The sequence below is a fragment of the Salmo salar genome, chromosome 06 (assembly GCF_965601325.2).
Source record: "Salmo salar chromosome 06, fSalSal1, whole genome shotgun sequence".
Lineage (NCBI taxonomy): Eukaryota > Metazoa > Chordata > Actinopteri > Salmoniformes > Salmonidae > Salmo > Salmo salar.
This window is the reverse complement of record NC_138296.1, coordinates 71,766,987-71,911,165: the sequence shown is the minus strand read 5'-3', so window position 1 is coordinate 71,911,165 and position 144,179 is coordinate 71,766,987. Positions and strand designations below refer to the sequence as shown.

The window sequence follows — 144,179 nt, the reverse complement described above, 5'->3', positions numbered from 1 at the left end:
TCATATCACAGATTCTCAATTGGATTGAGGTCTGGGCTTTGACTAGGCCATTCCAAGACATTTAAATGTTTCCCCTTAAACCACTCGAGTGTTGCTTTAGCAGTATGCTTAGGGTCATTGTCCTGCTGGAAGGTGAACATCCGTCCCACTCTCAAATCTCTGAAACAGGTTTCCGTCAAGAATTTCCCTGTATTTAGCGCCATCCATCATTCCTTCAATTCTGACCAGTTTCCCAGTCCCTGCCAATGAAAAACATCCCCACAGCATGACGCTGCCACCACCATGCTTCACCACCATGCATCCATCCTGTGGGGATGGTATCTCAAGGTGATGAGAGGTGTTGGGTTTGCGCCAGACATAGCGTTTTCCTTGATGGCCAAAAAGCTCAATTTGAGTCTCATCTGACCAGAGTACCTTCTTCCATATGTTTGGGGAGTCTCCCACATGCCTTTTGGCGAACACCAAACGTGTTTGCTTATTTTTTTCTTTAACCTCTAGGGGACCCCCTTCCCGTTCTCATCCCGTTAACGGGATTGCTTGACAAGATAGCAAAAATCTAATAATTTCAATTTCTCAAACAATCAACTATTTTACACCATTTGAAAGATAAACATCTCCTTAATCCAACCACGTTGTCCGATTTCAAAAAGGCTTTACGGCGAAAGCATAAAGTTAGATTATGTTAGGAGAGTACATAGACAAAAAATTACACACAGCCATTTTCAATGCAAGGACAGGCGTCACCAAAAGCAGAAAACCAGCTAAAATTATGCACTAACCTTTGACAATCTTCATCAGATGACACTCCTACGACATTATGTTAGACAATACATGCATTTTTTGTTCTATCAAGTTCATATTTATATCCAAAAACAGCGTTTTACTATGGCGTTGATGTTGAGGAAATATTTTCCCTCCAATACCGCCAGTCAATCAGCACAACAAATTAAATAATTACTATTCGAAAACATTGGTAAAATATTATATTGTCATTCAAAGAATTATAGATTAACATCTCGTGAACGCAACCGCATTGCCAGATTTAAAAATAACTTTACTGGGAAATCACACTTTGCAATAATCTGAGTACTGCGCCCAGAAAAATAGACTTTGCGATACAGACTAGGCGCCATCTTGGAGTCATCTAAAATCAAAAATACTATCAAATTACCTTTGATTATCTTCATCAGAAGGCACTTCCAGGAATCCCAGGTCCATAACAAATGTAGTTTTGTTCAAAAAAAGCTCATAATTTATGTCCAAAAAGCTCCGTGTTGTTAGCGCGTCCTGTAGGCTACTCAAAAACATGAACGACGCCCGCCGGACTTGTCTTCATCAAAGAGGGGAAAAATAAATATTTACGTTTGTTCAAACATGTCAAACGTTGTATAGCATAAATCATTAGGGCCTTTTTCAATCAGAACTTATATTATAATATTCAAGGCGGACGATTGCATTCTCTTTTAAAACGTATTGGAACGAGAGTACCCAAACATGCACACGTGCGCCAGAGTAGTATTGGCCATCCGCTTATGACCAACGTTCCAAGTCTCTTGTTGGGTCAGTTTTCACAGTAGAAGACTCAAACCACTTTGTAAAGACTGGTGACATCTAGTGGATGGCGTAGGAAGTGCTCAATGATTAATACGTCCCTGTGTGTTTCAATGGCATAGGCTTAAAAGTAATTCAACACATCAGATACACACTTCCTGTTAGGAATTGTCTCAGGGTTTTGACTGCCATAGGAGTTCTGTTATACTTACAGACACCATTCAAACAGTTTTAGAAAATTCAGAGTGTTTTCTATCCAAATCTGTTAATAATATGCATATCCTAGCTTCTGAGTTGGTGTAGGAGGCAGTTAAAAATGGGTACATATTTTTTTCCAAATTCTCAATACTGCCCCCTAGCCCCAACAGGTTTTAACTAGCCTCTCAAAGCACTTCATGACAGAAGTGAGTGCTATGGGTGATAGTAATTTAGTTTAGTTAACTTCACTTTCTTGGGTACAGGAACAATTGTGGACATGTTGAAGCAAGTGTGGACAGCAGACTGGGATAGGGAGAGATTGAATATGTCTGTAAAGACTCCAGCCAGCTGGTCTGCGCATGCTCAGAGGACGCGACTAGGGATGCCATCTGGGGGGGCAGCTTTGCAAAGGTTAACACGCTTACATTTCTTACTCACTTCGGCCACGTAGAACGAGAGCTCACAGTCCTCGGAAGTGGCAGTCGCCCACGTCGGCAGCACTGTGTTTTTCTCGAAGTGGATGAAGAAGGTGTTTAGCTTGTCTGGTAGAAAGTCGTCAGTGTCCGCGACTTGGCTGCTTTTCCCTTTATAACACGTGATTGTCTGGAGTCCCTGCCACATACGTCTTGTCTGTGAGCCATAGAATTGCAACTCCACTTTGTCTCTGTTCTGACGTTTTGCCTGTTTGATTGCCTTATGGAGGGCGTAACTGGACTGTTTGTACTGAACCATATTTTCAGTCACCTTGCCGTGTTTAAATGCAATGGTTCACACTTTCAGTTTTGCGCGTATGCTGCCATCTATCCATGGTTTGTGGTTTGGATAGGTTTTAATCGACACGGTGGGAACAACATTCTCTATACACTTCCTGATGAACTCAGTCACCGGGTCAGTGTATATGTTATTCTCAGAGGCAACCCGGAACATATCCCAGTCCGCGTGATCAAAACAATCTTGAAGCATGGATTCCGATTGGTCAGACCAGTGTTGAACAGGCCTATAGGAAGTGAAAGGTAGAATGGAGGCGTGATCTGATTTGCCGAAGGGAGGGCGGGGGAGGGCCTTGTAGCCATCCCGGAAGGGAGAGTAGGAATGGTCAAGAATTTTTGATGCGTGAGTATTCTAGTGTGGATTCATGAATAATGGGGGTTCACTGAAGTGCTTAGTACTAACTGAGTGTAATTTCTAATCAACACCATACATACTAAGGGATTGTCATAAATCCCAGAGGTGGGTATGAGTCTGAATGTTTATATCTCTTTACAGCTTTAGCATCTCTCTTCCCGTCACTTTACTTGTCAGCTTCAGCTGTAAGAGCTTAGCTGCAGAAGGGAGAAAAGTGTGACACACACACAAACAGACACACGGAGTCTGATAGCTTGTCTGGAACGTGTGTCTGCTGGGCTCGGTTCCAAACCTTTTCCTAGGCACTTGTCTTTGCGTCTTTAAATCAACATAAACATTAACCTTCAATGTGCTGTTTGTGTACCCACTAAGAGGAATGGTGGGAGAGAGTCAGATCTATAGTACCCTCCATCAGTGCTTTTCTGACATTTGATGATAGTCATCTGGGATGTGAGAACGAGTTCTATTTCTCCCTTCACTGCAGCACAAGTCTTGTGTAGGCATGTTTGAGATTGCTGTTTGTTGGAACCAGGCAATGGTGTTCACTGACATAAGACTTCTAGATTTCCAACTAAAACTAATCTAGTTTTAATGTTTTTTTTAATCTGCAGGACAGTTTTGTCCTTTCAAGCTGTTTGATTTTGGATCTCTGTCTGACTAAACAACATCATGAAAGGCTTTTTTCTCCTTTCTTTACACATGTTTGTGAACTGCTTTGATGTTGTTTTGACTGCCTTTGTTTTCAAGGGGTTATCCACAGGTAATGTTACATGTCCTTAACTAGGGGAACTTCCTGTGAACTTGACAGACATAACACCACTTTAATGCTTTAACAATTAGTTTGTATTAAATGGTCACACTTTGTCTAGCCATTTAGACAATCTTCCCTGCCAAATGCTGCTTTTGCAGATATGCAGCCATTGCTTAGCTCATTGAATAGAGGAGAGGTACAGTAGAAAGAATATAACACACAATTGGGTGATTCATTTTCTCCCATTATCTTTTTCATCCCACTGCCCAGAAACGAAAGACTAGACTGGCAGACTTTCTCCAACAATGAAATGGCTCACAGTTCATCTCCGCTATAACAATTAAAGCCTTTTGGTTAAATCATGTTTATAACTAGCCTTCTTCTATCTCTTTCTCTTTCTCTCTGCTGCAGTTGCTTCTTTGAATCAATTAGAGATGGTTGAACAGAATCCTCTCTGATTGAATTTACCTTATAATGATTCGTTTGGGAGATGTGGGGGTAGAAGAGGTCTAATTGGTTATCAGGCGTTCTCTGGCTTCACCTGGATTTCAATCTATCCAGAAAGTGAATTGAAACAACTCCGGATTGTATTGTTTTCTCACTCTTTCTCTGTCTTTGCCATCTATATCTGTCAGTGAGGCAGAGGCAAACAATGCAATTCATCACAATGGGCTTTTCTCCTGGGAACCCTCATTTAGTCCTCCTCCTATAGCCTGTCTCTCCTGTGAAGGCTGCATCTCCATGGTGTGAAAATCAAACAGCTCTCAGAGGATTTAGCCCAACCTTAAGACACAGAGCTGGTAAATGAGAGAGGTAGTTAACGTTGAAGGGTTAATAGTTCATTACAGTGTTCTGTTCTGGTGTTGTATCTAACACTGCTTCTCCCCCAGATCTTGTACCCACAAGTACTGTACACGAGAGACGAGAGGGTGAGTTATCCACTTTAAGATAAGTAATGGATACATAAATAATGGAACTTTTGGTATCCACATGGTGCCCACAAACATCATGAATCTTGAACCGAGTTTGCTGGACTCAGTATACAGTTACAGTAACTAGGCCATGGTATATCTGTTGTCACGCCATCCATAGGGGTTAAAATGTGTCTCAATTAAGCCTAACGAGTCTGTTTCCACTGTAAAGGCTAATGAAGCGGCTCACCTTAATAACGTTTTAGATCCTGCATCTCAAAGTGCATTAATTTCTAGAGCAGTGATGTCATTAAGCTTTTATTCTCCATTTGCAGTCCCACTGGTCCCACTGAGAGGGGCTAGGGGCTACGACAGGTTGCTATGTGTGTTATTGCATACACTGTATTTTCTTGTAAATTATGCAAGTCCAAACTTTAACGTTAGCACGTTGCTATTGCGTGACTTGATGAATGATAACCTATGTAATGGCTGTCGGGAGAGAGAGTAGACCAAGGCGCAGCGGAGTTAGTGTTCATCATTGAATTTAATAACAGAAAGAACACTATACAAAACAAAACAAGAAAACCAACAGCCAAACAGTCCTGTCAGGTGCAAAACACTAAACAGAAACAGAAACAATTACCTACAAAACCCCAACGGAAAAACAGACTCCCAATCAGCAACAACACTCTACAGCTGTGCCTGATTGGAAGCCACACGGCCAAAATCAATGAAACAAACCAACATAGAAAAATGCACATAGAACGCCCACCCAATGTAACACCCTGGCCTGACCAAAATAAAGAACAAAAACCCCTCTCTATGGCCTGGGCGTTACAACCTATTACAGTACAGATGTAGGATCTTAATTTTATCAACCTGTTGAAGGAGAACTCAGGAGAACTCTCCTGCAATGCTGGACATTTAAAATGTGTAGTGTAATTGAGGTTTAAAAAATCTTCTGAAGTTTTTAATTCCCACTTTGAAATTTCAGACTTGATTTTTCCTTATGAAAAATGTATCAACCACCTGTAAAAATGTGAATGTTATTATAATCCACATAATAATTCACAATTCCTGTTTCTGCAGGATTATTTTCCAGCTGTAGCAAACTGGCTCAAATGAAGATCCTACATCTGTATGTGTGATGACACACTGTACTTGATGTGGTGTATGTGTGGATAATGGAGGTGGAGGTCTTGTCAGGTGTCATCACAGTTCTCACACACTGTTCACACACTGCCTCTTTAAGGCCTGAACACGTTTTAATTGGTGATGTATGGTATTCAGTGTTAAAAATCTGAAGCCTCATTTAAAAACCCACAGTAAACTATGCTCTAATCTTCCAGCTTTAGCTTGTCAGACATGTCTATTGCTTTCTACCCCTCTCATTTTCTCTCTCTCTCCCATTACCCCTTTCTTTCTCTTGCCCATATCATCAACTGATTAAAAACTAAATAAGTTCATGAGGCATTTATATGTTATATTATTTAAGAATGAATGGATATATATAATTATTTATTAATAAAACAAAAGTGTAGCAACTATCCACTGGGCACAGATGTCAATTCAACGTCTATTCCACGTTGGTTAAACATAATTTAATTGAAATGACGTGGAAACAACATTGATTCAACCAGTGTGTGCCCAGTGGGTAAGGATTATAGCTTTACACTCTACACTACTTCCCATCAAATGTCTTTGATACAGAGAGCAGAGGGTTACTCTTCAGTTGTACAGAAGTCAGTGACTGACAGCCTATAGTAATGTTTCACATATTTCCTCGCCATCTCCGGTGCTAAAAGGGTTTTCTCCTTCAGAAACTCTCATGATTTCCTCCTCTCCTCCACTTTCCGCCACTCCTCCACTTTCCACTCTCTGCCCATGTAGTCCTCTCTTTCATTCCATGAAAGGAGCCCTCCCTCCTGGGTAATGACAATAGCTACTGACCCTGGAAATGGGCTTCTCTCTCTCTCTCTCTCTCTCTCTCTCTCTCTCTCTCTCTCTAATTCTCTCTCTCTCTCTCTAATTCTCTCTCTCTCTAATTCTCTCTCTAATTCTCTCTCTCTCTCTCTCTCTCTCTCTCTCTCTCTCTAATTCTCTCTCTCTCTCTCTCTAATTCTCTCTCTCTCTCTCTCTCTAATTCTCTCTCTCTACCTTTCTCTCTCTCTCTCTCTCTCTCTCTCTCTCGATTCATTAAGACAGAGGAAATCTTAACCAGAGATTTTGCTGATGCTGAGAACAGGATGTGTCAGCAAGTGCAATGATACAACACGTCTATTGGTTATTTCATTCAACATGCCAGACAGTGCTGATTGGCATCTGTCGCAAATGAATAAATAATGCTTTTTTTTAAAGACAAATGAAATACATGAAGTTAAAGAGCGAGAGCAATATCTATCCTCCTCACCACATGCATGGGGTGTCATGACTAATGTTGTGTCGTGTTGAGTTCTGATTGTTTGAGTGCAGCAATTAATGAGGCCTGATTGGTGTGTGTGTGGCATGTGACTGTCTGTCAGGAAGTGAAGCCACAGAGCCATTAGACTCTGCCCTGCAGGCCCTTCCTGTCCTGTCCTGGCTCAGGAGACTACAGTCTAAACAGGTGTAATTGGCTGATGGAATTGGCTCAGTTGCATGTAGCCTAAAGGTGGTTTGGCTTTTGGGAAATCTACTCATTTTAATGTAAAGTGGTGTAATAAAAATATATATATATATTGTCTAAATATACAGTAGTTCCTTTACTATCTATTGAAATTCCAATGGCAATTGGATTTAGATTTTGTTACATCCACTGACTGTACATACAGTATTTAATGAGGAGAGTGATTCAATGCTTTGAATGAAAGTGTTAATGTGTCGTTCAGATTTTTGTATTTACTATAAGCTGTTTCAGACCAATGGGATTTTGAATGGCGCTGTTGTAGTACATGAAGGGATTTGTGAATGAGTGTTCAATTTGTTTAGTGCAAAGGGTTTTTTGAATGGGAATCATAATGGGGTTTGCCTGATATATGCATTTCCTACTGCAATGAGAAGGTGGATTTTCAATGGGGATCATTCACCACACTGAATACAGTAGTGCAGCCTAATTGGTTAAGTAAGTGTGTGCCTGTAGGGCCTCCTGAGTGGTGCAGTGGTCTAAGACACTGCATCACAGTGCTAGCTGTGCCACTAGAGATCCTGGGTTCGAGTCCAGGACGTGTTGCATCCGGCTGCGACCGGGAGACCCATGGGGCGGTGCACAATCCTGCCCAGCGTAGTCCGGGTTAGGGAAGGGTTTGGCTGGCAGGGATGTCCTTGTCCCACCGTGCACCAGTGACTCCTGTGGTGGGCCGGGCGCAGTGCACGCTGACACGTTGCCAGGTGTACAGTGTTTCCTTCAACACATTGGTGCAGCTGGCTTCCGGGTTAAGTGGTCATTGTGTCAAGAAGCAGTGCGGCTTGGTTGGGTTGTGTTTCGGAGGACGCACGGCTCTCGACCTTTGCCTCTCCTGAGTCTGTACTGGAGTTGCAGCTGTGAGACAAGACTGTAACTACCAATTGGATACCATGAAATTGGGGAGAAAAAAGGTGTGTGTGTGTGTGTAATGCACTGAGCACAGGTCTGAAGTGTGAGCTCCTGCAGGAGAAATGAGAGGAGGGTGTGTGTGAATTATAGATGTGGCACTGGCTTGCTGATCCTTGTGATTAGGCTCTCTCTACCCCTCTCAGCCAGTTAGTGTAAAACTCCCTCTACTCATTCTCTCAGACAGTCCTGCTGCAGTTGACATGATCATGATCTGCTTTGTCTTCACATCCTAAATCACACAGTTCCTGTTGCAATTGCTTGAATGGGTTATTGTCAAAACATGGATGTTTTTAAGTCAAAGCACTGGAGCACTCAAAAATCATGCTGGGATTATTAGGTATTCATGATTCTTTCAAGATATTTTCCTGATCTGAAAATTGAAGGGTCAGACAGGACTGTCGTTTCTTCATCACCTGACGTCCCCCTAAAAGGGGTATTTTAATGGAATCTTAATTGACAGATTTACACTGAGTGTACAAAACATTAGGAACACCTTCCGATTATTGAGTTGCACCCACTTTTGCCCTCAGAACAGCCTCAATTCGTCAGGACATGGACTCTACAAGGTTTTGAAGCATTCTACAGGAAAGCGGGCCCATGTTGACTCCAATGCTTCCCACAGTTGTGTCAAGTTGGCTGGTTGTCCTTTGGACCATTCTTGATACACACGGGAAACTGTTGAGCGTGAAAAACGCAGCAGCGTTGCAGTTCTTGACACTCTCCAACCGATGCGCCTGGCACATTCACCCTCTGAACGGCACACATACACAATCCGTCTCAATTGTCTCAAGGCTTAAAATAATTATTTAACTGGTCTCCTCCCTTATATCTACACTGATTGAAGGGGATTTAACAAGTGACATCAATAAGGGATCATAGCTTTCAGCTGGATTCACTTGATCAGTCTTCACCTGGTCACAGAGCGTTTTGTACACTCAGTGTATATTTTCATCCATTTTTGTTCACGCCTATCCTATAGAATCACTGTGTGTGCTGAATTTCACCCCAGCTGAGCAGCAAATATAGAATATATTAATTAGTAGCTCCTCTTGGTTAAGGGAAACCAATTAACTGAAATACACTCAATTCAATCCTCAGTAGGTCACACGGCAAGATCTGAATAGTTCATTTAAATTGTTTCTTGGAATACTTCATATACTGTAGAAACAATTTGTCCATTTGGTTCAGTCTTGGTAATGAGAATAATTGGCTGATTCAAACACAGCTGATTCAAACAACCAACTCATCATCAAGCTTTGATTATTTTAATCATCTTTGTAGTGTGAGGGCAGAAAACAAAAACGTGCACCCGGGGGGGGGGCCTGGTCTAGTTAACCTCTTCCTGTGTGTTTGTGTGTGGGTGTGGGTGTATGATCTCTCCTCTCTCTAGGCTTTGGGAACATCGCTCCCCACACGGAGGGGGGACGTATCTTCTGTATCATCTATGCCCTCCTGGGAATACCCCTCTTTGGCTTCCTGTTGGCTGGTGTTGGAGACCAGCTTGGGACCATCTTTGGGAAAGGCATCAATAGAGTGGAGAAGATAGTTGGGGTGAGTTTTACATTTTTCATATCTGTTTGTGTCTCAGTCCTGGCATCCATAGCTCCGTCTATGAATTTGAGGGTGGTTACATTCCCCTGTGCTCATCTCTCAGCTTACCAAACCAAGTGACAGTTGCAAGATATGTTGTGTGCATACAACCCATAATAATGGACATACACACAGTCAGGTCCAAAATGATTGGCATCCTTAATAAAGATGAGCAAAAAATATTGTGTAAAACAAGTAATACAGATTCTGAGCTATATTGTATGCTTAATGTTTTTTGAAAATTACATTATTTTATACTAATGCAATTGCTCAGAGAAAGAGATTTTGTAGTATTTTTTCTCTCAAAAAGATGCAGATGTAAAAATTATTGGCACCCTGTTTTCAATACCTTTCAATACCTCAGCTTGCGAGGATAACAGCATGAGCCTTTTTCTAAAATGTTTTATGAGATTGGAGAACACATTGGGAGGGATCTTGACCATTCCTCCATACAGAATCTTTGAATCCTTCTTTCCAGACCCTTGATATCCTTTTTCTGCTCTTATCGATTGCCCTCTTCTATTCAAACCACAGATTTTCAATGGGGTTCAAGTCCAGAGACTGAGATGGTCATTGCAAAATGTTGATTGGCAGAGGCAACCAGGTTTTTGTAAAAAATGTCCTGGTACTGGATAAAGTTTTTGATGCCGTTGACCTTAACAAGGGCCTTAGAACCAGTGGAAGCAAAATAGCCCCATAACATCAAAGATCCACCACCCTATTTTACAGTAGGTATAGGATTCTTTTCTTCTTATGCATCCTTATTTTGACGCCAAACTCACCACTGGTGTGCATAGCCAAAGAGTTATATTAACATGTCATCTGACCATAGCACCGGTTCCAATCCAAGTGCCAATGCCGTTTTAGTATATTCCAGGCATTTACATTTGTTGGATGACATGAAAGTAAGAGTTCTTTGTCCACACACACACACACTAGTGGTTGAGTATTTGTTTTTACCTAACCAGCATTTCCAGTGCATAAGGAGATTTTCAATGCAGAAGTAGTTTGACCATCGCTGTCCATCACTGAGCTGTGTGTTTTTAAGCTGATACAAGAAAAATGCATGACTTAGGTTGCCATGACAATGGCTTCTGGAGACCACGTTTACCATGCAGACTATTTGAGTGGTGACCAAGCTCATATGAGGATATGTTTTTTTTCCCCATACATCTCTCACTCTGGACTGAATATTAACAGCAATACTACAAGAGTCAAAAGAAGAGCTTGGATGTGTTGCTGTAGCAAACATGTACAGCCATTATTAATGACATTAAGGAGAGTCTTTCCCTCACTGGAGGAGACCTATCACCAAGGTACTCTGCTCTTACTGTTAACTGCACACACACACAGTGTGATTAGAGAGGACCATTTCTCAGCCAGGAAGACACATTCTCTATAAATGGAACAAGAGCACAGTTTATAGTGAGTCATTCATCTTCCCCTCCCTGCCCACCTACAACGACTCACAACGAGGTACAGTGAGCCGCACCAATCCAAAACCAGCCACAAGGAGCGGCATGTAAACCTGGGCTGTAAACCTGGGCTATCAAACACGCCGTAGTCAGGCACCAGCCAACACAGAACTCACAGAGACAGCCACAATGGCTGTTTGATGATTTCTCTGTCCTTGTTGGAATTATTACATTGACTGACTAGTAGTGTTTTTCATTTGTTGCTACCTTGCTAGGCAGAAATGAAAATCTATATTTTCCCCGGGCTGGGCCTATAGCTTCTTTGTTTATTAGTTACAGTAGCCATCTAATAGACCGCTCTCTTTAATTCTTTAATTGGAGGCTCTATAAGATGAGCTTTGATTGATGTGTTTCTCTGCTAGTGTTGCCCGTAGGGAGCAACAGAGTAGTACGGTAGTGCAGCATCCAGCAGGAGAGCCACTGTGAGTCTAAGCCCTTGGTTCGCGATAACTACTAAGCTAACCATGGGTCATTTAGCTATTTGATTTGAATTTTAGAACCCCTTTAGTTATAAAAACATGTATTTATTTATTATTTGATAAAATATTGAATTTGGCCTTTACTGCTATAGCCCATAGAAACCCATTGAATAACACATTCATAAATGGCAAAACAGACAGTCAAAAAAGAAATCACAAGGAATAAGGTTTTGAAGTGTCTGTCCTATATCTAGGAGATATAATAAAAAAATGTAGACCCATATTAAGTCACTTTGGTTACCGTAAAACTTCAATTGAACACAGTCTCAAATAGCCGCAAATAGGGCAATGGCCCACATTCCATCACATAAACGCTGAGTCTAAATGAATTATTAACGAGGTTACCATGAATTGTTTACGAAGTTTAATGTTTGATTTGTTACATTAAATAATTCAGTAAAAAAAACTGCTCGCCATTGGCTGCTTACAGCTAACTGATAAGCACAAAAATAGTCCATAACTTCGGGAGTGCAGACCTTCAGATATTGTCTGATCGCCCTCTAGTGGCAAAAGTGAAAACTACCGAAAATGCACAGTCAAAGTGGAGAATAATTATAATAATTACGTTTTTTTTCTTCTCCAAAATAGAGGCATACTAAGACAAAAGGAACATGACACAGTATGTAAATAATAACACATCAGTGCAGGAAATTAAGACATTTATTAAAATGCTGGAAGAGAATGTTGGAATTTAACAATTAACAATGCAAATCAGCAAAAGCTGTTTGCATTAAGGAAATAGATGCCTTGCTCAAATAGAAGCCTGTCTCTAATATGCGCCTGTGATGTTCAGTGATTCAAGCAAATTAACGCCCGGGCTATTAATTTAAGTTTAACGATTTTGCACTTTTTACACCCTATTCACTTTTGTGACGTTTTTACATTGTGGTACTGTCACCTTCTAACAACTCCCCTAAAGCTTGTGTGTGTCGAATGGCAAACAAGTGAGTTCTAATGTTTTTAAAGTCTTACCTGTCGATGTCGGTCTGGACAGTCAGTTATGTGAGAAGACATCTTTGAAATTAGTACGTGGACGCCCACGTACTAAAGCTTATGGGAGTTTGTGAGAGTCTCCTCTTCGAAGATTTGTAAGTAGCTTAAATGGTTTGAGTTTTACAGACAATTCCTTTGTCCAGATCCTGTTTCACAAGCCCATGTTATGGAATATGCAGAAAGAGGGGATTGAGCTACAGCCACTGCAAGCCATTTTTTACACTTGACATACGATCTTATCCAGAGCGACTAGGGTTAAGTGCCCTGCTCAAGGGCACATCAACAGATTTTTCACCTAGTTGGCTTAGGATTCAAACCAGCGATCTTCCAGTTACTGGCCCAACGCTCTTAACTGCTAAACTACCAGCTGCCCCCTGAGAAACAGTACGTCTCATAAAAATACAGGAGCTATTCAATGTTTTAGAATTATATCACGTGACGCGTGGGCACGTCAATCGACTCTAGGGGGTTTTAAAAATGGCAATGAGTTGTGAAATATATATTATGCTTGGCAAGTGGCTATGGTCTATTCATCATCATTATTCCCTCCGTATCAATATTTATTGTCAGGGTCCGAGGCTGGATTCAGTCCTGACTCTGACCTTTCTCTCTCTCTGGGCTCTAGCTGCTGTGCGCTGTAAAACACAGTGGAACACATCACTGATGAGCTGATCTGAGGATGACCCTTCTTTAAGTTTCAGTCCCAGGGTCCCTGTTCTCATTCTTGTGTAACCCACAGTCTAGGGAAGGACAAGGCCAAGGACTCTATCATGGAGTGTACACTTCAGTGTATTAAGAAGGTTTACTAGTGCTACAGACTGTTACACCTGTCTTTCTATGGGTTTGAATGAAACGTTGTCCGGCGATTGTGATGTTTGTGTTGCGATGTAGCCTGCTGATGTAAGCCCACAGTGTTCCATTGCATCTCAATGCAAGAGGCGACACTACAGTCCCTGGTTTGATTCCAGGCTGTATCACATCCGGCTGTGATTGGGAGTCCCATAGGGTGGCCCACAATTGGCCCAACATCGTCCGGGTTTGGACGGGGTAGGCCATCATTGTAAATAAGAATTTGTTCTTAACTGACTTGCCTACTTAAATAAAGGTTAGAAAATAAAATAAAAATGTATAGCCTGATGGCATACAGTGGAGCACAGCATGACTTGATCTGTAAGGAACATGAGGTCAGTAAATCTCATTGGCCAACCCACTGAGTGTGTGACATTCAAAAAACACTGAACATATATTCCAGGAAAAAAGCCAACACAAGAAAATGACTCATGTCATTGTGAAGTGACTGGAGAAAGGCCTTGTTAAAGACTGAGGGCTCTATTTTCGGCTGGCGTTAAGGCGGTGCTAGTGTCAAATACACGCTCCTTGGCAATTTCGACATGTAAAAGCCAGAGCTTTGCTATTTTCCAACCCTGGCGCCAGGGATGGTAATTTACCTGTCTTATATCAGCTCGTTTGAGCTGAGGTGGGAAGGGCAGAAATATTTGAGCTGTGTCCTTAGATACATGTGCCAATTTCAAGCAGTGCTACTGGTGATATTAAGACTGTCACGTCCTGACCAGTAAAGGGGTCTTTTGTCATTGTAGTATGGTCAGGGCCTGGCAGGGGGTGTTTGTTTTGTGTGTTTTGGGGTTTTTTGGTCTAGGGGATTTTGGTTCTAGTTTTCATTTTCTATGTATCGTTTTCCAGGTTTGGCCGAGTGTGGTTTCCAATCAGAGGCAGGTGTCTTTCGTTGTCTCTGATTGGAAGCCATACTTAGGCAGGCTGTTTTCCTTTGGGTTTTGTGGGTGGTTATTTTTCCGTTATAGTCTGTGAACCTTCCGGAACTGTTTGCTGTCGTTTGTTTCTTCGTTGTTTACGTGTTCTCTTTAAATAAACAAGTAAGAATGAGCACTAACCCGCTGCGCCTTGGTCTGTCCTTAACGACGCCGGTGACAAAGACTCACCAAAAGCTGGTCTTTGCGGCAACGCAATTGGTTATGGCATCGATTTTGCCTAATCAATAGCCTATAACCAATCTTTTATTAAAATATCACGAGCAGCAAAACAGTGAACAGACATTCCCGCTTTTTCTTTATATTGGACATTATTTTTGTCCATGCAGCTCCTTTTGCGATGTGCATAAAACCCTCCATAGTCTAAGTTGCATTGTCTGTATTATATGCCCATGGGAAGCAATTATGGTGCCTGTTACTGTATTTAGACATAGCCTATTTAAAACAAGTTGTTTCATTTTATTAGAATTTGATAAGAATTATACATTGTCTTTTTTCATCTATAGCCTAGTGAATTGAATCATGCCTATTGACTACATTTGGCATGTCTATGTCCAGACTGAAAATTACAGTAGGCCTAGCGCCTATATCAGAGTGAAGGCTATAGCCCATGTTTAACTATGTATTTCCATACTGAAGCAATGCAATAAGAACAATGTGGACTCAAAACATGTTCAACATATTTAGCAAATATGGGGCAGGCTATTTAAAGAATTGCATTGGGTTTGTTAAAATAGAGCCCTCGATGTTTTATAATGTTTTTCAAATGTTAAATTCCTTACCTAATTATGTCATGCATCATTCATTTGAGGATTGTTTTTAGACCTTAAGTGTTGGCGTCTGCTGATTTAAAAGAAAATATGCCGAAATTAAATTGCATAATACTGACACCCGCAGACATAATAGATACAGCCATTCAAAAACAGATACTGTAGATACAGATATGCCCTAAAAAACAAAAAATATGCTCACACAAACACACACTGCAGCACCATTATAATCCAACTGTTTTGTTAGTATTCATAGTCTCCTCTTCACCACTTCCCCCCTCCCTGCTTGTTGGTACTTGCTCTCTTTCAAACCTCTGCAGTCTTCCCACGTTCCATTGCCATGTTTATTTATTAATATCTTTATCCATCTCTTTATTCATATGTTTATCTATTCTACCCTGCCTCCCAGTCTCTCCCTCAAAAGTGGAAAGTGAGCCAGACCAAGATCAGGGTGATCTCCACCGTGATCTTCATCCTGTTTGGCTGTGTCCTCTTTGTGGCGTTGCCGGCGGTCATCTTTAAACACATAGAGGGCTGGAGCACGCTGGAGTCCATCTACTTTGTGGTCATCACCCTCACCACCATCGGCTTCGGCGACTTTGTGGCCGGTGAAAAAGGTCTTGAAAAAGGTATTTAAGAGCTGTCTTTTCTGACTATGTTGTATGTTCTTCCCGCCTTCTGTGTCTTAGAAAGAGTTTGTTTGAAATCACACGTGTGCTTAATCTACTGAGACAAAACGTGATTGCTGTACCCTTCCTCACAATAGAAGATCAATAATCAATACTCTGTGTGACATCGCCTCTCTCTCCTTCGCTCTCTTTCTGATTTCTGGCTAGAGGTGTGATATTATTAAAAGCTTGTATAGTCTTTATTAAATGTGTGTCTGTCTCCTCCCAATAGGTGGTTCTGAGATAGAGTATCTGGACTACTACAAGCCTGTGGTGTGGTTCTGGATCCTGATTGGTCTAGCCTACTTTGCTGCTGTGCTCAGTATGATAGGAGACTGGTTCAGAGTCATCTCCAAGAAAACCAAGGAGGAGGTACGTGATGTGTGTGGAAATCCCTGCACCAAACCACAATACACAGTCACAGATACTTCCTATAGATGTTTTCAGAAGCTATACTATAGGCATCCTATACCATAAGTATCTGTGGTGCACTGGTAATCACTGCATGTTGAAATGTGGAAGGGAACCAAGATGGGAAGATCACAGCTAAGAACAAATGTTCTCAGAACTTTAGAGAACATTCCCTTAAGTCTCATTAGGTCATTTCACAGACATGTTTCCATGATGTGCAAGGAATGTTGCCAAGAGACCATTTTTTAAAATGTAAAATGTTCTCAGAACATAAGATATTAATCAAATCACATTTTATTTGTCACATGCGCCGAATACAACAGGTGTAGACCTTACAGTGAAATGCTTACTTACAAGCCCTTAAAAACTTCTTAAAGCATTGTTAAGAAAAAAAAGTGTTAAGTAAAAAATTGATAAGTAAAAAATAGAAATAAAAGTAACAAATAATTAAAGAGCAGCAGTAAAAATAACAATAGCGAGGCTATATACAGGGGGTACCGGTACAGAGTCAATGTGCAGGGGCACCAGTTAGTCAGTGTAATTGAGGTAATATGCACATGTAGGTAGGGTATCAGCAGCGAAAAACAGGGGTCTGGGTAGCCCTTTGATTAGCTGTTCAGGAGTCTTATGGCTTAGGGGTAGAAGCTGTTAAGAAGCCTTTTGGACCTAGACTTGGCACTCTGGTACCGCTTGCCGTGCGGTAGCAGAGAGAACAGTCTATGACTAGGGTGGCTGGAGACAATTTTTAGGGCCTTCCTCTGACACCGCCTGGTATAGAGGTCCTGGATGGCAGGAAGCTTGGCCTCAGTGATGTACCGGGCCGTACACACTACCCTCTGTAGTGTCTTGCGGTCGGAAGCAGAGCAGTTGCCATACCAGGCAGTGATGTGACCAGTCAGGATGCTCTCGATGGTGCAACTGTAGAACCTTATGAGGATCTGGGTACCCATGCCAAATATTTTTTGTCTCATGAGGGGGAATATGCTTTGTCGTGCCCTCTTCACGACTGTCTTGGTGTGTTTGGACCATGATAGTTTGTTGGTGATGTGGACACCAAGGAACTTGAAGCTCTCAACCTGCTCCACTACAGCCCCGTCGATGAGAATGGGGGCGTGCTCAGTCCTCCTTTTCCTGTAGTCCACAATCATCTCCTTTGTCTTGATCACATTGAGAGAGAGATTGTTGTCCTGGCACCACACAGCCAGGTCTCTGACCTCCTCCCTATAGGCTGTCTCATCGTTGTTGGTGATCAGGCCTACCACTGCTGTGTCATCGGCAAACTTGATGATGGTGGTGGAGTTGTGCCTGGCCATGCAGTCATGAGTGAACAGGGAGTACAAGAGGGGACTGAGCACGCACTCCCGAGGGGCCCCGGTGTTGAGGAACAGCGCGGCGGATGTGTTGTTACCTACCCTTACCACCTGGGGGCGGCCTGTCGGGAGGTCCAGGATTCAGTTGCAGAGTGAGGTGTTTAGGCCCAGGGTCCTTAGCTTAGTGATGAGCTTTGAGGGCACTATAGTGTTGAACGCTGAGCTGTAGTCAATGAATAGCATTCTCACATAGGGGTTCCTTTTGTCCAGGTTGGGAAAGGGCAATGTTGAGTGCATTAGAGATTACATCATCTGTGGATCTGTTGGGGCAGTATGCAAATTGGAGTGTGTCTAGGATTTCTGGGATACTGGTGTTGATGTGAGCCATGACCAGCCTTTCAAAGCACTTCATGGCTACAGACGTGAGTGCTACAGGTTGGTAGTCTTTTAGGCAGGTTACCTTAGTGTTCTTGCACACAGGGACTATGGTGGTCTGCTTGAACATGTTGGTATTAAAGACTCAGTCAGGGACAGGTTGAAAATGTAAGTGAAGACACTTGCCAGTTGGTCAGCGCATGCTCGGAGTACACGTCCTGTTAATCCGTCTGACCCTGCGGCCTTGTGAATGTTGACCTGTTTAAAGGTCTTACTCACATCGCCTACGGATAGCGTGATCACACAGTCATCTGGAACAGCTGAGTGTTACTGTCAACAACTACAGACCAGTATCCCTTCTTTCTTTTCTCTCCAAAACTCTTGAGCGTGCCGTCCTTGGCCAGCTCTCTTGCTATCTCTCTCAGAATTACCTTCTTGATCCAAATCAGTCAGGTTTCAAGACTGGTCATTCAACTGAGACTGCTCTTCTCTGTGTCACGGAGGCTCTCCGCACTGCTAAAGCTAACTCTCTCTCCTCTGCTCTCATCCTTCTAGACCTATCTGCTGCCTTTGATACTGTGAACCATCAGATCCTCCTCTCCACCCTCTCCGAGTTGGGCATCTCCGGCGCGGCTCACTCTTGGATTGCGTCCTACCTGACAGGTCGCTCCTACCAGGTGGCGTGGCGAGAATCCGTCTCCGCACCACGTGCTTTCACCTCTGGTGTCCCCCATGGCTCAGTTCTAGGCCGTCTCCTATTCTCGCTATACACCAAGGCATCAGTGGCACTGTGTTATCCTGAAAGTGGGCGAAGAAGGTATTTAGCTTGTCCGGAAGCAAGACGTCAGTGTCCACGACGTGGCTGATTTTCCCTTTGTAGTCCATGATTGTCTGTAGACCCTGCCATACGTCTCGTGTCTGAGCCATTGAATTGCGACTCCACTTTGTCTCTGTACTTACGTTTTGCCTGTTTGATTGCCTTACAGATGGAATAACTACACTGTTTGTATTTGGCCAAATTCCCTGTCACCTTGCCATGGTTAAATGAGGTGGTTTGCGCTTTCAGTTTTACGAGAATGCTGCCATCTGTCCATGATTTCTGGTTTGGGTAGGTTTTAATAGTCAAAGTGGGTACAACATCTCCTATACACTTCCTGATGAACTCAGTCACCGTATCCGTGTACTCGTCAATGTTATTATCAGAGGCTACATGGAACATATCCCAGTCCGTGTGATCAATACAATCTTGAAGCATGGATTTCGATTGGTCAGACCAGCATTGAATAGACCTTAGCACAGGTACTTCCTGTTTGAGTTTCTGCTTATAGGAAGGGAGGAGCAAAATGGAGTCGTGATCAGATTTGCCGAAGGGGGGGCGGGGGAGGGCCTTGTAGACATTTGCACAAGTTGAGTAGCAGTGGTCCAATGTTTTCCCAGCGCGAGTACTACAGTCAATGTGTTGGTAGAACTTCAGTAGCGTTTTCCTCAAATTTGTTTGTTAAACTCCCCAGCTAGAATAAATGTGGCCTCAGGATATGTGGTTTCCAGTTTGCTGGCTGTATGGACGGATACAGTATATCCCGAGAGAGCCATGTTTCCATGAAACAGAGTATGTTACAATCCCTGATGTCTCTCTGGAGGGAGATACTCGCCCTGAGCTTGTCTACTTTATTATCCAGAGACTGAACATTAGCCAGTAATATACTCGGAAGGGGTGGATGGTGTGCACGCATCCTGAGTCGGACTAGAAGTCCACTTCGAATACCTCTTCTCCGCCGGTGGTGTTTTAGAGCAGCCTCTGGAATAAGTTCAATTGAAGGATCCAATTCAGGAAAGTCGTATTCCTGGTCATAATGTTTGTGAGTTACCACAGCTCTGATATCCAAAAGTTAATTCCGGCTGTATGTAATAACACAAAAAGAAATCTGGGCTAATAATATAAAAAATAACACACGAAAAAACAAAACACTGCAAAGTTGCTTAGGAGCTAGAAGCAGAGCTGCCATATGTCGGCTCCATCTACACACTTTATTATCTAGTTTTCTGTGGGTTAGGAGTATATTCCGTCAACGTCCCACCAAACACACACAGACCATGATTGCAATTTTCTCAGAACAAAAGATATTAATGTTCCAGACAAGTTTCATGGGAACGTTGATGTGTCCAGAGAAAAATGTGTTACCCATCACGGCTTGTTGCCGAGCCAATCAAGGCCCTGATACATTCATAGCTCTTTGTCTGTTGGCAAGGTTAGGGATATTCACACACACAGTGCTTTTAACATAGTTTTTTCAACTTACATATTTGATTACATTGTGCATGTTTATTTATACAGTAACCATTATTCAACATGTCCTCACCTGGGATTTGAACTCACAACCTCTTGGTTCATGGTACTCTGATCTTCCTGCTACACTACCATGTTCATGTCAGGTATCAGTTAATCTGACTATTCTCAACATTTATTTGATTTACTTATTACAGCAATTGAAGGGCTTTCTGTATAGTTGGTGCGCATATAAACCTGTTTTCATGATACTCCTGAATCACTATGATCAATAACAAACGTATTTTCTTGAGTGTACTTTTAACAGAGCTGAGATTTACTTCGAAGTGCAGTTACTCTATTGCTTACACCTATCAAGTTGTTTCAGTTCTACACAAGTGCCTAGGGAGGAGGGTTTCTTGACAGGGCCTAGCTATACTGGCCAATAAGGACATGCCCTAGAGATGTCCCTTATTCGGACAGTGGTTAGGGCATTCGTCATTGGTGCTTCTGGTCTGGGTTCGAGATCTGCTAGGGAAGTCGTCTTCCTCTCACATTCTTAGCAATATATTAATGTCATTATTGCCGTTGGGAATTGCTTTTATCAGACATTTCGATTGTTCATATGGAAATATAATTTATGTTTATTATAGTTGTATAGATTTCTCCTTTTTCTCACACATTTCTAGAACTTTAGGTACCAGCTTTGTTTCTTTCTGCACGACCTCCAGATGCTTTTTCAGGTTTGATGTAGTGTTTCTGGACAAAGAGATCAATGCACCATTTGCAGAGTTTGCATTTGACTAAAGTTGGTGTGCTCGATTCCTCGATTAACTCAAATTAATGGGAGGGGTAACAACTGAGCTGCTATGTTTCTTTGATTTTCAGCTTTACGATAGCCAATTGGAAACAAAGCCTACAGTATAAATTCCGTTAGCATGAGACAAGGCTTAAAAAAAAATGGGATACTTGAAAAAGTACCGTAATTTCCGGACTATTAAGCCGCACCCACTGAATTTAAAAAAAAGTATTATTTTGAACATAAATAAGCCGCACATGTCTATAAGCCGCAGGTGCCTACCGGTACATTGAAACAAATGAACTTTACACAGGCTTTAACGAAACACGGCTTGTAACAAAAATAAATAGGCTTTAACGAAACGCAGCTTGTAACAAAAATAAATAGGCTTTAACGAAACACGGCTTGTAACAAAAATAAATAGGCTTTAACGAAACACGGCTTGTAACAAAAATAAATAGGCTTTAACGAAACACGGCTTGTAACAAAAAATAAAACAATTGCAGTAAACAGTAGCCTACCAAGAAAGTCATTGCTCCAGACCAAGCTCCCGTGCAGCAGCTCTATTTCCTTTTCCAACAGCCAGATCAATCGCCTTCAACTTGAAAGCTGCATCATATGCATTTCTCCGTGTCTTTGCCATGATGAGGGTGACAAAATGACTACCGTAATCAGAATGATGGGAAGTTTGAGCGCGCTCGATTTAATCTAAACTCTAAACAAAAAAGTTGTTTGACCGTAAACCGTTCGGCAATTTCATTGGTCTAATGAAAGCTTCATGCCGCCAAAAAACTGAGCACGTCACAGAATGTGTTTTTTAATTTTTTTATATTTGAAATCGGGAAAAATCCATATATTAGCCGCGTCATTGTTTAAGCCGCAAGGTTCAAAGCGTGGGAAAAAAGTAGCGGCTTATAGTCCGGAAATTACGCTAACTAATAATATTACAATATATCAGATGATGAGCAAATCCCTGATTTAGATTTTAAAAAAACATTTTCATTGAATCAGACATTGTAGACTATTCGGAAACGGTGATCAACAGTGTTGTTGTCACGGAAGAAGTTGACCAAGTTTTGAAATCAGTGGAATGCCCGGTGGAAGCAGAGTATGAAAGCTAAGGACATGGAGAAAATTCTGCCGTTTGATTGCAAATATGTGGATGGAGTCAAAGAGAACACACAGAAGGCTGTTGTATAAAACACCTGTCTCTGGATTACATCTTCAAACTAAGGGCAACAATGGCATCCGTGACAAAGAGGGAGAAACGTTCATCCATGTATACAGGTAAGAGAGTCTAGCAAGCTACATTTTCAGATATTATACATTTCTAATTTTGTAAGAAAGTCATTTTCATTGCAAGTTAAAGTGTACTGTTAGCTAGTATGATCTGTAGTAATATTATTCGTATCTCAGAAATCCATTTGCGTTGCTAGTTATCGTCTGTTAGCTAGCTAGTTAACATTGAACCTAGTTGGTTAGCTTTCGCTACCTGCAGATTCATGCATGGTAGTAGCGTTATAAATTATGGTTCAAGTCTAAACAAAAGATTCCACTATGAAAGTAACTATTTCACTGTACCATTTACACCTTCTGTATCCTGTGCATGTGACAAATAAACTTAGATTTTATTTGATATAGTGTGTGTTTACCAGAGATGTGAAGAACAACATGACCTGCACCAAGTCAAATTAGGATATTCAGTAATGTTAGGCCAACAAGACAGTGTCCAAGTAAAAAATTTATCCTAGAATGCCCTGCATTTATTTCATCACACTCACAACCATAAGCTATTTTCTGTAATTAGCTTTCCATTAACATGTCAATAATGAGCTTGTTTCATCAGACCAGAAGACATTAATCCAAAAGGTACGATCTTTGTCCCCATGTGCAGTTGCAAACCATAGTCTGGCTATTTTATGTTTTGGAGCAGTGGCTTCTTCCTTGCTGAGTGGCCTTTCAGGTTATGTCGATATAGGACTTGTTTTACTGTGGATATGGGTACTTTTTTACCTTTTTCCTCCAGCATCTTCACAAGGTCCTTTGCTGTTGTTCTGGGATTGAATTGCACTTTTCGCACCAAAGTACATTCATCTCTAGGAGACAGAACGCGTCTCCTTCCTGAGCGGTATGACTGCTGCATGGTCCCACGGTGTTTATACTTGCGTACTATTGTTTGTACAGATGAACGTAGTACCTTCAGGCATTTGGAAATTGCTCCCAAGGATGAACCAGACATTTGGAGGTCTACAATTTTTTTTCTCAGGTCTTGGCTGATATCTTTTGATTTTCCCATGATGTCAAGGAAAGAGGCACTGAGTTTGAAGGTAGGCCTTGAAGTACATCCACAGGTACACCTCCAATTGACTCAAATTATATAAATTAGCCTATCAGAAGCTTCTAAAGCCATGACATCATTTTCTGGAATTTTCCAAGCTGTTTAAAGGCACAGTCAACTTAGTGTATGTAAACTTCCGACCCACTGGAATTGTAATACAGTGAATTATAAGTAAAATAATCTGTCTGTAAACAATTAGGCCCTGTCAAGAATTAGGCCCTGTCAAGAACAAAACCTAACTCCTCCTGCCTAGGCACTGAAACAACCTAGATCTGAAACAACTTGATAGGTGTAAGCAATAGGGTGAATACACTTTGAAGTAAATCTCAGCTTTGTTAAAAGTACACTCAAGAAAAAACATGCATATATCAGTGATTCAGGAGTATCATTAAAATAGGTTAAAACTCCCCTAGAGTTGATTGAGACACTGTTGCGCCAATCTAAGTTACATAACAAAAATATTCCCATAAAAAAATGTCAGTTTAAGCTAGAGATATGAGGTTTTTGCATTGGCTGCGTATCAATCCACCACATCCGCCAGTGTTGTACTACTGCATCTGCGGTGAAAAGTGGCAGCTGGTTGAGAGAATGCCAAGAGTGTGCAAAGCTGTCGTCAAGGCAAAAGGTGGCTACTTTTTGTTTAACACTTTTTTGGTTCCTACATGATTACATGTGTTATTTCATAGTTTTGATGTCTTTACTACTATACAATGTAGAAAATAGTAAAAATAAAGAAAGCCCTGGAATGAGTAGGCTCTCCAAACTTTTGACTGGTACTTTAGGACAGGCACTTCAAAACCTTGATTCTTATTATTTATTTTTTTACTGTCCTTTTTGCCATTTATGAATGTTTTATTCAATGCCAAAATCAATATTTTATAAAATCATTTTTATAAAAAAAATATACGTAAAGTGGTCTTACAATTCAAAATCAAATAGCTAAATTATCCATAGTATGACCATCTTAAAACAATTCCATATGTCTGTCAAGATCTGAATAATGAATACATATGGCAACAAGATCTGAATACTGTGCACCAAGAGGTTGTGAGTTCAAATCCCAGAGGACATGTTGAAGAATAATTACTGTGTAAATGACAATGCACAATATAATCATGTATCTCAAAGTGCATCAAATATGTAAGTTGAAAACACTATGTTAAAAGCAGTATGAGTATCCCTTGCCAACAGGCAAAAATTGTTGTGAATGGATCAGTGGTTCACCAATCAGGGCCTTGATGGGCAACAGTAACAAGGTGTGATGTGTAATGAAAACTGTTTTGTGGAGAACATTTCTTTGGGACCATCAGGCGGGTCCTGACAAATGATACACAAAAATGTTCTTGAAATGTGTATAGAACATTACTATCTTACATTCTGATAACATAGCAACCATATTCTGTGTATGTTTGGTGGGAAGTTGATGGAATATTCTCCTAACCCTCAGAAAACTGGACACATGAATGTTCTTGCAACGTCTCATAAAACGCATCAAGAACAGTAATGTATATTCTGAGAACATTGTAACCACGTTATAGATAAGTTCTGCTTGACATTAAGGCAATGTTCTGCTAACTTTAACACCAAAACATCCAAAGGTTTTTGCTAACATACAATGTTCCCCTAACTAACGGAAAACTGGACTCTCAAACAATAGGGGAACATTACAAAAACGGTCTCTCTCCCTAGAATTGTTAGCTGGAATGTAGCACAAGTTGTGACCATATATAAAATCCCCAAACAGGGTGAGGCAAAGTGTTTACTAGAGTATTCGACCACGACCTGGCATATTCAACACCCACCTAAAACGGATCACTTCAAAATAAACCAACCTTTTAGATCAGATGTACAGTATATATTCTTATCCATTTTACACTGAGTGTACAAAACATTAGGAACACCTTGCTAATATTGTGTTGCATCTCCTTATGCCCTCAAAACAGCCTCAATTCGTCAGGCCATGGACTATAACAGTGGCAAGTAACCCTGTTCCTCGAGTGCCGTAGATACTGCAGGATTTTGGTCCAACTAGGGACCACAGATGACCAACTGAGTTAATTTATCAGTGATTACCTAAATTCAACGCACCTGGTGTTCCAGGACAAAAACGTGAAGTGGGGCTGCCTACCCCTGGACCACAAGTTGTTGAAAACATTCCACAGGGATGCTGGCCCATATTGACTCCAATGCTACCCACAGTTGTGTCAAGTTGGCTGGATGTCCTTTGGGTGGTGGACCATTCTTGATACACACAGGTAACTGTTGAGTGTGAAAAACACAGCAGTGTTGCAGTTCTTGACACACTCAAACCAGTGCACCTGGCACCTACAACCATACACCGTTCAAAGTCACTTCAGTCTTTTGTCTTGCCCATTCAACCTCTGTATGGCACACATACACAATCCATGTCTAAATAATGATAAATTAATTCTAAATAAATAATTATTTAACCTGTCTGCTCCCCTTCATCTACACTAATTGAAGTGGATTTAACAGGTGACATCAATAAGGGATCATAGCATTCACCTGTATGTAATGGAAATACACTCAGTGTATAAAGGATGCCTAAACCACCTACCCTCCTCCCTAGCAGTGTGCTTAATTCTACTTCAACCCCTTAGTTTACCCTTTAAACATGGATGGATTTCCCTGATTAAGTTGTAACATGTATTTTTAAAGGATGATTAATACAGTTGAATTCCAATTGTGTTGTGCTTCGGACAGCTGCAAATTAATCATGTGGCATCTTACCGCTCTGTCATGTTCATTCGTTTAGTTTAAGTAAATGAAGGAGAACACACACATGCAAGGGTCTGTAAGACACACACACACACACACACAAATGAACGCTGACAGGCACAAACCTCCTCCATATTAATCTCCATTCATTATCCGATATAAAAGTAAATCCCATTACAAAGGGAGAGATATGTGTGACTCTGCCGTGTGAATACTTGCATCATTAGGAGTGTGAGTGTGAGCCCTATGATGCAGACCTGAGTTTTACATAGAAACCTATTACTGAGAGCGAGGGAGACAGTGAGAGGACAAGAGAGTGTGTGGCGGAGAAGTGAGAATGAGAGGGTAAGAGTGGGTAGTGAAGGAAGAGAGGGAGGAATGGAAATGTGGACAAAAGATGAAGAGGGGGAGGGAAGCAGAAGAGCACACATGCAGACTCACAAATCTTAGCTTGGGCGTCTTCGATCCAGTAGCCCAAGACAGCTCATCTCAGCTTATTGTATAAGAAAATACCCTAGAGGTATTCATGCTATATTTTATGAAAATAATCAATAACTTCATCCCCCTTCTTCCATTTTTCCCCGCTCTCCTTTTCTCTTCCTCTCTGTAACCATGAAAATGCCCTGCATCCCATTGCATCTTATAAAGCACGTTCTCGTGTAGTGAATGGATAGTTCTGGGTATAAACTTCATTCAAAGGGGAAAAGGCAATCGGTCCCTTTTGTCAAAAGGATGTATATATATCAGTGGAGGCTGCTGAGGTGAAAACGGCTCATAACAAGAGCAAATAGAATGGCATCAAACCATGTGTTTGATGTATTTGATACCGTTATATTAACGGTATCAAATATGGCGCAGGAGAAGATGAAGTTTTACTTGCCCACAGCCAATTGTGCTTTTTTGTTTGCTTATTTGCTTTGTTTGTAACTTGTTTTTTTACTTATTTCGTACATAATGTTGCCGCAACCATCTCTTATGAGCGAAAAAAACTTCTAGACATCAGGACTGCGATTACTCACCACGGACTAGCAGAATCCTCTTTTTCCTTTCACGACTCTGACGAGCCCGACGCGAAGGATACGCTGTTTCCTCGGGAACAGGCACCGATCCCGGTGATCAGCGTGAAGAGGAAGCGGAGAAAGAGTGGCCGAAGGTCCGGCTGCCTTCTGAGAATTCGCAGGTGATCGAATAAACCCCCACTTCCCTCCATTCTGCTAGCAAACATGCAATGTTTGGACAATAAAATTGGCGAGTTTACGGGGAAGATTAAACTACCAACGGGACATTAAAAACGGTAACATCTTATCCTTCACGGAGTCGTGGCTGAACGACGACAACATCAACATACAACTGGCTGGTTATACGATGTACCGGCAGGATAGAACAGCGGTGTCTGGTAAGACAAGGGGCGGCGGTCTATGTATTTTTGTAAACAACAGCGGGTGCACGATAGGAAGTCTTGAGCTATTGCTAAGACAGCATTGAATGAGCTGTATTCTGCCATAAGCAAACAAGAAAACACTCGCCCAGATCCGTTTTACCAAATTTCTATCAGCATGTTAAATGTGCAACCAGAGGAAAAATAACTCTGGACCACCTATACTCTGTACACACCACCTATACTGCACACACAGAGATGCATACAAAGCTCTCCCTCGCCCTCCATTTGGCAAATCTGACCATAATTCTATCCTCCTGATTCCTGCTTAGATAAAAAAAAAAGTGGTCAGATGAAAGAGATGCTAAGCTACAGGACAATTTTGCCTGCACAGACTGGAATATGTTCCGGGATTCCTCCGATGGCATTGAGGAGTACACCACATCAGTCATTGTCTTCATCAATAAGTGCATCGATGACGTCGTCCCCACAATGACCGTACGTACATACCCAAACCAGAAGCCATGGATTACAGGCAGCATCCTCACTGAGCTAAAGGCTAGAGCTGACGTTTTCAAGGAGCGGGACTCTAACCCGGAAGCTTATAAGAAATCCCACTATGCCCTCCAACAAACCATCAAACAGGCAAATCGTCAATACAGGACTAAGATTGAATCATACTACACCGGCTCTGACGTTCGTCGGATGTGTCAGGGATTGCAACCCATTACAGACTACAAGGGGAAGCACAGCCAAGAGCTGCCCAGTGACATGAGCCTACCAGACGAGCTAAACACATGCATGAGAGCACCAGCTGTTCCGGAAGACTGTGTGATCACGCTCTTCCGCAGTCGATGTGAGTAAGACCTTTAAACAGGTAAACATTCACAAGGCCGCAGGGCCAGACGGATTACCAGGACGTGAGCTGCGGGCATGCGCTGAAGAACTGGCAAGTGTCTTCACTGAGATTTTCAACCTGTCCCTGTCCGAGTCTGTAATACCAACATGTTTTAAGCAGACCCTCATAGTCCCTGTGCCCAAGAACACTAAGGTAATCTGCCTAAACGACTACCGACCCGTAGCACTCACATCTGTAACCATGCAGTGTCTTGAAAGGCTGGTCATGGCTCACATCAACACCATCATCCCGGAAACCCTAGACCCACTCCAATTTGCATACCACCCCAAGAGATCCACAGATGATGCATTCTCCACAGTGCCCTTTCCCAACCTGGACAAAAAGGAACACCTATGTGAGAATGCTATTCATTGACTACAGCTCAGCGTTCAACACTATAGTACCCTCAAAGCTCATCAATAAGCTAAGGACCCTGGGACTAAACACCTCCCTCTGCAACTGGATCCTGGACTTCCTGACGGTTCACCCCCAGGTGGTAAGGGTAGGTAACATCACATCCGCCACACTGATCCTCAACACAGGGGCCCCTCAGGGTACGTGCTCAGTCCCCTCCTGTACTCCCTGTTCACTCATGACTGCACGGCCAGGTACCACTCCAACACCATCATTTAAATTTACCGATGACACTACAGTGGTAGGCCTGATCAACGACAAGACAGCCTATAGGGAGGAGGTCAGAGACCTGGCCGTGTGGTGCCAGGACAACAACCTCTCCCTCAACGTGATCAAGACAAAGAATATGATTGTGGACTACAGGAAAACGAGGACAGAGCATTGCCATTGTCATCGACAGGGCTGCAGTGGAGCAGGTTGAGAGCTTCAAGTTCCTTGGTGTCAACATCACCAGCAAACTATCATGGTCCAAACACACCAAGACAGTCGTGAAGATGGCACGACAAAACCTATTCCCCCTCAAGAGACTGAAAAGATTTGGCATGGATCCTCAGATCCTCAAAAGGTTCTACAGCTGCACCATCGAGAGCATCCTGACTGGTTGCATCACTGCCTGTCCGAGCGGAAGGCACTACAGAGGGTAGTGCGAACGGCCCAGTACATCCCTGGGGCCATGTTTCCTGCCATCCAGGACCTCTATACCAGGCGGTGTCAGAGCCTTACAAAGAGTCAAAGACTCCAGCCCCCCTAGTCATAGACTGTTCTCTCTGCTAACGCACGGCAAGTGGTAGCAGAGCGCCAAGTCTAGGTCCAAGATGCTTCTAAACCCCCAAGCCATAAGACTCCTGAATATCTAGTCAAATGGCTACCCAGCCCCCCCCCCCCCACCCCCCCACCCCCTCACCCCTCTTTACACCACTGCTACTCTCTGTTGTCATCTCTGCATAATCACGTTAATAACTCTACCTACATGTACATACTACCTCACATAACCGGTGCCCCCGCACATTCACTGTGTATCGGTACCCCCTCTGTATATAGTCTCGCTGTTGTTATTTCACTGCTGCTCTTTAATTAATTGTTACTTTTATCTCTTATTCTTATCTGTATTTTTTTTAACTACATTGTTGGTTAGGGGCTCGTAAGTAAGCATTTCACTGTTAGGTCTACACCTGTTGTATTCGGCACATGTAAAATAATTAAATTTGATTTGATTTGACTAATTCCGCTCCAGCGATTCCCACAAGCCCGTCCTCCCCAATTAAGGTGCCACCAACCTCCTGTGATATATATATATATATATATATATATATATATATATATATATACAGTACCAGTCAAAAATGTGGACACACCTACTCATTCCAGGGTTTTTCTTTATTTTTACTATTTTCTACATTGTAGATTAATAGTGAAGACATCAAAACTATGTAATAACATATAAGGAATCATGTAGGACCAAAAAAGTGTTAAACCCATCAAAATATATTTTATATTTGCGATTCTTCAAAGTAGCCACTCTTTGCCTTGATAACAGCTTAGCACACTCTTGGCACACTCTTCTCTCTAACAGCTTCATGGGGTAGTCATCTGGAATGTATTTCAATTAACAGGTGTGCCTTGCTAATTTGTGGAATTTCTTTCCTTCTTAATGCATTTGAGCCAATCAGTTGTGTGTGACAAGGTAGAGGTAGTATACAGAATATAGCCCTATTTGGTAAAAGACCAAGTCCATATTACGGCAAGAACAGCTCAAATAAGCAAAGAAACGACAGTCCATCATTACTTTAAGACATGAAGGTCAGTATATCCAGAAAATGTCAAGAACTTTAAAAGTTTCTTCAAGTTCAGTCGCAACAACCGTCAAGCGCTATGATGAAACTGGCTCTCATGAGGACTGCCACAGGAAAGCAAGAACCAGAGTTACCTCTGCTGCAGAGAATAAGTTCATTAGAGTCACCAGCTTCAGAAATTGCAGCCCAAATAAATGCTTCACAGAGTTGAGGTAAAAGACACGTCTCAACATCTACTGTTCAGAGGAGACTGTGTGAATCAGGCCTTCATGGTCGAATTCCTGCAAAGAAAACACTACTAAAGGACACCAATAATAAGAAGCAACTTTCTTGGGCCAAGAAACATGAGCAATGGACATTAGACTGGTGGAAATCTGTCCTTTGATCTGATGAGTCCAAATTTGAGATTTTTGGTTCCAAACGCTGTGTCTTTGTGACCGCATGTGTGGTTCCCACTGTGAAGCATGGAGGAGGAGTTGTGATGGTGTGGGGGTTCTACGCCATCCCATCTGGTTTGTGCTTAGTGGGACTATCATTTGTTTTTCAACAGGATAATGACCCAACACACTGTGTAAGGGCTATTTGACCAAGAAGGGGAGTGATGGGGTGCTGCATCAGATGACCTGGCCTCCACAATCACCCGACCTCAACCCAATTGAGATAATTTGGGATGAGTTGGACCACAGAGTGAAAGAAAGAATGCCAAGAGTGTGCAAAGCTGTCATCAAGGAAAGGGGTGGCTACTTTGAAGAATGTAAAATCAAAAATGTATTTTGATTTGTTTAACACTTTTTGGGTTACTACCTGATTCCATATGTTTTATTTCATAATTTGGTGTTTTCACTATTATTCTACAATCTAGAAAATAGTAAAAATGAAGAAAAACCTTTGAATGAGTAGGTATGTCCAAACCTTTGACGGGTACTGTGTATATAAAGAGTATTTGAATAGGTCAAATACATCAGGAATTCTTGATGAATCTGGGGGAAAGTCTCCTCCCTCTCTATCTCTTTCTCTCTTTCTTTCTTTCTTTATCTTTCTGTAGGTAGGGGAGTTCCGGATCCACGCAGCAGAGTGGACGGCAAACGTGTCGGCTGAGTTCAAGGAGACACGGCGGCGCCTGAGCGTAGACATCTCCAACAAGTTTGAGCGTGCCGCCTCCATTAAGCGTCGACTGTCCTCAGAGCTGGGCCTCAACCCCATCACCCAGGAGATGACCCCGGGCAGGAGGACGCTGTCCGTGAACCTGGGGCCAGGGGATGAGAGGGAGGCCTACCCCAACCTGGCTCTCTCCCTCACTCCTGTCCCTGGAGCCCTGGCCCGCAATGGCAGTGGACTCTACCTGAACGGACTCAGTCCGGACTACGCTGAGGTAGCCATCATAGAGAGCCTCTAGTGATGAGACACCGGGGTTGTGGAAGGGACATGGAGGTGAGACACATTTATGGTCATCAGTGGAGATCATTAAGTGAGACTAACACACACACACACACGCTTGTGTGTTCATGCTCACACTTGTGCTCATTGGTTAAGAGGCTGGTTGGAGAGACAGATAGACACTTCAAGCTGAGATCTCATGCATACTGTAGGTGAGTTTTCAGACATACACACATGCACACACACATGTTCGTCAAAGGTGATGAGATGCATACACACACTAGGCTGTGCAGTAATCGATTGAGTGCTGTGAGGGAGAGAGACACTGGTCGATCATCACTTACAGTAGATCGATCATCACACACAAATACACACACACACACACACACTAATTAATGGAGCTTGTGGAGAGACACACGCATTAATGCTCCCACTCCACCTGAAAACACAGAGAGGCTCTGAAGTCTGCATCAGATGAAGAGGTTCTTCACTGTCCGACACTGTATCATCCAAGATGAAACTTTCTCTAAGGCCTTTTACCCAACAAGTGTTAGGTTCTCACCAGGAGGCATCAATAATCACCAAACTTACGGAGCATGCACTTGATGTATTTCCAAGATTGTGTCTTTTTTCGTTTCAGTTGACACTTTTGTATGGTTCATGTATTCAGACTACTAGGGCAGCATTTATTTGATGCCTTGCTTTCAGTAATGACACCGCTTACAGTTTTAAAGCAGAATGTTTGGATCATTTTTTTTACCTTCAAGAAGGACATGCAGCTTTTTACCTAAGGAATATTCCTAGTGCCTTAAATAATGGAAGAACACTTTGAACAGTGTTTTGGATTGCCGGTGCATGTTGGACTGAGTCTTATCTATCTGGGTCGTTATCAAGTCTTAAATCGTACTTAAGCAATCCTTGAGAATATTTGTACATTATTTATGCGTCTTTTAGAGAACACAGCAACACATCAAGTAACAAGGAGAAGGTGCATGGAAGGATATGAACTTTGACCATTTGAAGTGGAGATTTAACAGTTCAACCCGGGTTCTCTCCTCTGACAGGCTATTCACCATGTTGAATAGAAATATATTTGGGACATACATATATTGTATTTTCTTATACAAATCAGGCCCATTTTATGATTTTACTCACTTTTTATTTTGATTGGGTGTGTGGGTAATGGGTGTGGTTATTGGCATGGTTATGGGCTTGGTTATGCAATGTGTTATAAGGCTGAGGGGAGACGCAATGAAAAAATGACTTGGATTGTTACTTGAATGAAGGGGGATGCAATGAAGAAATTACCTGGATTGTTACTTTAATGTGTCTTACTGTATTATTTATTCTGTGCTTTCTTATTTCCAATCACATTTTTAATGTCATATCTTGCCAAAACATCACACATGTACATCATACAATACAGAGCAAAGTGTCTTACAAATGCCCATTTCATCAAGAAACAGGTTTACATTTAACTTTCAGTTTTGAACAGAGTAATGGTTGTTAACTGAAAGTATGAATGTTTGAAGCAGCCAGGTCACCTGTGATACAAATCAGTATTTGAAACCCAGCCATTTTTTTTATTTAACCTGTCTTTAACTAGGCAAGTCAGTTAAGAACAAACTCTTATTTACAATGACGGCTTACACCAGCCAAACCCAGATGACGCTGGGCCAATTGTGCACCACCCTATGGGACTCCCAATCACAGCCAGTTGTGATACAGCCTGGATTCAAACCAGGGTGTCTATAGTGACGCCTACTAGCACTGAGATGCAGTGCCTTAGACTGCTGCACCACTCGGGAGCCCATGTCTGCAGATTTCGGGAGATGACATGGAAACCGAGCATTAGGGGCAACAGTGAGGGCTGTAACCTTCAAGTAGTTTTCGGTTTTGCTAGGGCATTATGGACAGGGATGGCGGATGGGTGTAAGCATCTGCCTCTAGTGCTAACGGTTGCATGTTTGAATCCAGCAATAGAAAGTTGTTTTTGAGATTTGGTATAGGCTTAAAACAAAAATCTCTTTCATCCATCTGCTTCCAGTGCCAAAGGTTGTATATTAGAATCCAGAGATAGAAAGTAGTTTTGTAGATTTTTGTTTTAAACCTATCCAAAACCTTTACCTTAACCATTCAGAGTTAATGCCTAACTTTAAGATTCCGGAGTTAATGCCTAACCGTAACCTTTAAACACTTTGAAATTTGACGTTTGGAACAACTTTGAATTTTGACGTTTGAGTAACATGGATGAGCGTTTAATTCTGACGTGGAACTGTGAGAGCATGTTGCAGAAACAAATGTTTATTTACAGTACAAATCTGAGTAGGCATCATTGCCATTACGGCACTATTTTATGTGTACAGTACAGTATAAAAGGGAATCATGTGTTACTGGGGGGGAAATTCAGCCAATGACAGGTTTGTCCTATTTCCAAGAAGTGTCCTAATACTCTTAAATGGTGTATATTCCTTGTCTCCTTAGCTTTCCTTCATGACCCCTGATGTCAAAAAGGTTTCCCCCATAGCTATAATCTGCCATATCCTATCAAATCAAGTGATCATGACGAACAAGGAGACGAGGATACAGTAGAAAGCTATTTATCAGTATTGGGACAGTCCAGTATCAGTGTGGTTATGAGGGAGAATGCTCACACAGCTCAGAGCAGAGGCCCATGGGAGTTCACTTGTACGACTTCTGCCCGGACTGTTGTATGATGGACAGGCACTGTAAGGAGTCCTGTCACCACCAGAGAAAAACTAGTGCATCACATTATATAAGTATATCTACAGCCACAGGGGGATTCAGTGTGTGTGTGTGTGTGTGTGTGTGTGTGTGTGTGTGTGTGTGTGTGTGTGTGTGTGTGTGTGTGTGTGTGTGTGTGTGTGTGTGTGTGTGCATACGTGTAGTATATGTGATCATCACTAATCATTTTCCATCCCCCCCTGAAGGATCTTGGTATTGTCACATCATTTTTCAAGGGTAAAGACACGTCATAATCACGTCTGTGGTTTGCATCAATGTCCAGACTCAAGCATTTTGAATTTTTCTCAGCCTTTTATATAGAAATGGATATTGGGAGTCATTATGAATGTAAACATGCTCATGATCTAACATTGTGATGTATGTGTGCCCGGAAGCATTCAAGTTGTCTCGATGATTACAACGTATATCAAGAGAAAAGAACAGTTAGTTCTTTCATTTATTTCTAATAAACGGATGTGTATATAACGCCATGTTGCATGTTAATTTATTTATTACTTCCAGTGTTTGTAAATGCATATATATTTCCAGCTGTGCTTTGCTTCCAATAAGAGGTTTGTACGACAATTTTTCCATTTAGCATGAAATGTGTTAATGTCTATGTGTGAATTCTTCAGACCACGACAACCTTAAAGTATTTTTATATGAAGTACTCTCAAGGTCAATGCTTTGTTCCTGCACAGAAAGCAACACTCAGAGCCAGAAGAATGCAATTAACAGGAAAAGGGAACTCAATGTGACCAAATAAAATGTACAAACTGACAGTATACCGTACCAAGCTTTCAGTCTCTAGACCTTGACCAGATACAATACAATACATAAAAGGTTGTTATTGCAGATTGCTGGATGGCATTACGTAATGTCAGTTGTAAATGCAATAGCTAATGCTTGTGATTCTAACTCCAGCTGGTTGTCCTTTGTTCTGTATAAATCCTTTCTGAAAATGGCCGTGCCTAAAAATGAAGAAGAACATAGACCCTACTGTAGCTTTGACCAAACTGCTATAAGCTTTAAGTCTCCCTCAGATATCATTGTGAGTGGGGAAGACAATCCTCAGTAAGATGATGTAATTATTTGGGTTTCTGAGTCACAGGTGTGTGATGCGGGAGAACATGTTCTATGTGACCTCATAGGTACAGTGTACAGAGCCTAATCATCCAAGCATTGCATCAGAACAGTGGGAAAAAAGAACATTGCATTAGCAGAAAACTTGAGATGTTCGCCCTGGCCCTGTCCACAGAGACAGGCCTAATCAGACAGATGCTCAACCTCAGCTGCCTTACTGTACAGTATACAAACGTATTAAAAATAAAAAAAACTGAAATACCTTATATACTGTACATACTGTAACTATTCAGACCATTTGCTATGAGACTCGAAATTGAACTAAGGTGCATCTTGTTTCCGTTGATTATCCTTGAGATGTTTCTACAACTTTATTGGAGTTCACCTGTGGTAAATTCAAATGATAGGTGTGGGACTTTCCAAATCATACCCAATCAATATAAGGTCCCACAGTTGACAGTGCATGTCAGAGCTCCGAGATAGGATTGTGTCAAGGCACATACCTGAGGAAAGGTACCAAAACATTTCTGCAGCATTGAAGGTCCCAAAGAACACAGTGGCCTCCATCATTCTTAAATGGAAGAAGTTTGGAAACGCCAAGACTCTTCCTAGAGCTGGTCGCCCAGCCAAACTGAGCAATTGGGGGAGAAGGGCCTTGGTCAGGGTGGTGACCAAGAACCCAATGGTCTCTCTGACAGAGCTCCAGAATTCCTCTGTGTAGATGGGAGAAACTTCCAGAAGGACAACCATCTCTGCAGCACTCCACCAATCAGGCCTTTATGGTAAAGTGGCCAGACGGAAGCCACTCCTCAGTAAAAGGCACATGACAGCCCGCTTGGAGTTTGCCAAAAGACACCTAAAGAATCTCAGACCACGAGAAACAAGATTCTCTGGTCTGATGAAACCAAGATTGAACTCTTTGGCCTGAATGCCAAGCGTCACGTCTGGAGGAAACATGGCACCATCCCTATGGTGAAGCATGGTGGTGGCAGCATCATGCTGTGGGGATGTTTTTCAGCGGCAAGGACTGTGAAACTAGTCAGGATTGAGGGAAACATGAACAGAGCAAAGTACAGAGAGATCCTTGATAAAAAACCTGCTTCAGAGTGCTCAGGACCTCAGAATGGGGCTGAAGGTTCACTTTCCAACAGGACAACGACCCTAAGCACACAGCCAAGACAAAGCAGGAGTGGCTTCGGGACAAGTTTCTGAATGTCCTTGAGTGGCCCAGCTAGAGCCTGGGCTTGAACCCGATCGAACATCTCTGGAGAGACCTAAAAATAGCTGTGCAGCGACGCTCCCCATCCAACCTGACAGAGCTTGAGAGGATCTGTAGAGAAGAATGGGAGAAACTCCCCAAATACAAGTGTGCCAAGCTTGTAGCATCATAACCAAGAAGACTCAAGGCTGTAATCACTGTCAAAGGTGGTTCAACAAAGTACTGAGTAAAGGGTCTGAATACTTATGTAAATGTGATATTTCAGTTTTATAGAAAACAGTTTTTGCTTTGTCATTATGGGGTATTGTGTGTAGATTGACGTGGGGGAAAAAACGATTTAATCTATTTTAGAATAAGGCTGTAACGTAACAAAATGTGGAAAAAGTCAAGGGGTCTGAATACTTTCCGAATGCACTAAAATAACATCAAATTGATCAGAAATACAGTGTAGACATTGTTAATGTTGTAAATGACTGTTGTAGCTGGAAACGGCTGGACTACCTATATAGGCGTACAGAGGCCCATTATCAGCAACCATCACTCCTGTGTTCCAATGGCACATTGTGTTAGCTAATCCAAGTTTATCATTTTAAAAGGCTAATTGATCATTAGAAAACCATTTTGCCATTATGTTAGCACAGTTGAAAACTGTTGTTTTGATTAAAGAAGCAATAAAACTGGCCTTCATGAGACTAGTTGTGTATCTGGAGCATCAGCTTTAGTGGGTTCGATTACAGGCTACAAATGGCCAGAAAAAAATAACTTTCTTCTGAAACTCGTCAGTCTATTCTTGTTATGAGAAATGAAGGCTAGATATTCCATAAAAAGTCAGCCGTTTCCAGCAACAATAGTCATTTACAACATTAACAATGTCTACACTGTATTTGTAATCAATTTGATGTTATTTTAATGGACAAAAAATGTACTTTTTATTCAAAAACAAGGAACCTTCTAAGTGACCCCAAACTTTTGAATGGTAGTGTATATGCAACTGCCAGAATAATAGAAACACCAACATAAAGTGTTTTAATACGGAGTTGGGCCGCCACGAGCCTCCACAACAGCTTCAATGCGCCTATGCATAGATTCTACAAGTGTCTGGAACTCTTTTGGAGGGATAACACATTCTTCCAAGAGAAATTCTATCATCTGGTATTTTGTTGATGGTGGTGAAAAACACTGTCTCAGGCGCCACTCCAGAATCTCCCATAAGTGATCAATTGGCTTGAGATCCGGTGACTGAGACGGCCATGGCATATGGTTTACATCGTTTTCATGCTCATAAAAACCATTCAGTGACCACTCGTGCACCGTGGATGTGGGCATTGTCATCCACTATCAGGAAAAGGTGATCAGTCAGAATGGCTGTGTATTTACTGTCGTTTACCTTGCTCTCTAAGGGGTTGAGTAGACCTAAATCAGACCAGGAAAATACACCCACACCATAACAGAGCCGCCAGAACCCTTAATTACTCAAGTGTTTCCATTCTTTTTGGCAGTTACCTGTATTTTACAATGACCTACATACTTGACATACCTCACTTCATGACAATCCACACACGCACACACACACACGAACCAAGCCTTTACTTCCTGTCTAGACTTGATTGAATGACTGATTGAAGGGTGAGTGATTGACTGAGTTCTTAATGTGTTTGTACTCTGTCACATCAGACTGAAAAGGATGTGTCAAGCTCAGTCAGACAGGGATCATCTGAGGACGAGCAGCGCTGGTGTTAGATTGAGAGATGCTAGCGCTGTGTGTGTGGTTGTGCGTGTGTGTGTGTGTGTGTGGGGGGGGGGGGGGGGGGCATAGAGGAGGAAGGTTTGATTTGATTTCTACATCACTGAGAGTCTTTTAAAACATTATTATTCTGCTCATTATTGGACACTTAGATTTGGTTCTTTAACTTTTACCTCCTTTAGTCATGAGACAGGCCTCTGCTAAGCTAGATGCTGTCCATTGATTTAAAACATTTCCCAGCCACTGCTTCCAAACCCAGAGGAGGCAATGTACGGGAAATGCTAGCACCGTGACACTTGCTATTGCCAAACTGCCTCGTTAGGAAAATGCAATACCATGCAGTCATGTATAGCACAAGCAACAGAGCATCTCATGAAATGGAGAGTATAGGTTTTATGTTCTCATCAATGGTCTTTGTGAGGTAGCTTTAGGCCACTCAAACTGTTTCAGAGTGACTTCATTGATGCTCAGACAATAGGGTTCTTCACCAAATTCCAAGTTCCAAGAAACGAGAGGAAGAGACATTTTTGATTCTGAGAAAACCTCTGACTGTCACTGTCACCCTGCTTTCATCCTCTACAGACAATAGCCTCAAGATTCAGTTAATGGTCACAGCAGCTCAAATGGAGGGGAAAAACACGGCTTGATTCATTTTTTATCTCACAGGCCGAGTTTGAAAGCTGCTAATCGAATAAATAACTGCTGAGAACAACAGTAACACAACAATAAAGGAACAGTAAAACTGATGCAGCAAGATACATCACACTTTTTTAAAGATCAATAAAAACTAGTGGTTTGGAAATGTGTTACTAGACTTGTGGTATAGTTAAAAACCTATTTACTGGGTCCTTAAAGAGCCCTATTCAACCAACCACTGTGATACCAGCTTTCTGGAAACAGGACAAAACACATAATTCTTCAAAAAGGCACATTTGGACTTGTTAACAACATTTTTCTCAGACATATACACTGTGTGTACAAAACATTAAGGACACCTGCTCTTTTCATGACATAGACTGACCAGGTGAATCCAGGTGAAAGCTATGATCCGTTATTGATGTCACTTGTTAAATCCACTTCAATCAGTGTAGATGAAGGGGAGGAGACAGGTTAAAGAAGGATTTTTAAACCTTGAGACAACGGAGACATAGATTGTGTGTGTGCCATTCAGAGGACGACGGGGCAAGACAAGATTTAAGTGCCTTTGAACGGGGTATGGTAGTAGGTGCCAGGTGCGCCGGTTTGTGTCAAGAACTGCAACGCTGCTGGGTTTTTCACACCCAAAGGACATCCAGCCAACTTGACACAACTGTGGGAAGCATTGGAGTCAACATGGGACAGCATCCCTGTGGATCGCTTTCCACACCTTGTAGACTTCATGCCCCAATGAATTGAGGCTGTTCTGAGGGCAAAAGAGAGGGGATGCAATTCAATATTAGAAAGGTGTCCATAATTGTTTGTACACTCAGTACCTTCAGAAAGTATTCATACTGCTTGACATACTGCTTTTATTGTGTGACAGCCTGAATTCAAAATGGATTAAATCTTCTTCTTTTTTCACCCATCTACACATAATACCCCATAATGACAAAGTGAAAACAGGTTTTTAGAAGTTTTAGCAAATTTATTGAAAATGAAATACAGAAATATGTAATTTACTAAGTATTCACACCCCTGAGTCAATACTTTGCAGAATCACCTTTGGCAGCAATTAGAGCTGTGAGTCTTTCTGGGTAAGTCTCTAAGAGCCTTCCGCACCTGGATTGTGCAACATTTGTCCATTATTCTCTTCAAAATTCTTCAAGTTCTTTCAAATTGGTTGTTAATCAGTGCTAGACAACCATTTTCAGGTCTTGCCATAGATTTTCAAGTAGATTTTCGGTCAAAACTGTAACTCGGCCAATCAGGAACATTCACTGTCTTCTTGGTAAACAACTCCAGTATAGATGTGGCCTTGTGTTTTAGGTTATTGTCCTGCTGAAAGGTGAATTCTGGAAAGTAGTGTCTGGTGGAAAGCAGACTGAACCAGGTTTTTGTCCAGGATTTTGCCTGTGCTTAGCTCCATTCCGTTTCTTTCCCCAGTCCTTAATGATTACAAGCATACCCATAACATAATGCAGCTCCCACTATGCTTGAAAGAGTGGTACTCAGTAATGTGTTTTATTGGATTTGCCCCAAACATAAGACTTTATATTCAAGACAAAACATTTATTGCTTTGCTACATTTTTTGCAGTATTACTTTCGTGCCTTGTTGCAAACAAGATGCATGTTTTGCAATATTTTTGTTCTGTACAACTTTTCTTCTTTTCACTCTCTAAATTAGGTTAGTATTGTCGAATAACTACAATGTTGTTGATCCATCCTCAGTTTTCTCCTATCACAGCCATTACACTCTCTAACTGTTTTAAAGTCACCATTGGCTTCATGGTGAAACAGAGTGAGTCCATGCAACTTATTATGTGACTTGTTAAGAAAATGTTTACTTCTGAACTTATTTAGGCTTGCCATAACCAAGGGGTTGAATAGTTATCACTCAAGACATTTCAGCTTTGAATTTTTAATTTAAAATATTTAAAAAATATACTAAAACATAATTTCACTTTGACATTATGGGGCATTGTGTGCAGGCCAGTGACAAAACATCTAAATGTAATACATTTTAAATTCAAGCTTTAACACAACAAAATGTGGAAAAATTCAAGGGGTGTGAATACTTTCTGAAGGCACTGTAACGTTAAACATGGCTACTCTTCCGCTGCAGGGGACGAGTGGTGTGTTTGACTGTTTGACCTTTATGTTGCCTGTGACAGGGTGTCCATGGTGCTGTCCATGGGGCTGTGGGGTCCCCTCCCATGCTGAGAGGATGAATAGTCCTCTGACCTTCTCTCTGCCCAAGCCCACCTACTGGGTGGCTAGATAGAACATGGGCTGGTGTCGGGGTGTTATTTTAGGAATCAGATACATGTTATGAGATGTTATACCGCATTGTGGCCCCTACATTACAGCACTTTACTGGAGCCATTGTTTTAATTAACTCTGTCTTCCGGGCATATCCACATGGTTAATTCATGTGGTTCATTCAGTATCTTGTTTGTGTTTTGATGTCATCTTTATTAACTGCTCTGTTCTTCCAACATTTCCACAAGTGACTTTTCATTTTTCGGTCATTCCATGTCATTTCAGCAAGCCATGACACCCACCAACTCAGATTGTTTCTGAAATCCTTTCTGTAGTTAAAAACAGTTACGATTAACATTCCTGCAAGATCATTTTATTGAAATATAATTAGATCTCTGAGAAATTAAGCTAATTGATCACAGCCAAATTGGCCATTTTAATGTATAGCAGTTATATAATATTCAACAAATATAGTATTTAACATCCAATTTGGAACAACAAAACAACAAACAAGCACAATATCATGACAGAAGGTCAACCAATAGAGGCCAAGTCTTTGAAAGCTACATCCTCTGCAGATGGAGGGTCAGTTCATGACTTGAGCGGATGGAGCTGGGCAGAGGATGGTAAATGATGGCGATGGAGTCTGCTGGTGATCTTGTAGAGAGCAAGTCTGGGAATCAGCCTGAGTTATATAGCCACTGGACTTTTCCTCTTCCACTCTGTGAATCACCCACTTGGGTGAGCCACGGCAACTGGGTGCCAGAAAGCTCACCACACTAAGATAAAAATAGTAACCAGTCAACCTCTCTATGAGCCCTCTGCCTCAGCACTGTTGTATTCCTCCATCCCTCATTCTTGTCACGCTTCAAGCAACTCTTCACATGATGTTATCAAAGATCAGGAACTGGCAGCCAGGATATAGGATGGGACAACTTCAGTGACTAATTTATCTGAACGGGGGGAATCACCAATTCACTGGGTATACATTATATAGGATGAAGAAATAATACTCGGGGGGGGAGGGTGGTGGAATTTTTTGAGGTGGAACGACCCTTTTAGCAATTCTCTGTGTCTGAGAGATGCAGGAGACAGCACGGTGGTTGCTATAGAAACAGTTCATTAGGGCTGAGAGCTTGGGTAATGTTTTGTATCTGCAGCACCAGGCGAGCGAGGGAAGCTATATTCCCCTGACAGACAGACAGACAGACATACAGACTAGGCCTATGCATAGCCTCGGGATGATGTTTGAGTTGGGAGTGCTGGGGGAGGGGGGGGGGTCCTTTATAATAAATAATGCATCTACACTGAGTATAAAAACATTAAGAACAGTTGCTCTTTCTGTTGAGCAGGTGACTGAACAGGTGAATCCAGGTGAAACCTATGATCCCTTATTGATGTCCCTTGTTAAATCCACTTCAATCAGTATAGATGAAGGGGATGAGAGAGGTTAAAGAAGGATTTTTAAGCCTTGAGACAATTGAGACATTGATTGTGTATGTGTGCCATTCAGAGGGTGAATGAGCAAGACAAAATATTTAAGTGCCTTTGACCTGGGTATGGTAGTAGGGCCCAGGTGCACCGGTTTGTGTTAAGAACTGCTACGCTGCTGGGTTTTTCATACTCAACAGTTTCCCGTGTGTAGCAAGAATGGTCCACCAGCCAAAGGACATCCAGCCAACTTGACACAACTGTGGGAAGCATTGGATTCAACATGGGCCAGCATCCCTGTTGAACACCTAAGACACCTTGCAGAGTCCATGCCCTGACGAATTGAGGCTGTTCAGAGGGCTTTTTATTTTTCTTCGTATTTATAATAATTTGTTTTATCATTATTATTATTATTATATATATGCAAAACTTGTTTTGTTTCATTCTCTTGAAACATTTTCGTTGACTATATTCAGTTCAATCTGTCTTTTTAATTGTGTGCTCTATATTTAGTTTAACATTGGTTATAAGTAGGCCTGTTGTAAAATAAATATATTGTTAGCGTATTAATGTCATTGGTTGGGTATGGTAGGCACTAGCCTTTCTTGGTAATTGTTGAGATTTCTAGCTCACTCAGGAAAAGAAAAAAATATATATGTATAAATAGATAAAAGAGAAGCAAATGGGTCTGATGTGTTCCTTTAAATGGGGAACGAGTGATTTCCTTAAGTTTCTTAGATGCTCGGATATGTCTTCCCTGTAGCTCAGTTGGTAGAGCATGGTGTTTGCAACGCATGGTGCTTGCAACGCCAGGGTTGTGGGTTCGATTCCCACGGGGGGCCAGGACGGAAAAAAATAATAAAAAAATTAATGAAATGTAAGTCGCTCTGGATAAGAGCGTCTGCTAAATGACTAAAATGTAAATGTGATATGTTATGTGCGCGTGCGCAGCTTCACTAGAGATGTAAATTACAGCACCTGGTAATCACTTCACTGTAGACAATCATCAGGAGCACACAGCCTGTTGGTATGTAACTGTGAACTACTCAGTCTAGCATTGATGTTTGTGCACTGAACGTTTACCTCACTGTGTCGGTGTTAGTTAGCCGGGAGTAACTTGTAGCTCGCTGGGTGCGGTAGCTCAGCGAACCAGATGCTATATAGCAATAGGCTATTATTATCAGCCATTTGCATTGTGCTGATTGTTCGGCGCACTCTGCTGGTTTCTGGTGGCGGTGGTGATAGCGGTGGTTTGGTTCGCTGATCCATGGTGGAGTGTTGCGTTTGTGTGTAAATCCTTTGGAGGTGGCATGGGTTCTGTGTCCTGTGACAGCGTCCATAGCAACCTGTGACGGCAGAGTCACTGTGCGCATGCTCCTCTGGCGCTGGGCATTCTGGGTGATGTAGTCGGTGCTGTTTTAAGCCAGATTCGCCACATCTTTGATGGTGTTGCAGGCTTATTTTGATTTATTATTTACATTATTATTATTATTATTATATATACTAAATAATATATCTGAATAATATATTGTCATTACTTGTTTGTTGTATTTCAGGTTTATGACCTGTGGTCATTTGATTTAAAATAAAATTAAGGACAAAACACGAGTCATGACATTGTGTGCTTCCTGGTGAGCTTTTTCGGAGGGCTAAATAACGAAAAATCCGAACAGTCATAAACCACGGTTCTCCTTTACATGGATAATGCAAGTGCTAGAACATTCGTCACGAGACTAACTTCTGATAAGCAAACAGTCCACCCATAAAGCTGTCTGCTCATCTGCTGACTTACTAGGCAAATCATTAATGAGTGAAAGCCAAGAAGAGGATAGAGTCTACAGTTAAAGGACTACTTAAAACCCAGTTGGCAGAAAACACTTGAGCTTGAGTTAAACGCTAGAAAAGTTGGCAAGATGGCAGCATCAGAGGAGGAGCTGGAGAGGCTAAAACAGAAGCGGTCAGCAGCCTAGACTGCGTTCACTAGAAGAGCCAATTACCTCACCTCCAGAGCTAGTGCACTGGGGGAAAGTGAAATGAGAAGTGAGTGGAGGAACTTTAAAGTGGATCACTCCAGAGTCAGAGATGCAGGGTTTGAGTATGCCACGGCCCTGAGAGAAGTGGACGATGATGAAGCCAAAAAGAAGGCGGAAAACATTGACGGAAAAACAGCAGAATGTGACTGTAAGTTTGATGAAACTGAACAAATCATCCTGATCAGCTTCTGGACAAGGTTCGCTGAGGCAGAAATTACCACCCTCACTGAAGAGGCTGGATCAGCCATGGACCAGGCCGAGGACACCGATCACCACCATATGACCAGGAGGGAATGTGAATTGATTCATAGGAACCTGGAACGGGAGGTCAACAACTTCGAACGAGGATTGGATGAGTGGAAAGATTTGATCCCTCGGTCCAAGGCAACAGAGTCAAAGAACCAGATCCGGAAGTTGAAGAAAAGGTGTGAAAAACTGTGGGATGAGTGGGCATGGAAAGGCGGTTCTCAATCCGACGACGAAGGGAAACTGGGAAAAGTGAAAATTGTGGAGCAGGAGGAGCCAGTTGGGACTTACAACTACAGGCCCCAGATCAGCCTAGAACGTGCACGCTTGCCCATGTTTGCTGGTAATATGAGGGATTACTACCGCTGGAAAGCTGAATGGGAGGACTTGCAACGTCTGGGAAACCCTCATGGATTGGAAAATGTGAGAAAATTCCATCTCTTGGGAAGCCTAGATGAAAAAGTCAAGAGGGACCTCGTATTGTCCAGTTGTGGATCCGCCAACGACGTGTTCAGGCTCCTGGACAACAAGTACGGAAATAAGCCAAAAATAGTGCTGCTGATTGCACAAGAAGTGCAAGGACTTTGCCCCATCAAAGGAAACCATCCAAGGAAGACAATCGAACTGATTCAAGCTGTGGAGAGAGCTCTTCGTGACCTACAAGTCTTAGGGGAGGAAGATGCTGTGAAGAACCGAGTGGTTGTGCAGTCGATTGAAAGTAAGCTTCCTGACTCCCTGAAAGAAAAGTGGATAACACACAAAAATGACCCTGGAAGCGGGTTTTCACCACGCAACCACTTTGACTGTCTACTGCAATACTTGAAGAAGCAGGAGGACATTCTCGAGGAGCTAGACCAGCTACAGCCTAGCCTGGCGGACAATACTGAGAGGTCGAGCGAGAAGAAAAAAGAAAGGAGGGCATTCACCAGAGCCACATCAGGAAACACCCTAAAGGGCGCTCAACCAAGCTCATGCATCACATGTGGAGACAACGAGCACAGAGGTAGGCTGTTCGCCTGCAAGGTCTTCAAGAAGCTCAATCTGACAGGCAAGAAGGCTCAGTTTAGGAGAGCAGGAGCATGCTTTAAGTGCTTGCGCCTTCATGGTGACGATGGCGGCTGCACACAAAAGTATCTATGCTCAAAGGATGACTGTCAGAAAGAGGGCTCTTCAGACCACAATTACTTGCTCTGTCCAAAGTCACAGATCAAGAAGAAAGAGGAAAAGAGCGGAGAGCAGAGCGTTGCAAAATTGGGGAAACGGGGGCTTGGACTAACCAACAAACAGGAGGAGCTCCTTGCCAAACTTTCTCCAGAGGTGCGAGCAGAGTTCAAAGAAGCCTTTTCAAATAAGATCACAACAAAAGTGTGTGCTAGCATTGGTTGTGAGCCAAAAGAGTGCCCTGTCATAATGATGCTGTTGGATGTGACGACAAACTCTGGCCAGCTAGTCGGTACATTGATTGATCTCGCTTCAGATACTAATTATATCTCTAATAAAGCAGCAGAGCGTCTCAAGCTAAATGGTGAGAACATTAAGTTGATTGTCCAAGGTGTTGGAGGGATGGAGAAAACCATTACTACCATGAAGTATACCCTGAGGCTGAGAGTAAAAACTCCCAGAGGTACAATAGCAGAGCACAAACTCCTCTGTTACGGCTTGGAAGATGTTGCGAAGGTGAACCAAGCTGTCACGCCACAGCAACTGCAGAAGTTCTTTCCAAATGTTCAACTCAAGGACTTGGTCCGGCCCGAAAAGATCGACCTGTTGATTAGCCACAGAGAGGGTCGCCTTGTCCCACAGCCAGTCAGAGTAGTTGGAGACCTCGTCCTCTGGGATGGTCCCCTTGGGAAGGCTGTTGGTGGAACGCATCCTGACCTCTTTGAAGTGATAGACCTAGCAGTGCACAGGTCTGAAACACATTTCGCTAGGTCAATGAGAACAGCTTCAAGGGCGTACAAAGAGATTCTCGTGAAGACGGGAGGACCCAGTGGAGTTTCGGTGGAAGAAGACGCAATCCTCCGAAACACTGCAACTACCAACAAAGAAGTTTTTGAATGGTTCAAGTGGGACAGTATTGGCGCCGCCTGTGATCCTCAGTGTGGTGGTTGCAGATGCGGTAGGTGCCCCCCTGGAGGCAAGGAAATGACCCTAGGAGAGGAAAGAGACTTGGAGAAAATAAAGGAATGTCTGACCTACGTGCAAGCTGACAAGCACAGCGAATCCCCTCACTGGGACGCAGCTTACCCGTGGAAAGGAGACCCCACAACACTGCCTGACAATCGACGTGCAGTGGAAGCGACTTTTTTAAACACTGAGAAACGACTGGAGAGGGAGCCGGAATGGAAGGCTGCGTACAGAGAGCAAATCCACGATATGGTCTCAAGAGGTGCTGCCGTTAAAGTCACCCAGGAGGAAATCGATAGCTGGAAGGGACCTAAGTGGTATATCAGTCATTTAGTTGCTCCTAATCCTCACTCAACCACTACCCCTGTAAGAATTGTCTGGAACAGTAGCCAAGAATTCATGGGAATAAGTTTAAATGACCTACTGTACAAGGGTCCTGATGTCCTAAATCAGATAAGGGGCGTGCTTCTGAGATTCAGGACTGGGTTGTACGCCGCACTGGGCGATGTGAAAAAAATGTACAACTCTGTCTGGCTAGAAGACAAAGAAGTACACCTCCATAGATTCCTCTGGAGAGACAATCCTGAGGAGGTGATCGAAGTCTTTGCTGTCGTCAGGGTCAACATTGGCGATAAACCTGCTGGTTGTATCGCCCAGGTGGCAATGAGAGAAACAGCCAACCTGCCCCAGTTTGCAGCCATGGTTGAGGAGCGCAGAGTTGTGGTAGAAGATAGTTATGTGGATGACATCTTGACGTCCCACAATGACTTGCAGATACTGGAGAAAATCACCAAAGGAGTGGAAAAGATCTTAAAGGCTGGAGGCTTCTCCCTTAAGCCATGGGTCTTATCAGGCCAAAGTGGGAGGTCTACAACCACAACTGATGCCAGTATCAGTAAGACAACTGTGAGTGTGCCCAAAACGCTGGTGTTACCCAACCAGATGCGGGACGAAGAGAGCAAAGCACTTGGAGTCGGCTATGAACCAGAGACCGACAAACTTCGTGTGATGACCTCTGTAAATTTCTCAAAGAAGAGAGGAAAGATGAGAACAGGAGTTGATTTGCGCGAAGAGGAAGTCAGAGGTAAAACTCCAAACCCATTGACCCGTCGAATGCTGCTAAGCCAGATCGCTGGATTCTACGACCCCATTGGTCTTGCCACACCCGCAAAGCAGAAAGGGGTTATGCTTGTGAGAGAAGCTTACCAAGAAGCGAGTATAAGCAGTCCAGTTAAGGACACTTGGGATGACCCACTCTCACCAAAACTACGAGAGGCTTCTATAAGACTCCTCGAAGAATATGTGAGACTTGCCCAGATCAGGTTCGAAAGAAGCCTCACACCAACTGGAGCCATAGGCCATCCAATGGGAGTCACGTTTTCAGATGGGAGTGAGGCTTCCTACGGTGTGGTGCTCTATCTCCGTTGGGAGACGCAGAATGGGGTCGTAGTGAGGCTGGTTGAGTCAAAAGCAAAGCTTACCCCTCTCAACCAGAAAGGAAACGTGATTAAGGCAGAGGTATGTGGTGCTGTCTTTTCGATCCGCCTGAGAAAATACCTTGTAAAGCACTGCCGCATCAAGGTCGCACGCTGGGTCCACTTCGTGGATAGCCAAACAATCCTGGGAGCAATTCACAAGGATAGCTATGGCTACCAAACTTTCTTCGCTAACCGCATCAGAGAGATCCAGAATTCTGGACCAGTGGAAGACTGGAGGTGGATTGAGGGCAACCTGAACATAGCAGACATCATCACAAGGGGAGCAACTCCTGAGGAACTCGATGAAGGGTCAGAGTGGCAACAAGGCCCAGAGTTCCTGAGTTGGCCTGAGGCTGAGTGGCCTGTGAAGACAGCCAGTGAGATAGTGACCAGCGTGGCTGATGACGTTAAAAGGTTGCAGAGAAGAGCGTTCTCAGCTGTCGTCACCAGGTCTCAGGCAGAAAAGTTCTCAGACCCCAGCAATACTGATGTTGGGGCAGACTTGCAAGACTCCGCACCGCGACCACAGATGAAAGACCAAGGTCCAACTCCAGCAGTAGAGAGGCCAAAGAGGAAGCCCTGGGGTGTAGCTCTAGTGCGCCTTGTCGGGCCCGAACGATTCAGTAGCTTGTCTAAATTGTGTGGAACAATCGCCTGGGTTCGAAGAGCGGCAGAATCCTGGCTGAGGACAAGCTACCAAGCCTCGAGCTCAGCAAACTGGGAGGTGAGGGGGCCCAGGCTGTCTGTGGGAGAGAGAACAGCGGCTTTCCAAGACCTAGCCCTTGCAGCCCAAGACGGCGTGAACTTTCAGGATACGACCTTAAACCGCCTTGTTGTGATGAAAGATGACAACAATGGACTCTTACTTTGTGGTGGTAGAGTCCAGTCTTGGAATGAAGACGGAACCGCTGTACCTTTAATCCCGTTCCGGTCGTGGCTGGGGGCCTTGCTTGCGAGGGAAGCTCACGAAGCGAATCATGAAGGGGTGGCTGCCACACTGCTGCACACTAAAAGAAAGGCCTGGGTTGTGCAAGGTCGGAGGACAGTGAAGAAGGTGGTCAACAGGTGCATCACTTGCAAAGAGCCCGGCTCTGCCAGCAAGTGATGAGCGCTCTTCCTCAGGAACGTACCAGTAGAGCGAACCCATTCGATTATACTACACTAGACCTCTTTGGACCCTTTGAAGTGAGGGACGCTGTTAACCTCTATGGGCTAGGTGGGACGCAAGCGTCCCACCCGTGGTGCACTCCATCAACAGCAGGTGCATTTCAAGAGCGGCAAATTTGAATCCAAATAAATGTCAAAATTCTAATTTTTCAAACATACAACTATTTTACACCCTTTGAAAGATAAACATCTCCTTAATCTAACCACGTTTTCCGATTTCAAAAAGGTTTTACGGCGAAAGCATAAATTTAGAGTATGTTAGGACAGTACATTTACAAGAGTTGTGTGTAATGTTGTGCCAATTCAAAGACAGGCGTCACCAAAACCATAAAATCAGCTAAAATTATGCACTAACCTTTTACAATCTCCAACAGATGACACTCCTAGGACATTATGTTAGACAATGCATGCATTTTTAGTTCTATCAAGTTCATATTTATATCCAAAAACAGCGTTTTACTGTGGCGTTGATGTTCAGGAAATCGTTTCCCTCCAATAACCGGCATTCAAGTCAGCACCACAAATTAAATAATTAAAATTAGAAAACATTGCTAAAATATTATATTGTCATTTAAAGAATTATAGATTTACATCTCTTGAACGCAATCAACTTGCCAGATTTAAAAATAACCTTACTGGGAAATCACACTTTGCAATAATCTGAGCACTGCGCCCAGAAAAATACGCGTTGCGATACAGACTAGCCGCCATGTTGGGGAGATCTAAAATCGAAAATACTATGTAAATAATCCATTACCTTTGATTCTCTTCATCAGATGTCACTTCCAGGTATCACAGGTCCATAACGAATGTAGTTTTGTTCAAAAAAGCTCATCATTTATGTCCAAAAATCTCCGTCTTGTTAGCACATGATCTAAGCCCGCCGGACTTCACTTCATGAACGAGGGGAAAAAATATATTTACGTTCGTTCAAACATGTCAAACGTTGTATAGCATAAATCATTAGGGCCTTTTTTAACCAGAACATGAATAATATTCAAGGTGGACGAATGCATTCTCTTTTATAACGTATTGGAACGAGGGTACCCAACATGAACTCGCGCGCCAGGTGTCTAATGGGCCATCATCGTTCCATGGCTCTTGTTCGGTCAGATCTCCCTCCAGAAGACTCAAAACACTTTGTAAAGGCTGGTGACATCTAGTGGAAGCAATAGGAAGTGCCAAAATATTCCTCAGCCCCTGTGTTTTTCAATGGCATAGGTTTAAAGGTAATACAACACATCAGGTATCCACTTCCTGTCAGAATCTGTCTCAGGGTTTTGCCTGCCAAATGAGTTCTGTTATACTCACAGACACCATTCAAACAGTTTTAGAAACTTTAGGGTGTTTTCTATCCATATATAATAAGTATATGCATATTCTAGTTACTGGGTAGGATTAGTAACCAGATTAAATCGGGTACATTTTTTTATCCAGCCGTGCAAATACTGCCCCCTAGCCCTAACAGGTTAAGAAAAGAACCAAGAAAAAGGTCTGGGGAGTCGTGTATTGCTGCATGACTTCCAGAGCCGTCCATGCTGATCTCATCGACGACCAGTCTTCTGAGAGCTTTCTTCAGGCCTACTCCCGGTTCACTGCTCTAAGGGGGCATTCCAAAAAGCTATGGTCAGACAGAGGCACAAACTTCTTGGGAGCCAGGCCTGCTCTGAGAGAGCTACACAAGCACCTGGCATGTTTGCAGAAGGGATCCGTTGAAGACAAGGCTGCCAGAAATGGCACAGAGTGGCAATGGGACTTTCATCCTGCAGACTCGCCACACAGGAATGGAGCAGCAGAGGCAGCTGTCAAGCTCCTTAAAAGAGCTCTTAACAGTCTTGGCGGAACAACTGGCTGCAACACCTGGGGGGAGTTCCAGACCCTTCTCTACTCTGCAGCCAACTTGACTAATGAGCGACCCATCGACGCCAGGGCACAGGAACAAGAGGACTCAGTGGAGTACTTGACCCCCAACTCCCTTATCCTGGGGCGCACCGGACAGGGAGGTGACATACACGGAATCGACATGGAAACCCGCTCTTGGCGCAGGCTGAGTGCTGTCCAGGCTGGAGTCGACAGGTTCTGGAAGAAATGGAGCGAACTGGCAGGACCAAACTTGTTCATACGACACAAGTGGCACCGAGCAGAGAGAAGTATCAAGGTTGGAGACGTAGTCTGGATTGCGGACCAGAACGCTCTGAGGGGGCAGTTCCGGCTCGGCCGGGTTGCTACAACATATCCAGATGAGAAGGGGGTTGTCCGCGATGCGGACATAACAACCTGCATGGGTCTTCCTGCTCCCATGGTTCCCAGGGCCCGGAGAAAGGACTCTACCATGCACACGAAAATCGTCATTCGCAGGGATGTGAGGAGGTTGGTGATCTTGATTCCTGCTGAAGACCAAGAGGAGGTAAGATAAGTCCTCGCCATGGGTACCCAAAGACTGTGACTCGGTGTTCTTTGCTTAGCTAGCGGGTAACCCTGGGAGGCAACTGAGTGCTTCGAGGGCAAACCTACACTCAGTAGGAGGAAAGTTGGTGGAGCCTACCTCCTTAGTTAATACATGTTTGTAAATGCCTACAAAGACTGGACTTTAGTTTGAAATTCTCACTGAGAGACTCAAGAGACTGTGCCCTCCTTGGATCTTCGATCAGTCGGCCAAGTGGGAGGTGTTGAGATTTCTAGCTCACTCAGGAAAAGAAAAAAAGATATATGTATAAATAGATAAAAGAGAAGCAAATGGGTCTGATGTGTTCAATTAAATGGGGAACGAGTGATTTTCTTAAGTTTCTTAGATGCTCGGATATGTTATGTTATGTGCGCATGCGCAGCTTCACTAGAGACTTAAATTACAGCACCTGGTAATCACTTCACCGTAGACAATCATCAGGAGCACACAGCCCGTTGGTATGTAACTGCGAACTACTCAGTCTAGCATTGATGTTTGTGCACTGAACGTTTACCTCACTGTGTCGGTGTTGGTTAGCCGGGAGTAACTTGTAGCTCGCTGGGTGCGGTAGCTCAGCGAACCAGATGCTATATAGCATTAGGCTATTATTATCAGCCATTTGCATTGTGCTGATTGTTCGGAGCACTCTGCTGGTTTCTGGTGGCGGTGGTGATAGCGGTGGTTTGGTTCGGTGATCCATGGTGGAGTGCCGCATTATGTTGCGTTTGTGTGTAAATCCTTTGGACGAGGCATGTGGTGGCATGGGTTCTGTGTCCTGTGACAGCGTCCATAGCAACCTGTGACGGCAGAGTCACTGTGCGCATGCTCCTCTGGCGCTGGGCATTCTGGGTGATGTAGTCGGTGCTGTTTTAAGCCAGATTCGCCACATCTTTGATGGTGTTGCAGGCTTATTTTGATTTATTATTTACATTATTATTATTATTATTATTATATATACTAAATAATATATCTGAATAATATATTGTCATTACTTGTTTGTTGTATTTCAGGTTTATGACCTGTGGTCATTTGATTTAAAATAAAATTAAGGACAAAACACGAGTCATGACATTGTGTGCTTCCTGGTGAGCCTTTTCGGAGGGCTAAATAATGAAAAATCCGAACAGTAATTGCTGCAATATAGTCTGTTCAAAACTTTTGTGAAGGTCTAAACCAGTTCTCAAGTGTTTTGTTTAATTCTGTTGAGACATTTTCTTTGGCCAATTTAAGTTCCAACTGTAATGTCCAATAATACAATTTATGAAATGGATGCCTAAACATTTGGAAAAGGGGATGCCTAACCAGTTGCACAACTGAATGCTTTCAACCAAAATGTGTCTTTCACATTTAACCAAAACCCTCTGAATCAGAGAGGTGCAGGAAGGCTGCCTTAATCGACATCCACGTCATCATTGCCTGGTGAGCAGTTGTTGTTGGGGGTTAATTGCCTCACTCAAGGGCAGAACGGCAGATTGTTCCACCTTGCTGGCTCAGGGACTTGAACCAGTGATCTTTCAGTTACTGGCCCAATGCTCTTAAACGCTAGGTTACCTGCCACCTGTGCCTGCATTGCCCTGATTCATTCAGTGTTCAAATCTCTGACAGGTGAACCGTGAGGTGGACAATTATTGTTTAGCAAGTAAAACCAATAAAACAATAGGCTATAAAGTTTTGCATATGCTACACATCAAAAAACAAGGAATAGTGTTTTGTCATTTGTTAAAGGCTGTTTATAAGGACATGTAAATATGGCTAATTTGGCCAATATCCCTTGCTTTTTGATGGCGCTGGCTGCGTGGGTGTACACCCTAATGGGTTAAGCATCCAATGCATACGGATGACCAGTACATTTCTCAAACACCCAATAAATGTAAATCTTCCCTGTCACTTGTTCGGCACCAAATGTTGCTAACGGAAACTCTGATATATATTATATATAAACTCAGCAAAAAAATAAACGTCCTCTCACTGTCAACTGCGTTTATTTTCAGCAAACTTAACATGTGTAAATATTTGTATGAACATAACAAGATCCAACAACTGAGACATAACCTCAACAAGTTCCACAGACATGTGACTAACAGAAATGGAATAATGTGTCCCTGAACAAAGGGAGGATGAAAATCAAAAGTAAAAGTCAGTATATGGTGAGGCCACCAGCTGCATTAAGTACAGTGCATCTCCTCCTCATGGACTGCACCAGATTTGCCAGTTCTTGCTGTGAGATGTTACCCCACTCCTCCACTAAGGCACCTGCATGTTTTCTGGGGGGAATGGCCCTAGCCCTCACCCTCCGATCCAACAGGTCCCAGACGTGCTCAATGGGATTGAGATCCGGGCTCTTTGCTGACCATGGCAGAACAATGACATTCCTGTCTTTCAGGAAATCAGGCACAGAACAAGCAGTATGGCTGGTGGCATTGTCATGCTGGAGGGTCATGTCAGTATGAGCCTGCAGGAAGAGTACCACATGAGGGAGGAGGATGTCTTCCCTGTAACGCACAGCATTGAGATTGCCTGCAATGACAACATGCTCATCCGATGATGCTGTGACACACCGCCCCAGACCATGACAGACCATCCACCTCCAAATCGATCCCGCTCCAGAGTACAGGCCTCGGTGTAACGCTCATTCCTTCGACGATAAACACGAATCCGACCATCACCCCTGGTGAGACAAAACCGCGACTCGCCAGTGAAGAGCACTTTTTGCCAGTCCTGTCTGGTCCAGCGATGGTGGGTTTGTGCCCATAGGCGACGTTGTTGCCGGTGATGTCTGGTGAGAACCTACCTTACAACAGTTCTACAAGCCCTCAGTCCAGCCTCTCTCAGCCTTTTGCGGACAGTCTGAGCACTGATGGAGGGATTGTGCATTCCTGGTGTAACTCGGCCAGTTGTTGTTGCCATTCTGTACCTGTCCAACAGGTGTGATGTTCGGATGTACCGATCCTGTACAGGTGTTGTTACACGTGGTCTGCCACTGTGAGGACGATCATCTGTCCGTCCTGTCTCCCTTTAGCGCTGTCTTAGGCGTCTCACAGTACGGACATTGCAATTTAGTGCCCTGGACACATCTGCAGTCCTCATGCCTCCTTGCAGCATGCCTAAGGCACGTTCATGCAGATGAGCAGGGACCCTGGGCATCTTTCTTTTGGTGTTTTTCAGAGTCAGTAGAAAGGCCTCTTTAGTGTCCTACGTTTTCCGTTCCACAGGTGCATGTTCATTATTTGTTTATGGTTCATTGAACAAGCATGGAAAACAGTGTTTAAACCCTTTACAATTAAGATCTGTGAAGTTATTTGGATTTTTACAAATTATCTTTGAAAGACAGGGTCCTGAAAAAGGGACGTTTATTTTTTTCTGAGTTTAGTCTAGGCTACAGTAGGCTACAAAATAAACCTTCCAGTGACACTGACTCACCCAGTGTTGAAGATGAAGTATAGGCTGCTCACCGGTGATGGCCGGTGCACTCGTGACAATATCTCAAGATAAGCTACTTTGAAAATCAGTGCTGTTCACTCAGAATCACTCAAAATTGTTAGCTTCTACAGACAGACTAGTGTCCTCTTTTCTGCAGTAGGCATTTGCTTGCCAAACAGTAGGCCTACGTTTTTCTCAAGATTGTATTTTGAAATTTGTGAAAGGCAAACTGACAGCCACAACCAACCATAGAAATATAATCAATCCATAGATGGCATTTCCCATTCAAGTCAGGATTGGCAGCCATTGCTAGTGTACACATTAGTTTAACAGTCAAAGTGCCAGGGTTAGAGGTTCTAAAATTCTATGGATTATATCTCTGGCCACAACGCAACAAGCTGTTCTATATTTGGTGCACGTGCTGCCCAAATTGCAGCCTTCCTAACTGTAAGTGTTTGTGATAAACATAATCCACCTCAATTTTTTTAGAAGCTATTGATCCTCTGTAGCTAAATTAGGCTCTCTGGTGTAGTATTTTATGCTATACATTATGCTCTCTGACGTTCAGACAGGAGTAATATAATATACTGTAGCCTAATTTTGGCCAAATTATTTCATGCAGCACCCCTATTTCCCGTGGCTATGCGCCCATGGAATGGAATTGTGTCTGTCTCAGGAGTTAAACTGTTTTAGCGAATAGTGAGTGTTTTGGTAACTGTGAAAGAACCCCAATTGGGAAAAGCATTTGCTGAGGTGTTGTACGGACGTTGTGTGGGAGTACCACTGGGTATATCTTTCATACTCATCTGTAAACAAATGTATCTAGGGGGTTGTAGACCTATTTGAGTGATTTTATGGCACTGCCTTACAAACAGAGTGTGGGTGCTCACAAAACATTTACACGGCTTCCCTAAGGGTTCCAACCATAATTCCAAGCAAAACTATGTCTCCACACACCATTATCCTACCTCAAATGATTCGCTAGGGACATCTCTATGTGCTGATTTACACTCAAATAGACCTTTTTCTTTTTTACTTATTTGACTGAACCTTCCTCTGGTTCTGATTTGCATAGCAGCTGCCGGATGACAGAGCTGAATCAGTATTCACTTCACAGTAAATCAGACTTAGCCTTTATGGAAAGAGGGCAACAGCAGCATACCTATCCTGTACATTTTGTAAATATTTGTAAAAATGAATCCATTTTTATGGCATTTTTCCCTACAAACTTTCTGTTTTAAGAATGAACAATTAATATAGCTAATTAATATCATCAAAATGTACCACAGAGTTTCAAGACTGAGGCTGGCAAGTCGTTTGTTTGGCTAGCTAGCTAATGTTAGCTGGCTGGCAATTGTTTTGATTCGAATGCCAGCCAGTGTCTGGAGGTTGAGGATGGAGAGAAGCTCGAAAGCAAGACAGGGGCGTGAGGTGTGCAGTGATGAAGATCGTAGGGAGGACTAAGTTACAAGGCTACTCTGGGACCGAGTAGGGGACCAAAAGACACTTGAACAGCTTCTACCAAGCCATAAGACTGCTGGACAGTTAGTCAAATGGCTACTCAGACTATTTACATTGGCCTCCTTTATTATTTATTTATGTATTTATGTTAATTGTTTTGCACAGACTCCCTTGCACTGGCTCTACGCACACTCACTAGATACTACACTGACACTCCAACACACACACATACACACACACACACACTACATACACTCACACACAAAAAACACACACACATGCATATTGACGCCACACACACACACTCACACAGACATACTTTCACACTCTTCACATACGCTGCTGCTACTCTCTTTATTATATATCCTGATTGCCTAGTCACTTTTACCAATACCCACATGTACATACTGTATTACCTCAATACCTCAACTACCTCGTACCCCTGCACATTGATTCGGTACTGGTATACTCCTTATTGCTTTTAGGCTCTCTGGTCTCTGGCTCTCTTTTTACTTAGCAAATATTTGTCTTACTTTTTTTAGCTCTGCATTGTTGGGAATGGGCTCGTACATAAACATTTCACTGTTAATCTACACCTGTTGTATTCAGCGCACGTGACCAATAACATTTTATTTGAATTTGATCTGTGTACTATTTAATTATTATTGGAATGTGGTGTGCTTTCTGGCACCACGTGACTGCCATAGATTCACCCAAGTGGGTTTTCATTTTGGTAGCAGTGAAGCACTAGCTACGGTATCTAGCTACACCAACTGCGGAGTCCATGAACTGCAACGCCGCCTGGTGTCAGAGGAATACCTAGATGAATTCTCACAAGGCACCCAGATCTGCGCCCCCTGTATCTCCGTCTTTTCTTCATGTGAATGACGGGGATTTGGGCCTGGTCTGGGAGAAACAGTATATCCTTTGCGTCAGACTCATTAAAGAAACAATCTTCATCCAGTTCGAGGTGAGTAGTCACTGTTCTGATATCCAGAAACTAGTTTTAGTTATAAGAGCAGAAACAGAAACATTATGTACAAAATAAGTTACAAACATTGCGAAAAAACACACAAAATAGCAGAATTGGTTAGGAGCCAAAACCATGATTGCTCCGATTGATTGTGCCACTTCAAGTTTCAGCACCAAGTTACTTGAATCTGGCTTATTGTGACGTCAATACCTCTGATAAATACATCATGGGCAAGAAACATATTGTTTTATTAAATTCAATAATAGTGGTAGCAAGCTATCAAAGTTGACCTCCGGTCCTTCTTCTCATCTTCATGCTCTCCTTCTTAAACTGAACAGAACATATAGGCTAGTCCGCGAGTGCAATACTGCATTTTTGAGACTAGGCCTAATCAGAAAGTATTTATTTACACCATCCCAGCAGCGCAAAAGACTCAGGAAGGATGTACATTTTCTTAGAAATATAACTTTGCTCTTGAGCATGCACTTCATATAGGCTATGGATCATTTGATTGAGACCACACTAAATAGACTATAGGCGCACTTCATACTGTGCGCTCAGCGGATAATCAGAGATGAGGGGCAGCATCAGGCACACATCGATACACACACAACATTAAGAAGATCCTTCCTAAGATTGAGTTGCACCTCCCCTTTTGCCCTCAGCACAGCCTCAATTCGTCAGGACATGGACTCCACAAGGAGTCGAAAGCGTTCCACAGGGATGCTGGCCCATGTTGACTCTAATGCTTCTCACAGTTGTGTCAAGTTGGCTGGATGTCCTTTGAGTGATTGACCATTCTTGATACACTTTGGAAACTGTTGAGTGTGAAAAACCCAGCAGCATTGCAGTTCTTGACACAAACCTGTGCACCCTGTTCAAAGGCACTTCAATCTTTTGTCTTGTCCATTCACTCTTTGAATGGCACACATACACAATCCATGTCTCAATTGTTTCAAGGCTTAAGAATCATTCTTTAACCTGTCCCCCCCCCCCCCCCCCCCCTTTCTACATTGATTTTAAGTGGATTTAACAAGTGACATCAATAAGGGATCATAGCTTTCACCTGGATTCACCTGGTCAGTCTATGTCATGGAAAGATCAGGTGTTCTTAATGTTTTTTCTACACTCAGTGTTTAGCCTAATAAGCAACTAATTCTAAAACACTGAGAAATATTGACATTTCATCAATTACAAATTACATGAACCTCCCCTGGACTAGATTTTAAAAATCTAAACCCTCACCCTGACAGAAATGCAAAAAGCATGACCCTCCCCAATTTTCCTCCAGGTCCCAATGATGTACATTTCAAACCATGCCTTACAGAAGGGAAGAATGCTGTTTTCTTCTTCCTCCTCCTCAAAAGCCTGCCATAACAGAGCTCTACCTCTCTGCGACTTCAATTCAAAATCAGTAGTGGTAGAAAACCTCTAAATCGGATCACATTCATAAGTGCGTTGAAATCCGTAGCACAGTGAGTGAGGAAAGCAGGTTTCCCTGGGGTGAAACAGACTGTCAGTAAGACATATAACAAGGACAGAAATATGCTTATTAAGTCGATTTAAGCCACACGGGATACCTTTATCAGGATGTGAAACAGTCGTTAAAATACTCTTCACAAAAAGTCAGGATCCATACAGATTTATTTTATCTAGCTTATTATTTCTTTAACCTTTATTGAACCAGGCGAGTCAGTTAACAACAAATTCTTATTTACAATGACAGCCTGGCAGATACACACAAAGGAAAAACAATAGTAACAAACACTGAAAGCTGTCGTTGGCAGCTTATCAAAAATATTATTTATCATAATAGTATTATTGTCAATGACAATGTGTACGGCCCTTGGACCAATCATATCAATCATTCAGCGCCTTTTTAATCCAATAGAAAACAGATGTACTTCAGGCCACCATCACAGATTAGGCATAGCCCCAGGAGATTGATTTGTTGTTTTTGTATTTCCTTCCTGATAAGAGTTGTTTGTCGTGAGTGGACTGATGACTTAAAAGAGCTTTAGTCAATCTAACAGACACTGTAATGATGTTTGAATAATACATAGTACATCACGCCATACAAAACCTGCTGTCGGTTCTAAATTACATTACAGGACTCAGACATTGAGGACACACTGTGCTGTGCTGAGAGCAGATAGTGTTCCTTCCTATTCAGCCCCCTAGTGTTGACATGTTGTACTACAACACCTGTTCTCTATGTATATTTAGGGCTCATTATATTTATTTGAAAGTGAAACACATACATTTAGTATTCTTCACAGACAGTATATGCTACAAGGCATAGACACTAACACAGTAAATGCAATGACAATGCCATCCTGAGTTACACAGTACAAGGAGTGTCAAGGGTTGTTTCTTTTGGGCACAACACACACATACAGCTTTCAGTGAGCACATGTCAAGTTAAGATGTCAAGTTAAGACAGCATGAGTGGCTGTTCTTATTCACACATTTGACTTCATACCTCAGTGTTGTACAGTATCTTTTACCAGAGGGTTCTGTGAAGCCAGCATGGTGAAATTAGAGCCTTATTACAAAGTAGTCAGAACCTATCCATGTGTATCTATGGCTCTGGTAACGGGAACATCGAGGTCACCAATAAGTAATCTGGTCTGGATCCACCTATCAGTGAGCCCCGGTGTGACCTCTGAACTCTGACCCTCTTGGACTGTTTCTGGTTCAGGTTCTGGTTCTGGTTGGAGTCAGAAGTTTTTGTCCCAGCCCGAGAACTCCTCGTCGGCCTTAGCCTGGTCGAAGGGGAAGCGGTCAAAGTTGATGTAGCACGGACCCTGGAGGAAACGGGGAAGAGCTCAGATCAGTGGCTGTCTGGGAAGGACGTTGACACTGGATATGACACAGTGACTAATTGGCAACTACTTACCACTCAATCCGTACCTTGCACTTGTATTTGATCTTTATAAAGTGTGAAAAGCTGTTGCACGGAAATTGTGTTCACTAAAAAAGCAACAGCTGTTGCAGAGAAATTTGGTTTGACTCGTTGCGGGGCGGTGTTATGTCGATGCATCAGAACCTCTCGCAGCAGGTTTTCTCGCAGTGGTGGGGAACTTCGTTATAGACCACAAACTGTAAACTAATCATTTACCATTTGTAAACTACTTATCAACCCGTTTATAAATCCTTAGAAGTATACCTTAAATGTAAAGAGTTACCTATTGAGCTTCACATAGATTTTAAAAAAAAGATGTGTGCTGAGGCTAGACTGACCTTGTGTATGAGTCTGATTGTAGGAGCCTCCACCTGGCCCACGCGAAGCTTGTGCCAATTCATACTACTAAACCACCTGGAGGGGAATACAGCAAAGGGGGATGAATCCTCATAAAAGAAAGGTGACTGACAGAAAAAGTTACTGTACAGTGTATAGTACAACATTTACAACAGTTCCAACACCAACAAACCCACACCAGACGGTTGGATCCTCATGGTTACCTGTGATGGCGGACATCTTTGATCCCATTCTTGGTGTTTCCCAGCCTCTGACCCGGCCGAGGTCTGTGGGCCACAACACAACACAAACCATCAATAACCAATCAAAACAAGTATGAAAAAGAGTTATAACGTCACACTATATCCTGCACCTAACACATCATCTCTAACCTGCACAGTTTACTGATGAGGGACTTGGCCCCCTCGCCCATGTAAGGGGGGAACTTGAGCAACCCATCCAAAATTTTAGGGTAGATCTTTGCGGGCTCGGAACTGGAAAATGGGGGGCTGAAAGGCAAAACAGTCCTTTGGTAAAACAGTATTTTAGATAATCCGGTGTGTGTTTGTTGGTGTTGGAACTGTTGTAAATGTTGTACTATACACTATACAGTAAATAATTCTGTCAGTCACCTTTCTTGTTGACTGAAATATCAAGCTGCTTTAACCCTTTCCGTGCTGATCTGTACAGTACCTCCCCACCAGCAGCTCATAGACCAGGATGCCCAGGGACCAGAAGTCAGCAGCGAAGTCGTGTCCCTGGTTCTGGATGATCTCTGGGGCCATGTACTCAGGAGTACCACAGAATGAGTAGGTCTTATCACCGTGAACTAACTCCTTAGCAAAACCAAAGTCCACCTACAAGTAAAAACACACACATTCAAACATGCACGAATACACACACAGAGAGTTATCTGAATGCATGAACTCTTTAGCATCGCAAGCGATTGAAGAGTTGAAGCAATGAAAGAGGGAGAGCCTGATATTATTATTAACATATCACCCACCAGTTTGACGTAGCCCTTGGCATCCAGCATCAGATTCTCAGGCTTGAGGTCTCTGTACATGATGTCCTTCTTATGGAGGTAGGCATAGGCCTCTACTACACAGGCAGTGCAGAACACAGCAATTGGCTCATCGAAGCGACCACTGCCAAACACAGAGATAAAGCAGATAAATCTTCAACCTCAGTTGTGTATATCTGAATTTATACCACGGGGGGTTCTAATACTGGATGCTGATTGGTTAAAACCGCATTCCAGACGGTGTCTATTCCACAAGTTACCACCGGCTAAATCTATGACTTTAAAATGCCTATTTACTCTTCCATCTGACTGCGCAATCCACTGTCTCATCAGCTCAGCCAGGCAATTTATAAACTTGATTTCCACTAGAAAAAGTGTTTAGACATTATCTCACATTTCTTTTCGACTAACATTTAGTTTTCAACAGCGGAGATTTGTATAAACCTTGCTGTTTGTCTCTCTGACATTTGCAACATTGTTTCCATATTAAAATTCAATCTCCAGCTGTCCCATAGTAATGAACATGTCGGGAGAAGGAACGAGACAGACAGGCAGGCAGCGTTTCAAGGCCAGTGGAAATCAGGAATAAGCTGGCATCATATTTATGGATATATACAAAGAAATGTCAATTGAAAAAAGGTAAAACGAAATGAAGGGCAGCTAGTTTGCAGTCTTTCCAGCTTCAGTTTGAAGTGATTGTGTTAGCGGTGTTGTTGGCTAGCTTCTCTGAACAACAGTTTCCTGATGAGAGAGCACATTTTCTATGCCAGGCAAAATCGCGCCTCATTAACTTATTGTTATGTATGTATCCAAATAAATGTCACTAGAAAACTGCTTAAACAAATGCAAAGGCAGCTACTGTTGTTATTCTGGCTGCACTGTTTGACGTTGTAGGCTAGCTAGCAAGCAAGGGATAACAACGTTGCCAGCCAGTATGGCAATGGAACATTTAGAACAAATGACTAGGTCACATCCATAGATATAGAACAAACAGACTGAACGACTGGGTCGCATCCATAGATATAGATCTAAAAGACTGAACTACTGGGTCACGTCTCTGGCAACCGAACCGATAGAACGAACGACGAGCCGGGTTGTGTAGCAACCATAGATTTGTGTCGGGACTATATCTTGTGGAAGGATGAAATAGTATGAATAAATTCATCAAAATAAAGTTTTAATGAAAATATGTCAATCATTATTTGAATACGTTGGTAACCCGCTGTATAAAAGTGATGCCCTTGAAGCCAGTGTTTGGAGGATATATTGGCCGGCCCTCGACTTTGTCTCGGGCCTAACAACACCCATGCCGATAAATCCTCCAAAACTCCAGCTTTTCGGGCATGATCACTTAAAAGTAGACTTAGTCAGCAATGTTTCCTCACACTTCTTTGAGCTTGGTCCAGATCTCCCCTCCTGCACAGAACTCCATAATCATGTAGATGTAGCGAGTGTCTTTGAAGGCATAATGTAGCCTGAACAGTGAGAGAGAGATAACACAGGGTTAAATATGGTACAGCATCCACAGTCCTCCTGGACCTTGAGGGCCACAGCAGTGTCTGATGGTTTTCCCTTCTCCCTTGGTACTTTAGTGATTAATGAATACCATCGATTGATAAGGGGACAAAGAGGGTTAACATGTTAACTTAGATGATGATGGTTGGACATTAAAGGTTAGAGGTCAGGGGTCATCTACCCCCACAGTCTTAATGAATACCATCAATTGACAAGGGGACAAAGAGGGTTAAAGTGTTATTGTAGATGATGATGGTTGAAGGTTAAGGGGATACCTAGTCAGTTGCACAACTGAATGCATTCAACCGAAATGTGTTTTCCACATTTAACCCAACCCCTCTGAATTAAAGAGGTGTAGTGGGCTGCCTTAATCAACATTATCGGTGCAGTTGTTGTTGGGGGTTAACTGCCTTGCTCAACGGCAGAACGGCAGATTTGTCCACGTTGCCGGCTCAGGGATTCGAAAGAGCAATCTTAACCGCTAGGCTACAGTACCTGCCACCTAGCCCCACAGTCACCTGACGATGAAGTCACTCTGGATGGCTTTGAGGATCCTCTTCTCAAACAGGACGTGCTCCTCCTGTTGCTTAGCAACAATGTGCTTCTTACTAACCCGCTTCATGGCAAAGTACTTCCCATGGTGCAGCGTGGTCACCTGGGGAAAACAACAAAAACAACAAAAACAGTTATAAACTTTGGATCTAAAATGAGCCATTTCACTTTGAATTTGGCTTTCAAGCACCTTAAAGGGGACAGTAAACTTTCATCAGTTAGTTTCAGCCACTAACTATCCCTATAAATAGCCAAACACTACAACAACACCAAACACATGTACCAGTTCAACGCGACCAAATCCTCCCACTCCGAGGGTGACAGGTTCTCCCTGGTAGCGCCCCTCCTGGTACAGCACAGGGATCAGGTCCTTCAGCCTCAGAGAGGAACTAGGACTGGACTTCTCTGGAGCATCTGGCTCCTCCAGGAACTCAGAGCTGATGGTGGACCACAGACTACAGTTAGACTGCTTGACTAGAGTGGTAAATATAGAACTAAAAGGACTAGAGTGTCTTTGTACTCACTCATCATGGAGCTCCAGGTGTTCAATGGGGATCGTCTCCTCAAACACCCTGGAGGGGGAACATAACAGACCATCAATCATTCCATAAACTAACCGATCAAGAAATCAAATTTGAATTGCTCAGACTCACTCCTTATCGATGGAGAAGCAGGTAACAGGGCCCAGAGCAGTGCAGGTTGCAGTCCTCTGGATCTCACTGTAGGTTATATACAGATCCACACATAATGAGCAGCCACACTAGCTAATACTGCACACCAAGGCCCTTTTATTGTACAACAGCAAGTTACTTTATAGCTTTACTGTAGGTACTAATGTATCCATGGTTACCGTATGAGGGCCAATTCCCCGAAATGCTCCCCTTTGCCCATCCTGCGAATCTGTTTCTGCTGCCTGTTCACCTTTTTAGTCACCTGGACCTGAGGGCAGACACACGCACACCCACTCGTTTTTGTCCTCAAGGCCAGATTCATTTGATAAGCAATTCAGCACCAGTATGACATTGAAAAGAGAGCTGTGCAAATAAAGTTAAACTGACACAGACGGGTCAAAAGGTTGAGTTTGTCAATAAACAGATCGGTTGGTAAGCACAGGTTTTGTAGACGCCAATCCTCCACTAGCGTAGTTAGTTGTTGTTCCCTATGATCATCAAACAAAGGATGTACAGAGACAGAGTGTTTTGGATCACAGTAGCCACCAAACATGTCCCCGTTACTGTACCTCTCCTTTAAGGATGATGTAGAATGTGTTGCCCTCTGCACCCTCACGCACAATGACGTCATTGTTCTGGTACTTCACCTGAAAGAAACAACACATTTTATATGGGATTTGTATGTTAATGCTCTGGAAAAACGATCTAGCATGGGAGAGGTGTGTAAAATGGCTGAGCACAAACCTCCTCCATGGAGTCAATGATCTTAGAGAGCTGAACGTCATTCAGGGTGTTCAGAGTCCGAGACCTGATAGGTAAGCATATAAGAGCAGAATTAGCAGTGTGCATGTGTGTGTGACCAAGAGAGTGTATGTAAGTCATGAGATTAAGTGTGTAAACTCACGTCTTCAAGAAGCCCATTATCTGCTCACGTTTCTTCTTGGACTTGTTGGTCATGATGGTTCTGTACGTCTGTCTCTCCATACACCACAGACTCACCACTGTCTTAGCTACGATGGGGAGTGAGGCGGACAATTTATTCATAACAACGAGCAATATTAATTTCAGCGCACACGCACAGTACAGACAGTAGGAAGGTACACGTAGTTAGTTATTGTGTACCACTCAATAGCCAAGTTCTATAGCATCTCACCTTTGACTGTGGCAGTGCGTTTGCAGTTATACAGAATAGCCAACTCTCCAAAGACATCCCCACAGGTCAGGGTTCGAAGGTTACGACCTGCTTGACTGACATAGAGCTCACCCTCTGAATGTGGAGAAGGAGGGGAGAAGGGGGACATTGAGGGGTGAGGGGTTTGAGGGGTGAGGGTTATTGTTTAATTGGGAATAATAAGCAGACATACAGTAGCAACACCGAGCAATGTTTTAGAGAAATTCACACATACCTGCAACGATGTACATACTGTCTCCTTCACTACCCTCCTTGATGACATCATTTCCTGGTTTGAAGTCGATAGCCACCAGGAGCTCCACCATCATGGTGATCTGCTCATCATCAAGGCGACTCAGGAAGTCGTTCTTCTGGATGGCCATGACGATCAGACTTGTCTCACTGCGGAAGGAGGCATCACACCACCATACAGTACTGGTGTCACATAACTCATGCATAGCCCTAGCCAATCATGCATAGCCCTAGCCAATCACCTGACGGTCTTCTTGACTTTGGTCTTCATGATCTCCAGCTGCTCCTCTGGGATTGGCTCAGGGGCCATGACAGCTGCTCGGCTCTTCCTGACCTCCGGTTCCCCTTCATTACTGCTCCTCTGAGCAGGGAACTCTGGGATATATAGACACGGCATACAGGAAATTAGGGTTAATATACATGATGTTCTATGGTTAGTGATCTGACACAAAATGGCTGCCATTCGTCACCCAGGGGGTTGCCATAGTTATGTGAATCCCCTTACCCAGGTCATGGTAATGACTGTGAAGGTCCTGCAGCAACTTCTCCTTCTCCTGCAGTCTTCTCTCTGGAGGTGACAGGAGAGCATTGTATTGGTTGGGAAAAATGTGTTTTAAGTCATGGTTGATTTCATGGCTGCAGTCTTTGTTGTGGTCAATCATGTTCATATGGTCTTGATCTAAGTTATGTTTGAGGTCATGGTAGTCATGGTCGTGATCGTACCTAGGTCCTTGTTGTGGTTCTGCAGCTCCTGGTTGATCAGGGTCTGTTTCTCCAGCTGCTGGCTCAGCTCCTCTACCTGGCCCTCCATGGCTGAAGGGAGGGGTGGAGGCATGTGAGAGGAGTCACAGGAAGGTAAACACATGAACATGAAAGCATACACATGAAATATAAGCACATTTGCACATTCATTCACACTCATAAAAGCTGCACAAAACATGCATGCACACACAAACAGTATGCCCAGTATCTGTCATTAAATTGGCACACAGTCAGTTCTTAGCGAGAGGTCTACACTGTGATCATGAATAATGGACACTAATGATGGGCTGCCAGCTAGGGGCACTGTGAATACTGTACCACCCTGGGAAGACATTTCATATAGAACCTGTTACCACTAACCCAAGCCTTGGTGGTTATTTATTGATGGTCACTACCACCTGCCAGTATTTTGTGACTCTATAATATATGTACCTCTGGTAGACTCACAGGTCAGACAATTGTTTTGGGAATCGAAGCTATCTTTAGTGTGTGTGCGCAGGCATGAATTTAAACTGGTGCATGTCTTAAAAACACATCCACTCTCTCATGGTAGCACAAAATGTTTGTGTTTTCTTGAACGTGTGTGTCTGTGCATATACATGTAGCAAACCCCTCCAATGTCAATAATCTCACTGGGCCTGGGGACACAGATCCTTGCATGTGCATGAGCATACAGGCGCGCACACACACGCACACACGCACACACACGCACACACACGCACACACACGCACACACACACACACACACACACACACACACACACACACACACACACACACACACACACACACACCTGTGAAGAAGAAATACTACCCAACTGATGTTTCCATTGACCAGTTTACAATAGCACTGATTGTGAGGGGCTTCACCATTTTGATTTCGTGGTCATTTAAAAACTGTTTTGGTCTCTGTTGACAGAGCATACATTAACATCCATGCAAACAAAGCACAAGGTTAGCCTAGCAATTAGCCTAGCACACACATCCACATCAATACAAACTGAGCCAGGGTTAGCCTAGCGCTCTCACTTCACGTGACCCCAATTACCTTTCCTTCACCCTGAACATTGGACAGGGCAGAGATTAGGCGTGGTGTTACAGATTGTAAAGTCACCCAGCAAACAACTAACAACAATATAGGAGATAAAGAGAATACATTTTCCACTCTGTAATTAAAGACAAAACTATTTCATTTCTAAATAGAATTGGTTAAATGTAAAATGCATGTCAGTTATGTTGCAACAAACTACTTGCTGATTTTCACTTCAGGCTCTTCTTACCCATGACAATTAAGGTAAGGCAATTGTCAATAATATAGCTTTCTAGGAGTACAGCCATTCTACAAAAACACTCAAATGGGACAGATTGGGATAATGACCTCCAATACCTGGGTTAACCATTGAGAAATGATTACCTCACATAAAAATCTACTGGCCCCCAAGCCAGTCACTACAATCACAACTCGGCCCATTAAAATGAAATGCATGTTACTGCAACTGAGCTCTGATTTAGCTCCTTCAGGTCTCATTTTGTGTCAAAGACATTGATTCTACAAGGGAAAAGACTTCGGTCAGACTCACCTGTAGGCTGTGTAGAGAGGTGGGGTAGGAAGGAGCGTGAGTCTGTGTAGTTGCTACAGTTCCTACATGGATCTTCATATGAGGCTCAGGACCTTCCTCCAGCACTCCGTAAATCCACTGATACGGTAAAGTATTGTAGGTCCTGTATCAGGTTGTCTCCATCTGAAGGGGTAACTTGATCCAAATGCTCCTAGGCCCCATGCAGAGTCCACTCATTTGTACAGACACAAACACACTACATTTACCTAATCCTGTATTTTTCCTCTCCCTCACTCCCCTCTTTCTGACCTCACCTAGGTCCCTCTATGCCTCTACTCTTACTGCTCTCTCTCTCTCTCTCTCTCTCTCTGTCTCTCTCTCTTTCCCTCTCTCTCTCCCGCTCTCTCTCCTTTTCTTCCTCTCCCTCTCTCTCCTTATCCGTCTGCTCGACAGCTCCAGAGTGTTGGATCATTAACCAAACCCCCGAGGCTCCTCCTATTACACCAGGTAGAGGAAGACGGGGGAACTGAGGAAGAGGAGGAAGAGGAGGAGTGATGGGTGGGGGGGTTGTTTGAGAGGGCAGAGACTCAGGAAGGTGGATGTAAAGAGAGCCAGGGAAAAAGAAGAGATGGAGGTGGGAAATTAGGGAGGGCAGAGGAGTGTGGAACAGGGGGATGAAGGAGTGGTAGGAGAAAGGGATACTCCTCATACTCCTTCAAAACACCCATGAATACACAGGTCTTGACACAGGGGAAGGGAGAGCGGTTCCCACATGAAAGAAATACTATAGTATACTATGGAATAAATACTATAGTAATTAGTGTAGTGTTTTTTTGGACTTTACTGTAGTATACTGTAGTATTTACAGGTAACTATAGTATAAATACTGTAGTTAAAGAAAACTGTAGTACTGTATACGATAATCAAATCAAATCAAAGTATATTTGTCACATGCTCCGAATACAACAGGTTTACACCTTAGAGTGAAATGCTTACTTACAGGCCCTAACCAACAGTGTGATTTTTAAGTAAAAATATGCAAATAGTCCGGGTAGCCATTTGATTACTTGTTCAGGAGTCTTATGGCTTGGGAGTAAAAACCGTTGAGAAGCCTTTTGGTCCTAGACTTGGCGCTCTGGTACCGCTTGCCATGCGGTAGTAGCATAGCTCAGTTGGTAGAGCATGGTGTTTGCAATGCCAGGGTTGTGGGTTCAATTCCCACGGGGGGCCAGCACAGGGAGAAAAATTATGAAATGAAATGTATGCATTCACTACTGTAAGTTGCTCTGGATAAGAGCGTATGCTAAATGACTAAAATGTCAAATGTAACATTCTATGGCTGGGTTTTTTTTTTTTAGGGCCTTCCTCTGACACCGCCTGGTGTAGAGGTCCAGGATGACAGGCAGCTTAGCCCCAGTGATGTACTGGGCCGTACGCATTACCCTCTGTAGTGCCTTGCGGTCGGAGGCCGAGCAGTTGCCATACCAGGCAGTGATGCAACCAGTCAGGATGCTCTTGATGTTGCAGCTGTAGAACCTTTTGAGGATCTGAGGACCCATGCCAACTCTTTTTAGTTTTCTGAGGGGGAATAGGCTTTGTCGTGCCCTCTTCACGACTGTCTTGGTGTGTTTGGACCATGATAGTTTGTTGGTGATATGGACACCAAGGATCTTGAAGCTCTCAACATGCTCCATTACAGCCCCGTCGATGAGAATGGGGGCATGCTCGGTCTTCCTTTTCTTGTAGTCCACAATCATCTCCTTTGTCTTGTTTATGTTGAGGCATAGGTTATTATTCTGGCACCCCCGGCCAGGTCTCTGACCTCCTCCCTATAGGCTGTCTCATCGTTGTCGGTGATCAGGCCTACCACTGTTGTGTCGTCGGCAAACATAATGGTGGTGTTGGAGTCGTGCCTGGCCATGCAGTTGTGGGTGAACAGGAAGTACAGGAGGGGACTGAGCATGCACCCCTGAGGGGCTCTAGTGTTGAGGATCAGCGTGGCGGATGTGTTGCTACCTACCCTCACCACGTAGGAACGGCCCGTCAGGAAGTCTACGATCCAATTGCGGAGGGAGGAATTTAGAACCAAGAACCTGAGCTTAGTGATGAGCTTTGAGGGTACTATGGTGTTGAACGCTGAGCTGTAGTCAATGAATAGCATTCTCACAATGGAGTTCCTTTTGTCCAGGTAGGAATGGGCAGTGTGGAGTACAATAGAGATTGCATCATCAGTGGATCTGTTTGGGCGGTATGCAAATTGGAGTGGGTCTAGGGTTTCTGGGATAATGGTGTTAATGTGAGCCATTACCAGCCTTTCAAAGCACTTCATGGCTACGGACGTGAGTGCAACGCGTCTGTAGTCATTTAGGCAGGTTGCCTAGTGTTCTTGGGCACAGGGACTATGGTGGTCTGCTTGAAACATGTTGGTATTATATACTCAATCAGGGACATGTTGAAAATGTCAGTGAAGACAACTGCCAGTTAGTCAGCACATGCCCGGAGCACACGTCATGGTAATCCGTCGGCCTTGTGAATGTTGACCTGTTTAAAGGTCTTACTCACGTCGGCTAGGGAGAGCCTGACTATACAGTCGTCCGGAACAGCTGATGCTCTCATACATACCTCAGTGTTGCTTGCCTTGAAGCGAGCATAGAAGTAGTTTAGCTCGTCTGGTAGGCTCGTGTCGCTGGGCAGCTCGCAGCTGTGCTTCCCTTTGTAGTCTGTAATAGTTTGCAAGCCCTGCCACATAAGACGAGCGACGGAGCCAATGTTGTACGTTTCAAACTTAACCCTGTTTTGGCACTTTGCCTGTTTGATGGTTTGTCGGAGGGCATAGCAGGATTTCTTATAAGCTTCCGGGTTAGAATCCCGCACCTTGAAAGCGGCATCTCTACCCTTTAGCTCAGTGCGAATGTTGCCTGTAATCCATGGGTTCTGGTTGGGGTATGTACGTACAGTCACTCTGGGGACGACGTCCTCGATGCACTTATTGATAAAGCTATTGACTGATGTGGTGCACTCCTCAATGCCATTGGAAGAATCCCAGAACATGTTCCAGTCTGTGCTAGCAAAACTGTCCTGTAGTTTATCATCTGCTTCATCTGACAACTTTTTTATAGAGCGAGTCACTGGTGCTTCCTGCTTTAATTTTAGCTTGTAAGCAGGAATCAGGAGGATAGAATTGTGGTCAGATTTACCAAATGGAGTGCGAGGGAGAGCTTTGTATGCGTCTCTGTTTGTGGAGTACAGGTGATCTAGAATTTTTTCCCCTCTGGTTGCGCATTTAACATGTTGATAGAAATGATGTAAAACTGATTTAAGTTTCCCTGCATTAAAGTCTACGGCCACTAAGAGCGCCACCTCTCCGCCACGGCAACCAGTAAACAGTATTCCGCGTATTGTAGTATACTGTACTATTTACTGTCTGTGTTTTTGCAGACTGTAGTATATTGTAGTACTTACAATAGTGTTTCTGAAAACATTACTGTAGTATTTACTATAGTGTTTTTTTTTATTATCTTTGACATAAAAGTGGAGGGCTTTCCCCTGTAGGTACTGTAGGTAGGACTGGGGTCTGAATGGATAGTTCAGAGCTTCTGCTCTTTTCTATGGATTATATTTGGCATGTAGGTTTCTATCTTATGGGTGGCACCAATTGCGATATGGGGGAGGGGAATAGGCAGGGTACTGTATATGCAAATGAAATGCTGCAGTATTTACTATAGTTAAAAAACTGTAGTGTTAGCCTCCTGAGTGGAGCAGCAGCCTAAGGCACTGAATTGCAGGGCTTGAGGTGTCACTACAGCCACGGGGTTGATCCCAGGATGTGTCATAGTCGGCCGTGACCGGGAGACTCATGAGTCGGCGCACAATTGGCCCAGTTAAGCGAGCAGTGTGTCAAGAAGCAGTGCGGCTTGCAGGGTTGTGTTTCGGAGGAGGCATAGCTCTCAACCTTCGCCTCTCCCCAGTCCGTACAGGAGTTACAGTGATGGGACAAGTCTGTAACTACCAATTGGCAATCATGAAAAGGGGTAAAAAGTACACACACAAAAATAGTGTGTTGTTTTTGCGGACTATAGTGTTTTTGCAGACATTACTGTAGTATTTACTATAATATTCTACAGTACACTACAATATTCAGTAAAACAAGGTTTTACTGCTAACCTACAAAGCATTACATGGGCTTGCTCCTACCTATCTTTCTGATTTGGTCCTGCCGTACATACCTACACGTACGCTACGGTCACAAGACGCAGGCCTCCTAATTGTCCCTAGAATTTCTAAGCAAACAGCTGGAGGCAGGGCTTTCTCCTATAGAGCTCCATTTTTATGGAATGGTCTGCCTACCCATGTGAGAGACGCAGCCTCGGTCTCAACCTTTAAGTCTTTACTGAAGACTCATCTCTTCAGCAGGTCCTATGATTGAGTGTAGTCTGGCCCAGGAGTGTGAAGGTGAACGGAAAGGCACTGGCGCAACGAACCGCCCTTGCTGTCTCTGCCTGGCCGGTTCCCCTCTCTCCACTGGGATTCTCTGCCTCTAACCCTATTACAGGGGCTGAGTCACTGGCTTACTGGTGCTCTTCCATGCCGTCCCTAGGAGGGGTGCGTCACTTGAGTGGGTTGAGTCACTGACGTGGTCTTCCTGTCTGGGTTGGCGCCCCCCCTTGGGTTGTGCCGTGGCGGAGATCTTTGTGGGCTATACTTGGCCTTGTCTCAGGATGGTAAGTTGGTGGTTGAAGATATCCCTCTAGTGGTGTGGGAGCTGTGCTTTGGCAAAGTGGGTGTGGTTATATCCTGCCTGTTTGGCCCTGTCTGGGGGTATCATCGGATGGGGGCACAGTGTCTCCTGATCCCTCCTGTGTCAGCCTTCAGTATTTATGCTGCAGTAGTTTATGGTTCGGGGGGCTAGGGTCAGTCTGTTATATCTGGAATATTTCTCCTGTCTTATCCGGTGTCCTGTGTGAATTTAAGTAAGCTCTCTATAATTCTCTCTTTCTTTCTTTCTTTCTTTCTTTCTTTCTTTCTTTCTTTCTTTCTTTCTCTCGGAGGACCTGAGCCCTAGGACCATGCCTCAGGACTACCTGGCATGATGACTCCTTGCTGTCCCCAGTCCACCTGGCCGTGCTGCTGCTCCAGTTTCAGCTGTTCTGCCTGCGGCTATAGGACCCTGACCTGTTCACCGGACGTGCTACCTGTCCCAGACCTGCTGTTTTCAACTCTCTAGAGACAGCAGGAGCGGTAGAGATACTCTCAATGATCGGCTATGAAAAGCCAACTGACATTTACTCCTGAGGTGCTGACCTGTTGCACCCTCGACAACTACTGTGATTACTTTTATTTGACCATGCTGGTAATTTATGAACATTTGAACTTCTTGGCCATGTTCTGTTATAATCTCCACCCGGCACAGCCAGAAGAGGACTGGCCACCCCTCAATGCCTGGTTCCTCTCTAGGTTTCTTCCTTGGTTTTGGCCTTTCTAGGGGGTTTTTCCTAGCCACTGTTATTCTACACCTGCGTTGCTTGCTGTTTGGGGTTTTAGGCTGGGTTTCCGTACAGCACTTTGAGATATCAGCTGATCTAAGAAGGGCTATATAAATACATTTGATTTGATTTGATGTTCTGCAGTAAGTACTACACATGATCGAGGGATACTATAGTATGTAGGAAGGGAGAAATTGGGATGTAGATTTTGGGGGGGACAAACAGTAGATGAGGTTCCAGGTGATCCTCCCCCGAAAATCTTTTTGAACGTTATCCTGCAATTCTACACAGTTTGGCTTTACTTACTATGCCTCTCTTGATGGGTATTTTGAGGGGTACAGTTGAAGTCGTAAGTTTACATACACTTAGATTGGAGTCATTAAAACTCATTTTCAACCACTCCACAAATTTCTTGTTAACAAACTATAGTTTTGGCAAGTAGGTTAGGACATCTACTTTGTGCATGACACAAGTAATTTCTACAACAATTGTTTACAGACAGATTATTTCACTTATATTTCACAGTATAACAATTCCAGTGTGTCAGAAGTTTACATTCACTAAATTGACTGTGCCTTTAAACAGCCTGGAAAATTCCAGAAAATGATGTCATGGCTTTAGAATCTTCTGATAGGCTAATTGACATGAATTTGAGTCAATTGGAGGTGTACCTGTGGATGTATTTCAGGGCCTACCTTCAAACTCAATGCCTCTTTGCTTGACATCATGGGAAAATCAAAAGAAATCAGCCAAGACCTCAATGCCTCTTTGCTTGACATCATGGGAAAATCAAAAGAAATCAGCCAAGACCTCAGAAAAAAAATTGTAGACCTCCACAAGTCTGTTTCATCCTTGGGAGCAATTTCCAAACACCTGAAGGTACCACGTTCATCTGTACAAACAATAGTACACAAGTATAAACACCATGGGACCACGCAGCCGTCATACCGCTCAGGAAGGAGACGCGTTCTGTCTCCGCCATAAAAAAGCCAGACTACGGTTTGCAACTGCACATGGGGACAAAGATGGTACTTTTTGGAGAATTGTCCTCTGGTCTGATGAAACAAAATTAGAACTGATTGGCCATAATGACCATCATTATGTTTGGAGGAAAAAGGGGGAGGCTTGCAAGCCGAAGAACACCATCCCAACCGTGAAGCACGGGGGTGGCAGCATCATGTTGTGGGGGTGCTTTGCTGCAGGAGGGACTGGTGCACTTCACAAAATAGATGGCATCATGAGGATGGAAAACTATGTGGATATATTGAAGCAGCATCTCAAGACATCAGTCAGGAAGTTAAAGCTTGGTCGCAAATGGGTCTTCCAAATGGACAATGACCCCAAGCATACTTCCAAAGTGGTGGCAAAATGGCTTAAGGACAACAAAGTCAGGGTATTGGGGTGGCCATCACAAAGCCCTGACATCAACCCTTTAGAAAATTTGTGGGCAGAACTGAAAAAGTGTGTGAGCAAGGAGGCCTACAAACCTGACTCAGTTACACCAGCTCTGTCAGGAGGAATGGGCCAAAATTCACACAACACATTGTGGGAAGCTTGTGGAAGGCTTCCCAAAATGTTTGACCCAAGTTAATCAATTTAAAGGCAATGCTACCAAATACTAATTTAGTGTATATAAACTTCTGACCCACTGGGAATTTGATGAATGAAATAAAAGCTGAAATAAATCATTCTCTCTACTATTATTCTGACATTTCACATTCTTAAAATAAAGTGGTGATCCTAACTGACCTAAGACAGGGAATTTTTACTAGGATTAAATGTCAGGAATTGTGAAAAACTGAGTTTAAATGTATTTGGCTAAGGTGTATGTAAACCTCCGACTTCAACTGTATATGGAGGGGTATTTTGAAAACACAATGTAAGTGGAACGATAAGTGGAACGACCTCCAACCAGTGGTGAAAAAAGTGCACAATTGTCACATTTGAGTAAAATTAAAGATATCTTATTTGAAAATGACTCAAGTAAAATTGAAAGTCACCCAGTAAAATTCTACCTGTGTAACTATAGTTAAAAGTATTTGGTTTAAAAGTAAATGTAATTGCTAAAACTTACTTAAGTATGAAAAGTCAAATTAAAAGTATAAATAATTTAAAATGTCTTATATTAAGAAAACCAGATGGCACTATTCTTGTTTTTTATTTATTTACGGATAGCCATAACTGACAACTGACTGTGTTTAGTGAGTCTGCCAGATCAGGGGCAGTAGGGAGGACCAGGGATGCTCTCTTGATAAGTGTGTGAATTGAACCATTTTCTTGACCTGTTAAGCATTAAAAATGTAACAAATACTTTTGGGTGTTAGGGACAATGTATGGAGTAAAAATTATATTATTTTCTTTAGGAATGTAGTGAAGTAAAGGTAAAAGTTGTAAAGAAGAAAAATAGTAAAGTACAGATACCCAAAAAATTATTTTTCCTTAAGTACTTTACACAAGAAATATACTTGGTGTTTGTTTAATTGGTCCACTGCTGATATAGTTCCACATCTTTTTGGCATGTCAGCAATCAAGTTTTCAAGATATATAACTTTCACAATAGAGAAATAGAGCCGGTATGATGCAAAACGCAGCCTTATGTGATGCAAAATGTATCATACCAGCTGTATTTCTGTATTTTGAAAGTTACACATCTTGAAAATTTTATTGCTGACAAGCAAAACATTTGACTATATCAACAATGGACTAATGAAACAAATATCAAAAAATAGTTTTAACTAAAATGTTTTTGAAGGAAAACTATTTCACTCATATTGTAATTAATTATAGGTAATATTTAAATAAATCTGTAAACACCGGACAGTGCTTACCGTTCTCAGCGTCCATCAAAAACAAATCCGGTGAAATGACGCCAACACATACTTGAGGAGTTACTGGCTAGCTACAAGTGGCTAGTTTAGCTAACGAACTGGCTACTGAGAAAGAGGAATGGAAATATGTTTGTTTCCAAAGTCGACCTTTAAAGCTAATTTCTTGCAATTCTACACATTTTGTCATTGCCTATGACCTGTTCTAAAGCTATCTGGGAGATCCCTGACCTCCAGGGAGTTATTATTTAATTAATAAATGATTGTCCCCCATCCCCCGTGGAAACCTATGGTGTGTAGTATATTATTCTACAGTATACCACTGTACAGTTTACTATACAATTCTATAGTAAGCACTGTAGTATTCTATAGTAAATTGTAGTGTTTTTTCATGTGGGCTAAGACAGATATTAATACCCACATTGTATCAGCACTAAAATGTGCCAGAGCAGGTTTTAAAGATGGGAGTAATAGAAAAGTAAGAGTCAAAGTTACAGCACATTACAAAAAACCCCACAAGTGACTTTCAACCACCAGTTTCAACCAGCAGAAATGTGCGTTTATCGTACAATAAACAGATTAGATTTATGCCGAGAGGAAAACAAGAGGTGGAAAAATCTCCCCCTACTTTATCAGGTGCTGTTTTTCCACACAAAGCCAATGTGCAGCCATTGGATCTTTTCCAGCCCAGCATCATTAAAGTAATCTAAACGAGGCTGAAGGGTTCACATTGTGGGTGGGGATTTTTATTGTCTTAAGTTAATTATTGATACCCATTTGATGTAGATATTGGGGGGGGGGGGACGGACGACAAACAGTAGATGAGGTTCCAGGTGGTCCTCAATTTCTACATGGAACTACATTAATGACCGGAGTATGGCGGCAAGATGAGAGGTTTAGACCTGGAGCACCAACAATAACTGTTATTAGTTTTACCACCGAGACCGACACAGTGGTACAATAAAGACAACCAAACAAACTAAGGTGAATTACTGCTCTGATTTGAGATAATTACAGCAGTGTTTAAGATAAAGTCAGATGTCTAGGAAATTAATCATTAACATCCTCTTGACCTGGGAAAGACCCTTATGACTGAATACCGACAGAAACAACAACTGTTTGTGTTTTTATTAGGGAATACAGATCAAATATTTAAATTAGTGGAACGGTAACAACAGAAAAGGACAATGGAAGGTCACAAAAAAGTTACAATAGATTATTATTGCCATCACATTATCGTTGCAGTGCAGCAGGTATAGTGGTCAGTCAGTGTATGTTGGGCCTTCCTCCCAAGGTCCAGGCAGTCTTATGCCAGCGGATGTTATTACTGAGTAATAACACAAGTATGTATAAGAGTTAATAGGGTGGTGATGGGAGAGGCGGGTACTGCTGGTGATCGTCATGGCAGCATCATAAAAACAACATCACATCATCTTCCTGTTTAACCGTAACTGCTTTAGTCAGTGACTCAGTGCAAGATAGACAAACAGACATAGTTTATCCATTGTCATGACACGCATTGTGCAATATTACCGATAACTGTTACATAACCACAAGACATTCTGTATAACATAGTCCATAATCATAAAACAGATTTACTCAAACTTTTACAATTGTGTGCAAATTTCAAACAAGTCAAAGCGGGAGACAATCGTCCAAAACTAAGAAATAAAGTCAAATGTGAGCTTTCCCTAGGTTTAAACCACTGAGTTGTCACAAACCCTGGTACCCACACTGAAATAAATAGTTTAGTCCTTGGGAAAGGTCAGAGCTTACACGGCATCTCAGAGCTTTGCGTTTGCATCCTCCATTGAAAAAAATACTGCAAATCAAATAAACAACCAAAAATCACAATAATTATCAAACATAGGCTGGATTTAAAATAGCATAGCGGTACTGGTCCAAATTAAACAATCAGGGGTTTTACACTTGTATTTGTAAACCAAGAGAGGACAGCCAGCAGACATTTCTGATAGCAATTTGCTCTCCTTTACTTTAGCATGTCTAGCCTAATGTGTACACTACTTTATAGACAAATAAAGATATAGATGTTCTGGGTCATATCATGCACATAAATGTATACAGGACTAAGCTATGTTGTGGAATGTGTGGGAAACCCCAGATTGTTTTGAAATGGAATTGTGAAAAACTTCATCATAGATTTCACAACTTGGGTTTGGATGTTGCAACAAAGTCAAAAACAATCTACAACACTTTTGATGATAAAAATATGACTTTGTCAAACACACTGTCCGGGCTGAGATACGACCAACGCTAAGGCAAGTCTTAGACAGCTTGCATTTTATACATTCTCCGATATAGCCTTTACACAGATACGTAATACATACCGTGTATATATTATAACAACATTCCTTCATGTTCAAAATATTTTATCTGTTCTCTTTGTGGTGGAATCAGATGAGGTCAAAATTCAATTTCAGTTCAGACAAATCTGGATGTGAATCAAAATTCCAATTCAATGAAAAAAATCCTAATTGAAAATAAATTGCACTTCAACTTAACTGGAATTTCAATTATCTCCTACATTGAAATTTACTTGACCAACATCATAAAGAATTATTAACTGCAGTACGTTATACAAAGACATTTCCATGTATTTTCTTGTGTATCTAACCACTATTACAATCACATAACCATATATATGAGAATAAAACCCAAGTAGCTTAAAAACAAGATTAAAAGATTAACTTTCCATTCAAGTTTTTCCAGTATTTGTGTGTTGTGCGATAAGCTAAGTATATTCTTCAAACATAATCAGTTGCTTTAGTCATAATTAAACATCAGTTCAAGGGGAAATATTTTAAATGATCGTTTCCCTTTCTTGTCTTTTTGAAGACTGAATGTGATTGATCTATTCATGTCCTTGTTTACATCGTCTGAGCCAATGTGATTTATTATGACATAGGAAATAGTAAGGGTGAAATTCAAAAAGTCAAATAGGGGGTGCTTATATTTGTCTTGTTTCACACATGTACAAGTGTGTAACCTGTACAGTGTGTGGTGAAATGGATGTGTCATTTTGCATAGCCCACTCACCCTGAGACACCCTCGGAGAGTAGGGTGACGGCTTGTGTGCCAGATTAATTTCAACAGTAAGTAATTTGAAACACTAAACTTATGAAGTGTTACTGGTTTTAAGACCAGATATCCTCATTCTGTGTGTAGTAATATAAGGCATCAGTCTGTAAGTCCCTACCTACATGATGTCAGAGTGTCTATTGCATTAAGCTCTGTCTGATTGGTCGACGGATAAGCACCTGAGATGAAAAAGAAGAGAGGGTGGTTGTGCCGGTGAGGTTAATCGGTCAGTCCCAGAACAATCAGGACCTAATCACATGACCAGGGTGTCTGAGGTCAATCCAGAAGCTCTTCCTTGATGCTGCAGGCCCCTTTCAGGTCCCCAGGGTGATCGAAGGCTGCCTGAATGAACTGTCCGAACAGGCGGTCCATGTAGCCCTCCCCACGCGGGTAAAGGCCCTCCAGGTAGCCTATATGTCCGCCGTGGGACGTCACCAACAGCGCTACGTTAGGCAGGCGCTTGGCTAGGGCCACCGGGAGAGCTGAAGAGAGAGAAGAAGAGAGAGAAGAAGAGAAAGGGAGTGAGACAGAAGGAGGAAAATTTCAGTTTGAAGTATTAAGATGAAGACCAACAATTGATCACACACACAGTACCAGTCAAAAGTTTGGACACAGCCTACTCATTCAAGGGTTTTTCTTAATTTGTACTACTTTCTACATTGTAGAATAATAGTGAAGATATCAAAACTATGAAATAACACATATGGAATCATCATGTAGTAACCAAAAAAAAGTGTTAAACAAATCAAAATGTATATTTGAGATTCTTCAAAGTTGCCACACTTTGCATTGATGACAGCTTTGCACTCTTGGCATTCTCTCAACCAGCTTCACCTGGAATGATTTTCCAACAGCCTTGAAGGAGTTGCCACATATGCTGAGGAGTTGCCGGCATATGCTTTTCCTTCACTCTGCGGTCCAACTCATCCCAAACCATCTCAATTAGGTTGAGGTTGGGTGATTATTGAGGCCAGGTCATCTGATGCAGCACTCCATCACTCTCCTTCTTGGTGAAATAGCCCTTACACAGCCTGGAGTTGTGTTGGGTCATTGTCCTGTTGGAAAACAAATGATAGTCCCACTGAGCGCAAAGCAGATGGGATGGCGTATCGCTGCAGAATGCCGTGGTAGCCATGATGGTTAAGTGTGCCTTGAATTCTAAATAAATCACAAACAGTGTCACCAGCAAAGCACCCCTACACCTCCTCCTCCATGCTTCACGGTGGGAACCATACATGCGGAGATCATCCGTTCACCTACTCTGCGTCTCACAAAGACACGGTGGTTGGAACCAAAAATCTCAAATTTGGACTCCAGACCAAAGCACAGAATTCCACCGGTCTAATGTCCATTGCTCGTGTTTCTTGGCCCAAGTAAGTTTCTTCTTATTGGTGTCTTTTAGTAGTGGCTTCTTTGCAGCAATTCGACCATGAAGGCCTTATTCACGCAGCCTCCTCTGAACAGTTGATGTTGAGATGTGTCTGTTACTTGAACACTGTGAAGCATTTATTTGGGCTGCAATCTGAGGTGCAGTTAACTCTAATGAACTTATCCTCTGCAGCAGAGGTAATCTGGTCTTCCTTTCCTGTGGCGGTCCTCATGAGAGCCGTTTCATCATAGCACTTTTTGCGACTGCACTTGAAAAAACTTTGAAAGTTCTTGAAATGTTCCAGATTGACTGACCTTCATGTCTTCAAGTAATGATGGGCTGTTTCTCTTTGCTTATTTGAGCTGTTCTTGACATCATTTCTATACCATAAGCCGCCATACATCCAACCGGCCTCACAACCGCAGACCACGTGTATGGCGTTGTGTGGGTGAGCGGTTTGCTGATATCAACGTTGTGAACAGAGTGCCCCATGGTGGAGGGGGGGTTATGGTATGGGCAGACATAAGGTACGGACAACAAACACAATTGCATTTTATCAATGGCAATTTGAATGCACAGAAATACCGTGATGAGATCCTGAGGCCCATTGTGAGGCCCATTTCATTTAAGGTACATTTACATTTAAGTCATTTAGCAGACGCTCTTATCCAGATCGACTTACAAATTATCTGTGACTAACAGATGCATATCTGTATTCTCAGACATGCGAAATCCATCAATTAGGGCCTAATGAATTTCTATCAATTGTCTGATGTCCCCATATGAACTGTAAAATATTATAAATTGTTGAATGTTGTGTTTATATATTTGTTCAGTATATACACTACATGACCAAAAGTATGCGGACACTTGCTCATTCAGTCACAAGAGCATTAGTGAGGTCGGGCACTGGTGTTGGGCGATTAGGCCTGGCTCGCAATCGGAATTCCAATTCATCCCAAAGGTGTTCGATGGGGTTGAGGTCAGGGCTCTGTGCAGGCCAGTCAAGTTCTTTCACACTGATCTTGACAAATCATTTCTGTATGGAACTCGCTTTGTGCACAGGAAAACTCATTTCATGAAGCTCCCAACGAACAGCTCATGCTGACATTGCTTCCAGAGGCAGTTTGAAACTTTGCAGTGAGTGTTGTAACCGAGGACAGATGGTTTTTACAGGCTACACGCTTCAGCACTTGGCGGTCCCGTTCTGTGAAAATAACAGCACTTACAGTTGACCGGGGCAGCTCTAGCAGGGCAGAAATTTGACAAACTGACTTATTGGAAAGGTGGCATCCTATGACAGTGCCACGTTGAAAGTCACTGAGCTCTTCAGTTAGGCCATTCTACTGCCAATGTTTGTCTATGGAGATTGCATGGCTGTGTTCTCGATTTTATACACCCGTCAGCAACGGGTGTGGCTGAAATAGCCAAATCCACTAACTTGAAGGGGTGTCCACATACTTTGTATATATGATAAACGTTGAGGGCTGCTTCCAAAATCTAAATAAGAACCATCTATACCCCAGGCCCTATCCCGTCTTCCTCTGACCCAGGCAGTACCCACCATGTTTGGGGGAGAAGGGGTCATCGGCCGCATTGAGGCAGAGAATGGGCACTGTCGTCCTGGGAAGCTTGTAGTTTGGGCTGGCCTCTTGGTAGTAGTCCAGACAGGACTTATAGCCAAACATGACCGACGTGTAGCGCTCGTCAAACTCCCGGATAGTACGTGCCTGAGAGGGTAAACACACAGGAGCGTAGGGAGAGTTAGATCACAAAAAGGGCACCAGCGCACAACTAATACACTCATTCTACACACAACGATATGGAACCTCAGATAAACCATATGAAACTGGTTCTTACCTTTAGTACATGGTCCACATCCACCACAGTCTCCAACATCTTCCTGTGTCTGAGAGAACGCGAGAGACAGACATATTTGGGTTGCAATCACACCAAGGCTAGTAATGACAGGTCTTGTTCCATTTTGAAAGGCCAATAACCATGGCAACAACATTCACAGCAACACGTACATGGATACCACAACAATTAAACAACAAATCAGTCTTACCTGTTAATGGCTTGGCACAGGTTGCTGGCGAGGTGTCGGTTGAAGATCAGGCGGTTGATTGGTTGTTCCAGCGAGGCACAGGACTCCAGCGTGTCCCAGCTGACAGACATTGTGAGGCCGGCAACAAGCCCTGCCTCACTACCCTTACGAGCCAGGTAGTTCAACAAGAGCATGCTGGGATACAGTCGGGAATAGGAGGGGTGAGGGAGAAGACAGGAGAGGAGCGGTAGAGAAAGACAAGAGAAGGATAGAAGATGGGAGAAAGAAGAGTGTATAGAGAGGGAGAAAAAAATATATTAGCCACAAAATGCACTATGAACAGACTTAAGCAGTTATAACTATGTATTTTTCTTTTTTTCTAAGCACTTACCCTCCCAGAGACACGCCAGTGCCCAGCAGAGGGGCTTGTGGGAAGAGTTCCCTGACATGGAGAACCACCCGCTCCAGGTCCGAGGTGTCTGCCGCACAGAAGGTCACTGGGGTCTGGGGGAGAGGGGTAGGTTACTGGGGCAGGACTGGGATCATCAGAGTTTACTGGGAGAGAAGACACGGGCTGACATGTGGATGAGACTACTAGGCTCAAGCGCTGCACAGACCATATGTTACATTATTGATGTTTGTATGCAATGTAAGCTTTGAACAGTAGTATAATGTCATATCAAACTGCTTGCAAAATTGCATTGTGGCAGACCCTGGTGGAATATGCATGATAGTGCACTTAAAAGTCATTCCCTAAATTTACCAGTAGTTCTTCTCCTCCAAACCCTCTATTGTTGAAGACCACACATCTGGGAAAACAGAGAGAAAGATCTCATCTCAGATTCCAAACCTCAGCACAGTGACAAAGAGCCCCATGTCAGTGTTTCTCAACTCCAGATGACAGTCAAGCTACCATACTGCACTGTAAAACCAATCTAGTCCAATCCAAAACCAACAAGAACCTATTTCAGATTAAACCAACGGATTCCATATAGCATGACAGGTAAAGTGAAAGGTCATGGCCTCAGGCTGACCTGTATCCGCGGCGAGTGGCTTGGCTGACGGCGTGGAGGACGTAGGTCTGACGACTGTTCCCTGTGAGGCCCGGCAGGATGAGCACTGTGGGACGAGAGTAGCATTCTGGGTAGGCAGCGCTGTCCCCGTTATCTACCCAGTCCAGAGAGATCTGACCTCCGTCAGCTGTCCTGATCAACTCACTGAGGATAGTGGAGGAGAACGGAGGGTTAGTCTTTTAACCGAATACCGTTTCAAATGGTATACAGTAGGTTGGCCCAATATGCAGATGACTAGAGAGGTTATAGGTAGAGAGGAGGGAAGAAAGTTGTGGGTTCTGGGTTGTTTTACTTCCTGTAGTCGACCTGGGGGCTGGACTTGATGAGCACTCTGACCAGTGTCTGCAGCCGGCCGCCCCAGCACCAGGGAGTAGGGCTGAAGGGCTCAGCCACCACGGGACAGTGCCTCTGTAGGAACACACGGAATGCATCGCTACACACCAGGACCGGTGTCTGAGGGTGAGAGAGAGAGGACATGGGTATGTGAGCATGTGTGTGTTTAAGCATAAGGGACTAAAAGGTGTGCACAGGCATACGTGTGGGTGTGAGAGAGACAGAGGGAGAATGAAAGAGAAGATGGAATTGGATGAAAACAGAGTGGAATAAGCAGAGGCAACCAAACAGACAATGACACACTGTGGGACATATATTCTGCGAGCTGTAGTTGTTGGGCAATGGAACAAAATCTACATATGAGTAAAAGGTGATAACAATGCTGTGGAACAGTGGATGATAGCATATCTTACAGGGTGCAGGCCTAATTTATATCCCATAGGCCTATCAAGTCCAAGATCTATACAATATTGGGTGCTAACTTATTTGGTTCCTACAACCTGCTCTAAAAACTAAGGTGAGGGATGGACATAATGCAAGTGCCTGCAGATAGAGGTATGAAGCACTCAAGAGTAAAATACTAGAGGTTAAATGAGACGGAGCTCAGAGGCACATGCCCTCAAAGCCAGGAGACAGTACCCCGAAGGCAGCTAGTCTCTGGCCGAGCGACTGACCTGGCCCTCACGGCCCCAGAGGTAGTACAGGGCAGCTGTGATGGTGGCGAGGACCACCGTGCAGGGTCTGTAGATGTTCTCCAAACACACTTTCCATAGGTCGGAGTGAGACAGCAGCATAACAGTGCTGTGATGACACACGGATGCAAACTCACACTCGTCAGGGGGGATTTGCGGAGGCAGGATGTCAACGTACAGAGGTCCGAGGGCGTTTAGAATCTTACTAGCTACAGAGTGCCTATTAATAAAAAGAGTTAAGCCTAGTAAAAAAAATATCAAAGTGAAACGTTGTCACAGCAGTTACAGAACAAAAACGTACTGTTTCTTATCAATGAGATGCCCTTCACGTTACAAAGTAACCGGGTCCGCGTTTTAGCAGCTTGTGACAGAAGGTCAACAATGTTTCAAGCGTCAATCAAAAGTGGGGAAGTTAGGTGGAGATTCTCAAAACACTGATAGTCTACTGACCGCAAAAAAATGTTGAAAAAAAGTAGCAACTCTGGCCTGTTTTGGCAAGATGATCCTGGGGGAAAACCTCGTTGGTATAGCCCACATCCACAGAAACTCGCTCAAAACGCCCAGTAAACGCAAATCGTGGACGAATACACAAAACAAAAACATTAAACGTTAACAGTAACATACAATCAGTCGGCGTCACTCTAACAGTTACATAGCCTAGCTAGCTAATGTCACTAGGGCACCCTCCAAGTAATATAGCTGTCCGTAAACCTGCCTTGACAAGAAACATCTAAAGATGCGCCTTTCGGGTGTTATCTTCTCCTCTATTCGTGTCAAACGTGGTAATTCTGCAACGAATTCGTTTTTATTTGTATTGAATCAATCCGTCGAATAAAAAGCAACAACTCAGTTCCGGGTCGGCACCGTTATTTTATACCTCTGCCCTAGTCGACTCATCCGTTCTTCTTCTTTGGCATTACGTTGCAGCACAGCAGTTAGCCAGCTAATGCAATATCTCCAACTGTTGGGCTGGGGTGGGATGGGGATTGCGAGACAGACCTTTTCTCAATTAGACTACTCAACTACTGTGCTTTCTTTCCTCAGTCCTCTCTTGCCTCCTTTTGAAAAAGGTCAAAGATAATTGAGGAGAGGAGGCGATTGGGACGAGAGTTTGGAAATGGCAGCGAGTAGTGAGGATGAAATGGAGAAAGAGTTGGTTGCTGCTGTGCTGGACTGAGAACAATATGGGTGTCTGTTGATGGTATGGAGCGGTAGGATGAGGTTCAAGGACGTGAATGGTCAGTAGTGGAAAGGCAGGAAGAAGAGATCATGACACAGAAAGCAGTGGAGCGTCTAGTAAAGAAAGCATAAGGGCCAAGGTAGGAAGCAGGGGCGAAAATCTGATATCAACTTTGGGGGGGACAATTACATGAAATTTTCTCAAGAGCAATTCCTGAGGGGGACACCAAAAGTAGTGCTGTAACACATAGCCTACTTTGTAATATGGTAAATGTATATTGAGGAACCAAAGAAATAAGGTGTTTGCCGTACTCCTAACTACCGGTACCCAAAACTACACAACTACTCACAACAGCAATACCATTGCCTTTAACAAATCTTAGTTCAGTCACCAGTTTAAGTTGAGAGTGGGGGTATCCATGGCATTTTCCAATTATGTTCCTATTTTACAAGTAAAAAAAATGGAGAACCTTTCATAATGTTGCCAAACAAAGACTCAACAAACTTACCTGAGACTCCCTGTCTCTGCCAGTCTGTCCCTGCATATCTGTCCCCAACTCTGCTGTCTGTGTGCCATCTGTTGCCTGCTCTGCCTAATGACATTATTGTGAAACATTTCCATTAGAATTTCATTTCACACATTATAGCTAACATAGGGACGGGGCCGTGAACCCAGGTCACTGGGTTGCATTGTGTCAATAGGGTTAACCCACTTGGTGGGAATTATAACATGGCTCATTACTGGATCGCAACAATATTAATTCATTTGTTCTGTTTGCTTTTTATGGCAACACAATGACGTTGTCCAACACAATAGTTTCAAAGTGATGTGCCCATCAAAGCTGAGACTTCAGGTTACAGACCTAATCCATCAGTAAATGACCAAATCCATTGTGCGGTGTTTGTTTTGAATGCCTGCCAAGTCATGACCACCAGTGAGGATCTTACAGAGACACTGAGGTCACTTCAAGTAGAAATCTCAGACATAGGTGAGATTTCAGAAACACACACACACACACACACACACACACACACACACACACACACACACACACACACACACTGACTCTTGTATACAGATGTAGGATCTTAATTTGAGCCAGTTTGCTACAGCAGGAAATGTTAATTATTATGTGGATTATAATTAATGCACATTTTTGCAGAGGTTGATACATTTTACATAAGGCAAATCAAGTCTGAAATTTCAACATGGAAATTACAAACTTTAGAAGACTTTTTACAACTCAAATACACTACAAGTTTGCATTTCCTGCTGTGCAGGAACATTCTCAGCAGCAAAAGAGTGATAAAATTAAGATCCTACATCTATATGACCCTGTGCCCTCCAGACATCCCCCAGGTGGTTCTGTTGACCCATGTGGACCAGGTGTGTCATGCCGTCCAAGAGGATGTGAAGTTTGTCTACTCCAGCCGGATCCTACAGGAGAAGGTAGGCCTACTTCAAAAGTTGAAGATTAGGTGTAGTTTAATGTGTTGTAAAACCATTATATCTGCAATCCATCTTCTATCTTGTGTTTTGCTGTGCCACAGATGCAGAAGGCAGCCGAGGTGGTGGGTTTGCCAGTGTCCTATGTGCTTCCAGTTAAGAACTACTCCAGTGAACTGTCTGTGAGCTGCAACACTGACATCCTGCTGCTGAGTGTAGTTCATCACATTCTCCAAGCTGTTGATGACACATTTGAGGATTACTGCCCTCCAACCCCTGCAGATGCCAGTCCAGTGACTGTTTAATGTTCGATAAGTAACTGGGTAGGAAGGTGTCATGCTGTAATGCATGTGTCATTAGCAGTGTTGGGAGTAGTTACTTGAAAAAGTAATATTACATAATATTACATGAAAGTAACATGTTATATTACTTGCTTAGTATTACTTTCGCAAATAAATCTCAAAACCTCAGTTTGTTTAACTTTCTGAGCCTCAGAGGGAGTGAGGTAAGCCACACACGCTCTACAAAAGATGGGTTCATCTAATTCATTTTTTTTATCCTTCAACCCGATCAGGAACATCTTGGTCACAACTATTTCCTAAGTGGTGTAGTCTGATCTATTCACTGATGTATTTATGTTTGCATTGAAGATTATACCAGAGTATAGGTAGCTTCTCACACAACACTACCTCTTTATGCACTGTGAGATGCACAGGAGGTTGGTGGCACCTTAATTGGGGAGGACGGGCTTGTGGTAATGGCTGGAGCGGAGTAAGTGCAATGGTATCAAACACATGGTTCCATGCGTTTGATGCCATTTCATTCGTTCCGTTCCAGCCATTATAATGAGGAGTCCTCCCCTCCGCAGCCTCCACTGGTGAGATGTAGGCTAAGCACTGTTGTTTTCATCCATTTACAAATCAAGAAAATATCGCCCTACTTTTCTGTAAATTCAACCATCTAAATCAATAATTCCATGTGTCCTCCTTTGGCTTGATAGAAAACAAGTGGTACAAATTGATAATCCCCAAACTGCAGCCATATTCCAGCGCACTGATCATAAAATTGAAGGTCTGTCTAAACAATGCACAATGGTAATTTATAATCTATATGCATAGGCAATAGGCATACATACAAACTACGAGTAGACAAGGCTATTTGCTGAATCATTTCATGAAGATGGATAATTTGGAACAGGGAAATAATTTTAACCTGTTAGGGCTAGGGGGCAGTATTGACACGGCTGGATAAAAAACGTACCCGATTTAATCTGGTTCCTACTCCTACTCCTGCCCAGTAACTAGAATATGCATATAATTATTGGCTTTGGATAGAAAACACTCCAAAGTTTCTAAAACTGTTTGAATGGTGTCTGTGAGTATAACAGAACTCAAATGGCAGGTCAAAACCTGAGAGATTCCTTTACAGGAAGTGGCCTGTCTGACCATTTATTGTCTTTCTTTGACATCTCATTCCATTACAAAGGATCTCTGCGGTAACGTGACACTTCCCACGGCTCCAATAGGCTCTCAGAGCCCGGGAAAAACCTGAATGTCGTCATTCCAGCCCCAGGCTGAAACACATTATCGCCTTTCTCAAGTGGCCGATCAAGGGACTGTGGGCTTAGGCGCGTGCACTGGCCGCCCCCGTCTTTGTTTTTTCCTCTGTTTACCGAAAAGGAGATTCCCGGTCGGAATATTATCGCTTTTTTTACGAGATAAATTGCATAAAAATTGATTTTAAACAGCGGTTGACATGCTTCGAAGTACGGTAATGGAATATTTAGAATTTTTTTTGTCACGAATTGCGCCATGCGCACGACCCTGATTTACCATTTCGGATAGTTTCTGGAACGCACTAACAAAACGCCGCTATTTGGATATAACGATGGATTATTTGGGACCAAACCAACATTTGTTATTGAAGTAGAAGTCCTGGGAGTGCATTCTGACGAAGACAACAAAGGTAATAACATTTTTGTTATAGTAAATCTGATTTTGGTGAAGGCTAAACTTGCCGGGTGTCTAAATAGCTAGCCCGTGATGGCTGGGCTATGTACTTAGAATATTGCAAAATGTGCTTTCACCAAAAAGCTATTTTAAAATCGGACATATCGAGTGCATAGAGGAGTTCTGTATCTATAATTCTTAAAATAATTGTTATGCTTTTTGTGAACGTTTATTGTGAGTAATTTAGTAAATTGTTAGTAAATTCCCCGGAAGTTTAGTGTATGCTAGTTCTGAACGTCACATGCTAATGTAAAAAGCTGTTTTTTTATATAAATATGAACTTGATTGAACAAAACATGCATGTATTGTATAACATAATGTCCTAGGGGTGTCATCTGATGAAGATCATCAAAGGTTAGTGCTGCATTTAGCTGTCTTCTGGGTTTTTGTGACATATGCTAGCTTGAAAAATGGGTGTCTGATTATTTCTGGCTGGGTACTCTGCTGACATAATCTAATGTTTTGCTTTCGTTGTAAAGTCTTTTTGAAATCGGACAGTGTGGTTAGATTAACGAGAGTCTTGTCTTTAAATAGCTGTAAAATAGTCATATGTTTGAGAAATTGAAGTAATAGGATTTTTAAGGTATTTGAAAATCGCGCCACTGGATTACACTGGCTGTTGCGTAGGTGGGACGAATTCGTCCCGCCTAGCCCAGAGAGATTTTTAAGAGAGTCTGCTGTCAGATACATTCCCTCGTATTGGGAAAGTTAAACAAATGAAGAAGAAAAAATATAGAAAAATTGGAATTGCCTATTTATGTCATCCATTGAAATGGATGTTGTGCACAACCTAGCCTATTATATAAGCAAAACCTCTATTTCCTTTTCATTCACAATATGCCGCCAGTGCGACCATTGCATAGAGCGCACACTTGCCACGAATCGGTGAAGCCCTCTACTGGCTTTGCTATCACAGAAGCGATCAATGGCAAAGATCAGAGGTGCGCCCTCTATCAATTTTTATGGACAGCTGTCGTGACAATTCTCCAAATAGGTTTCTCCGCTCGCCGGAGGACCCAATGAGGAAACAAGTCCAGATCGGATCATGGGAACGGTGGGGAAATCTTTTCTGGAAAAGTAATGCTTTACTTCCCCAACATCGGTCATTAGAAGATGTTTGTAATGTCTATGTATGTCTTTAAAGATGATTGTAAATGGTACTGTGAGCTTTCTCATGGATTTAAATGGGGTTCATAGGTTGGTTATTTTTCAACATACTGTCTGTCTTTCACTATTGTTATTTTTTTCCGCTCTGTTTCAAATGTCATAAACTCAATTTTTGTCGAAACCTCCTAATGCCTCTTAGGTTATTTTAAACAACTTGCCATTGGAGTACAGTCAACATAATAGTCATTGCATTATACAAATGTAGAACAAACTAGTGTTTTGTACTTAACAGCTAGCCATCAACATGCTTCTGATCATTGACAATATGAAAATGTAAAAAAATATGTATTTCAATAAAATATCTACTTGTTCCAAAGATATTCATAGGTTTTACACACAAGAGTAAAAATTACTGAATGTTTTATTATTTCCACTTCATAAACTGAAGACAATTTTATTTTAAATGGACCACAGTCCTGAGTCGACCCCAGTCCTGGGGATAAGTCTGGACTCCTCTTACGTCGTGGGATCCCAGCCACTATCTCTGATTCGATACCAGACTCGTCCTTTCCCTGCAGGATCTTGCAGAACCCTTCAAAAGAGAACACAGATCAGTAAGAGTAAGCGGGTTGACAGGTTTTTTTTTTTACAGGACTTGTTTTATTGTAGGCTGTGTAGTAACACAGTTGGGGCTACTATACATGGAGCAATACCATTTAACAGTATGACCCTTCAATAAAGTGGCCACTTTGACATTTAGGTTTCCAATGATGGACCACAATGGCGTGTACTATTAGCCCGTACCAGTGGTGATTTTAGCATGTAAATCTTGCTGGGGCAAAAAATAAACGGGTGGAATGCATGCTAGCAAAGCCACAACACAACACCAAACAATACATTAATTGCACTGTAACGGTGACAAACGGTGCCCACAAACTGTTAGGACTGCTTTTTGTAGGCCCTAACATATTACCACTGCTACACCTGGCTATCAGCAGAGCCTTGTCTGGCAGCGAAACAGTTCATTCAGCCTCATTTACTGCCTTTAAAAAAACATAGCTGATATGGCTGACTTGCTTAAACAAATGTGGTTTCTAATGACAATTGAGATGTACTAACTATGGCATAAGTGGACGACAAGTGGATAAGAGGCAATCCGTAAATAGATTAAGACAATGAGTGACCTAGGACGGACGTAAAGTTAGTCAATATAACCATTTCTTTAGCACTTTTGAAATGTACAGCGACAGAATTCAGAACATGGGCCGTTCTTATAGTGCTCTCCCTGTTCACCAAGTTAGAACCGTAGGATAAATAAAGGGGGCATATCAGCAGATAATGAAAGCTCTTACAATATTTGATGATTACATTTCTCTAAAGCAGGTTATAGGCAGTAGAACATTAGGCAAAATTAAGAGGGGTAAATAGACCAAATTATTAGGGTGAGGCACATGGGCTACTAACCTCTTACTACACAACATACACTTAGTATTACTTTCTTAGCTACAGTATACATATCTCCCTGGCATATTACATCATTTATGAAGCAGCATACAATACATTTTTGGACTCACATTGTTGTGCTCGGCTCACTTGAACAGGAAAGTGGCGCGGCTGTCCAAGTTAAGTTGTTTTGAACGCGGCACAAATCATGCTTCATTGACAGCATGGCCAATGTTGAATGTTTATCATTTTAAACTAGGAAAAGAGCCCTTTAATCCCAGATTTGGGACCACACAGCCACTGATTCCTTCCAAACCACTCGTTGAATTTGCCATTTGCAACTTGTTGTGTAATGTTTATGTCCAATGGCCGATGAGCACTGATATGTTTTATCTATAATTTCTCTTCATTATTTCTCTTCATATGACAAGGATTAAAAATAATTTGCCAGTAGATTGTTGACTTGATTCATGATGATGACTGCTAGCTAAGATTGTGAAAGCATGATGTTGAACTGATCAGTCCAATCAAAGCTACTGTAGATATAACGTGATTTGACGTGATTTTATCTGTGGCCAATGAACTTGAGCCTTCTTGGATGGGCACTTCTATGGCAGCAGCCGAAGGGCTCTAATTTTCAAGGTCTGCTCTTACACTTGGCAGTGATGTAAAGTTCCCATGAGTGACAGAATACTGAGACAATCACGGTGCAACGTTCTGTATTTTCTGCTGTCTTGCCCCACCACCACCACAGAAAGCACTGAGCTAGGCTGAAACACCTGCATTTTGGAGCTGCCATACTCAAGAAAACAAAAAAGATATGTTTGTATGTGGCTTTATTAACTCAATGATATATTATTTTTTATATTGTTTCTAAACTAATATGTGACAAGTGTTAATGCCAAAATAACATGCAAAACAGGCAAGCCCCCCCAAAAATGTTTTGCTAAAAATGTGGGGCTCAAACCCCTGACTGACAGATCGCCACTGGCCTACTTACCATTCTCGTCCCAGTCTGTGTTCCATTATTTGGCAACCAGCCAGTAGGGAGTGTTGTTTGCCCAGGATCTTGACGGCATGACTCCCCAGCACCTGTCCTGTGAAATGGTTTATTTACCGTACATTCCTGGGTGTGTTAGTGCAGGACATCCTCATTGGTGGATACATGTGCGCAAAGACGAAACGTTTTTGTAGCTTGTTGTAGAGCAGGCAGTCCTTGTTATATTAGTTGGGTGTGTGCGGCACCTGTATGTCTGTGCATGTCTGAAAAAGAGATAAGATACGGCCTCACCGGTCTTGTAAAGGAGGAAGTCCTCATAGACAGAGAAGGCTGCCTCCACTGGAAATTCCAGACTGTTCATTTCAGAAAATTCGGTTAGGGTTAAGGTAAGGGTCAATTTAAGGTTTTGTCTAGTCGGTTTACGCATCAGCAGTGTCCTAATAGTCTCTCCAGCCTCTACCGCGCCGTTCTATTAGAGGTCAGACATGATCTGCTGTTCCTTGGAGAGAACGCAGTATGTCTACTTTCCTACAGGGGGCGACAGAGTGGTCAGATCCAACACACTGAGGAGGTAAACAGAGGCCAAAAACATAGCGGAAGGCTATTGATCTACTTCATGGGAAATTATGCAAGGTTATGATAATGTGACAGACCAGATTTTGATTGGAAGTCATTTAGATACACTCGTACAACATTGTTTAAGTCTGAGGTGCTATTTAACAGTAGTACACAGTGAGGTCTCTTACCGAAGCTTGTGTCCTTCATGTAGGAGGGGTATCCAGGGTTGCACTGGGTCACACAGTTAGGGGTGTTCCCCTCACATTTACAGGGAGGACGGGTGCTGTTCACATGATGCTCACAGGGAGCGATGCTGTAAGGTCTGCAACCTGTACGAGACAAACACACACAGTAACTAGGATGTAAGGACATAATTTAATCCTATAGAAGCCAAACATAGTCCATTCTATTGCATCCATATTGGAGGCTTCACAATGACAGTGCCAGAGTCATCCAGAACTCACCTACAGTGAGCTCCAAAAGTATTGGGACAGTGGCACATTTTTGTTGTTGTTTTGGCTCTGTACTCCAGCACTTTGGATTTGAAATGATAAAATGACTGAGGTTAAAGTGCACACCGTCAGCTTTAATTTGAGGGTGTTTTCATCCATATCAGGTGAACCGTTTAGAAATTACAGAACATTTTCTACAAAGTCCCCCCCCCCCCCCATTTTATGGGACCAAATGTATTGGGACAAATTCACGTATGTTGGAGAAAGTCACAGATGCACAAATATCATAACCCCACTCTCCCCCAATTACTAAACCTGCCCTGTTATTGTAATGGTGAGAGGTTAGCATGTCCTGGGGTATGATATTCGTGCATCTAATTTAGTGCGGATCCCAATTAGTCGACTAGTCAATTGTTTGGTCGTTAGGCTGTTGGTCGACCAGTAACAAATAAATACACACACACACACACACACACACACACACACACACACACACACACACACACACTACCGGTCAAAAGTTTTAGAACACCTACTCATTCAAGGGTTTTTCTTTATTTAGACTATTTTCTAATAAATGAAAAAACACATATGGAATCATGTAGTAACCAAAAAAAGGGTTAAACAAAATCAAAATATATGCATATTTGAGATTCTTCAAATAGCCACCTTTTGCCTTGATGACAGCTTTGCACACTCTTGGCATTCTCTCAACCAGCTTCACCTGGAATGCTTTTTCAACAGTCTTGAAGGCGTTCCCATGCTTTTCCTTCACTCTGCGGTCCGACTCATCCCAAACCATCTCAATTTGGTTAAGGTCGGGGGATTATGGATGCCAGGTCATCTGATGCAGCACTCCATCACTCTCCTTCTTGGTAAAATAGCCCTTACACAGCCTGGAGGTGTGTTAGGTCATTGTCCTGTTGAAAAACAAATGATAGTCCCACTAAGCCCAAACCAGATGGAATGGCACATCGCTGCAGAATGCTGTGGTAGGCCATGCTGGTTAAGTGTGCCTTGAAATCTAAATAAATCAGACAGTGTCATCAGCAAAGCATCCCTACACCATAACACCTCCTCCTCCATTTTTTACAGTGGGAAATACACATGAGATCATCTGTTCACCCACACCGCGTCTCACACACGCATGGCCGTAGGTACCAATCACTGTCGACTCGGGCTGAACCTGATTTTTAATTCAAATTTTCTTTATGGGGGCGTGTTTGTTAACAATACCACTGAAAATATAAAAAAAGAAGGTTCAAGCGTCTTCGACAGAGGGGATCAAGCTGATTCTATACCATTTTACAGAGGCAAGTTCATGAAGGAAGGCTTGCGCATTAAAGTTTTTAGGAAGCTGGCCTTCTAGGCAGGAACTCTGCCTAGAAGGCCAACTTCCCGGAGTCGCCTCTTCACTGTTGACGTTGAGACTGGTGTTTTGCAGGTAGTATTTAATGAAGCTGCCAGTTGAGGACTTGTGAGGTGTCTGTTTCTCAAACTAGACACTAATATACTTGTCCTGTTGCTCAGTTGTGCACTGGGGCTTCCCACTCCTCTTTCTATTCTGGTTGGAGACAGTTTGCACTGTTCTGTGAAGGGAGTAGTACACAGCGTTGTATGAGATCTTCAGTTTCTTGCCAATTTCTCGCATGGAATAGCCTTAATTTCTCAGAACAAGTATAGACTGACAAGTTTCAGAAGAGAGTTCTTTGTTTCTGGTCATTTTGAGCCTTTAATCAAACCCACAAATGCTGATGCTCCAGATACTCAACTAGTCTAAAGAAGGACAGTTTTATTTCTTCTTTAATCAGCACCACAGTTTTCAGCTGTGCTAACATAATGCAAAAGGGTTTTCTAATGATCAATTAACCTTTTTTAAAATGATAAATTTGGATTAGCTAACACAACATGCCATTGGAATACAGGAGTGGTGGCTGCTGATAATGGGCCTCTGTATGCCTATGTAGATATTCCATAAAAAATCTGCTGTTTCCAGCTAGTCATTTACAACATTAACAATGTCTACACAAAATTTCTGATCAATTTGATGTTATTTTAATGGACATAAGCTAATTTTTTCTTTCATAAACAAGGACATTTCAAATTGACCCCAAACTTTTGAACGGTATTGTTGGTTGCCGTTGTGTCTGTATATGGAAAAATACCAGTTTAAAAATGTTCACCAATCGTTTGGTCGAAAGAACACGCGACTTTCGGTCGACCAAGGTTTATTTTGTCAGGGACGGCCCTAATCGAACTTTCTCACTCATCATTATTCACAATTCATTCAGGACTATCATTAATCATGGTAGCATCCACATGCACCTTGCGCTCAACGAAAGTGACCAGACAGTACATAATTTACCATTCATTTCTATTGGGCACGAACAGCAAATGTTTACAAGTTTGTAGAGTCACAAACTTGGTGTAATCATCGCATGCTAGGAATATGGAACCAAAAACTAAACTTTTGACTACTTTAATACAAATATAAGTTCATTTGTTTCAATAGAAAACTAGAGAAATAGAGAAAGTGTAAGGGGCACTTACTTTTTCACACATGGGAATTGGGCGTTGCATAGCTAATTTACCAAATAGTGCTATCTTCTGTATACCAACCCTACCATGTCACAACAACTGATTGGCTCAAATGCATTAAGAAGGAAATACATTTTTAAAAATGTACTTTTAACAAGGTACAGCTGTTAATTGAAATGCATTCCAGGTGACTACCTCATGAAGGTGGTTGAGAGAATGCCAAGAGTGTGCAAAGCTGTCATCAAGGCAAAGGGTGGCTACTTTGAAGAATCTCAAATATAAAATATATTTTGATTTGTTTAACACTGTTTTGGTTACTACATGATTCCATGTGTTATTTCACAGTTTGATGTCTTCACTATTATTCTACGATGTAGAAAATAGTAAAAATAAAGAAAAAACCTTGAATGACTGGTACTGTACATGAAGATTCAACTTGAACTACAGAGTAAGTCTATCTTCAAACCAAAATGAAAACCATTGAGTTGCTTCTTCTTTCCCGTGTGGCTCAGTTGGTAGAGCATGGTGTTTGCAACGCCAGGGTTGTGGGTTGGGGCGATTCCCACGGGGGACCAGTACGGGAAGAAAAATGTATGAAATGTATGCATTCACTACTGTAAGTCGCTCTGGATAAGAGTGTCTGCTAAATGACTAAAATGTAAATGTAAAATGTTTTACGCATCCATTTGTCTGATTGCAAGGCACCCTTATAGTCTTCAATAATCAACAATGTAGATGTTAACTCTCTTGCTCTCTCCCTTTCAAGATCATTCAGTACCTCCATCCATCTCTCTTCAGGCGCTACACTCTAAAAATAAAAGGTTTCTGGAGTATTCTTTAGAGGTTCTCCAAATTGAAACTGTGGGGGAACCCCAATAAGTTCTTTGAAGAATCCTTTAGAAGGGTTGTTCAAAGAACCCCTTTTAATGGATCCTCGAAGTACCTTTTGGTGTACATTTTCTAGCTATCCCCATCCCCGATTTATTGTTATTAAGAATAATACGCCTACCAATACCAACAATAACACAATATTTTAGTTGTCAGTGTTTATTAAGATTTTAGTGGCAAAGCAGATTTTTTTTTTTAAATATGAGGTAAACTCCCAGCAGAGCCCCAATTCCAGTGGGTATATATTCTGGAGTGTTGATGTTCTCCGTAGCCATAGCCAGAATGATTTTGCACTGCAGGGTGATCGAACAGGTTTCCTGTTATATTCAGAGGTGTAGGGAGGGTGAAGTCTCTGAATTAAAAAAAAAAGTAATTATACAGATGATTAACAAAACATACACACGACAGTATTCATACTTGGTTTTTGTGCCAAATGTGAATGACAAAAACATGAGCTGCTCAGTATGTGTAGATAATCCTAACCACAGCTTTTCTGAAAGATATAACGTTAGCCATGGAGAACTGAAATGTTTTTGCTACTGCTCTCAACAACATTGTTGCCCTGAATTATCCAGGCGCTATCGACAAAGATCAGTAGGAAAAAGTTGTGATGGACTAATTTCTGCACACGGTCAGTGTGAACCGGAGTGACTTGACACAACATGGGCCAAACAAGCTGTACAAACAAAATGGAGTAGTTGCATTTCTTCAGCCCCAACCCTCAGCTGTTAACCAAAACAGTGACTGGGGCTGTTTAGTTATTGTTTGAAATGCATATTGCCCCTTTAAAAATGTGTGTGAGCGAGAGAGATTCATTTGATCGACACCAGGGGTCAACAACCGGTAGGTTAACTAGGTCTATGCAGTATGCTGCTGTTGTGTTTTTGCCAATCACACTATTCTAAAACCAAAGCACACTCACATCGAAGACAAATTCAAATCTCACTGGCGATACTAACCTTTGGCCCTGACCACATTTAAGTCCACCCTTATAAATCAGTGAAATAAATAAGTTTAGTTTCCCAGGTGAACAAGTGGGATGCACTGTTGAGTGCTACATCCCGAGGGGTTTGTGCTGAATGTACGGAGATTGTGACAGCCGGTTAAATGGCATCCCTTGAGAGGGCAAGAACAAGATGTATGTCAGGAGAAGTACAGTATTATCATAAGGAGACTTATACCTGAAAACGGAGGCGGAATGGAGGGAAAAAGAGAGGCAGAGGTCTAAGAGAGAGGAACAGGGTGAGCTTGAGTCGGTTAAAAATGGCGGGAAAAAGGGAGATGGTTTGTTAAAGAAGAATGGTAGAAAATGTAAGCAAAGTAAGTTGAAGACAGGAGGAGAAATGGAAGTGAATGAGGGAAAAGTATCGGCGGTGTAGGTGTGGTGAAGTTCTCGGAGCCCGAGGCTCGCACCGAGGGTCAGGATAAAGATGAATCTGTGACAGTAGGAGTGAAGTTTTGGGAAAAAGTGGACCCTTGCCTTTTGGCTGATCCATTTGAGGTTTCAGGGTGGGTGAAACCAGAGTTGGGTGCTGTGGAATCAGTGAGGGTAACCAGAAGTGGTCTTGTGTTAATCGTTTGTTTCTGCTGGTCAGAGGGAGCAGGCGTTCCGTGTTACACAAATGGGTGCAAGAGATGTGAAGGGCACCATTGAAAGGAGTGATTACTGGGGTAGAGGTAAATGTGAAAGTTGACCAACTGAAGGGGAAGATTCCCGGTGTTTGATGCTCGTCATTTGGTGCGACACAAACAGAGTGGCGTGAGTGGAGAAACAGAAGAGTCATTGTCTGTTTTTTTTAGTTTTGATGAGTCTATGCCTGACAAATTGATGTTAGGATATACAAGTTACCCTGTACAAGCTTTTATGCCAAATACATTAAGTTGTTACATGTGTCAAGCTTATGGGCGTGTGGCACCAGTGTGTAGGAGGGAAGTTCCTAGATGTGAGAAGTGTACAGAAGGGCATGAGACAAAGGAATGTGTAGCATTGGGGAAAGTAGTGGTATTCGTTAATTGCAGGGGTGCCCATGGGGCTGGGGATCAGAAATGTCCCGTGCAAGAAAGGCAGGTTGAGGTTTCCAGGGTTAGAGTAGTGCAGAAGTTGTCATATGCTGAGGCAGTGAAGAAAATAGAGGAAGATGGGTCAAGGGGGTGGGATCCTGAGGAGTGGTGTGAGTAGCAGATATGTACCAGTACAGAGGGATAAACCAACAAGTGATATGTTTCAGTAAGATTTGGATTTTTGGCATTTAAGCAATTGTTATCAACTGTACTGCATGGATGGAACGTAAGTCGCAGAAAATAGAGGTTGTGGTGGCAGCTGCAGAGAGGTATTTGGGTGTGCGAGACTTTACATCAGAAGAGGATGGTGGAATCCTCATCTCTCCCAAGTGGACATTCTCTCTTTCTCCCCTGACCCATCTGTCTATCTCCTCATTTGAATTCCATGCTGTCACAGTTACCAGCCCTTTCAAGCTTAACATCCTTATCATCCTTATCATTTATCATTTATCGCCCTCCAGGTTCCCTTGGAGAGTTCATCAATGAGCTTGACGCCTTGATAAGTTCCTTTCCTGAGGATGGCTCACCTCTCACAGTTCTGGGTGACTTTAACCTCCCCACGTCTACCTTTGACTCATTCCTCTCTGCCTCCTTCTTTCCACTCCTCTCCTCTTTTGACCTCACCCTCTCACCTTCCCCCCCTACTCACAAGGCAGGCAATACGCTTGACCTCATCTTTACTAGATGCTGTTCTTCCACTAATCTCATTGCAACTCCCCTCCAAATCTCCGACCACTACCTTGTATCCTTTTCCCTCTTGCTCTCATCCAACACTTCTCACTCTGCCCCTACTCGGATGGTATTGTGCCGTCCCAACCTTCGCTCTCTCTCTCCCGCTACTCTCTCCTCTTCCATCCTATCATCTCTTCCCTCTGCTCAAACCTTCTCCAACCTATCTCCTGATTCTGCCTCCTCAACCCCTCCCTCTCCTCCCTTTCTGCATCCTTTGATTTTCTCTGTCCCCTATCCTCCAGGCCGGCTCGGTCCTCCCCTCCTGCTCCGTGGCTCGACGACTCACTACGAGCTCACAGAACAAGGCTCCGGGCAGCCGAGCGGAAATGGAGGAAAACTCGCCTCCCTGCGGACCTGGCATCCTTTCACTCTCTCCTCTCTACATTCTCCTCTTCTGTCTCTGCTGCTAAAGCCACTTTCTACCACTCTAAATTCCAAGCATCTGCCTCTAACCCTAGGAAGCTCTTTGCTACCTTCTCCTCCCTCCTGAATCCTCCTCCCCCTCCCCCCCCCCCTCCTCCCTCTCTGCGGATGACTTCGTCAACCATTTTGAAAAGAAGGTTGACGATATCCGATCCTCGTTTGCTAAGTCAAACGACACCGCTGGTCCTGCTCACACTGCCCTACCCTGTGCTTTGACCTCTTTCTCCCCTCTCTCTCCAGATGAAATCTCGCGTCTTGTGACGGCCGGCCGCCCAACAACCTGCCCACTTGACCCTATCCCCTCCTCTCTTCTCCAGACCATTTCCGGAGACCTTCTCCCCTTCCTCACCTCGCTCATCAACTCATCCTTGACCGCTGGCTACGTCCCTTCCGTCTTCAAGAGAGCGAGAGTTGCACCCCTTCTGAAAAAACCTACACTCGATCCCTCCGATGTCAACAACTACAGACCAGTATCCCTTCTTTCTTTTCTCTCCAAAACTCTTGAACGTGCCGTCCTTGGCCAGCTCTCCTGCTATCTCTCTCAGAATGACCTTCTTGATCCTAATCAGTCAGGTTTCAAGACTGGGCATTCAACTGAGACTGCTCTTCTCTGTGTCACGGAGGCTCTCCGCACTGCTAAAGCTAACTCTCTCCCCTCTGCTCTCATCCTTCTAGACCTATCTGCTGCCTTTGATACTGTGAACCATCAGATCCTCCTCTCCACCCTCTCCGAGTTGGGCATCTCCGGCGCGGCCCACGCTTGGATTGCGTCCTACCTGACAGGTCGCTCCTACCAGGTGGCGTGGCGAGAATCTGTCTCCGCACTATGCGCTCTCACCACTGGTGTCCCCCAGGGCTCTGTTCTAGGCCCTCTCCTATTCTCGCTATACACCAAGTCACTTGGCTCTGTCATATCCTCACATGGTCTCTCCTATCATTGCTATGCAGACAACACACAATTAATCTTCTCCTTTCCCCCTTCTGATAACCAGGTGGCGAATCGCATCTCTGCATGTCTGTCAGACATATCAGTGTGGATGACGGATCACCAGCTCAAGCTGAACCTCGGCAAGACGGAGCTGCTCTTCCTCCTGGGGAAGGACTGCCCGTTCCATGATCTCGCCATCACGGTTGACAACTCCCTTGTGTCCTCCTCCCAGAGTGCTAAGAACCTTGGCGTGATCCTGGACAACACCCTGTCGTTCTCCACTAACATCAAGGCGGTGACCCGATCCTGTAGGTTCATGCTCTACAACATTCGCAGAGTACGACCCTGCCTCACACAGGAAGCGGCGCAGGTCCTAATCCAGGCACTTGTCATCTCCCGTCTGGATTACTGCAACTCGCTGTTGGCTGGGCTCCCTGCCTGTGCCATTAAACCCCTACAACTCATCCAGAACGCCGCAGCCCGTCTGGTGTTCAACCTTCCCAAGTTCTCTCACGTCACCCCGCTCCTCCGCTCTCTCCACTGGCTTCCAGTTGAAGCTCGCATCCGCTACAAGACCATGGTGATTGCCTACGGAGCTGTGAAGGGAACGGCACCTCCATACCTTCAGGCTCTGATCAGGCCCTACACCCAAACAAGGGCACTGCGTTCATCCACCACTGGCCTGCTGGCCCCCCTACCTCTGAGGAAGCACAGTTCCCGCTCAGCCCAGTCAAAACTGTTCGCTGCTCTGGCACCCCAATGGTGGAACAAGCTCCCTCACGACGCCAGGACAGCGGAGTCAATCACCACCTTCCGGAGACACCTGAAACCCCACCTCTTTAAGGAATACCTAGGATAGGATAAAGTAATCCTTCTAACCCCCCCCCCCCCTTAAAAGATTTAGATGCACTATTGTAAAGTGGTTGTTCCACTGGATATCATAAGGTGAATGCACCATTTTGTAAGTCGCTCTGGATAAGAGCGTCTGCTAAATGACTTAAATGTAATGTAAATGTAAGAGTTACAAAGTGTGTTAGGTGGTTGTGTCCCATCCTTTCAGGCTGTTGGCCTGAAGTAGGACAAAATATATTTAAATAGTGGAGTAGGGTATTTATTATTTTTATATATTTTTTTGAGAGTGGTGTATTTGTTGTATTTTTTATTTGATTAATTAATGAAAAGTATAAGGGAAGTATACTCCAGTCTAGTGGGTGGCGGTAATGCAACATTTATTGGATGCCAACTGCCGTTAAACCTCATCAAAGAAGAAAAATAAGTTTCGTTTCATAGCCAGTGCTTTGGGACGGACATTTTCCACAACTATCTTGCGCTCTAGTCTACTTTGAGCCACGAAGGCAACATTTGTGAAGCCAGCCTAAAAGGAATTGGCAACGTTTTTTCGAGATTATTATTCCTCAATGGCCTCCATCGTGCCTTCATTGGATTTGGAAAGAGAAATGCAGCTGATGAAGCTTTTTCCAGAACCTATCCGGCTTCACATGCTCTACAAGGGAACCCACCATGGATTTCAATTGACAACCATATTCTCCAAATTCGACAAAGTTGGAAGATATATACTTTTGGTGTATTTAAAGTCAGGGTCGGTAAGAGGGGGCTACCTAAGCAAACCTCCTAAAGCGAAACAAGAGGATGGAGATGCATTTCTCTTTGCGCTAAAACCGCATAGTGCATCCAAATATTCACCACAGGATTGTTCTAATGCAGTAGTTTGTAGGTCAGACATGTTATCATTTGGTGGGTGCCTAACATTGTATATGATTCATGACACTTCCCTGAAGTTAGACATTGCGTCTAATGAGTATTACACACGAACTGAGTGGGCTGAAGGAAAACATACAGCATTTGTGGAGGTGGAATTGCATCGTGTTCAAGGTGAGTCTGACGCTCAAACTCTAGGGGCATTCTACCTTCTCCATAGAGTTCTCAGCCGATATATTTGGTTCGCCCACGACTGCCTCATGTTAACTGCAATCCCGATGCTGTGTTTGACGTTTCTAAATCATAAATCATTGTTTGCGATATGTCTTTCGTAACATATATTAAAAAAAAGTACACTTACTGTAGCAGTGCCCAAATCCGTACAGATGGGTGCCTCCATCTGACTAAACTACACTTCTGATACACTTCGAGTTAGTTATCAAAGATAAGGTCCTTATGCTTCCAATACCATGCCGCAAACAACGTGTTACACGGAACCCAAACCGGCTGTGCGCCATCGTGCATAAATATTTTGTCCCCCCACACCAAACGCGATCACGACAAGCAGGTTAAAATATCAAAACAAACTCTGAACCAATGACATTAATTTGGGGACAGGTCGAAAAGCATTAAACATTTATGGCAATATAGCTAGTTAGCTTGCACTTACTAACTAATTTGTCCTATTTAGCTAGCTTGCTGTTGCTGGCTAATTTGTCCTGGGATATAAACATTAGGTTGTTATTTTACCTGAAATGCACAAGGTCCTCTACTCCGACAATTAATCCACACATAAAACGGTCAACCGAATCGTTTCTAGTCATCTCTCCTCCTTCCAGGCTTTTTCATCTTTGAACTTATATGGTGATTGGCATCTAAACTTTCATAGTATTACCACGACAGCCGGCAATAGTTGGTCTTTCAATCACCCACCTGGGTATAACCAATGAGATGGCACGTGGGTACCTGCTTCTATAAACCAATGAGATGGGAGAGGCAGGACTTGCAGCGCGTTCTGCGTCAGAAATAGAAAGGACTTCTATTTTAGCCCTTGGCAACAAGCGAGCAGTGTGGGTGCAATAATTGAATAACGTGGATTTCAAAATTTATTTTGCAACGCTTGCGCACGCTACGTGTCCGGTCTGGTCAGCATGTAAAATAGAAGTCATTCCTATTTCTGACGCAGATCGTGCCGCAAGTCCTGCCTCTCCCATCTCCTCATTGGAAGGAGGAGAGATGACTAGAGGAGAGGTGACTAGAAACGACTCGGTTGACCGTTTTTATGTGTGGATTAATTGTCGGAGTAGAGGACCTTGTGCATTTCAGGTAAAATAACAACCACATTTTTTTATCCCAGGACAAATTAGCCAGCAACAGCAAGCTAGCTAAATAGGACAAATTAGCTAGCAAGTGCAAGCTAACTAGCTAAATTGCCATAAATGTTTAATGCTTTTCGACCTGTCCCCAAATTAATGTCATTGGTTCAGAGTTTGTTTTGATATTTTAACCTGCGTGTCGTGATCGCGTTTGGTGTAGGGGGACAAAATAAATGTATGCACGATGGCGCACGCGCACACCTGGTTTGGGTTCCGTGTTCAGATTGAGCGTCGGGGATCTTAAAAACCACCCCCTACTGAAGATGCCATCCTCCAATGACCCATATGTGTAATGTAATGGAACTTAGTCATGATCAAGGGCTAGGTACGTCGGTGATCACTGTTATTTTGTTCTCAGCCAAATCAAATCAAATTTATTTATATAGCCCTTCGTACATCAGCTGATATCTCAAAGTGCTGTACAGAAACCCAGCCTAAAACCCCAAACAGCAAGCAATGCATGTGAAAGAAGCACGGTGGCTAGGAAAAACTCCCTAGGAAAAACTCCCTAGAAAGGCAAAAACCTAGGAAGAAACCTAGAGAGGAACCAGGCTATGAGGGGTGGCCAGTCCTCTTCTGGCTGTGCCGGGTGGATATTATAACAGAACATGGTCAAGATGTTAAAATGTTCATAAATGACCAGCATGGTCAAATAATAATAATCATAGTAGTTGTCGAGGGTGCAACAAACACGTCCGGTGAACAGGTCAGGGTTCCATAGCCGAGGGCAGAACAGTTGAAACTGGAGCAGCAGCATGGCCAGGTGGACTGGGGACAGCAAGGAGTCATCATGCCAGGTAGTCCTGAGGCATGGTCCTAGGGCTCAGGTCCTCGGAGAGAAAGACAGAAAGAGAGAATCAGAGAGAGCATATTTAAATTCACACAGGACACCGGATAAGACAAGAGAAATACTCCAGATGTAAGAGACTGACCCTAACCCCCCGACACATAAACTACTGCAGCATAAATACTGGAGGCTGAGACAGGAGAGATCAGAAGACACTGTGGCCCCATCCGATGATGCCCCCGGACAGGGCCAAACAGGCAGGATATAACCCCACCCACTTTGCCAAAGCACAGCCCCCACACCACTAGAGGGATGTCTACAACCACCAACTTACCGTCCTAGGACAAGGCTGAGTAAAGCCCACAAAGATCTCCGCCATGGCACAACCCAGGGGGGGGGGGGGCGCCAACCCAGACAGGAAGACCACGTCAGTGACTCAACCCACTCAAGTGACACACCCATCCCATGGACGGCATGGAAGAACACCAGTAGGCCAGTGACTCAGCCCCTGTAATAGGGTTAGAGGCAGAGAATCCCAGTGGAAAGAGGGGAACCGGCAAGGCAGAGACAGCAAGGGCGGTTCGTTGCTCCAGCCTTTCCGTTCACCTTCACACTCCTGGGCCAGACTATACTTAATCATAGGACCTACTGAAGAGATAAGTCTTCAGTAAAGACTTAAAGGTTGAGACTGAGTCTGCGTCTCTCACATGGGTAGGCAGACCATTCCATAAAAATGGAGCTCTATAGGAGAAAGCCCTACCTCCAGCCGTTTGCTTAGAAATTCTAGGGACAATTAGGAGGCCTGCGTCTTGTGACCGTAGCGTACGTGTAGGTATGTACGGCAGGACCAAATCGGAAAGATAGGTAGGAGCAAGCCCATGTAATGCTTTGTAGGTTAGCAGTAAAACCTTGAAATCAGCCCTTGCCTTAACAGGAAGCCAGTGTAGGGAGGCTAGCACTGGAGTAATATGATCAAATTTTTTGGTTCTAGTCAGGATTCTAGCAGCCGTATTTAGCACTAACTGAAGTTTGTTTAGTGCTTTATCCGGGTTGCCGGAAAGTAGAGCATTGCAGTAGTCCAGCCTAGAAGTAACAAAAGCATGGATTAATTTTTCTGCGTCACTTTTGGACAGAAAGTTTCTGATTTTTGCAATGTTACGTAGCTGGAAAAAAGCTGTCCTTGAAACAGTCTTGATATGTTCGTCAAAAGAGAGATCAGGGTCCAGAGTAACGCCGAGGTCCTTCACAGTTTTATTTGAGACGACTGTACAACCATCCAGATTAATTGTCAGATTCAACAGAAGATCTCTTTGTTTCTTGGGACCTAGAACAAGCATCTCTGTTTTGTCTGAGTTTAAAAGTAGAAATTTTGCAGCCATCCACTTCTTTATGTCTGAAACACAGGCTTCTAGCGAGGGCAATTTTGGGGCTTCACCATGTTTCATTGAAATGTACAGCTGTGTGTCGTCCGCATAGCAGTGAAATTTAACATTATGTTTTCGAATGACATCCCCAAGAGGTAAAATATATAGTGAAAACAATAGTGGTCCTAAAATGGAACCTTGAGGAACACCGAAATTTACAATTGATTTGTCAGAGGACAAACCATTCACAGAGACAAACTGATATCTTTCCGACAGATAAGATCTAAACCAGGCCAGAACTTGTCCATGTAGACCAATTTGGGTTTCCAATCTCTCCAAAAGAATGTGGTGATCGATGGTATCAAAAGCGGCACTAAGATCTAGGAGCACGAGGACAGATGCAGAGCCTCGGTCTGACGTCATTAAAAGGTCATTTACCACCTTCACAAGTGCAGTCTCAGTGCTATGATGGGGTCTAAAACCAGACTGAAGCGTTTCGTATACATTGTTTGTCTTCAGGAAGGCAGTGAGTTGCTGTGCAACAGCTTTTTCAAAAATTTTTTAGAGGAATGGAAGATTCGATATAGGCCGATAGTTTTTTATAATTTCTGGGTCAAGATTCGGCTTTTTCAAGAGAGGCTTTATTACTGCCACTTTTAGTGAGCTTGGTACACATCCGGTGGATAGAGAGCCATTTATTATGTTCAACATAGGAGGGCCAAGTACAGGAAGCAGCTCTTTCAGTAGTTTAGTTGGAATAGGGTCCAGTATGCAGCTTGAGGGTTTGGAGGTCATGATTATTTTCATCATTGTGTCAAGAGATATAGTACTAGCCAGCACTACTTCAATCCCCCTACCCCAATGTTTTTAATTTAATGAGTTTATAAAGGGAATTTTGAAGGTAACCGATGGCTTAATTATTGCCAGTAACTACTGTACTGTACATGGTCTATGATGTCGCTGATGTAGCCTACTGTTCACTGTCCTAAGATGCTGGGAGTGTGCTGCTTACCGGCCCTTGGAGGATCCTGGCATGGACTGAGAAGTAGGCTATGCATATCATTGTTTCTAATATTTTAGAGAACAAGATTGATATGGTCATTTATACAGTCAACTTATTAGCAAGGTCACATTTTCAATGACCAAATATTTTCCCACCAAAATCAAGAAATTGGTTGTAGCCTTCTTGCTATAACAAGGCAAACCCATCTGATGACTAAACAATATTTCATGATATTTATAACTTCTCTCAAACTCATGTCACTAGGGACAGGGATGCTCTGAAGGAGAATCTGGTCTCCTTCAAACCAGCCTGCCAGTCTCTGAAGCGGGTCAGGGTTCTGCTGCTGGGTCCTGCTGGGTCAGGAAAATCCAGCTTTATTAACTCTGTCAGATCTGTGATGTATGGGCGAGTTGTTCTGCTGCCCAATATTGGCATTTCTGCTGAGGGCTTTACCAAGAGGGTAGGCCTATTAGTATATCTATCATCCAAGTCCCATTTCTTCATCTGTTTTCGTTATCATGTTATGACAACCTATTTTTACACCTAATGACAGCTTGAGTAACCTACAAATCATTTCAAGCTTTTGTTGATAATGAAAATCTACCTTTTTATACAAGACCAATCCATTTATATTAGGCTACAGGCTGTAGATGTTGTGATCTACTGCACATCTGATTTGACCGTTCCTGCTCCCCTTCCTGCAGCTCAAATGCTATGACATCCGGTCAGAGAGAGGGGAGAAGCCCACAGCACTGACCCTGTGTGATGTGTTGGCTCTGGGGGACGGCGAGACGACTGGCCTGACCCTCCCAGACGCACTGGCTGTCATCAACGGCCACGCCCCCAAGGGACACAAGGTATACATACATACATACATACATACATACATAATACATACATACATACATACATACATACATACATATATGGCCCAATACACATGTTATATTCACACTCCAGACATCGTTATCTTGGAAATGTGTATTTTCATTCATTTTTGTTGATCCGTCTGCCTTTTATGTGCAAGTGATCATAGCAATAGAATGAATAGAACAGGCTTGGAACCTCTGACCCTGGCAATTGAATGGGGACGCCCATTCTATTCATTATATTTCTATGCACGTGATTCCCAGTTTCAAAGTGAAGCCCCCATTGATGCCAAGTGTGCCGGCTACAGACCTGAGCCATCGATGAATGATAAAATCCATTGTGCGGTGTTTGTGCTGGATGCCTGCCAAGTGTTAGCCTACAGTGAGGGCCAGCAAACTACAATGAGGAGATTCCATTCTGAGCTGTCAGACCTTGGTGAGAAGTCAATTATAAAACTAGGTCATTTTTCAATGGCTTAAATATGGAATACAGGGTTTGGTTACAATTGATTGAGTTTGTTAGAAGTTTACAGACCTCATACATTAACCTAAAATGATTTAGCGGTGTCTATCATTCCTATTCATTTGGGATTGAGACACATTTCTGCCTCTACCATAGAGGTAGATGGAGATCACATCTGTGTATCTGTGCCATTATGGCATCTGTGACCGCATGGGCAGAGCCATTGAGGCCCTCTCCATTTTAAAGTAGTCAATTTCCTTTTTCTTTTGTGTTTGAAAAAAGCGTAAAGCTAATTTGGTGATTTACCGCTACCTGCAGTGCTGGAGACCCAAACCAAATCTTGTCATTTAATTTATTGTGGCCACTGGATGGCAATGATATAGCTTGAAATCATTTTCAAGAAAAATACAATGCTCTGATCATTGGCTGCTCGCTCCCAACCAAAGGATTCCCCACCCAGTGGACTACTTTAAAATGGTGGAAGCCATCGATGGCAATGTCTATGCTAAAATGTGTAATGTCCTTCATATATCTATGGGCTCTACACAAAATAGTTTTGATGCCCATAGAACGGCAACTCTCTCTGTCTCTCTCTGTCCCCACCAGACATCCCCCAGGTGGTTCTGTTGACCCATGTGGACCAAGTGTGCCATGCCGTCCAAGAGGATGTGAAGTTTGTTTACACCGGCCGCATCCTATTGGAGAAGGTTGTGTGTGTGTGTGTGTGTGTGTGTGTGTGTGTGTGTGTGTGTGTGTGTGTGTGTGTGTGTGTGTGTGTGTGTGTGTGTGTGTGTGTGTGTGTGTGTGTGTGTGTGTGTGTGTGTGTGTGTGTGTGTGTTCTAAAGGTTAGAACTGGTCTAGCAATTTCTGCTTCTTCCAACAGATGCAGAAAGCAGCAGAGGTGGTGGGGTTGTCTGTGTCCCATGTGTTTCCGGTGAAGAACTACTCCAGCGAGTTGTCTGTGAGCTGCAACACTGACATCCTGCTGCTGAATGCAGTTCATCACATTCTTCAAGCCGTGGATGACACGTTTGAAGATTACTGCCCACCATCTCCCTCTCCTTTATCTACTGGTCCCCAGCATTCCACCTCAACTCCAGTCACTGTTTAGAATGTGTTCCAAGTAGGCTAGTGTGTGTGGCCAGTCAATGTCAAAAATGAGTAACACCTTTTTCACATTTTTACCTCACTGACATGGTGCAAATGCATCACTCAACACCATATGTATTTGGAGTGTGAAGCGAACATTTAAAATGTGGCTCTATATTCAAACATTTTAATTTGAGATCAAATGTTTCATGTGTCCTCTTTTATTTGAGGGTATTTTCATATCTCTTTTACCATTTATAAATGAAAGCACTTTTATGTATATCGTCCCTCCATTTTGAAGTCCTATGTATTTGACCAAATTCACTTAATTAAGAAATGTTAAGAAACACTCAAAAAATGCCTCCAGTCATCATTCACCATTCAGTTCCTATTGGACAAAACGTTTGCATCGAAGGAATTTGTAGCATCACAAGCTTGATGTCATTTCGTGCTAGGAATATGGGACCAAATACTGAACTTTTGACTATTTTAATGCATTATTATTGAAATCGTCACAATGCTTATGACTTCTAATAATTTGACAAAGGAGAGTGATGGAGTGCTGCGTCAGATGACCTGACCTCAACCCAATTGAGATGATTTAAAATGAGTTGGACTGCAGAGTGAAGGAAATGCAGGCAACACGTGCTCAGCATATGTGGGATCTCATTCAAGACTGTTGGAAAAGCATTCCAGGTCAAGCTGGTTGAGAGAACGCAAAGCTGTCATCAAGGCAAAGGGCGGCTACTTTGAAAAATATCAAATATATATTTTTTGTTACATTATTTCATAGTTGTGATGTCTTCTATTATTCTACAATGTAAAAAAAAAAAAAAAAAACCTGGAACGAATAGGTGTCTAAACTTTTGACTGGTACTGTATGTATGAAAATATCTTAAAATAAAAGGTGACATTCTGTACTGTCACCTCATATGAAACATTTTTATTTCAAATACAAAATGCTGGAGCAGAGACAAATTTAAAAATGTAGCTTCTCTGTCCAAATACATATGGTGTTGAGTGTACAAAACATTTGGAACTCCTTCCTAATATTGAGTTGCACCTCCCCTTTTGCTCTCAGAACAGCCTCAATTCGTCGGGGCATGGACTCTACAAGTTGTCAAAAGCGTTCCACGTGGATGCTGGTCCATGTTGACTCCAATGCTTCCCACAGTTGTGTCAAGTTGGCTGGATGTCCTTTGGCTGGTGGACCATTCTTAAAAACACACAGGAAACTGTTGAGCATGAAAACTCAGCAGCGTTGCTGTTCTTGATAGAAACCGGTGCGCCTGGCATCTAATATTTTATCTTGCCCATTCACCCTCAATGGCACACATACACAATCCTTCTTTAACCCGTCTCCTCCCATTCATCTACACTGATTGAAGTGGATTTAGCAAGTGACATCAATAAGGGATCTTAGCTTTCACCTGGATTCCTAATGTTTTGTATACTGTCTGCTTAATCTTACATTTTTCCCTTTTCAAAATGTAAACATTATATTATGATAATTGCTTTATCTAATTAGTGCAATATAATGCTGGGTTTTTCTTCCTCAGTCATACTGTAATTGGTAGTGGGATCAATTGGGTGAGGACAGGTAATAGCTCCACCAACTGTTTGGGTTAAGGGTCAAATCAGGATTTGATGCCCTAATTTGTATTTCCTGTGTTAATAACATGAACAACATTAAATTGTTGTGTTTTCTATACTTTTTGTGACTGCTTATCAATGAAGAAATACCCAAGTTGAATATTGCACCAGTCAATATAGAGAAAGTAGAGAAAATGACGACTAAAGCAGAATTCAACAACAAGCAGTTTATGAGTAGCTTTTAAATATTACAATCATAAAAGGCCGGTTTCACATACACAGATTAAGCCTAGTAAAAAGCATGGTAAATCTAGAATCTCCATTGCAATAGCCTTTAGTCCAGGACTAGGCTTAAACTGAGTCTGGGAAACCAACCCTAAGAGCATAGAATGAATCTAAAACGGATCAGTTATGAAACCCAAACATCCATACTGAGGATTATGCAGGACACCCTCGCTTTGAATTAGGAGGCAGGGTGGTGGATAGGCCATCGAGAGCAGCCTCTGAACACATCCTTAAAATATTTCTCTAAAGCCGGGGTATCCCCGCCACTATCTCTGATTCGATGCCACACTCATCCTTTCCCCGCAGGATCTTGAAGAACCCTTCAAAGAGAATCAATACAGACGAGTCAAACATTAGGCCGACGGTATCAGAGCACACCATTATACAGCATGTCACACCAACAGTATTACACATGAAGATATTGAAATGTCCATCTATGCAAAGCAAAATAAGAATATTGAGTCACAATGGCTTCTGCTGTTAGCCACCCTCACCATTGTCACCCCAGTCTGTGTTCCAGGAGTTGGCAACCAGCCAGTAGGGGGTGTCATTCTCCTTTCCCCAGCCCAGGATCTTGATGGCATGACCCCCCAGCATCTGTCCAGTCACATGCTGGTACACACCTGGCAACATAGGACAGGGATAAAGTGACCCCTTGGGAGTGTACAATCTGTCAGAGCATGTCAGATCTGTGAGTGCATGCATAGTCTATGGAGTGGGTGTTTGTGCTTGCGCCTCTGTGTGGATTTGTGTGAGAGAAAAAGAGTCTCACCTGTCTTGTAAAGGAGGAAGTCCTCATAGACAGAGAAGGCTGCCTCCACTGGGCCGTTCTTATAGAGCTCAGACATGATCTGCTGTTCCTTCGAGGGAACGCTGTACGTCTGCTTTCCTACAGGGGGCGACAGAGTGGTCAACACGCTGAGGAGGTACACAGTTGAGAAGTGGTGTAAAGTACTTAAGTAAAAATACTTTAAAGTACTACTTAAGTAGTTTTTTAGCGGGTATATATATGCATTACTATTTATATTTTTGGCAACTTTTACTTTACTACATTCCTAAAGAAAGCAATGTACTTTTTACTCCATACATTTTCCCTGACACCCAAAAGTACTTTGTTACATTTTTAATGCTTATCAGGACATGAAAATGGTCCAATTCACACACTTGTTAAGATACCATCCTTGGTCATCCCTACTGCCTCTGATCTGGCAGACTCACTAAACCCAAACGCTTCATTTGTAAATAATGTCTGAGTGTTGGACTGTGCCCCAGGTGATCTGTAAATTTAAAAAACAAAATAATGCTGCCATCTGGTTTGCTTAATATAAGGAACATGAAATTATTTATACTTATATTTTTGAAACTTAAGTATATTTCAGCAATTACATTTTCTTTTGATACTTAAGTATATTTAAGACAAAATACTTTAAAACTTTTACTCAAGTAATATTTTACTGGGTGACTCACTTATTTGAGTCATTTTCTATTAAGGTATCTTTACTTTTACTCAAGTATGACAATTGGTTACTTTTTCCACCACTGCAGTTGAGGCCAAGAACATAGCTGAAGGTAAGGTTATGATAATGTGACAGATCAGATTTAGCTACACTCGAACAACATTGTTTAAGTCTGAGGTGCTATTTAACAGTAGTACACAGTGAGGTCTCTTACCGAAGCGTTTGTCCTTCACGTAGGAGGGGGTGTATCCAGCGTTGCACTCAGACACACACTTAGGGGTGTCCCCCTCACCTATGCAGGGGGGGCGGGTTCCGTTCACGTGATGCTCACACGGAGCGATGCTATAAGGTCTGCAGCCTGTACGAGATACACACAGTCACTAAGGATGTCATTTTATCCTCTAGAAAGACAAAAATAGTCCACTGCTGACATTTATATTGCATCCATATTGTAGGTGTCACAATGCCAGTGCCATCCAGAACTCACCTATATTGGAGCCGTAAAGCCCCCCTGTAACCAGCCCAGAGTCAGCCCAGTAGTCCCAGGCAGCTGATGGGAAGCCCCCCATACACCTACACACACACCTCAGTCAGGCCATGTGAGCTTGCTTACAATGTCATGAGCTATCACATACACTGCTATTGGCTGTAATATACACTGTGTGTACAAAACATTAAGAACACGTACTCTTTCCATGACAGACTGAACAGGTCAATTCAGGTGAAAGCTATGATCCCTTATTGATGTCACTTGTTAAATCCACTTCAATCAGTGTAGATGAAGGGGAGGAGACACGTTAAAGAAGGATTTTTAAGCTTTGAGACAATTGACACATGGATTGTGTATGTATTCCATTCAGAGGGTGAATGGGCAAGAGAAGATTTAAGTGCCTTTGAACAAACGGTATGGTAGTAGGTGCCAGGCGCACCAGATTGAGCGTGTCAAGAACTGCAACGCTGCAGTTTCCTGTGTGTATCAAGAATGGTCCACCACCCAAAGGCCATTCGACCAAATTGACACAACTTTGGGAAGCACTGCAGTCAACATGGGCCAGCATCTCAGTGGAATGCTTGCGACACCTTGTAGAGTACATGCCCCAACGAATTGAGGCTGAGGGCAAAAGGAGAGGCTGCAACTCAATTTTAGAAATGTTTCCTTAATGTTTTGTACACTCAGTATATAATAAGCATAGGCTAAACCTGCTATACTTAAAGCCAAACACACACTCACCCCATGCCACAGGCATCACAGCATGACAACAGGTCCTCAGCTGAGATCTCCACGGAGACCTTGCCATTGCTATGGATACAATACCTGTCGGAGATGGCCTCAGCTGCCCCAAAGGCCTGTGGGTCGAAAATGCATGGGAGAGAAAGTTTAGGAGGCACAGCTACTCAGTCATAGCTACTAGGCTTTCAAATGAGTTATTCTCCTCTATCGCCGTCTCCTATCGCACTAACACAGCGGTTAGGCCCCTTTTAAAGGCTACTATTCTCCTCCTTACTCCTCTTTTTCCCTAATATCTTCCTCCATTCCTCTCTCCATCCATCCACCGTCTTACCCAGCAGGAGCCACAGGATCCCTGGTCTCTGATCTCTTTGATGGTGGGACAGTTGGGCCACTGCAGCCGTGCGTCAAAGCTGTCTGGCAGACTCATGTCCTCATCAGACTGCACCCTGTGGAGGGAGAAGAGGAACAAGCTTGGGCTTTGATAACTTATGTTGGCCTGCATGTGTAGGGTGGCATTAATTGGGTCCATTTCGGTCCATCCATACAGACAAACACACACTCACAGCTCTGGCAGCCTGGGTCCCTTCAGCAGGGTTCCACACAAACTCTTCACATAACTGATGTCAACGTTGTGGAAGTTCTGGCCAGCCTGGGGAGATGTAAAAAGAAAAAAAAAGAGGAAAGGAAAAGGAAAGAGTCAAGAGGGAGATAGGAGTGAGAGAATATGGAGAGATGAAGATCGGTGGAAAGATTTCAAAGAGAACATTTACATAGACTGGGTTGATTCATTATATTTGAATGAGTTAGATTATTATCTTTTATAACATTCTCATCTGCTATAACAGGAAGACCTGGTAGGACTTACCGCCCATGTGGTGTCTGCGTTGTTGATGTACTGAACCATCTCAGGAGACAGTAGAGGAAGGCGGGGCTTAGCCCAGCTAACAGACAGGGCCGAGAGAAGACACAGGAGGGCCAGACGACACATTCTGGAGGTGGACAGGAGACAACATGACTTAACTTTTGTATTTCAAACCATGATGTAGGCTACTTTCTGTCTACTGAGTGTAAGAATAGAGTTTGAGGTTGCAGCTCAGCACCTGTCACAAGGCAGCCTCCTCCCAGTAGACCACTAGAGCTGCAGAGGTGGAAGTGAGAATGAAAATGTACCTTGAGTTACATGGTTACTTATTAACAAGAGCTTTAAATCAGTGGCCTTACTGCAGGCTATTTAAGCAATAAGGACTGAAGGAGCAGCTGCATTTGGGGCCCTTTTTTTATATTTCGAGGAGGGGGAATTAAAAAAAATATGTATATATATATATTTTTTAATCAGCTTACTGCATTTCACCACATTTTGCCATGGTGCACAGAGAAAAATGCTGTTTTCTAGCTCATCTCATGCTTTTGTTCACCCATGAGGGTGAGAGAAAATGTTGCAGTTTTAGAGCAAATGTCCTTCAATTCTAAACATTTTGCTAGATACAGCCCTTAGTGTCACGTATACTCCCTCTCCGACCTCTACGTCATCAGGCTGCTGATTATCCCGCACACCTGTCACCATCGTCTCGCGCTCCTGCGCCTTATGATGCTCACCTGGGCTCCATCACCTCCTTGATTATCTTCCCTATATCTGTCACTCCCCTTGGTTCATTCCTCAGGTGTTATTGACTCTGTTTCATGTAAGTGTGTTTGTGGTTCGTGTTGATTGTTTATTTTATTAAAAACACTCACTCCATGAACTAGCTTCCCGATTGTCAGCGCACATCGTTACACTTAGCCTTGATATATTGGCCATATACCACAAACCCCTGAGGAGCCTTATTGCTATTATACACTGGTTACCAACGTCAATAGAACAGTAAACAAGTTTTTTTGCTTCATACCCAAGGTAGATTGTTTGATATACACACACGGCTAAAATGCTGTTTCAGCCAATCAGCATCCAGGACCCAAACCCAAAAGTTGCTGGTTCGAATATACACAGTATTTATTAGTAATAATACACTTGACAAATACTACAGTATAAACTGTATTATTCCTCTGACGTAAAATGAACACTCTTTAAAACATTAACATGTCACTATTGCAAACACTAAAGTTGATAATAGCACAATCAATTCAATTCAGAAACCCTCCCTCTTCTTTCAGTGATAGGCTCTGGCAAATAAACTATGGCTCGTTCTTTCATACCAAGACAAGTCTACCTCACAAATACTGGCACCTAGAGAGAAATACGCAGTTAAAATAACAAACCAGAACAAAACCTTATAGCTACCTGTATGGTTTGTGTGGTAGATGATCCTCAAACAGTTAATCAGTCAGTCTGTCAGTTCTTCTCTTATTCTGAATCTCTGCAGACTCTCCTGTTTTAAAGGAGCCTGGATTACTGTCACATGATCAGTCCAGTCTTTTGCCCTGGCATAAATGTCACATGATTGTGGCGAAGGCTATTTCCAAATGTTGATAACAAGTGCCCTGAAAGTTATTGTAAAATGTTTTCCTTGGATTGATACCATTTATGAAAGTCAAAGTTAATGAGCAACAGGTACTCTTATGTCTGCAACAATGTTACAAAACTGTAAGAAAAAAGCATTCCCTTTCTTCCATTCAGTTTGAGTTATGAAATGTTTGAAATAGAATGTACAGTCTTACATAAATGAAAATCACTGTTTTAGCGGTCTTTTCCCTCAGGACTTTGAACTAGCATGACTTGAGCTCGTCTTAAATAAGTGTACCATTTTACTGTCTGTAAACTATAAAACTATCATCCATTGTCTTGTCAGCAAAGTCAATGTCCAAAAAAACAGGGTTAATTTACAAAGGACCAACATTGATCTTTGTGACACTGATGAGGCAGAAAAGAAAACATTCATAAACACTTTATTTGGAGTCTTTTATTATTTGTTCAATTATGTACAAATGAAAACCTCACATTATATAGAAATATTCATATCTTCTTTGGTTGTGTACAAGGATACACCACACTACTGTAGCCTTCCTACTCACCAAAGCTCTGTGTTAAGGACACTTGGCAGCCTGCTACTATGTGCTCTGCTGCAGTCCCTCTTCTACCAGTCTCTGTATCAAAAATCAAATCAAATGTTATTTGCCACATGAGCCAAATACAATTCACCTTACAGTGAAATGCTTGCTTACAAGCCCTTAACCAGCAATGCAGTTTTAAGAAAAATAAGTGTTAGAAAGTATTTCCTAAAATAAAGTCAAGAGATTCTTAAAATTAGCCACCCTTTGCCTTGATGACAAATCAAACAACTACCTTATACACACAAATACACACAAATGTAAAGGGATGAATAAGAATATGTACATATAAATACATGGATGAGCAATGGCGTGCGGCATAGGTAAGATGCAGTAGATGGTATAGAATGCAGTATATACATATGAGATGAGTAATGTAGGATAATGTAAACATTATTAAAGTGGCGTTATTTAAAGTGACTAGTGATACCTTTATTAAGTCCATTTATTTAAGTGGCCAGAGATTTGAGTCTGTATGTTGGCAGCAGCCTCTCTATGTTAGTGATGGCTGTTTAACAGTCTGACGGCCTTGAGATAGAAGCTGTTTTTCAGTCTCTCGGTCCCAGCTTTGATGCACCTGTACTGACCTCGCCTTCTGGATGATAGTGGGGTGAACAGGCAGTGGCTCGGGTGGTTGTTGTCCTTGATGATCTTTTTGGCCTTCCTGTGACATCGGGTGCTGTAGGTGTCCTGGAGGGCAGGTAGTTTGCCCCCGGTGATGCGTTGGGCAGACCGTACTACCCTCTGGAGAGCATTGCGGTTGAGGGCGGTGCAATTGCCGTACCAGGCGGTGATACAGCCCGACAGGATGCTCTCGATTGTGCATCTGTAAAAGTTTGTCAGTGTTTTAGATGACAAGCCAAATTTCTTCAGCCTCCTGAGGTTGAAGAGGCGCTGTTGTGCCTTCTTCACCACGCTGTCTGTGTGGGTGGACCATTTCAGTTTGTCCGTGATGTATACGGCGAGGAACTTAAAACTTTCCACCTTCTCCACTACTGTCCCGTCGATGTGGATGGTGGGTGCTCCCTCTGCTGTTTCCTGAAGTCCACGATCATCTCCTTTGTTTTGTTGACGTTGAGTGAGAGGTTATTTTCCTGACACCACTCTCCGAGGGCCCTCACCTCCTCCCTATAGGCTGTCTCGTCGTTGTTGGTAAACAGGCCTACCACTGTAGTATCGTCTGCAAACTTGATGATTGAGGTGGAAGCATGTATGGCCACGCAGTCATGGGTGAACAGGGAGTATAGGAGAGGGCTGAGAACGCAGCCTTGTGGGGCCCCAGTGTTGAGGATCAGCGGGGTGGAGATGTTGTTTCCTACCTTCACCACCTGGGGGCAGCCCGTCAGAAAGTCCAGGACCCAGTTGCACAGGGCAAGGTCGAGACCCAGGGTAGTGTACAGTGTGATGGCAATTGCATCGTCAGTGGATCTACAGTGGACCTATTCTCTCAACCAACTTTATGAGGTAGTCACCTGGAATGCATTTCAATTAATAGGTGTGCTTTGTTAAAAGTTCATTTGTGGAATTTCTTTCCTTCTTAATGCGTTTGAGCCAATCAGTTGTGTTGTGACAAGGTAAGGGTGGTATACAGAAGATGGCCCTATTTGGTAAAAGACCAAGTCCATATTAAGGCAAGAACAGCTCAAATAAGCAAAGAGAAATGACAGTCCATCATTACTTTAAGACATGAAGGTCAGTCAAACCAAAACATTTTTGGAACTTTGAACGTTTCTTCAAGTGAAGTCGCAAAAACCATCACGCGCTATGATGAAACTGGCTCTCATGAGGACCGCCACAGGAAAGGAAGACCCCGAGTTACCTCTGCTGCAGAGGATAAGTTCATTAGAGTTATTAACTGCACCTCAGATTGCAGCCAAAATAAATGCTTCACGGAGTTCAAGTAACAGACACATCTCAACATCAACTGTTCAGAGGAGACTGTGGGAATCAGGCCTTCATGGTCAAATTGCTGCAAAGAAACCATTACTAAAGGACACAAATAATAAGTAGAGACTTGCTTGGGCCAAGAAACACAAACAAGGGACATTAGAATGGTGGAAATCTGTCATTTGGTCTGATGAGACCAAATTTGAGATTTTTGGTTTCAACCGCCATGTCTTTGTGACACGCAGAGTAGGTGAACGGATGATCTCCACATGTGTGGTTTCCACCGTGAAGCATGGAGGAGGAGGTCTGATTCTGTGCGGGTGCTTTGCTGGTGACACTGTCTGTGATTTTATTGAGAATTCAAGGCACACTTAATCAGCATGGCTACCACAGCAGTCTTCAGTGATACGACATCACATCTGGTTTGCGCTTAGTGGGACTATCATTTGTTTTTCAACAGGACAGTGACCCAACACACCTCCAGGCTGTGTAAGGGCTATTTGACCAAGAAGAAGAGTGATGGAGTGCAGCATCAAATGACCTGGACTCCACAATCACCCGACCTCAACCCAATTGAGATGGTTTGGGATGAGTTAGACCACAGAGTGAAGGAAAAGCAGCAAACAAGTGCTCAGCATCAGGGATGCAAACTGGTGAGGGCCCAAAAAGGTGACACTTTTCTTGCACCGAAACATGCAAAAAAATCCCTGTTAGGGGGGAAATGCCGATTTTAACTAATTAAACAACAAAGAATATGATCTACATGCTCAGTCTGTGTGTAAAATAAAAAATAACGTTCACTGAGTAAAAAATGTAATAATCCCCCCCCACTCACACACAAGTGTTACTGTCAAGTGCAACACAACAAAAAACCATGTTTTTGGGCTACACAACATTATTACATTGTACACTTTCTGCCTGTGGACATCTATTCTACAATGTGCCAGCAGAGCAAGATATCCTTTGTTGGCATAATTGATCTCTTTCAGGCAGATGGTACACCTGGCATACCCCTTTTATCTGCTGTATTGAAAAAGTAAGAAATAGGGAAAGTGTGTGGTGTTCCTTTCACCTTTATAGTGGCATCCAGCTTAAGCCAGGCCCAGCTCCAGCTACACTTCATCACTGAATCCACTTGTTTAACAAGCAACGCCTCATTTTCACCTAATTCTCTCTTTGTGAAAATTAACCACATACTGTAGAGGTTAAACATTAGTTCACAGATAGTAGTTAGTTTGCTAGCAAGTTAACTAGTCAACATTTCACAAAGATTGCCAGGGTCCAGTAAGCAACTAACGCGTTATAACGGTAAGGAGTCGTACACCAGTTAATACTACGGCGAATTGGTTAGCTCACTAATGTTAGCTCATCTGATGTTGTAACGTTAGCTAATTTTCACACTATAAACTCAATTATTTGATCAGTTAAGATGGCTAATGTTGCTCAACATTTCTCTGGTTAGCTAACGGAGAATTTGATCCAGCTAGCAAGATAACGTTACTCAACGCTAACAATACTTGTTCCACCACACTTTCTCCCTCACCTCAACCTATCCAAATGCCAGTTGTTTTTCGGTTACAGCTCATGAGGCGCTGATGCTGTAACTAGCAAATTGGTTGTCTCTTCTCTCTTCAGTAGCGTGCTGCATTCTGTTGTTATGTGAATGATTGGCTGAGCCTTGGATACAGCCAGTATTGCTCCAAATGCGAATCACACGTTCGCTTACAGCCAGTAGTGTGATCCTAAGCCAAGCCCATCCGCCCAAACTTTTCTCATTAGATCTACACGAATCATGTAGGTCATCTATTTTCGATTCAAAACGACGAATTTTTCCGAAAGGTGACTAGTTTGCATCCCTGCTGCATATGTGGGAACTCCTTCAAGGCTGTTGGAAAAGTATTCCAGGTGAAGCTGGTTGAGAGAATGCCAAGAGTGTGTAAAGCTGTCATCAAGGCAAAGGGTGGCTACTTTGAACAATCTCAAATATAAAATATATTTTGATTTGTTAAATACTTTTTTGGTTACAACATGATTCCATATGATATGTGTTATTTCATAGTGTTGAGTAGTGTCAGGAGTCTTATGGCTTGGGGGTAAGCCTTTTGGACCTAGACTTGGAACACCGGTACCTCTTGCCGTGCAGTAGCAGAAAGAACAGTCTATGACTAGGGTGGATAGAGTCGTTGGCAATTTTTAGGGCCTTCCTCTGACTACGCCTGGTATAGAGGTCCTGGATGGCAGGAAGCTTGGCCCAGTGATGTACTGGGCCGTACGCACTACCCTCTGTAGTGCCTTTCGGTCAGAGGCCGAGCAGTTACCATACCAGGCGGTGATGCAACCAGTCAGGATGCTCTCGATGGTGCAGCTGTATAACTTTTTGAGGATCTGAAAACCCATGCCAAATCTTTTCAGTCTCCTGAAGGGGAACAGGCGTTGTCGTGCCCTCTTCACGGCTGTCTTGGTGTGTTTGGACCATGATAGCTTGTTGGTGATGTGGAGTACAGGAGGGGACTGAGCACGCACCCCTGAGGGGCCCCCGTGTTGAGGATCAGTGTGGCAGATGTGTTCTTACCTACCCTTACCACCTGGGGGTGGCCCGTCAGGAAGTCCAGGATCCAGTTGCAGAGGGGTGTTTACTCCCAGGGTCCTTAGCTTAGTGATGAGCTTTGAGGGCACTATAGTGTTGAACGCTGAGCTGTAGTTAATGAATAGCATTCTCACATAGGTGTTCCTTTTGTCCAGGTGGGAAAGGGCCGTGTGGAGTGCAATAGAGATTGTGCATCTGTGGATCTGTTGGGCCGGTATGCAAATTGTAGTGGGTCTAGGGTTTATGGTATAATGGTGTTGATGTGAGCCATGACCAGCCTTTCAAAGCACTTCATGGCTACAGAAGTGAGTGCTACGGGTCGGTAGTCATTTAGGCAGGTTACCTTAGTGTTCTTGCGCATAAGGACTATGGTGGTCTGCTTGAAACATGTTGGTATTACAGAGGTTGAAAATGTCAGTGAAGACACTTGCATGTTGGTCAGCGCATGCTCGGAGTACACGTCTGGCCCTGCGGCCTTGTGAATGTTGACCTGTTTAAAGGTCTTACTCACATCGGCTACGGTGAGCGTGATCACACAGTCGTCCGAAACAGCTGGTGCTCTCATGCATGCTTCACTGTTGCTTTCCTCAAAGCGCTCATAGAAGTCACTTAGCTCGTCTGTTAGGCTCGTGTCACTGTATCATCTTACACTGGGCATGTCTCAAAAGACAAATCTGGCTTCCTCTCCTTGTCCCCTTTACTTTGTCCACAATGAGAAAGACACGGACATATAGATGAAAGCTAAGCTAGGCTTCTGTCATATTGTTTCATATTTGCTATTACGTCTTTTCAGATCAGTGCAGTTGAGGTAGAGAATACGAGGGGAGGAGGCAACTTTAGACTATTGAGATGTGCCCAGTTTACTATGATTGAATGTGACAACAGTGTCAATATGTAGCTATACTGTACATAAACATAGTACAGCCATCTTAGTTCTTTCTATGGAGATAGACAGACACTTATAAAACACATCAAACAGAACCATTGTGTTGTCATTACAATTGCTATTGACTGACATGAGATAAAAAAAATAACATTACAAACTAAGACAAAAAAAACTGACTACAATAGTATGTTTGTTCATCTCAATGTCCTGTATGTGTGTGTGAGCTGTGTGCTTTACGTTTGTGTGATGTGTCTAAGACTTTACTCAAACCTATTCACATTTTAAATGAAAGTTTCATTTGATAATACCAATCCATTATAGCTCTATTGGTATTCTCATTTTCAAAACATGTTGAAAAAAAATGTATGAACAGACCCAGGGCTGTGGTTACAAAATAACTAAAATCTACATAAAAATAAATCAAAACACTAAATTAGGAAAAGAGATGTGCCAGATACCGTGTGTATCTGACGTGAGTATGACAAGTGTAACGGAACGTAAGACTACTGCAAATCACTATCAAACACAATAAGACAACCCTGCTACCAGTGACTCCCACAGTACAGGCCTCTACGGACCATCACAGGTGAGTTAAACAGGACAGGTGAATGGGAGGGTAAGATTCCTCCAGGGGAGAGGGAGAACCAGGCCTCAGGAGAGGGGAGCATCTCAGTCATGCACCCCATGCAGGGTGAGGGTTAGTAGGGGTTGAGTGGGCTCAATGGCCCTGCATGTCTGCGGCGCCTGGAGGTTGTCCAGCTGTAGTGCTCAGGTACCAGCAGCTGAGGGCGGTGAGGATCATGGCAGCGGAGAACTATATGGGGGAGAGTCCTCTCCTGTATTGCACCCAGGATACACAGGGTTTTTGTCCCGGGACGCATCTGTCAGGGACACCCTCTGAAACAGGGCTCTTTCCGAAGGTTGATAACAAGTGCCCTGAAAGTTACTGGCCAGGTCACAGTTGTAAATGAGAACTTGTTCTCATTTGGCCTACCTGGTTATATAAAGCTGAAATACATTTTTTTTTTTATTAAAAGCTGTCAAATGATACAATTTATTTAAGTCAAAGTTAATGAGCATCAGGTACTCACTGGAATTATGTCTGCATTGAACCAATGTTAGAAAACTAAGAAAAAAGGCATTCACCTTATTCCATTGAATTTGAGTTATGAAATGTTTGAAGTAAAATATACAGGCTTAGCAGTATTTTTCCCCAGGACTTTGAACTAGCATGACTTGAACTCTACTTTAATGAATGCACAATTTTACTGTGTAAACTATAAAACTATCATCCATTGTCTTGTCAGCAAAGTCAATGTCCAAAAAAAACTGGGTTATCTTACAAAGGACCAACATTGATCTTTGTGACACTGATGAAAAATAAACATTCAGAAACACTATTGTCTTTTATTCTTTTTTCAATGATATACAAATTAAAATATAACATTACATAGCAATATTCATGTCTTCTTTGGTTGTGTACAAGGATACACCACACTACTGTAGCCTTCCTACTCACCAAAGCTCTGTGTTAAGGACACTTAGCAGCCTGCTACTATGTGCTCTGCTGCAGTCCCGCTTCTACCAGTCTCTGTATCATCTTACACTGGGCATGTCTCAAAAGACAAATGTGGCTTCCTCTCCTTGTCCCCTTTCCTTTGTCCACAATGAGAAAGACACGGACATATAGCTGTACATAAACACAGTACAATCATCTTAGTTCTTTCTATGGAGATAGACAGACACTTATAAAACACATCAAACAGAACCATTGTGTTGTCATTACAATTGCTGTTGAAAATAACATTACAAACTAAGGCAAAAGAACCGACTATAAGAAATGCACAATGGTTTTGTTGATGTTTCTTAATCTCAATGTCCTGTATGTGTGTGAGCTGTGTGCTTTAAGTTTGTGTGATGGGTCCAAGACTTTACTAAACCCTATTCACATTTCAAATTAATGTTGAAAAAAAATTGAAATACCAATCCATTAAAGCTCTATTGGAATTCTCCCTTTCAAAACATGTTGAAAAAATGTAACATACAAAAACCAGGACTGTGGTTACAAAATAACTAAAATCAACATTAAAAACAAACCAAAAAAAACAAATGAGGAAGAGAGATGTGCCAGATGCCGTGTGTATCTGACGTGAGTATGACCAGTGTGTTAGAAAATAATGTTACGGAACGTAAGACTACTGCAAATCACTATCAAACACAATAAGACAACCCTGCTACCAGTGACTCCCACAGTACAGGCCTCTACGGACCATCACAGGTGAGTTAAACAGGACAGGTGAATGGGAGGGTAAGATTCCTCCAGGGGAGAGGGAGAACCAGGCCTCAGGAGAGGGGAGCATCTCAGTCATGCACCCCATGCAGGGTGAGGGTTAGTAGGGGTTGAGTGGGCTCAATGGCCCTGCATGTCAGCAGTGCCGGGAGGTTGTCCGGCTGTAGTGCTTAGGTACTGCCAGCTGAGGGCGGCGAGGATCATGGCAGCGGAGAGGTACATGGGGGAGAGGTGGGCAGTCCGGGAGGCCAGGGTGGCTTGGGAGAGAGTCCTCTCCTGGATCACACCCAGGATAAACAGGGTTTTGTCCCGGGATGGATCTGTCAAGGACACCCTCTGTAGCATCTGGAGAGAGAGAGAAAAAGAAAGAGCGAGAGAGGTCAGAAAACTCACAAACAAAGTAAGAACACACACTCAGATGCACAATAACACAAACAAACACGTTTGAATACATGACACACCCACAGATACACACACACACACACCTCCTGGCTGTATTGGGCCATGATGCTTTGCACGGCACCCATGTTGGTGGCTTGCATCATGAGGGTGACGGCCTGACCCTTCCTGATTTTCACCACGCCCTGGAATACCTGAGGGTTGTTGTAACAGGCTGAGAGGGTCGCTATCGCCATCACCTGGACATTATTGAGACACACAGTACAGCAAAATGAAATGCTTCCTGAGGATCCTGACTCAAACAACCAGGAATGAAAAGTGAAAACGTGTTGAAATGAAATGCAACTAGCAGCTTTCTCCAGTGGGAATGTACTTTGAAATGTAACACTTCAATGGTAGCATTTACCTGTGGTATGGCGCAGAAGTTGAAGACGCTCTGGTTGCGTAGGCGTGCCAGATAGGTGATGACATCAGGGACGTGGCGCAGGGCGTCTGTCACCAGCAGGTTGAGACAGGACAGGGCTGAGGTCAGCTGGTCAGGCTCTGCCAGGTCCTCCAGACGACACGCAAACTGACTCCATGCCTACAGAGGGACATGCAACACACACATTAACTACACACACCCCATTAATGACACATGCAGTGCACACACACACACCACACACACACACACACACACACACACACACACACACACACACACACACAGTGTAGTTACCTCTTGTGGCCAGAAGGCCCTCGCCACCTGTATATCCTCCAGGTAGTCTCTGATGATGTTGGTCTTCTGGAGGAACAGGCCCATGGAGTTGGCTAGCTCTGTGTCTTTGCCCACCTCTGGGTCCTCCAGCTGGGAGGCAGAGAACAGCTGGGACAGGCCTATACCCACCAGCCCTGCCACATAGTGACAGTACTGCACGGGGGAAGGGGGTAATGTTAATACACATGTATTTAACACTCAAATCTATTACAGACTGGTGTGAAGTGAAGAAATCAGTGGGTTTAAGTGACTTTCATGTAGCATCAAGCTATTTGTCATTTGATACACATCAGGCTACCACTAGGTTATAGTGATACACATCAGGCTACCACTAGGTTATAGTGATACACATCAGGCTACCACTAGGTTATAGTGATACACATCAGGCTACCACTAGGTTATAGTGACACACATCAGGCTACCACTAGGTTATAGTGACACACATCAGGCTACCACTAGGTTACAGTGACACACATCAGGCTACCACTAGGTTACAGTGACACACATCAGGCTACCACTAGGTTATAGTGACACACATCAGGCTACCACTAGGTTATAGTGACACACATCAGGCTACCACTGGGTTATAGTGACACACATCAGGCTACCACTAGGTTATAGTGATACACATCAGGCTACCACTAGGTTATAGTGATACACATCAGGCTCCACTAGGTTACAGTGATACACATCAGGCTACCACTAGGTTATAGTGACACACATCAGGCTACCACTAGGTTATAGTGATACACATCAGGCTACCACTAGGTTATAGTGATACACATCAGGCTACCACTAGGTTATAGTGATACACATCAGGCTACCACTAGGTTATAGTGATACACATCAGGCTACCACTAGGTTATAGTGACACACATCAGGCTACCACTAGGTTATAGTGATACACATCAGGCTACCACTAGGTTATAGTGACACACATCAGGCTACCACTAGGTTATAGTGATACACATCAGGCTACCACTAGGTTATAGTTACACACATCAGGCTACCACTAGGTTATAGTGACACACATCAGGCTACCATTAGGTTATAGTGATACACATCAGGCTACCACTAGGTTATAGTGATACACATCAGGCTACCACTAGGTTATAGTGACACACATCAGGCTACCACTAGGTTATAGTGATACACATCAGGCTACCACTAGGTTATAGTGATACACATCAGGCTACCACTAGGTTACAGTGATACACATCAGGCTACCACTAGGTTATAGTGATACACATCAGGCTACCACTAGGTTATAGTGATACACATCAGGCTACCACTAGGTTATAGTGATACACATCAGGCTACCACTAGGTTATAGTGATACACATCAGGCTACCACTAGGTTATAGTGATACACATCAGGCTACCACTAGGTTATAGTGATACACATCAGGCTACCACTAGGTTATAGTGACACACATCAGGCTACCACTAGGTTATAGTGATACACATCAGGCTACCACTAGGTTACAGTGATACACATCAGGCTACCATTAGGTTATAGTGATACACATCAGGCTACCACTAGGTTATAGTGATACACATCAGGCTACCACTAGGTTATAGTAATACACATCAGGCTACCACTAGGTTATAGTTACACACATCAGGCTACCACTAGGTTATAGTGATACACATCAGGCTACCACTAGGTTATAGTGACACACATCAGGCTACCATTAGGTTATAGTGATACACATCAGGCTACCACTAGGTTATAGTGATACACATCAGGCTACCACTAGGTTACAGTGATACACATCAGGCTACCACTTAGGTTATAGTGATACACATCAGGCTACCACTAGGTTATAGTGATACACATCAGGCTACCACTAGGTTATAGTGATACACATCAGGCTACCACTAGGTTATAGTGATACACATCAGGCTACCACTAGGTTATAGTGATACACATCAGGCTACCACTGGGTTACAGTGATACACATCAGGCTACCACTAGGTTATAGTGATACACATCAGGCTACCACTAGGTTATAGTGATACACATCAGGCTACCACTGGGTTACAGTGATACACATCAGGCTACCACTAGGTTATAGTGACACACATCAGGCTACCACTGGGTTCTTTTTAAATAGGGAGCAAATCGGTTTTAGCACTTTTATTTCCATGACTGATCAAAACTTGTTTTCCAATGCTCCCTCGTCTCTGCAGCAGACATATGGTGAGCAATGTTTGGAACATCGAATCACAATTAATCACAGTATCGAATTGCAATACATATCGCATCACCACCTACGTATCGTAATAATATTGTATCGTGAAGTCCCTGGCAATTCCCAGCTCTACTAGGTTATTAACCAGCAAATGTGGAGCCGTTAGTCTAACACTTGTATAATGCTTGCCTAACACTAAGGTACCATTTACCTGGTCCCACTCCTTCATGGAGCCCACTTTCTTCTCCAGAAACTCAGCCATTCCAACTCCCATGCGGTGGCAGATATCCGAGATCACATCCTGGTATGCCTGACCCAGGTTCCTGAACTCCAAGGAAATCTGAACAGAAAAGAGATTCATTTAAATACACACACATAGCATGATGACAGATGCCCATTGTATGATGTCTGCTACATATTTCATTGTCATGACAGTGTTATGCAATCCTTATGTAAAAAAAGGCAGGCCCATTCCACCTGACTGGCATGTAGCCCTGTCAATCACCCTTCAGACCTCTGTTCATCCAACCAATCAGGGAGCTTCGATGCACTGCAAGACAACGACTCCGCTCACCTCTAGTTAGTGCATGTTTTTCCATTGCAAACGAAGAAGCAAATAGTTGTGTTGCTGACAGACTGTCACATGCTGTTCCTAACTGAAGTGTTGTCTATCCATTGACAAGTGTTGGAAATGTTATTGGGTGTAATATACACTGATTATACAAAACATTAAGAACACCTGCTCTTTCCATGACATAGACTGACAAGGTGAATCCAGGTGAAAGCTATGAACCCTTAGTGATGTTACTTTAATTCACTTCAATCAGTGTAGATGAAGAGGGGAGACAGGTTAAAGAAGGATTTTTGAGCCTTCAGACAATTAAGACATGAATTGTGTATGTGTGTCATTTAAGAGGGATAATGGGCAAGACAAAAGATTTAAGTGCCTTTGAATGGAGTATGGTAGTAGATGCCAGGCGCAGCGGTTTGAGTGTGTCAAGGTCTGCAACGCTGCTGGGTTTTTCACACTCAACAGTTCAAGAATGTGTATCAAGAATGGTCCACCACCCAAAGGACATCCAGCCATCTTGACATAACTGTGGGAAGCATTGGAGTCAACATGGGCTAGCATCCCTGTAGAACACCTAAGACACCTTGTAGAATCCATGCCCTGTCGAATCAAGGCTGTTCTGAGGGCAAAAGGGGGGAGGTGCAACTTAATATTAGAAAGGTGTTCATAATGTTTGGTATACTCAGTGTAAGTGAGTTATGGTTACCTTATCATGTAACTTAGCATGATAAGATACATTGTTGTTTGCTAGCCTTCAGCTTACGCTAGCTCTACTGTATATTTGGATTAGAGAGGAATGTTTGTAGGTACCCAGTGCATGCTATTTTCTATCAGTGTGCTTATCATTGCTATGTGTTTTTGTAGAATACCAATAGGTCTAGTCCTTATTGTATTAGCAGTATGTATTGTTGGTATGCTACCGCTGCAATGCTTATAGCCTACATACCGCTGTAGTGATTTGCGCATGTCAGTATAGAGATTCTGGAAGCATCTAGAAGGTTCCGGTTCCTTCTGGGCACCCACGCATGCGCAGTGATTATTTATGATAGTGCCACCAGAGGCCTGCTAAATAAGATTTAGCTCTAGTGTGTAAATATCCCTGTTAATACCATTGCATTCACCAATATGCTTATATTAAGGGCTCCGATTGGCGCAGAGGTGTAAGGCACTGCATCTCAGTGCAAGAGGCATCACTGCAGTCACTGGTTCTAATCCAGGCTGCATCACATCCGGACGTGATTGGGAGTCCCATAGGGTGGCGCACAATTGGCCCCGCGTTGTCCAGGTTTGGCCGGGGTAGGTTGTCATTGTAAATAAGAATTTGCTCTTAACTGACTTGCCTAGTTTATATATATATATATATATATATATATATATATATAATGTTCAGTCTCTCTACATTGCTAGTAGATTTGTATATTATTGCACATGTATTTATCTTAGTATCTTGTAATATGTCCTCATGATTGTATTGTTCCTCCCTTTTTAGAACCACGTAAAATACCTCAAATGGAAGCAGATGTGTCCACATGTGTGTGGTGGTGACAAAGTGTACAGTAATGGGCCTCAACATCATATTCTAACCCGACAACACTATAGTGGGCAGATCTAACTGAATCAGTTTGAAGTAACTAGCGGGTGAGGAGTCAGGAGCCAACCACTCAGACGAGCTTGCGATAGTTTTTACACGTTCCTAGCTCTTGACGGATTTAGAGACCAACAGATTTTTACACTTTATGTACGGTTATATAGTACGCAGTAGTGTCAGCGGTTCCACTGACCGTGGGGAAGTCCTCCAGGACCTGCCTGTCCTTCTCGTGGCTCTCAGTGAAGCACCAGTTGGCCTGGTAAAGGTACGTGTGGAAGTCATTCAGCATGGGCACCTTCTTCTCCAGGGGGATGGTCATATCATCTTCCACCGTGTCAAGGGCCCGTAGGACCAGGTAGAAGATACACACCGCATGCCTGGACAAAAAGAAGGGACAGGGGAAGAATTCATTTATTTGAGAAGGTTAGGACCTGCTCACTGAAAACCGAACTGTTACAGAGTGAGCAGGAAGGAGCTGACACCAACCCTGGGCATTCAGGAAGGAGCTGACAGACACCAATATTGAACTTTAATGTAACACTTGACATGTGATGTTTGGTATGAAGCTTAATTCATTTTACTGCCGGGACTCGTGTGTGAACTAGCTACTGTAGGTCCTCTGTGTAGGGAAACTGCATGCCATTTGAATGATGTAAAAAACCTGTAAGCAACCTTCCGGAACACACACACTTTGCTCTTAAAACCAGCTGTGTCACTTCTGTACACTGAACGGTGGGATTAGACACAATGTACAACTGGCTGCAATACAAGCAGTTTACATTGAATTCCACCACCAAAAAATCAGTTCAGTTACCGCGGGCCTACAACTTGCCTACAGCTTGTGCACTTGCAGCTATACTGTATGTTTGTCACTTGAAGTTTAGGCTATTTTACTGTCATATCAAAATATGTTTGTTTTAAGCCCTAAAGAGGTAAAGAAGTGAACTCAAGGTCAAAACTGATTACTGACCATATGTTCCAGGGTCAATAATAAAAATAACCTAAAATCCTCCAAGTTCCAATATCTCATTTTGTCTGGCATGTGCCAAAGTGCTGCCATTCAGCTGTCATGGTTCCTTACTTGGACAGGCTGGAGAGACACCTCTTACTAGGGACGTCAAAGGTTCAGGTTCCTGCACAGTCACTCCTTTTGTTTTTACACTGCTACTTGCTGTTTATTATCTATGCATAGTCACTTTACCCCTCTACCTACATGTACATATTACCTCAATTACCTCGACTAAGCTGTACCCCTGTACATTGACTCGCTACCAGTACCCCATTATTGTTATTGTGGTACTTTTTTAAAAACATTTTATTTAGTTAATATTTTTCTTAACTCTTATTTTCTTAACTGCATTGTTGGTTAAGGGCTTGCAAGTAAGAATTTCATGCTAAGGTCTACACCTGTTGTATTCGGCGCATGTGACAAATAAAAATGGATTTGATTCGAAGCTCTAGTCTAGAGCGCCCAGTGAAATGATGTTTAGGAGTATTTTTAAACTCGCTCTATGGTTAAAGTAGTAAGAAATATATGTAATTATTGTAAAAATCTATGACTGTGCTTAATTTACTATCATCCTAAATTTAAATATTCAATTAGTTTGACATGTTGAATTATTTTATATTACGCTAATTTCCCAACGGTAGACAGAACGTGTCACTGCATTACACAGACAAACATTTTCACCACACAATATTTACAGGAAATACACATCCTTTTCACCTCAGACTGGTGATGATAGTGTAAATGTTTATAGTAATCACAATTACACAAAATTGATTGCTTAAAACAGACCAATATCTTTGCTTTAGTACCAATGTTTTTGTCATATGCGCCTGTTGGTGACAGGTCTTACCCTGCGTTCATAACCAATTGGGAAGGTCGAATTTACCACATACAACTGGGAAAAATCCACTTCAGTGCCCCTCCAACTGGTAATTACTGGTGGGAAACTCGACTATCATCCCTGAGCTTCGACTTCTCCCACATGCTGACCTCTGACGTCACCTACTAAGGAAATGACCTCAATTACAGCATTTCCATCAGTTCAATGCAACAATAAACATTATTTATAAAAGGCAATCTATTAATATGGTTTTTGAACACTATAATAGGAGCATGATAGCTGTACTTTTATTTATAGTTGATGCAGTTTGTTGGTCATTAGCCAATCGCCGCTTCTCAACGAGATCAAAACATGTGAATGCATCCAACTGGTATTCATGACTTCACAACTACTAATATCTACCTTCCCACTTGGTTATGAATGCAGCATTAGAACGTGCCTGTCATTTTCCAGACCACGGTGGGAAGAAAAATGTGGGGGATCCTCCTACAAAAAAAACATCTAGGGCCTCAATACCACACGGTTTTGAGGGTCACACGATCACAGAAATGCGTGCCAAACCCTGTCACTATTTAGAAATTGATGTGAGAATATGATTTGCCGAAGTTAGCCAGTAGAAAAAGGATTACAGAAGGAAATACAACACTTTTCAACAGGTTAAGACTTTTCCTACTAGTTAACTTCAGAAAATCATTCTCACATCGATTTATAAATAGCAACAGGGGTCATTAGACTTTCAAATCCGTGTGTGGTATTAAGACTAGAGACGTTTGCAGGAAGAATTGTTTCTCATCATCGTGGTTCCATTGATTTCAATACAAATAGATGTGAGTGATTAATTTCTGATGAAAATGTTAGGACTGGCACACTGAAAACCTAACTGTTACAGAGTGAGCAGGAAAGGGCTGACACCAATATTGAACTTTAATGTAACACTTGACATGTGATGTACAGTATGGTATGAAGCTTAATACATTTTACTGCCGGGACTCGTGCCTCAACAAAGTGTGAACTAGCTACTGTAGGTCCTATGTGTATGGAAACGTCATGCGCTTTGAATGACAGCTGTAAAAACCTGTAAGCTACCATTCGGGAACACGCACAAACACACACAATTTGTACTTAAAACCAGCTATGCCACTTCTGTAAACTGAATGGTGGGAATAAAATAGACACAGTGCTGCTGCAGGGGAATATGGCTGGCTGTAATATAGTTATAAGCAGTCACATTGAATTCCTCAGCAAGCAAATCAGTTCAGTTACAGTAGTGCCCTACAGTGCCCCACTATAGCTTGTGCACTTGGCTATACATTTGCCACTTTGTAGGCTAGTTTAGACTACTTTTCTGTCATATTAAAATCAGTTTCTTTTCCTGATTTAAAATGGGTAAATAAGCGAACTCAAGGTCAAAACTGACCATTGTTCCAGGGTCAATAATAATAACCTAAAATCCTCCCAAGTTCCAATAGCCTATCACATTTTTGTCGTGTATTTGCCAAAGTGCTGACATTCAGCTGTCATGGTTCCTTGTTTACTTCGACATGCTGGAGACACACCCCTTACCTGCATGGTTGGAGAGCAAAGTTGGCAAGGTTATGCAAACTTACCGTAACTCTCCGTCTAGCGCCTGGATAACAGCGGCGAAACTGCGACTGGTCTGGTTCAGATAGAGGTAGCATGTCCGCAGGCTCGCACTCATGGATTCCTGGCAAGAGAAACAGAGAAACACGGGGTGTCGGTAAGAGCCTACTGTCCGCAAAGCGCTGGGGCGGGCGGCCCAACATCCCTCCTGCACGCCCCTCTCGCCCAGCCGTCCCCCGGAGAGAAGGGACCGTGAAGCGGGTCCAGGGCTCCGCGGGGTGACGCAGAGAGAGCGCTTGAACACCGTGAGAGAAACCGGACACTTGCAGCAAGCTCCGGCCATATGAGGAAAATGGACGCTCAGCCTTCCATGAGCAATTTAGACAACATTGTTGGCTATCCAGTTATTAATATCCGTGGTATTCATTCGCGCGCGCAGTTCAGCAGAGGACATGGGCTGTTACTCTGTAGCGGGGTGAACACTTTATGAAGTTATAGACTTTGCAGGGTGGGGTCAGTCGGTGATTTTTAAACAAGTCTCACGGCCTATACAGTCTCCAGACCAGAGTAATAAATCCATCCACATACCTCGAAGAATTTGTCCACGGGCGCACCCATTGAGCGCAGCAGTAGGCTGTGATGCAGTTTGACATCGGAGCCCCTCCCACTTCAGTCATAACACAGCAATGTTTTCTGCCAGAGTAACAGTACCCCCCCCAACAACATGTAACACACTATACGCCATGTTTGCTAAACATTGGACACAGACCTATCAATTCCCCAAAATAATGATCATGCACATTATTCACACATAACGAAACGTTTTATTGTGTAAGCCTATGTGTTTCTCTCTGCAATCGTAATTTGAATTGCGTAGACTTATTTGGCCAACCCACTGACGCATAAGAAGTTGCTTGCCTACAATTTCCTCTAACAATTTTCTCAACATTGCAAAACGCATGAACATGAGGAAATGTTGAGCTGACTGACAGATGATGCTGTACTGTCATCTAGTGGCAGACAGTAGCAAAAACAAAGTGTTTGTATTATGCCAGGGTTCGCCAACTGGCGGCCCGCGGGCTTGATTGTATTTGGTCCCCAAGCATTCTGAGCAAAATAAATAATATAAACAATATATATAAAATGATTATAATGTTGGACATAAAATACTGTAAAAACACCAGCAAATCAGCTCCAAGTGATTTTACTTTTGTAAATCTGTTCCAAAGTATTCCCACGCATAATAGAGAGATAAACAGTATGGGATCATATACAAATGTAAGCAAGGTTTGAAATGATTGTGTTTAGTTAAATATTATATCCGTTTGGGCGTCTTGCGGTCAATTTGCAGTTTACAAATGATTTGTAATTATGTTCTGGCCACTGACCATCCATTCAAGAAAAAATCGTCCAGCGGCTGAATCTAGTAGATAATCCCTGCATTATGCCCATCGTGGACTGGCAGGCTGCTCTGAACTCAGACGCACACCATCGTGCACTAGCCAGGGGAAGCCACCACGCGCTTTCACATTTTCGCATGTAACTGGACTCTTGATTCAAGAAAATCGGCCCCCTTTAATTGACACCTGAAGTGTCTTATTTCAAAGCTAGCTCTCGTCATAAAATACTCTATATTTGGCTATAACGTTATAAAAGTGTCATTCATCCATCATAAAGGGAAATGCTACTGGACATTCACAGTGGTGTAAAGTACTTACGTAAAAATATTTTAATGTCCGGGTTAGGTTTGGCCGGGGTAGGCCGTCATTGTCAATAAGAATGTGTTCTTAACTGACTTGCCTAGTTAAATAAAGGTTAAATAAAATAAATAAAGGTTTTGGGGGGTATCTGTACTTTACTATTTATATTTTTGACAACTTTTACTTTTACTTCAATACAGAACATTCTGTACTTTTTATGTACATTTTCCCTGAAACCCAAAAGTACTCGTTACATTTTGAATGCTTAGCAGGACAGAAAAAGGTCCAATTCGCACACATATCACGAGAACATCCCTGGTCATCCCTACTGCCTCTGATCTAGCAGACTCACTAAACACAAATGCTTTGTTTGTAAATGATGTCTGAGTGTTGCAGTGTGACCCTGGATATCCGTATATAAAAAAATGGTGCTGTCTGGTTTGCTTAATATAATGCATTTTTTTATTAGTCATACTTTTACTTTTGATACTTAAGTATATTTCAAACCAAATACTTTTAGATTTTTACTCAAGTACTATTTACTGGGTGACTTTTACTTGAGTCATTTTCTATTAAGGTATCTTTACCTTCAACTTTTTCCACCACTGGACATTCAACTATCATCATTCCAGGTCAAAGCGGTGTTTAAAGTGTCGGAAATCAGGCATTACCTGCGCCGCCAAACAAACAGGCGCACAGCATCTGCTGCCGGAATGAACCCACAAAGGCTATTATATAACGCAAATCCCAGCCATTAAGTCAACGGTTATCCTTCTCTCTAGCCTGAACTGCGCATCTATTATTTATTCTAGGCCTAGACAATACAAAACATTGCTGTGAGAAATAGAGTTAGAATAGGCTACCCTTCTAGTTCATTCAGGTAGTTAGTTGACTAGGTAACCTATTACTGTTACTACTGTACCATTGCTCCTGTAGAATGTGTCTACGCATTTGATGAAGCCAGAAGCATTGTTGTGTAGAAAATGCAAGTGGGCCAATGTTGACGAGATGCATGGATACAGACTGGCACTGTTAGCGCGCACATTATGTTGTGTAGGTCTATGCTATTCCAAAATGTATAAGAAACGACAATAGCGAGTCGTGCCGTAGCCTAGGTTACAGGTAGGCAATACTCGAGGGGTTTAGAGCAGATAGCTACTCACATAGTCCAACTTGGGCATCACAGTGCGACAGCCCCCCATTTTAAACTTGAACAGGTTGAATATTTCCTCCGGGTGTCCTAACGATTTTACGATATCCATGTTTTATCTTTTGACCACACGTACGCCGATGATGCTTTCTTGTATCGTGTGTTTATTCCACCCAAGTGCGCTTAAAACCTGGCAATATTTTCTCCATTCAAACGTTGAGCCGCTGAGCTATAGAGCAGCCGGCCCCCTTCCACCGAAAAAAAGTCGTCAGATCGAATGACGCCTGTGATTGGTCAGAAAATCATGGGCTCAGTGCCTGTCGACCAGTGGATGACTAGAGCGGCTGGTGTGACGTCCCGACCCGGCCGTGTTTCTCCAAACTGAGGCATCTGATTGGATGATACGTTGTTTAACCTAGCCGAGAGACCATCCGGACGGAGTGTGACAGATACTGTTGTTGTGTCACACTGTACATCACCAGTTTTAATTACCAAAAAATAGTTTGTTATTCTGAGGCCAAGTCAACAGTAACCCATGTCCTAGATTTTAGGCTCATTTATTTATTATAATTCATTTATCAACATGCCCTTTTTGTACATATGATGGGATAGTTTTCATACAGTAGACTGGCATGACCTGTGTGTATGTTTGTGAAGTTGTGCATTTGTGTGTGTGTGTGTGTGTGTGTGTCGTGTGTGTGTCTGTGTGTGTGTTCGTGTGTGTGTGTGTGTGTGTGTGTGTGTGTGTGTGTGTGTGTGTGTGTGTGTGTGTGTGTGTGTGTGTGTGTGTGTGTGTGTGTGTGTGTGTGTGTGTGTGTGTGTGTGTGTGGCGTGTGCGTGTGTGTGAATAATAAAGCTACTGTATATGAGCTGCACATTTTTACATTAGAAGAAAACACAAAACACAAAAAAGTCTTCAGATTGACACTTGTACAGTAAAGCCTATTGAACCTGTAACTGGGGCAGGAGACTGGCTGAGCTCTGCTTTTCTAAATAGCCTACAGATCAGTGAGCTACACCAGCAGATTCACTACAATTTAGTGGATCAACCTGAAATATACCTTTCACCTGAGGGCCTTGAATCCCCCTCCCTGTCTCTCTCTACTCCCCCTCTTTCTCTTCTCTCTTCTTCTTCTTCTTCTTCTTCTCTCCCTCTCTCGATTCAGTTCAATTCAAGGGGCTTTACTGGCATGTGAAAGATATGTTTACATTGCCAAGGATAGTGAAATGGATAAACAAAAGTTTGAAATAAACAATACAAAGTGAACAGTAAATATTACACACACACCACACAAGTATCAAAAGAATAAAGACATTTCACATGTCATATTATGTCTATATATGTCACACCCTGATCTGTTTCACCTGTCTTTGACCTTGTCTCCACCCACCTCCAGGTGTCGCCCATCTTTCCCATTTTGACCATTCTGCCTGCCCTGACCCTGAGCCTGCCTGCCGTTCTGTACCTTGTCACCCCACCCTGGATTACTGACCGCTGCCCACCCTGACCATGGGCCTGCCTGCGGTTCTGTACCTTGTCACCCCACACTGGATTACTGACCGCTGGCTACCCTGACCCCGAGACTGCCTGCCGTTCTGTACCTTGTCACCCCACCCTGGATTATTGACCTCTGCCTACCCTGACCCCGAGACTGCCTGCCGTTCTGTACCTTACGGACTCTGATCTGGATTATTGACCTCTGCCTACCCTGACCCCGAGACTGCCTGCCGAACTGTACCTTACGGACTCTGATCTGGATTACTGACTTCTGCCTGCACTTGACCTGTCGTTTTGCCTGCCCACTGTTATTGTAAGAAACGTTTGTTTCTTTGACACCGTCTGCATCTGGAACTTTTCCTGAAACGTGATAATATACAGTGTTGTAATGATGCGCAAATAGTTCAAGTACAAAAGGGAAAACAAATAAACCTCAATATGGGTAGTATTTACAATGGTGTTTGTTCTTCACTGGTTGCCCTTGTGGCAACAGGTCACAAGTCTCGCTGATGTTATTGCACACTGTGGTATTTCACCCAATAGATATGTGAGTTTATCAAAATTGGATTAGTTTCCAAATTATTTGTGGGTCTGTGTAATCTGGGGGAAATATGTGTCTCTAATATGGTCATATATTTGGCAGGAGGTTAGGAAGTGCAGCTCAGTTTCCACCTCATTTTGTGGACAGTGTGCACATAGCCTGTCTTCTCTTTAGAGCCAGGTCGGCCTACGGCGACCTTTCTCAATAGCAGGCTGAGCTCACTGAGTCTGTACATAGTCAAAGCTTTCCTTAAGTTTGGGTCAGTCACAGTGATCAGGTATTCTGCCACTGTGTACTCTCTGTTTAGGGCCAAATAGCATTCTCGTTTGCTGTTTTTTGTTTGTTAATTCTTTCCAATGTGTCAAGTAATGATCTTTTTGTTTTCTCATGATTTGGTTGAGTTTAATTGTGTTGCTGTCCTGGGGCTTTGTGGGGTCTGTTTGTGTTTGTAAACAGAGCCCCAGGACCAGTTTGCCTAGGTGACTCTTCTCCAGGTTCCTCTCTATGTAGGTGATGACTTTGTTATGAAAGGTTTGGGAATTGCTTCCTTTTAGGTGATTGTAGAATTTAACGTCTCTTTTATGGATTTGGATAATTAGCGGTACCAGCCTAGTTCTGCTCTGCATGCATTATTTGGTGTTTTACGTTGTACACTGAGGATATTTTTGCCGAATTCTGCATGCAGTCTCAATTTGCTGTGGAAGTTAGCTGTGGCACTGATGTTAAGGCTGAGGTATGTATAGTTTTTTTTCTCCTCTAGGGCAACGGTGTCTAGATGGAATTTGTATTTGTGGTCCTGGCAACTAGACCTTTTTTGTAACACCATTATTTTTTGTCTTACTGAGATTTACTTTCAGGGCCCAGGTCTGACATCTGTGCAGAAGATCTAGGTGCTGCTGTAGGCCCTCCTTGGCTCACTCTCTCTCTCACCTCCCCCTCTCTTTCTCTTCTCTCTTCTTATTCTTCTCTCTTGCTCTCTCTCTCTCTCCTCTCCTCTCTCTCCTCTCCTCTCTCTCAAATTCAAAACGTTTCGTCAATATTGCCAAAGCATCACTGTATACGATATACATTGTATTAAAGTAATACATAATAGTCATGTGAAATAGTGATAATAAAAGTAATTATAAAAAATAAATAAAATAAATATCTCTCTCTCATTCTCTCTCTCTCTCTCTCTCTCTCTCTCTCTCTCTCTCTCTCTCTCGTTCTCTCTCTCATTCTCTCTCTCTCTCTCTCTCTCTCTCTCTCTCTCTGTCTCTCTCTCTCTATTTCTCTCTCTTTGTGTCTCTACATTTCTTCCCCTCCTCTCTCCCTCTCCCTCTCTCTCTGTTTATCTTTTTCTCTCTCTAACTCTCCTTTTCTCTCATTCTCTCTCTCTCTCTCTCTCTCTCTCTCATTCTCTCTCTCTCTCGCTCTCTCTCTCTCTCTGTCTCTCTCTCTCTCTCTCTCTCTCTCTCGTTCTCTCTCTCTTTCTCTCTCTTTCTCTCTCTCTTTCTCTCTCTCTGTTTCTCTCTCGCTCTCTGTTTCTCTCTCTCTCTGTTTCACTGTGGAAATGTGGGTAAGTACCCGCCTTAGCCCAGTCCACCCAGGCAGTTCTGATCATGAAATATTATTTAAGTAAGACAGTGCCATGCTAAGCCTGACCAACATTTTATTCAGCATGGCTCTGAGACGACTCGTGCTGTTTTTGAGGAGGCTATCTATACAATCCATTGGAGGAGGACCTCTGTCTGTACTTTCCATTTAGAGAATAGGAACAGAAATAAACATGAAACAAATCCAGTTATAAACAGCTATTGTAGGCCTACCATCTGCAGGGATCTGCGCCCCAGAGGAACTACTTCATGTTTAAATTAGAATGAAACCTGAGGCAAGCACCACACCTGGAGCACGGATTCAACAAAGACATTTTGTGTCAAGCCCAAACGGCAGTATAGAAAAGGGTAATAGAGATATTATGAGCAATAATTACTCCTCCTCCTAAAGATTTGTTCATTTAATTCCCACACTCCCATACAGGTATTGACATGAACATAACCAGGGCTATAACAATAGGATATCATTTGCGTAATAGTCAAGTGTGAAAGAATATGATGCATCCCAGAAAATCGAAGAGGCCTATAGGCATGAACCCATACTGTGTGTCAAAAAGCTACATGTACATGTCAAGAAGTTATTTACAACCTTGGATGAACTTGCCAGACTGGATATGGGCCTAGTATGGGCCATCCATGAGATAATTTTTCTGTTGCTGAACTACTGTTTATGCATTGGCTACACACAATGATTGGCTGGTGAAAGGACTTCATCACTGCTTTGCATTTAAGGCCAACACAAGGAGGAGCATAAATACGGACTCATGCATTACATTATATGGTTAATTTTCATAAAGGAGCCTTGACAAGCAAAGGAGGATCTTCTTAGCGATCCATGGCTCTGCCTGTGCCTAATACACAAGTCTACTCAGACTCATGTGTTGGACAACAGATACTTGAAATACTGCACTATAGTCAAATACATTTGATCAGCTAACTGAAGCAGAAGTAAACTGAAATTGGTTTCAGTGTTTTCTGAGTTGCCTGAGGCAAGAAGTCAAGAAGTCAATAATACAACGGATTTTTCCCAGTAAGTAAAGAAATACTTACTATTCTTGTAACAATCGTTTATAATAATATCATTATTTTAAGTAATCATGTTCTTATCATGAGATACAGTTGAAGTCGGAAGTTTACATACACTTAGGTTGGAGTCAATAAAACTAGTTGTCACGTCCTGACCAGTATAAGGTGTTATTTGTTATTGTAGTTTGGTCAGGGCGTGGCAGGGGTGTGTTTGTTTTATGTTGTCGGGGGGTTTTGGGTATTGTTCTATGTTTTGTATTTCTATGTTCTTTCTATGTTGTGTATGTCTTTGTGTTGGCCTGATATGGCTCTCAATCAGGAACAGCTGTACAGCGTTGTTGCTGATTGGGAGCCATACTTAGGTAGCCCTTTTTCCACCTGTCTTTTGAGGGAAGTTGTTTTTGCACTGCTATGGTTAGCCTGCAATATTGTTTAGCTGTCGTTCGTTTTTTTCGTTTTCTTGTTTTGTTTAATGTTCTAATAAAAGTAAATATGAGCATTCACGTACCCGCTGCATTTTGGTCTACTCACTACGACGGCCGTGACACTAGTTTAAAACTCGTTATTCAACCACTCCACAAATTTCTTGTGAACAAACCTTAGTTTTGACAAGTCAGTTAGGACATCTACTTTATGCATGACACAAGTAATTTTTCAAACAATTGTTTACAGACAGATTATTTCACTTATAATTCACTGTATCACAATTCCAGTGGGTCAGAAGTTTATAAGCACTAAGTTGACTGTGCCTTTAAACAACTTGGAAAATTCCAGAAAATGATGGCATGGCTTTAGATGCTTCTGATAGGCTAATTGACATCATTTGAGTCAATTGGAGGTGTACCTGTAGATATAACTTCAAACTCAGTGCCTCTTTGCTTGACATCATGGGAAAATCAAAAGAAATCAGACAAGACCTCTGGAA

The 144,179-nt window shown here is 42.9% G+C and overlaps 4 protein-coding genes and 1 long non-coding RNA gene across 8 annotated transcripts in view; 2 read left to right on the top strand and 3 right to left on the bottom strand.

Moving 5' to 3' along the window:
- Positions 1 to 35,198, top strand: part of LOC106607929 (potassium channel subfamily K member 2) — a 50,199-nt gene extending 15,001 nt beyond the window's left edge. The window contains exons 4-7 of the mRNA XM_014205409.3: positions 9,498 to 9,658; positions 15,611 to 15,830; positions 16,102 to 16,241; positions 31,636 to 35,198. Coding sequence (XP_014060884.1) covers positions 9,498 to 9,658; positions 15,611 to 15,830; positions 16,102 to 16,241; positions 31,636 to 31,986 — 872 coding nt within the window. The 3' untranslated portion in view covers positions 31,987 to 35,198. The remainder of the gene's footprint in view (positions 1 to 9,497; positions 9,659 to 15,610; positions 15,831 to 16,101; positions 16,242 to 31,635) is intronic.
- Positions 35,199 to 60,065: 24,867 nt separating this feature from the next.
- LOC106607930 (uncharacterized) lies at positions 60,066 to 118,540 on the bottom strand. Its single transcript, XM_014205412.3, has 41 exons — positions 118,387 to 118,540; positions 116,974 to 117,097; positions 116,672 to 116,757; positions 116,440 to 116,554; positions 116,109 to 116,224; positions 115,365 to 115,450; positions 115,092 to 115,235; positions 114,193 to 114,309; positions 113,915 to 114,043; positions 113,667 to 113,740; positions 86,558 to 86,658; positions 86,090 to 86,327; positions 85,375 to 85,535; positions 85,044 to 85,226; positions 84,773 to 84,818; positions 84,401 to 84,513; positions 84,031 to 84,204; positions 83,823 to 83,871; positions 83,527 to 83,692; positions 80,872 to 81,075; positions 69,208 to 69,291; positions 67,589 to 67,678; positions 67,371 to 67,433; positions 67,108 to 67,240; positions 66,849 to 67,015; positions 66,596 to 66,709; positions 66,347 to 66,452; positions 66,187 to 66,250; positions 66,012 to 66,089; positions 65,622 to 65,710; positions 65,425 to 65,490; positions 65,296 to 65,343; positions 65,055 to 65,208; positions 64,738 to 64,874; positions 64,090 to 64,179; positions 62,687 to 62,828; positions 62,374 to 62,537; positions 62,073 to 62,189; positions 61,905 to 61,967; positions 61,683 to 61,758; positions 60,066 to 61,246 (listed from the first exon to the last, which is right to left on the bottom strand). The coding sequence occupies exons 2-41, from the start codon at positions 117,094 to 117,096 to the stop codon at positions 61,160 to 61,162; spliced, it is 4,557 nt and encodes a 1,518-aa protein (XP_014060887.2). The 5' UTR covers position 117,097; positions 118,387 to 118,540; the 3' UTR covers positions 60,066 to 61,159.
- LOC106607933 (uncharacterized) lies at positions 92,253 to 105,155 on the bottom strand. 2 transcript variants are annotated; one of them, XR_014392729.1, is made up of 5 exons: positions 104,953 to 105,155; positions 95,972 to 96,222; positions 95,039 to 95,179; positions 94,293 to 94,555; positions 92,253 to 92,441 (listed from the first exon to the last, which is right to left on the bottom strand). It is a non-coding gene; the product is annotated as an uncharacterized LOC106607933 (long non-coding RNA). The 2 variants fall into 2 exon arrangements; XR_001329340.3 differs by lacking the exon at positions 95,972 to 96,222.
- Positions 104,128 to 113,253, top strand: LOC106607932 (interferon-induced protein 44). 2 transcript variants are annotated; one of them, XM_014205415.3, is made up of 7 exons: positions 104,133 to 104,765; positions 109,109 to 109,163; positions 109,386 to 109,581; positions 109,826 to 109,978; positions 110,255 to 110,426; positions 111,060 to 111,160; positions 111,337 to 113,253. In XM_014205415.3, the coding sequence occupies exons 1-7, from the start codon at positions 104,291 to 104,293 to the stop codon at positions 111,562 to 111,564; spliced, it is 1,380 nt and encodes a 459-aa protein (XP_014060890.3). In that variant the 5' UTR covers positions 104,133 to 104,290; the 3' UTR covers positions 111,565 to 113,253. The 2 variants fall into 2 exon arrangements, with proteins under 2 accessions (XP_082833071.1, XP_014060890.3); XM_082976945.1 differs by having other exon boundaries at positions 104,128 to 104,765; positions 111,060 to 113,253.
- A 7,364-nt stretch (positions 118,541 to 125,904) lies between the features above and the next one.
- On the bottom strand, positions 125,905 to 138,859 carry fdft1 (farnesyl-diphosphate farnesyltransferase 1). 2 transcript variants are annotated; one of them, XM_014205420.3, is made up of 8 exons: positions 138,608 to 138,859; positions 135,771 to 135,868; positions 132,507 to 132,690; positions 130,366 to 130,494; positions 127,921 to 128,112; positions 127,609 to 127,785; positions 127,289 to 127,441; positions 125,905 to 127,148 (listed from the first exon to the last, which is right to left on the bottom strand). In XM_014205420.3, exons 1-8 carry the CDS (start codon positions 138,704 to 138,706, stop codon positions 126,924 to 126,926), a joined length of 1,257 nt encoding a protein of 418 aa, XP_014060895.1. In that variant the 5' UTR covers positions 138,707 to 138,859; the 3' UTR covers positions 125,905 to 126,923. The 2 variants fall into 2 exon arrangements, with proteins under 2 accessions (XP_014060895.1, XP_014060898.1); XM_014205423.3 differs by having other exon boundaries at positions 138,367 to 138,621.
- Between the last annotated feature and the right edge of the window lie 5,320 nt (positions 138,860 to 144,179).

Coding starts and splice junctions, on each gene's coding strand:
- LOC106607932 (XM_082976945.1), top strand. CDS start 104,291: ATGGCCTCCATCGTGCCTTCATTGGATTTGGAAAGAGAAATGCAGCTG. Junction 104,766..109,108: donor GGAATTGCATCGTGTTCAAG/GTGAGTCTGACG, acceptor CACTGTCCTAAG/ATGCTGGGAGTGTGCTGCTT. Junction 109,582..109,825: donor CTGAGGGCTTTACCAAGAGG/GTAGGCCTATTA, acceptor CCCTTCCTGCAG/CTCAAATGCTATGACATCCG.
- LOC106607930 (XM_014205412.3), bottom strand. CDS start 117,096: ATGTGTCGTCTGGCCCTCCTGTGTCTTCTCTCGGCCCTGTCTGTTAGC. Junction 116,758..116,973: donor ACGCAGACACCACATGGGCG/GTAAGTCCTACC, acceptor ACATCTCCCCAG/GCTGGCCAGAACTTCCACAA. Junction 65,209..65,295: donor CACCTGGAGCTCCATGATGA/GTGAGTACAAAG, acceptor GTCCACCATCAG/CTCTGAGTTCCTGGAGGAGC.
- fdft1 (XM_014205420.3), bottom strand. CDS start 138,706: ATGGATATCGTAAAATCGTTAGGACACCCGGAGGAAATATTCAACCTG. Junction 132,691..135,770: donor GCGCTAGACGGAGAGTTACG/GTAAGTTTGCAT, acceptor CTTTTTGTCCAG/GCATGCGGTGTGTATCTTCT. Junction 127,442..127,608: donor ACTTCTGCGCCATACCACAG/GTAAATGCTACC, acceptor AATAATGTCCAG/GTGATGGCGATAGCGACCCT.